The sequence below is a fragment of the Protomyctophum bolini genome (genome assembly GCF_963924005.1).
Source record: "Protomyctophum bolini genome assembly, chromosome: 6".
NCBI lineage: Eukaryota > Metazoa > Chordata > Actinopteri > Myctophiformes > Myctophidae > Protomyctophum > Protomyctophum bolini.
Window position 1 is genome coordinate 11,254,439 of NC_137867.1, and position 144,179 is coordinate 11,398,617.

Genomic DNA, 144,179 nt, shown 5'->3' on the forward strand with positions numbered 1-144,179 from the left:
AAACAATAATATTGTTTTCACAATATTGATATTGATGGAATATTGTGAGCATAATTTCAAATGCCTTTTTGTTTGTTTTTTCTTGTGATTCTCAGGATGCCATGGATGAATACACCAGACTGAAGAATGTAAAAAAGGTGCGTGCATCTTCAGAACCATATGCAGGTCACTCAGTCTTTCACACTGCATGACCACACATATCATCACCAACTCTCACACAGACTTATACAAACACTGCTTTTCACCCGATCTGACCGAAATACTTAATATTGGGGTGCAAAAGTTAATTGAATAATGATATTGAATCAATTACAAAAATATTGATAATTAAGTGAAAAGTGGCACCTGTACAAACATGACGTGTTGTGTGATTTTACATGCTGTCACTATTGCACTATTTCGACTAAGTATTAAACTAATGCTTAAGTGGTAAATCGATTTGTCGATGCATAAAACATTTATATTAAAATAACCTGCTTTTCGATAACGGAAAAGCAATTGATAGAAGTATCACTCAGAAAATCTATTGTTGGAGCACTAGATTGATGTTTTTCTCCACCATATAAGATATCATAACTGTCATATTTCCTCTCTTCAGTCCTCAGACTACCAGCTAAAGAAGAAAAGATCCAAGTACTTGAAGTCCAAACTGTCTCACATCAAGAGGAAAGTCAGCGAGTACGACCGTCGTCCATGAGAGAGACGCATGTCTGTCTGTCTGTCTCTCTTCCTTCTCCCTCACCTGCCTTCATTTTGGTCACTGATCTGGACGGTATCTGGATTGTCTCTGGTATCTGGATTGTCTTAAAGGGCTATTTCACTGTAAAACAATACGGGGGTCCTTTTAACGTCTGCTTAGGCCTTGGTAACCCCACACAGGTTTAAAGTTCATTGATTCAATATTAAGACACGTCCCCAGCCTATTGTAAGCCAATTCAACAAAATAAAACCTCTGGTATTTTAGTCTCACTGAAAACACACGTCCCTGGATCTGGTGACTGACGGTCCTTTCTAATGCATGTGGAGGCCTTTTTTTCCATTTTTCCATTCGTTTTTTATTTAACTTTTTTCCCCTGTATTTTAAAATGGATTTTAATTTAAAAGGACAGTCACCAGAAGCATGGACGTATTTTTTCAATGAATCTAACATGGTTAAAATGAGTTAATAATGGAGTGGGGTAAACCCAAAAGCCAGAGCAGACCTTATTAAAATCTCTCCAGAAGTTCTCGGCCGGTGCATACTTTTGAGAAAGGATTAAGGAATTGGGTATATTTGACCGTCGCCACAATCCCGTCCTTACTGTGTGATTCTTCATCCTCTGTGACACTCAGGGTGGAACATTTTATAGATTTGTAGTGCTTTTATTTCACTGCGTTTTGCAAGTCTAAATGTGACAGTGAGTGATGTGTAACGTATTGTGCCTTTTTTAATTGGCAATATTTATGTTTCATACAATTATCTGGTCAGTGAAGAAGCAGGCACAATTTTAACCACTTGTTGTGAGCTTGTAGATCGGCTGCTATTTTTGGGCTAATGTCCCCCCCCCCCCCCCCCCCTCCATCTAGAATAAGGATGCTGGGGTCCAAGTCGTGGTTAATGTTTTTGATATACGTAAGCCATAGCATTCCTTCTAAATACCTTCTTTTTTTTTGTGCCGTAAACTATTTCATTTTCTGTTTCAAGTTGGTTTTGTCGTGCCAATTTGTAGACTTGTACGTTTAAAAGAGGAAGGTCCCGCACCGTCATCACTTGCAGTATTTACACTTTATTTACTGCAAATTCATTAGCTGTTGGTTGGTGGTCGAATGCTCCAAACATTGAATTTTAAAGGTTGCTATTCACAATATAGCTGGATCTGTTTAACACCTATTATTAACAACAACAAAACAGAACCCCACCTTTTATAATATATATAGCTGACAATGAAAGGTGATGACGGTGCACCTTTTTCCTTGATTCAGCTTGATGCAGCATACAGGTGTGCAAAGAGACTTGTTAAAAGCCTGAATTATACTGTCTTGCTAGCTCAGATGTACCGAAGAGCTTGTATATCGGCTAGTTTCGTACTACCGGTATGTATAATTAAGGCTATAGTCTTATTATTCAAAGTAAGTATTTTATCTGATTCTCAAAGATTTGTCATGGCTTGTTGAAATTCATTATTCATTACTTATTGCCTTTTTTTTAAGCAAATGAACAATTATGCATTGTTTCCCCTGTTTTTATGTAATGTGTCTCTTTTACAGTTTTTAACTCATTCATGAAGTATTTTTATAAACAAAATGTACAGTATATTCTGAACAAGGTTACAGACATTGGTTATTATATTGGTATTAGCGTTACAGAAAACGGTCTTGTAAGCTCAGCAGTAGGCTATATGATTTAAATGCTTTGTTTTTTTCCATTGTAAAAACAAAATTAAACAAAAACAAAACCTGCAGTTAATTCTATTTTTCATTATGTGATCACAACTAACACTTAAACCTTTAAACTATAGGCCTACTGAAATGCCACTGGAGGACAATGTAGGCTACTCTACTCCATGGGACAGGGCATAGGCTACTTGTTTTTTTAGGGGTATTAAGGGGTGCTGTATGCCCATCTAGAAAATGGCATTACATTCTCTATATATTCAAAGTCAAACCAGTGCATTAGGCTATTTCTTTTATTGTCCAGACATTTTCAAAAACTATATAATGGTGAAAACGGATAGGGTAAGCTCACATGTGTGACCCGTGAGCTTGTAGACTTGCTATTAGCCTTTTTTTTTTTTTTTTTTTTTTAAACCTTCCTAGCTAGTAATGAAGTGGTTTCAAACGGATGTATTAAATGTCATATCCAAATACATACAAGTAAAGTACATATACTCATAGTCTTTTTACTTATTTAAAATGTATTTAAATACGTAGAAGTACAGTACTCAAGTATTGAGTATTATTGACCACTCTGTACACACATGCTCACTGCACTTTTGGGGCGGAACCATAGTTTCTGGGCATCCGTTTCTTAGGGCCACCTAAATTCGCCGTACCGTTCCATAAATCCCATTCCTAGAGTTATGATCCCATCCTCTAGACTTACACACACTCACTTATGATTGGCTAATTGGTTGCGAGGCAACCTCTCTCAGCCAATCAGAAGAGCTAATGGCTGTATCCCGTGGCAACACGGTTAGAATCAGCCAATCACAGCTGAACGGTGCATACATTGTTGTGCTTCGGGTGAAGTCGATGTCTGTAGGCTGTAGCCCGGTGTTGTCATCATCACCGACGCATGTTTGACACAACCAGAGAACGTTAAACTAGATTACAAAGTAATTGTACTTTTATCAATCAATTTAAATTGAAGCTTCGAACTGTAATAAACAACAGTGATGGACGATGAGCCGGAGAGAGCCAAGCGGTGGGAGGGAGGATATGAGAGGACCTGGTGAGATGTTAAAATCACTGTTCAACTTTACAGCAGCAAGAGAGAAACGCACCTTTTCTTGTCAAGGACCCACCACATCGATCTAATTGGCCGCGGACCCCCCTCTGGATACCCTGTGTGCCAGGGACTGAGGGACCCCCAGAAGATTCAAAATATTCTGAATGTTTTCGATATTTTTCAAAAATAACAAGTTACAAGCTGTGATCTTATAGATCTAGAATGATTGTGATGCTATACTGTTAATTTATTTTGATCAGTGTGTGTGTGTGTGTGTGTGTGTGTGTGTGTGTGTGTGTGTGTGCGTGCGTGCGTGCGTGCACACACACACACACACACACACACACACACACACACACACACATTTGAGAACCAATGCAATAATGTGCAATATAGTTGGTGTAGAGATTTAAAAAAAATGAGCACCAAGCTCCATGCTTAGTCTGGCCAAAGGTCAAGGTTGCTACTGTAAGTATTGAGCTTTTGAGTCGTTAAATGTCTGAAAATACAAATGAACATGAATCCAACATATTAATAGAACAACACTGATGATGACTGTTCTGTCAAATAAGTCTATGAAGCTGTCTATGTCTGCGACACAATTTTGGGGGGGTCCCTGCTTCTTCTCTTCTCTCTGTCACTGCTAAGGCGTCCTTGGCCTGAAAAACTTTGAAGACCCCTATTTTCTAATGTATTTCCGTGTGTGTGTGCGTGCGCGTGTGCGCGTGCGTGTGTTGGTCTGTAGGGAAGTCCTCAAGGAGGATGAGTCTGGGTCACTCCGAGCCACTGTGGAGGAAATCCTTTTCCAGTCCAAACGGAAAAGGTGTGTGTGTACATTCTGCACAATATGACTAAACCAATGACACCGCACGTTTAAAAGGCATTAATGCTCATAGCTCTGCGTCACATTTTTAAGAAAAAAAATCTATGTTTTTTTTATATAGAGTATTATGTATTTTGTTTTAAATGCACTTGAGCTGGATTGCAAATCAATTTAGTTGACAATAAAGATATTCTGATTCTGATCAAACAAACCATTGCATCGTCTACGCATGCTACTTCATCCTGCTATGTTCTGAACTAATTCAGCACTTGCAGGATAATGCTCCTTATATCATAATAATACCTGATGATCATGTTTTAGGGTGGAAGAAAATCACTATCTTTAAAGGAAATGACATTGACAAATGACAACCCACATTCAAGGATTATACAGAGAGAAGACAGAAAACAGATTATGGTTAAAATGAAAGGTTTTTTTTTTTATTACAAACCGCTTATTCCCGCTTTCTTATTCAGAGTACTGGAGAGCCATGGACAGGTTCGGCTTGGGATGGTGAGTGTTACTGACTGTCTGAGTTGTGGATTATATATTTGAATTTGCCATGTTAACAAATTGGCAAATAAGAAAGAAGGAAAAAAAGATAGATGGATAGATAGATAGATACGATTTGCACAAATTATCAGGACTTTAGGTTAAAATGGTTGTGACGCTATATCAACTAATTTAGCTGATATATGTATATGTATTTGCAGTAATAATTTAATCATTTAATCATCACTGTGTGTGAGTTGCTTTCCATGATAAAACGTGTGATTGTCATTGCTATGTTGACGTTGGTAATAATAAACACTGTTTGTGTCGTAGATGCGTCACCTTTATGTGGTGATCGACTGCTCGAGAAGTATGGAAGACCACGATTTAAGACCAAACCGCCTCAAAGCCACTCTCAAGGTAATGTGTAGTAGGGATGGGATGATGCATCACATGTCATGGTTATTATCCCAAACATAATTGTGATTAATGCTATTATCTTGCTAATCAAAATATGCTTTAAACTCAAAATGACTATTTTGTTAATTACAACTTGAATCCCCAGCATCCCCATTCTGGGGGAGCGTACGCCAAAGAATAGCCGATCTACAAGCTCACAATGCTCTGTGAGTGCTGGGACCACTGTTGGTTCCTGGACCACTGGTTGAAAACCACTGGTATAGAGCATTCATGACAATAGCATTCATGATGAAAAGCGTTTACCATTTGGGAAATGGTCAAATGAATTAAATGATGTGAATCAATATGAACGTCCACACTTTTATTTGCTTGCTCGTGTGATCGCATAATGCTGCTGTTGGCTTCCGTTAGGTTCAGTGAAAGCTGCTCTGGTGGTAACGACAGCCTGTGTTATGTTGGACCTCTCTTCTGAACAAGCACCAGCTGTGAAAACCTTTTTGTTCTGATGTTTCTTCTCCAGCTGATGCAGTTCTTCGTGGAGGAGTACTTTGACCAGAACCCCATCAGTCAGGTATGCTCACCAGTTGCCACAGCATTGCTTCTCGCCGTCTACTTTTATTTGATTTGCTCGATTCAACTTTTGGTGTCCCTGTTTTGGGCATCAGTCGACCTACAAGCTCACAGTGATGGTGTAATGTTTGTTATGTTTTCCAGGTGGGAATTATCACCACAAAGAACAAACGGGCAGAAAAGATGACAGAGCTAGCAGGTGAGCATCACGCCATATATCACAATCATAAATCGCATGTTTATCAATATCAACTTACATCATTAATAATTACATGAATTATAAAGTAAAAACTTCCACCATGGAAATGATAGTGCTGAGGATGTGTACTTTGTGGCCTCATTGAACACATTTAACACAGCTAAGCTAACGTATCATAAATAATACATTAACCTCTAGAACATGGGTCTACAACAGGGGGTCCAGGACCCCTAGGGATCCTCAGAGTTAACTATGGGGCTGCCAAAAGATGTTTTTTACATGAAATGGTTAGTTAAAGGTTTAAGTTTTTGTGTCCAGTATCAGCAGGACGGCAAAAACATAGTTCCATCATGTGACAGAGGGGTCAAAGTTGAACAAACGTTGTGCTATAGACCGATTCACAGAGGGGTGCCCTGGGCGCGGCCATTACTGAGGTGTAATCCATGGAGCAGGTGCTTGTAGGCCAGGTGTAGCTAATCAGTGCTGTTGCGCTTAATGGTACACCTCAGTAATGGCCACACCCAGGAAACCCTCTGTGAATCGGTCTATAAGCCTAGAATTAGGTCAACAATACAAATGACGCTAGTTTTGTGGATGCATTTATTTTTAATGAGTGGCCCCCAGACCCCCTCCAAATGACCGGAACTACTTACCGGTAATATTCACCGAAACCAGAGCAGAACTCCCAGACGGGACTCAGGCAATCAATGAATACCTTTGCAACCAACCTTTTAACCATTATATTAAAGGACCTATAACATAAAATTCTACTTTTTCAATTTCTTTTGTGTTTTTGGGGCTCCCATGTGTGTTTTCTATCCCCACAAATAACCAATTTTGAACAATCAGGCCTTCATGTCATATGGGTGTTTTAATGGAAATTGCTCTCAGAAACAGCTCGACTGATTTTGGCCTCATCGTGATGTCATCAATGTCACCCTACTTTGTATAATTCCTCCTTTTCTTCAGTTTTCAGTTGCAAATTTGCATTTCCACTTTGTTTACAATGTCCACCATTGTTGATTTTCCAAGCTAGCATGGAATGGAAACAAGCCTGGTTTTATCTAGCATGAGTATTATAATGACTCAAATATTAAATAATCTGCATATCAGCACCCTCTCCACCTCAGGACATTGTGGTACTGCAGCTAAAACTGCTTTCAAAGTCCAGAAATAATTGACAAGGCTGGTTATATCAGAGTGGTGATTGAGGCTCAAACCATTAGAAATAACTTTGAGGGACATAGACAATATGATTATTAAATATTAAAAGCAGTTTTAAAATGCATGTTATTTGCGCTTTAATGGCAAGCATTTCCTACAGCTTGGTAAATCCAAAAATCTGAACTAACTGTTTAACCACTTGAACCCTAGCATTGCTATTATTTCTGAGGGGAACATTAGCGGGAAAATAACAGATCTACAAGCTCACAATGCGTCGGCCTTGTGGAGACAAACATACGTGTATTGATTAGAAATCAAACAAAAACATTAATTTACAGAACACTGAAGATAGTGCTGTCATGAAGTCTATGAAAAATGTTATTATTTTATGCAATATGTAGTTGGGGTTCCTGCTTCATACAGTATGTCTCTCAGCTATTAGGGCCTGAAGAGCTGTTGAAGACCCCTGCTCTATAAATCCCACTGCTTTACATTGCATCATTATATTATGGTCTTAGATCGCCATCTAGCGGACAAATTTATTAATGTGCATAGCGCCTCATCCATTTGCTCTAGAGTGACTGTAGACAGTTACAGAATAGAAACACAACGTGAAGTGTTAACATTAATGGAAAGTCAGAGCCTGGCCGATACATTAGTTTTGGACAATACATCTCAACCATTATTTGATGTATTGCGTAATTAATTATGCAGCTAATGTGTCCTGATTGCAAAACACAAACGGCTCAGAATGAAGCCTTAATTTCCACTGGTCCTCCACACCATCTATGTGTATGAGCTACAGCTAATCAGAATGAAGCCTTCATTTCCACTGTTCCTCTACACCATCTATGTGTATGAGCTACAGCCAATCAGAATGAAGCCTTCATTTCCACTGTTCCTCTACACCATCTTCTATGTGTATGAGCTACATCCAATCACGTACACGTTAACTAAAGTACCGAAATATAGGCTTACCATTACAATATTGCATATTCTCTAATTACACAGTAGTTATTATCAAGCAAACTGTACTGTAACTAACTAATAACATGAGCTCTAATACTATAACAATGATTGTGTCTCATCCATTTAGTTGTCGTTGTGTCTGTCAAGAACATTTGTACAGACCGTACTTTGAATTCGTCCTGTGCATTTATCCATCCTAACTATAGAGCGCCGAAGATATACCCGTTTCAGTGGCTTCCATTAAAGGGACAATTCACCCTTTTTGCAAAAACATATATGTTAATACCATTTAGAATATTTAGAACACTTTCCTGGGGGTCTTTGTGTGTAATATGTGGTTTTAGATATTTTAGCAGTGAGCCCAGTGTCTCTGATGTCATGGACAATGGGCTCACTTACTTCCTGGACTACCCCAAGGACTGTCTAAAGAGGACAAGAAGCGAAGACCGCAAGGGCGCCGCCATGTTGATCACATGGTGCTCCATGGAAGGAAAGGAACATGCGCAGTTGCAGACCAAGGCTGCATAAAGCCCATTGCGCATGTTTCTTTCCTTCCATGGAGCACCATGTGATCAACATGGCGGCGCCCTTACGGTCTTCGCTTCTTGTCCTCTTTAGACAGTCCTTGGACTACCCCTATCCACAAGGATAGGGGGAGTGCACTAAAGTGCACTAAAGCATTATGGGAATTGTAGTCCAGGAAGGAAGTGAGCCCAGTGTCCATGACATCAGAGACACTGGGCTGACTGCTAAAATCTAAAATATCTAAAACCACATATTACACAAATAAAGACCCCCAGGAAAGTGTTCTAAATCTTCTAAATGTCATTAACATTTATTTTTTTTGCAAAAAGGGTGAAGTGCCTTGAGAGCAGTTAGGGAGTGTTCCATAACAGAGTGTCAGACTGGGTTTATAACCATACGAACCATAGGGTCTCTGTTCTGGCAGTGGACAGAATAGGCCAAATTCGTCAAATAGCTGATCTACACAAACGATCTTTCATCTTGTAATATAAAAAATATATATTCTATGTATTTTGCTCCTCGTTTGTAAAATTAATATACCGTAGATATTAATTCAAATCTAAAATAAATACATATTCTTTTAAATGATGGTGCCCAGTGTTATCAGTTGCCCACAGGAAATGATAGGGTTTACAATGTGTGTTTGCGTGGGTTTAAAATGGTTAAATGTGCTGTGTGTTTGTGTCGCAGGGAACCCAAAGAAGCACGTTGCTGCCTTAAAGAAAGCGGTGGACTCTCTCTGCATCGGGGAACCTTCTCTGTACAACTCTCTCAACCTGGCCATGCAGACTCTCAAGTATGTTCTGAGCAGCGGTTGTCGTGTAGCTGTGCTTAGCCCAATAAGACCTGAGCCCCATTCACTACCACAACATTTTTGTGCCAAGGACCCCCAAAATGAAAATTGGCCACAGACAAAAAAAGGTTTTGTGCCATGGACTCTCCTGAGGAGAGGAGAATAATCAAAATGATTCAACAAGATTTTTCACAAAATGTTCAGAAATAGCAGATGACATGCATACCAACTCATAGTGCTTCTCTTTACAGACGTAGTTTGTTATTACAATACATACATTGCAGGCACCAAAGTGCTTGTAGCTGGGGAATAAACTGAATAGGGAATCCTGAAAAAACAAGAAAAGAAAGTGGCCGCACGCGTTGATAGCCAAATTGCCATTTTTTATGTAGGACGCAGATTAAGACATGAGACCAACGTTTCGGCTGTTAAGCCTTCTTCAGGGAAAGGGAATTCCCTCTTCATTTTACAAGAAACGGATGTATTTAAATGTTGCGGTTAACATATTTAGTTTCTAGAGTGTCCGTGAACATAATTATATATGTTTTTTTCTTTTTGCTCAGGCACATGCCGGGACACACCAGCCGCGAGGTCCTCATCATCTTCAGTAGCCTGACCACGTGTGACCCTTCCAACATCTACGACCTCATCAAAGTAATCTGAGCTATTATTAAGCAACCTAGCCTGAAGAGCAGGGTCCCTTATTGTTATTCTACTTACAGTATACTGTATCTTCTTCCGCCACTTTTTCTGCATCTGGATGCACATGGCGGATAGGTCACGCATAGCCACATGTCAGCCCGAAAGAGACATTTGCCAAAATAGATAATAAGCTAATCATTTTCACTTATCACACAATGTGCGAGCCTATTTTCACAGAAGAGGCATACAGGTTTACAAAGGTTAGACTGATTTCGATGCGACGTATAATGAACTCATTTAGCAGTCAAAAGCTTTAGCCCAAGATCCAAAAGAGAAATGTTGTCAAACTAGTTAAAATAGCCGATCTACAAGCTCACAACGCACGATCAAAGGAATTCCTTTGATTTTATTAATTTCTTATTTCTATTCCTTATTTTAATCTATTGAGAAAAAAAAATAATTGTAGGATATTTACTCGCGAGTCGCGACCCATACTCCTGACCCCATCGGGTTAAGACAGTGAGGTTACAGTTGTGTGGTTCCCATGTCGTCGTCTTCCCCCACCTCAGACCCTGAAGACACTGAAGGTGCGCGTGTCCGTGATCGGGCTGTCGGCAGAGGTGCGGGTGTGCACTGTGTTGACCAGGGAGACAGGGGGCACCTACCACGTCATCCTGGACGAGAGCCACTTCAGAGAGCTGCTCATGTTCCACGTCAAGCCCCCTCCCGCCAGCACGTCTTCAGAGTGCTCCCTAATACGCATGGGTAACAGCCTAGTTAAACCTACACAATGCTCCCTCACTGATACACATGGGTAACAGCCTAGTTAAACCTACACAATGCTCCCTCACTGATACGCATGGGTAACAGCCTAGTTAAACCTACACAATGCTCCCTCACTGATACGCATGGGTAACAGCCTAGTTAAACCTACACAATGCTCCCTCACTGATACGCATGGGTAACAGCCTAGTTAAACCTACACAATGCTCCCTCACTGATACGCATGGGTAACGGCTGAGTTAAACCTACACAATGCTCCCTCGCTGATACACATGGGTAACAGCCTAGTTAAACCTACACAATGCTCCCTCACTGATACGCATGGGTAACAGCCTAGTTAAACCTACACAATGCTCCCTCACTGATACGCATGGGTAACAGCCTAGTTAAACCTACACAATGCTCCCTCGCTGATACACATGGGTAACAGCCTAGTTAAACCTACACAATGCTCCCTCACTGATACGCATGGGTAACGGCTGAGTTAAACCTACACAATGCTCCCTCACTGATACGCATGGGTAACAGCCTAGTTAAACCTACACAATGCTCCCTCGCTGATACGCATGGGTAACAGCCTAGTTAAACCTACACAATGCTCCCTCGCTGATATTTTGATTTAGTTTTAGTCATAGTCCTTTGAATACAATTTGGTCATCTGAAAAGCTTTAGTTTGAATCTACATTAAGATCTACAAGCTCAAAGTGTGTCGAGCTTGTGGAATGACTCTGTTTACTGTTGTTGCTTTTGTGTGACGCTCTAGAATGATCACATCGGCATTAATTTACGAAACGACACAAAAAGTAATAAGATATGGAGATGGAGGTTTCGATATGAAATGACTAGGTGATCATATTGGTTTGTCTCGGCAGGTTTCCCCCAACACATCATTGGCTCTGCGTCTGACCAGGACGCCAAGCCTTCATTCAGCATGACGTACGTACTGCAACTCAGTGCTTCTCAAATTATTTGGCTCAGACCCTGTAAATAACTTTTATCATCCAGGCCAGGGCACCCCTCTAAATACCTTTGTCATCCAGGGCACCCCTGAATGACATTGTTCATTTTTAGACCGTTGTGCCATATTACGCTACTTTTAGGTTGCATGAATAATAAAGTGCACAGGGTGTTTATTGACGAAATGAGTAAACTGTCGTTCAATACATTTTTTGATCATCCATTTTGTGTATATTATTACAAATGTATACCGTGCTTTTCCTGCTGTGTGTGTGTATGTGTATATATATATGTATATATATATATGTATTTTTACCTGCCATAATGTTTTATCGTGTGTGTGTGTGTGTGTGTGTGTGTGTGTGTGTGTGCGTGCGTGCGTGCGCGTGTGTGTGTGCGTTCCAGTCAGTTAGACAGCGGCAGCGATTCGGGGCCGGGGTTGAGTCTTGGAGGCTACTTCTGTCCACAGTGTCACGGAAAGTACACTGAACTACCTGTGGAATGCAAGATCTGTGGTATGTCTACTGCAGTGGTTCTCAAATGTTTTCCACTCGGGCACCCCTGTAAATAACCTTTTCATCCAATGCACCCCTAAATTACACTGTTGGAGCCCAAACCACACCAATGATTCACCATGCAGCTACTTGCTTTAACTGCACATAATCGACCACACACCGAGCACAGTGCCGAGTTGCGCCCAATATCTGTTTCCACAGCAATGGTTTTTGCGACATAACGTAAACCGCTTGGTTTCCGCGGCAACAAGTTGTTTTTGCGACTTGAAGTAAAGCGACGTGCACACCAGACACGCACACACACAACAGAGCAACACACGCACGCACACACATGGATGGAAACTAGTGATTTATCATGCCAATAAAGCTCTTTTTAATTGAATCTCTTGCAATGCAATCAATCAATGCAATGTGCCAACGTGCAATGGGACATCAGACCACTGTGACGAACGCTAAAATGGTTTCGTTGATACAGTATGTCATGGAGGAAAAGTTGAGAGAATATCACTTTCCATTATAGGACAGACTTCATACGTTTAAGCACTTGAACCCCAGCATCCCTACTCTGGGAGAAACATTCATCAACAGTATTATAAAATAAAGTGTATTTTTTGTGAAGAGAGTTGGTGTAGATGCAAAAAGAACTCGAGTACAGTGCAAATCGGTTCCGTTTTATTAAGTCTAAATTATTAAACTCAAGTGATGTTGATCGTTTCCAAATATTATGTAAGGCACCCACTTTAAAAGATACAGATCTACAACCTCACTCAATGCTTGTTCATGTTGTATTGTGAGAAATTCCAGACTGAGGCAGTAATTCCCAATTCAGCCACTTGGTGTCACACTTGACTCAAGAATAATAAGAGGTTTTGAATGATAGTAGGAACCACAATAAGAACAACACAGTGATAGTCAGCGCTGAACTGTGAACAGCTCTCTCACACACATGCACGCACACATGTTTGAACTTTGTATCACTACACATCAACTTTTAGGACAGCTTTGATAATAGGACGATCTACTGTACATGCTCACGTCATGGGAACTAGGGGCTGAAATCGCTAGGTACCTGACAATTTGATTAATCCCGAATTGGGCTACAATTGGATTAAGCGATGCATTGCGATGCCAATAAATTATCTATTTCCCCCTCCCACTGTGTGACTAAGAAACAAAGTGCCGTCTAATTATCCATAATGAAAACAGATGATCTTAATTCCATTATCTTTTATTGATAAAAACAAATGGAAGAGATGTGTCATGTCACTGTCAACTGGAAGGTTTCATTTGACATCAACAATTGCAGCAAACTCACGGAAATAAACAAGTTTTTTCTTCTTTTTTTTAAATAATACTGAGTAATAATATAGCCTACAGGCTTCTCCATATATTTTAGAATGCTCCTGTATGTGCAAACAACGTGCAACGTAGTCTAAAACAATTCAAACGGTAATCTGTACAGATATTGGTCAGTCAGACAGAATGGTGACAGTCAACCAATAAAGGGAAGAAACTAATTTATAAGGTGAAGGTGAGCTCCTCTTCTCAGACCCTTGTCTTCAACAAAACGCCAGATTTGTGCCATGTTGCACACTTTGTAGCCACGCTACGTCGTCTCATCTCGGCCACATTTCAGAGTCGTAGTCGTCCAAATAAAGAACATTTATTCCCACTATATCTCTTTTTTACTTTACACAACTTGCAAACAGTGTGACTTTTATCCTGTTCCATTTTCCCCTCAACCTTGTAGAACCCAAAATGCTGTCATACACTGGCTTTGAATCACAAAAGAGCAGGTCGAATCTGTTTTCTGTCATTTCTTCTCTCTCATGAGTTTGTTTTGGTTGTGAGCGTGTGCGGTCATTTTATGTAAGAAGATTCATATATAATCGATTTTTGATTTGTGAATCGATGAATAATCGTCCATGACGGCATCGCGATTAATCAAATCTATTTATTTCCACCGCTAATGGGAATGTATGTGTATAAATATGTATATTTGGGTATGTCTACAGTACGATTTTGAAAACCAGTTCAATTGAAAAAGGTGCACTGCACGCGGTTTCACCGACAGACAGCTGAAGGTGACTTGAGCCACGAGAGGCAACACCGAGCGAGCTTAGGCGAGCGAGTCACCGTGCCGAGCGTTGTGAGGTCACCTTCAGCCAACTCAGCACCGTCTGAGTTATGTCAGATGGGGACAGAATCGTTAATCATCTTTGTGTTATCCTTTTAGCCTTAATGTCTGTACCAGTCACTGTGCAAGTATAAAAGTATTATGTCAATAATTTCTTTATACATTTACGTTATATGAAATATCTGCCCAAACTACAAACTAATTTGTATTTTGGGCAGTGCTCTCCGGAATCTTACGGTGTTTTCCATTCATGGTGTTTTCCTTTTAGACCTAGTGCTTGACTGTACTCTGTTGCTGTTTACATTTGTGACTAATTAAGTATTCCAACAATCAATCAAATAAGCACCCGGCCACAGTGAGGATAAGTATCGGTAATGTGTGTGCGTTTGTCTCCCCCTGCAGGCCTAACCCTAGTATCGGCACCACACCTGGCCCGCTCCTTCCATCACCTCTTCCCTCTGGACGACTTCACGGAGAGTCCACTTGACCAGCACCACGGTGACAGGTGGCTCAACACACACACACACACACACACACACACACACACACACACACACACACACACACACACACACACACACACACACACACATGGGCATCTCTAGCCATGTATTTGTTGTCTCTGAAGTTCTGAACCAATGTCATTGTGTTTCCAGGTTTTGTCAGGCTTGTCAAGGACAGCTAAAAGACAAAAGTGTAAGTGTTATTTTTTTTAATCATCTGATCTTAATGCTTTATTTGTACTTGGTTGCACCCTAGTGCCGCGCATAGATATAAAACCCTAGATGCCTCATTCACCGCTGCAGTTCATTGGAGCGACCGCTATCGCAGGTGCGCCGGAAGTGCGGAAGGCACGCTGCCACTCAAATGACTACTGGCCAATCACCCAGTGCGTCTTTTCCGGGACTTATAAATTCAATTCAAAGGAGCTTTATTGGCATGAGAAAATAAACATTTAACATTGCCTCTGATTGGCCTACCGGACGTTCGCTCTGTGACGCACGTGGAAGCTTCTGTGAAGCACGGAGTTAAAGCAGGCGTCTAGCCCCTAGACTAGAGTATATGAATAGAGACGGCACCCGGAGGAAACCCTGAGGCGACATGGACATAGTGGCCGAATTTGGTATTGCAGCGCTGGGCCAAACTCATGAACGTGCTGGTCCGTTGACTATCATTGCGCACGTTCATGATGACACGCGAACGCTGTTTCAGTGCAATGATAGTCAACGGCCAGTGCGTTCATGAGTTTGGCCCGATCAATCCCTGCAGAATGCACTCTGTTCCTACCCGGAAGGAGGAGTGAAATCACCTCATGCGCTTTTGAGCAACTTAATGCAAGTGGATGGGAGGAGAACTACAGTGCCGTCTCTATTAATATATACTCTAAGGTCTAGCCGACCTTTCTATGTCTATGGTCACACCCCTTTGATTAATCACAGGAGTAAAGGCAGAATAATGGATGAGAGAATGATGCATACAGATGTGCCGTTTGAGAACTTCACATGTCCTGCCATTGGCAGTAGATTGTCAGTGCATTGTCAGAAACAGAACATTTTCAGTGAGAAAGTGGGGCATTTGCCAAGGTGTCATATGTTAATTCTCTTCAGATTCCCTGAATAGATAAAGTTCCTGCGCTACACTTCTTTTCAGTAGCAAAGCAGTAGAATTAGTAGGCTAATCAGTGAATAGAACCTGCAGGCAAATCATGCATTTTCAAAAAACCCTTCAGGAAAGCGTGAAGAGTTGACATTGGCACATCTGTAGTTGCAGCCCCAGTTTCAGAGACTTTGCAAGTTGAGTGGACAAACCTAGCGGTAGACAACATGGCTGCCAGTGTGAGCTGCTGGGCAGACAGTTAGGACAGACAGTGAAGCTGTCCTCTGCTGTGTCTTTGTGATGCGTCCAGGTGTTCAGCTGTCCTTCCTGCAGTGCTGTGTTCTGCACCGAGTGCGACCTCTTCATCCATGACACGCTGCACTGCTGCCCTGGTTGCATCCACCACCACGCCACCTCCTGAAACCCTTTATGTTTGTAGACCTGTTACTTTTTGTACCACGGAGTCAAGTGTGAATGAAACTTGATATTTATATTATACTGGAGGGAGGGCTTGTCTTGAGTGTTCTTTGATAGGGAAGACATGGCAACATACATCCTATAAAATCAACTTGATATTTATATTATACTGGAGGGAGGGCTTGTCTTGAGTGTTCTTTGATAGGGAAGACGTGGCACCATACATCCTATAAAATCAAGGAACCTTTGTCTGTCATTCTGTCCGATGCACATTTTTCAACCCTCAATCAGTTCCCCACGCGAGCATGGTTTTGTCCTCGGGTTGAGTACAGAGTGACGTAGAGGGTGCGCTGTGACTGGCCAGTCGCTGTGATTGACAGCTTACACCTAAACCTAACCCTAACCTTAACCTCAGTAAAACTATACCTAACCCTAACCCTAACCTTAACCTCTGTAAAACTATACCTAAACCTAACCTTAACCTCAGTAAAACTATACCTAAACCTAACCTCAGTAAACTATACCTAAACCTAACCTCAGTAAACCTAACCTCAGTAAAACTAACGCAGTGGCTGGGGGGCGTTTCCAAGAACCCGAATCAGAGGACAAAACCATGCTAGCGTTCCCCACGGGCATTGACCAATTTGCATACGGTATGAAGATGGTGACGAAGCCATTTTTACTTTTTACATTCCCCAGTACATTTAAGCTGTTTATTTTCTTTTTTGTGTGAACAGTCCTCACAGGCAATGGGATCAGTCGTGCATAGCCCAGATGCACGGATGGTGGAAATGCACCCAGTGATTTATATTCAGTGAGTGTCGCTGCTTTTATTTTTGACTTACCTTATTGACAAATTTATCAGACCCCGCACCCCCCTCAATCTAGGTTTGAGGGGGGGGGGGGGGGGGGTATTGTGAACCCTCTTAACGCCCTGTCTAGGGCGTTAAGAGGGTTAACAAGGTCAAATGCTTTGTGTTCAAGAGTCAGTAGAATTACAAAAAACCCAAAAACTCACACAGAATGGCATGAAGACTTTCCCCCGACTATTTCCCATTGTTTGTCTTATATGCAACGCCAGTGCCGCTATTACAAAGCCCCCTCATGTACATTTTTGGGGTTGTGGGTAGATCATGTTGAGCTTGCCATTTTTAAAGTAGTTCTCAAGTCAAAAAAGTGTGGGCACCCCTGCCCTAGACGGAGGTCTCCGCCCTATCAAATAATGATGCCCAACGCCCAGGTGAATCAAAAGACGGAACATTGCTCGTTTCATAACAGAGCGCACCGCTCCACTGGACAGCCCATCACGGTCCCGTCGCTTGTCGCGTTAGAAGTAATCATATAACTCCGGTTGTTGTTGATCCTCCCGCGGGTCTTTTGGCTACATGCTATTATATCTAGCACAAACCAGAGTAATATAGTGGCGACACTAGCGTTGACTCCCATTGTAACAATGGAATGCGGAAGTGCTCATTCTATCTCAATGGGATAGTTCCAGCCATAGGAGCAATGTTTGGAACTATAGCCCATGTAGGCACCCGCTTTGCGGCGAGATCAAAGCGTGTCGCTATACTCTCCTACTCTACACTCCTACACTGTCTACTCACTTAGAGCAGGGGAAAGTTTATGCATGTACTATATGTGTACTATGTAAACTTTCCAATTTCCAGCCATTCAGTTGCAATTTCTTTTAATTTTTTTATCTGGGTAGCCCCCCCCCCCCCCCCCCCCTGTCTACCAGTGGCATCGTGTATGCGTGCGCACGTGCACGTGCGAGCGAGTTAGTGAGAGTGAGTGAGTCTTTCCATGAAGGAACGGGCTGCAGTTCTATTGACTTGTAACTCCCATCAATGATGACATTGGCAGACGGGTTCCTGAACTGTCCACAACCCTGAACCCTCTGAGACTGAGTGGGTAGACGGATGTTGTGCCATCTTATAATGAGCACGGTTGGAGAAGTGTGAAGTGCTCCTTTATTAGTGCTGTGTTTGCTGTCTTTTTTTTTTTTAAATCAATTTTCATACTGCCTAGTAAGGTCAACATTTATTTTATTTTATTGTTCATCTTTTTGTACAAACAGCATGGTAGATATGCAAGCTTGTTTTGTATCAAATGACATTTGCGGATCTCTGGATCTCCATAATGAGCCGAAATAAGTTGTGCCTGTTCTTGGGCAATATATAACACAATCAAAATCCATATGTCTGTCTTACTGTCTTTAATTAAATTGTCACTTCATGTGCATTAGGAAGAAGACCCTATAGGTGTATCAAAACCCTGTTTGACCAAACGTTTGTAGCATTTTGCATGTTTTGTGTTAATGAGTGGAAGTGAAATTATTTGTGGCCCTTCTTTGTTTGATGGGGAAACTGGCACATGTTAGAACCCAATCATATTTATCTGGAAAATACGTCTGACCACACCGCATGCATGACTCTAGAGATGGTGAGTACCGAATTGCATGAGTTTTACTTTTGGAGCAAATCAGTAGGAAGTTTTTTTGGGGGGTATGCATTTGTAGCCTACACTCGCAGTTACAGTCCATTTGGTTATTGTCTCCACCAGGCCAAAGGCATGGGGAGAGAGTATGTTTTGCATCCGTGTGTCCGTCCGTTACAGTTAATCTCCGGCACCGTTAACCTGGTCGATGCCAAACTTTGCACAAACACTCCCTAGATGCCAACGATGAACCTCTGCCACGAATTTTCCAGAACGGCCTGTTATAGCGCCACCAGGAGGCCGACTTTTGTAAAACTTTTTTTTAAAAAATATTAATCCTCCATATTTTGTCCAAAAATCCCGCAAATCTTTACACAGTAAAGTAAGTATAGTCATGTGCTCAAGACGGATCTGTCTGATATTTCATCCTAAATTGGCTAACATTAGCTTTCAAAGTTTGCAGTTCAAAGATGTTCCTAGAAGCTTTGTCATTGGTCGGGAAAAAAACCTGGTCGCAATGACTAACCAATCAGGAAGTAGACAGGCAAATTGACCAATGACAAAGCTTCTAGGGAAATATTTGAATGCAGATTGCGGCCCCTAGATGTGTCACAGACACTACATTCTTTGGGCGTGTTCTACCCATTGGCTGTCTGAATACTAGGGGTGGGACGATATGGGTACTTCACGATATGATATACAATTTCGATATTTCACATATATAAAAATGTTGACATTATTGCTCATAGCAACTTTAATGTATGTTTTGTATACTAATCTTAAAATGCACTAGCATGTGTATATATAGGCCTAATTTATGTAGCTGCCAAAAGTTTAAAGTAGCCTATACTGTATTAAAAAGGTCTACTCAACTAAAGTGAGAGTATAGGCCTCGGCCCACAAAGAAATGCCTACACATTACTTGAATAATAGGCCTACATAGGCACCTGGTTCCTTTTTTCGCCACCAGTGACTCGCGTCTCACACACGCGCGCACATGCACAATTGCACACAGAATGACAGAAAGAGCACACAGCTCTCTGGTTTCCGTTTCACTTTAAGGCCACAGTCAGTCAGCCAGGCTGCCATCCATACAGGACGCGTCTGTGTGTATATATCTATCTCTCCATCAGCGCCATTGCTATATTAATATTATTCTGATAACCGCCGTCTCTCCATGAAACATACATCGAGGTGTCCTGCCGTAGGAATCGCGTGACAGTGACAGACACATGACGACAGCGACGAGCCGACGACGATGATGATGATGTTCGCTTCTTGAAAACAGCACCTGAGACACAGACACACACACACACACACACACACACACACTGCAAAATAACAGAAGCCAGCCACACACACACACACACACACCCCACTTCGTTACAGCTCTGATCGCTGTGGATTATTGCGGAATAAACACTTTTATTCATAATAATTCTACATGGTTTCCCGTGAGGATAACATAATCATAGACAGAATATTGTTGTTTATATCACCGCCGCTGTGTCGCTGCCGCTGGGAGAGAGACGGAGGAGGCAGCAGAGAACGCGGCCGGGCTTGTGTGCTACTTCATGGGGATGTGTTCTCGGCAAGAGAGGATACAGAAAGACGTGGACACCGTTGTTCAGAGGTGCAAGGCGGAGAAGGACTACTGCCTTTTCTCCGGTGAGGTGGTTCAGCCTACATTGTAGCAGCATGTATATATTATAGCCTATGCCGCTTATAGCCTCGGATCAAAGACCACCATGGATGGGTTTGATCGAGTCTATCCATTACTAGTATTTCATCCGAGGCTATAGTGTACCGTTGGTGCTTTCCATGTCAAAGCCAAAGGACCCATCATGCATTTGGCCAAGATGACACCCATCTGGTATAGCCTACCAGCTGGAGCCCTCCCATACACGATTTTGTGTTAACATGTTTAAAAAATATATATAGGGTTTAAGTGTTTATGACTGATTTTGATGCAATAGTAGCCTATTAACATGTTTGGGCGGGGGGCTCCCTGCAACCCACTGAACACTGAAGGACCACCCTGGGGGTCCCCGGGCCCTACTTTGAGAGACACTGATGTTTATCCATCCTCCCACCTACCCACCCACCGCCCTATAGCAGCTGGAATCTGGATGGATATGTGCCTCCCTTAAAATGTATACATCATAGACGTTTTGGTGTTATTATATATATACCCCAATATACAATACATTAACCTCACGATCAAATACAAATAGCATCATCACTTTGAAGTCAAGGGTTACTGGCTTAGAGACATGTTGAATTTCTCGTGGTGTGTGTGTGTGTGTGTGTGTGTGTGTGTGTGTGCTGGCGAAAGAAAGAAGACATACATTGATAATAGGCCCTATATAATATGGAGCCTATATTATACAGTGGTTCAGTACTGTTATAACTAGGCCTACCACTCGAAAATTACACACACACACACACACACACAGTCACACACACACACCACCACCAATATTGGGCTGCTATACGGTTCAAGTGGCTACTGACCCCCTCAAATACAATAAAATACAATTTATCTTTAGGCTAGCCTAGCATAATAAAAAATAATGCTAGCCCACATCAGTGATTCTCAACATAGGGTGTGGTGTAGGTGCATGGTACCAGGTGATCCCCCAGGACCCTATAGCGAAATCAGTTTGACCCCCTTTCAACCTATACATCAGCTAATAGCCAGTCTTCAAGCTCACAATGGGTTAATAATGTTTTACTAATATATCCATTATGTGGTGCGTCCGGGTGTCCCTGACAAAACAATTTCAGATGGGGTCCTTTGACATGAAAATGCTTGAGAACCATTAGTCTACTCTATACTCTACATCAGTGGTTCAAACTTTTGAGCCTGTGTCCCGAAACAGAGATTGTATGTCTCCCCGGGACCCAAACTAGTGAAAATAGCAGATCTACAAGTGCACAATGCTAGCGAGCGACCTATAATAAGTGTTCCGTGACCCACAGATGGGTCCCGACCCATTTGTGTTTGGGAACCAGTGGTCTATACTTGACATTTATATTATGTTCAGCACTTTGTCTCCTTTACATAAGCCCGTTTGATGTTGTCATGGAAACTAGACTTGTTGAAGACTTCCTGTGTCCCTGGCCCCGCATGTGCCAGATGCAAATTGCAAACTTTATTTCACCTCTTCTACGCTTCCATTTACAATTCATATCGACGGTAAAGATCGGGTCATCTTAATCACATGATGATGCACTCTGCACTCATAAGGCTCCATAACACTTGTTATACATGTTTATAACTATGCATTACAACTTATAGCACAGTTAATGAAGTATTATAAGTCCTGGTATGCATTATAAGTTCAACGGAACAGCACTAAAACTACCATAACTCATAGTCGGATATAAAGTGTCTTTAACCTACTTATTGCGACTGCAGTTCGCATTTACTATGAAAATGTGCATTTCCCGTCCGTCAGTCCGTCACCCACTCCACGCCTCCATATATGGTCATGCCTTGTGACATCACGTGACATCATCAGGGATGGAGATCCCTGATTTCATTCATATTAAGCCCATATATGAGAATGCCCATATGTATATGGAGTTCCCTGATGTCATCAATATTGGCCAGTAACTCCAAATCTGACCTCAAACCCTTAGATCTCCATATATGGAGCTGACCTGTTCTGACATCCCATATGTTGATCCTTTCCCATCCATCCTTCCTCTTTGATGTCTCCCTTTTGACTGATACCTGTCCATTCAAACTCTAGACGGGCCCGCCCCAAAGTTATTAGCGCAGCCACACACGGCAGCTGGCGAAAACTAGAGTTCTTAACAGGCCTGAAAATTAAGGCCCGGCGGCGGCCCTACCTGAGCCCTCATCAAACCCTGTACACTCAAGACACTGCCCCCGCTGCCACCCTTAGATCTCCATATATGAAGCTGACCTGTTCTCACATTCCATATGTTGATCTGACACGCTCCATAATTGTACTGTTGATCTGACCCCACATGCCAAAGCGCCACTTAATACTAATACGTATGATAATACTCTGATAAAGACCGCAAGGTCGAAACGTTAGTCGTTTTTGTATACTTAATAACCTAATAAAAGACTCTAAATGCTCCAGTCTCTTCTCCTTATACGTATTATACTCCATTGTACAAAGGTGTATGGCTTCTGAGCTCACTAATGTGGTATTGCCCAGCCCTAACTGTTCTACTCTTTTATTTTGAAGTGATATACATGGCCCAGCCTTAACTGTTCTACTGTTGTGTTCTAGATTTCAGATACGCTGACTCCACCTTCACATTTACATACTGCAAGGGTCCCAAAAGGTAAAACATTATTTTTTATCATAAACCTATTATGTGTGATGATGATGGTGATTATTACTTGCGCAAGCAGAGCGCGCAAGTAATCGTTTCGCTTGGTCTCTTCGAAGTGAAGACAAGTTTTCTTCAACGGTAAATCTGTGCCTGGTTTGCTGGGACTAGTTACAACATTACGTCATCCTTGAGAGAGTACATGGTGTGTATATGACGTAATGTTGTAACTTGTAACTTGTAACTTGTAACAACTTTTTGGAACCAAGTAACCACAGTATACTGCTAATCAAATTACAACTACATACTCTGTATGTAGTTGTAACTAGAACAACTACATACAGTCTGTGCCTGGTTTGCTGGGACTAGTTACAAGTTACAAGTTACAACATTACGTCATATACACACCATGTACTCTCTCAAGGATGACGTAATGTTGTAACTAGTCCCAGCAAACCAGGCACAGATTTACCGTTGAAGAAAACTTGTCTTCACTTTTTGGAACCAAGTAACCACAGTATACTGCTAATCAAATTACAACTACATACTCTGTATGTAGTTGTAACTAAAACAACTACATACAGTCTGTGCCTGGTTTGCTGGGACTAGTTACAAGTTACAACATTACGTCATATACACACCATGTACTCTCTCAAGGATGACGTAATGTTGTAACTAGTCCCAGCAAACCAGGCACAGATTTACCGTTGAAGAAAACTTGTCTTCACTTTTTGGAACCAAGTAACCACAGTATACTGCTAATCAAATTACAACTACATACTCTGTATGTAGTTACTTGCGCAAGCAGAGTGCGCAAGTAATCATTTCGCTTGGTCTCTTCGAAGTGAAGCCAAGTTTTCTTCAACCGTAAGTCTGTGCCTGGTTTGCTGGGACCAGTTACAACATTACGTCATCCTTGAGAGAGTACATGGTGTGTATATGACGTAATGTTACAAGTTACAAGTTACAAGTTACAAGTTACAACATTACGTCATATACACACCATGTACTCTCTCAAGGATGACGTAATGTTGTAACTGGTCCCAGCAAACCAGGCACAGACTTACGGTTGAAAAAAACTTGGCTTCACTTTTTGGAACCAAGTAACCACAGTATACTGCTAATCAAATTACAACTACATACTCTGTATGTAGTTGTAATGTGATTTGTAATTTGTAAATCTGTGCCTGGTCTGCTGGGAACAGACTACACAGATGACCATATCTCTTACGTCATCACTGAGAGCTAGTCATACATATACACACACCATGTACTCTGGTCCCAGTTCTCAACGATGACGTAATGTTGTAACTGGTCCCAGCAAACCAGGCACAGACTTACGGTTGAAAAAAACTTGGCTTCACTTTTTGGAACCAAGTAACCACGGTATACTGCTAATCAAATTACAACTACATACTCTGTATGTAGTTGTAATGTGATTTGTAATTTGTAAATCTGTGCCTGGTCTGCTGGGATGTATATTTCAACAAATTTGAAAGTATTATTACAGAAATTGAAGTTAGAGACACATATTACTCTGATCATGATTTAGTATTAATATCACTATAGTACAAAATGAATTTGAATGAATTTGAATGAATTTACAATAAGTAATAAAATAATTATACTGTATAATATATTTTAATTCAGTTTATATACCTTTTTTTTCATCACATATCAATGATTCATTTTTCTGTAAAAAAGTAGTTAGGTAGCAAATAGTTACACGTAATGATTATACATTTCAAACGTTCCTTCACAGAGATACTGAGATGTGATACTTTCCAGCGGTCGAAAGTACTTGCGCGCTCTGCTTGCGCACTAGTAGGCCATTTATGGCCTACTAGTGTGCAACAAGCAAGTATGCACTCGGCAGAGTGCAGTTCTAGTTTTATATTAGTATTATTAGATTAAAATAAGTGTTAAATAGCTCTATATTGCATTAGTAATTTACTAATTACAATGCAGGCATTTAGCAGATGCTCTTAATCCAGAGCGATTTACAATAAGCAAGGTAAACACATACATGAAATGCAGAGAGACAGTGTAGCCTCAGTAATCTAAGATATAAAAAAATAATATTCTGTAAATTGAAACTATATACACTATAGGTTGCCAGGTCAACAAATGGTCCTGTCATCTGTCTAAATAGCATGCTAACCTTTTCATAAGATTGCATGCTCGACAAGGCTAGGGCAAGTGCTGTGCACTAAGGTGCATGAAGAGGTGAGTCTTCAGATTACGGCTGAAGATTGGGAGTGAGTCTGCAGTTACAACTGCAATGGGGAGTTTGTTCCACAGTTTGGGCCAGAAGGGAGACGAGTCTGGTACGTGTGGAGCGTAGTCATTGCTGTGGAGTGTTTGTTCAGTAACAGGGGTCTCTCCAGCTCTTTCATAAGCCGAAAATACATGTTCAGGTTGGGATACCAATTCCAATATCTTTTTTATTGATTACCGGTAATTTAACCTAGGGACAATACACATCAATCAACATTTCAGTTTCAGTAGTCAATGTAAGTGTGCCACAGTTACATAAGAGTCTCCTTTCATTCGGGAGAGACCGAGAACTCCTACAGGATAAACAAGTTAAAAATCACACATGCTGCGGGTTAAAAATCAACTGTGGCTCCCGACATGCGTGGTGGGTTAAAAATCACCTGTAATGGTCAAGAGGTGCATGGGTGCAGGATCCAAAAAATAACTGTGAAAGAAGAGAGGAGATCCGCACACCTTTTAAAAGCTCCCAAAATAATTTATTGACAACAGAGCGGATAAAAAAAAACGTTTCGGCCTCAGGGGCCTTCGTCAGGTATACTCGATTAAAAATCACCCCGTGCCTTCTCTCTTCTGATTGAATGAAATTGGTGGCCCACCTGAACATGTTACTGAACAATATCGAGCGTTTAACTTAACTTATTTTAACCAATCACTCACAGCACCTTTAAGTCACGTGACTCATTTTGCTATGACGTTGATTGATGATTGAACAGAAACAGAATGAAAGTTCACTCAACTGGCATGACATCGTCCTGTTTCATCGCAATATAAAATTTCCACTGCAATATACATTTACTGTTGGTTTCTGGTTTCTTCTTCAAAGAAGAACTAATTAACAAATTAAACTCGTAATCGTTTGATAGGTTACCACTATGACGCTGTTTCAAGCATGCCACGTTCGAAAGCCTCTCTAACCTAAAGGGTTATTTGCTTATTTCACATTAAAACAATTCTGGGGTGATATAATTATCTCTGGCTTTTGTGTTTCACCCCAGACAGTTTTTAAGTTGCTTGATTCAATATTTTGATATTTGATATTAATTTTATCAGACACATGTACCGACCTCCCTCCTATATTATGAACCCATTGTAACTTTTAACATTTCAACCATGCTAGTTGATTAATTGAGAACATGTCCCTGCTTAATGGTGACTGACATTGTCCTTCTAATGCGTGAGGGGGCTGTTTTGTTCAAATGTTTTGAACCCCCCAAAAGGACGTGTGCTTTTAATGAGTCTAACATGGTTAACATGGATTTGAAGTTACAATGGGTTTATAACTTTATATACTAGGAGAGGGGCTAAATGAGCGAATGAGTGAGTGTCCATTTCTGTCTAACACGCCCCAAAACAACAGGGACAGCAGGTGTACAGAGTGCATAATATCCATAGTGATGAGAAGAAGAAGAATAGCTAGCGTGTGTAAGTAGAACAAAAAGCTCCTAGCTTGTCACCAGAACCCCTGAGACGCTGTGTATTAATAGCACTGCATGAGAGCCAGGACAGCCTGACCAAAAACACCTGACATGACTGTGACTTTTGTATTATCTTCTGACTTTTGATATTCCGCTTTTTGCTACCCAATTATTGATCATTTCGATAATTAACTTTTTTACACACGATTATACAGTAGGCCTATCTTCTTATTTTGATCATAAGACCAAATTACCGAATGCCTTCAGAATTTGTATGACACTGATGACACTAGTTACTATAGTCCTATAGTGGTTCTCAAATGTTTTATTTGCAAGGACCCCCTTAATGGAGAATTCCATACTAGAAGGCTTTCTTACCTTTATTTGTAGTTGTCTCCACCAAAGAGGTCCAGGTGTTATTTTGTGCAAAAGCGCAGTTTTGGCTATTTCCCCTAATATAAGCCCTCAATGAATTGCATTGAATTGAATTGAATGGGGCTATAGGGTGTTTATGTGTTCTGGTAATATTATTGTCCACTAATTTTGTATGTCCGTGGCAAAAATGGAATTTTGAAGAAAGAAAAGTCCACAGTATGACGTTGAACACTAGTTCCACGTTGTCAACACACTTTCACTCCCCAAAATGCATAATTATCGTGACTTCCCGGGACTAATGTGACCAAACGTCAAGCGTTTGTGACTTAATTGTCGGTATAAGAACCGGTGCAGCGGTGTGTCTATGTCCAGCAGGCAGCTGCAGATCGATAGAGTAGCGCATTTTAACGGCAGAGTACAAGGTTGTCACAGGTGCAAAAATAACAGACTTACTGCGATGGTACTTGTGGACCTGTTCTTTTTAAGCACGTGCCATCGCACAAAAGTTATGGTGTACAAGTACATGCAGGTCTGGGGTCTGACGCAGGTCTGTGCTCCTCCGTGAGTGGCTCAAAAAGCCATGCATACTTTCAACACTTGGAATTGGAAGTATTGTCATCATTTTACGTTAGTTTGTGTCAGTCAAACATTGTTGTTGTTGTTCATTGTAAACTTTGCGGGGAAGGCAGCATGATCTCTAGGCTAATCACTTTCAGTTTCAACCGCTGTCTATGAAGTATTAAACTGGCATATAAAGCCACATTTATACGCGAAACACTTAATTATAAATAATACTAATCTTTATTGTCCTGAAGGCTATTCATCTTCAAAGTCTGTAAAAAAAAAACACAACAACACATCACCAAAACATGATGCCCCCACTGTATACAGAACCATCCTATCAGCGGGGCATCTTCTTTGACCAGATGGCAAAAAGCGATACAGGGGATGATCAGTGTCATTTGATATCAAAAGTGCTAACTGTGATGGCCTTATTGTTCATATCAGAATGTGTGCGTGTGGGAAGTCGATGAAAATTTAAAAGTTTGTTTCTGTTAGGCATGGACAGTATGTTAAAGAAACATGCAGAACTGGGAACAGTACAACAGAACAGGCTGAATAATGCTTTTTCACAATAATAACAGAAGATTCTTTGCTGAAAACGTGAATTAGATGTAATATGTTGATCAAACCTAAGTCTATTGTCCAGAGTGAGTCCAGTATGTGAAACTGTCAACCTGTTCTACTGTTTTGCCATTAATGAAGAGTGGGTTAATTCCAGCGTGGATTGTTTCAAAGGCCAGTTATTTTGTTTTGTCCACTTTCAACTCTAGATAGGTGTCAGTGCACCACTAGTGTAAAATGAGAAATGGTGTTCTGATAGTCCGTAATAGAATTATTGTCATGGAGCGGTCCGACAATGGCGGTATCGTCAGAGTATTTAAAGTATGTGATGTAATTTGTGTGTAGTGTGTAGAGGAAGGGACTGAGGACACAACCGTTGGAGATAACGGTTGATGAGAATGATGTACACCTTAACTGTTTGTGGTCTAGGAGTGGAGAATGTTGAGGTGACGCAGTTTCGTGATCATGTTGTAACATCTGTGCCCAGAGTCACAATGGTTCCATGCATTTTTTGTTTGCTATGCACCATTTTTAATGTATTTTATTATTTTCTACCAATCCGTTGCGCTATGAAATGTTTCTAGTTATCTGCTGGACTATGCCATAAGAAACCAGTTGGATACATGTGTTGCTATGGCAACAGGCAGTGATTGGGAAGCCCCGCCCACAGCTCACCTGGCTGATGGAGTGAGGGGCAATCACATTGTTTGGGCCACCTGGAGAGATTGACTCTGGCAGTCCAGAGTGGAGGTGCAGAGAGACAGACAGGCTACTGCCGTGGGCAAGAGGAATATTTCCCATGTCTTGCCATTCTTTCCTTTTGGATTATTCCCTTAATATTGGATTATACCTCTGGATTTAGAGAACTTCTTCCCATTCCTGGAGTTTGGATATTGGATATTTGACCAGACTTTTCCAAGGAGTTTAAGAGTGGCCAGAGGAGACTGGCCACACTCTACAGACTGGTTTGGATTTGCGTTATTTTTTGGACACCTGAGTTTAGTTTTGGACACATTGAGTTTAGTTTGGACAGTGCTAGGACACTAGGACTTCACACCCCTACCTTTTGAGAGTTTTATTTAATTTTGATCTGATTAAGTGAACATTTTTGTGATCGAGAACTTGATTTTTCTTTTGATTTAATAAATCACAGTTAAGCTTATTTGCCGATTTGTTTAGTGATTCTTATTCTGAATTGACCCACCACCTCCCTCATTTTGCTATAATTGGTTTATTTAATTGTTATTATTGTAATCGTTATAATGTGATGGTGTTGAAAGCAGTAATATGTCCCGATCCAGGGACCACATCACACCAGTCCTCCCTGACCCCCATCACTGCAGTGATGGCAGGTCACAGAATCTGATGGGTAACAGCATGTGGTGTGATGGTGTGAGAGGCACGGCGCTTGTTATGATAAATGACTCATACCGTTTTCATATCATTTCCGTTTTCAGGAATCTGCTTCTGAACCCATTTGATTTGACGTTAGCAACCCGTTAGCATGCCCTTGCTGACGTCGACCCCAGGCAGGGTTTGAACCCACAACCTTCCGCATGAAAGGCACATATAGACCCGACCTTAATACCCCAAAAACATGCACAACAACAGTGGGTAGGATTGTCTTTGTGAAGCGGCCTGTCCCATGCAGTCGTCATGTAGTGTTGCATGGTGAAGTGCAGTTACTGTTTCACAACCACACACATGACTGTGTGTTTTCAGCTGAACAGGGAAGTTGCACATTTCCTGAAAAGCTGTGAGGTTGACACACATTGTGAGCCATGTGGCAACATCTGGACTTTAAATACAAAGACAGTCTGTCTCTCTGTCCGGGTGATGATAGTCAGCTCCACATACAGATTGGAGATCCATGTGTTGTACCAACCAACTTGGTTCATTTGCAAGTGTGACTCGCGTCGCGAGATTTTCAGGCCTTAAACAACAGAACTTCTTAATACGGAAAAGTTGAGAAGCAGGAGTTTAATCTGGTGTCAGTGAGGTCAGATGTAGATTTGCTACTCTATGCTCCATGTATGGCTATCCAGGGTTTGATGAGGTCAGTGTCGTGATCTTCATATAGAGATCCAGGTGATGATGGTCAGCTCCACATACGGATATCCATGTGTTGTACCAACTTGGTTCATTTGCAAGTCTGAGTCGCGTTGCGGCAACCACAGTGGTTATCATGAGGCGTGACTCACGAGTCACGACATTTCCATATATGGGCTTAATATTGATGACATCAGGGAACTCCATATATGGGGGGTGTAGACGTGACGTCACGAGGTTTAGTGAGGCGTAACGTCACGAGGCTTAATGGACTAGCAAACATATACTGTATGGAGGCGTGACCGACCGAACGACAGGTAATCAGTGACCGAAGGTCACTATTATTATTATATAACAATACAGAGATACTGATGATATGAGAGATCAGCATGTACAGTATATGGCATATGGTCAGACGTACAGTATAGGTGTGAGGGCTAGCATAGCTCCTCAAGTTTGTCATAATCTGCCCTTTGCAGAAGGCCAACAGAAATGCAATTTGTATCCGTATGTTCAATGTTCAAGGCCAAAAACACAATTTAATCATTCTTAGAAATGATTTGTGCGACAAGTAATCATGAATTAAAATGTTGCGATGGTGTCTGGTCTACCATGTGTGCTTCCATTCTTCTTGACATTTACAACCATGAATCAGGATGAGTGGTGAGAAATATGTGAGCTTAATTGAACACAATGTAATCTCAAGTAGTTTTTCATCATTTTGTATGACCTGGCCGAAAGCTCTTAATCATCATCAGACCTACAGACCTGTATGAGGTCATCAGATTAGAGCTCAACAGCTTCATTCTACTCACAGCACGTTGTATTAATCTGTCTTTTATGTCCTCATTCTTTAACACCTTTATTATAATTCACACATATTTCACACTGTCTTTGCGTCCAGGACTATATCTGACTCTAAACACGGTTCGGAAACGTAACTTCTTCGGTCCATGCATTCTCCCCTTCAGTATTACCAATTGTTATCGTATTTCATATCATTTTTTATTCATTATCCCTGATTTGTAACCATTACAACGAGGTGTAACTTAAAATGATCGTGGTATTTGACTGTGGTTATCAGCTCCCTGCAGTGCAACCGCGTTGGCCCCTTTCCCGCCAGGCTTACAGAGTAACCGGAGCGTGGCGAGGGTGGGGGTGACCTGGGACTGAGTTCCAAGTGAAGTCCTGGGGATGTCCAGGAGGTTGGCGTCACCCGCCAATGAGGGACTGAGAGGGGGCATGGCGTTGGATGAGTTCAGAGAGGTATAGCGGGGGGCCTGGTTGTTGAGGGCTTTGTATGTAATAGTTAGTCATTTGAACTCTATTCTGTGCTCGACTGGGAGCCAGTGGAGGTCACGGAGTAAAGCAATAGCAATATTGAAGACAAGGTGAGGATGCAAATTGTGATTGGCCAGAATGAGATGATGTATGATGACGTATGAGCTGACCAGTACAACCACAGTCAGTTACAGTTGAGCATGGAGCAGCTTCACTGAAGCGGTCCATATTTGCAATATAAGAGTGCCCCTCACTTCACACGGGTGTGATTTTATTGCAAATATGGACTGCTCCAGTGAAGCTGCTCCGTGCTCAACTGTAACTGACTGTGTTTGTACTGGTCAGCTCCCAGTATGACGTATTAGACTGTGGTTGTACTGGTCAGCTCCCAGTACATAATATCAGACTGTGGTTGTACTGGTCACCTCCCAGTATGACATTATTAGACTGTGGTTGTACTGGTCAGCTCCCAGTACACAATATCAGACTGTGGTTGTACTGGTCAACTCCCAGTATGACATTATTAGACTGTGGTTGTACTGGTCAGCTCCCAGTACACAATATCAGACTGTGGTTGTACTGGTCAGCTCCCAGTATGACATTATTAGACTGTGGTTGTACTGGTCAGCTCCCAGTATGACATTATTAGACTGTGGTTGTACTGGTCAACTCCCAGTATGACAGTATTTGACTGTGGTTGTACTGGTCAGCTCCCAGTATGACAGTATTTGACTGTGGTTGTACTGGTCAGCTCCCAGTATGACATTATTAGACTGTGGTTGTACTGGTCAGCTCCCAGTACACAATATCAGACTGTGGTTGTACTGGTCAGATCCCAGTATGACAGTATTAGACTGTGGTTGTACTGGTCAGTTCCCAGTATGACAGTATTAGACTGTGGTTGTACTGGTCAGCTCCCAGTACACAATATCAGACTGTGGTTGTACTGGTCAGCTCCCAGTATGACAGTATTAGACTGTGGTTGTACTGGTCAGCTCCCAGTATGACAGTATTAGACTGTGGTTGTACTGGTCAGCTCCCAGTATGACAGTATTAGACTGTGGTTGTACTGGTCAGCTCCCAGTACACAATATCAGACTGTGGTTGTACTGGTCAGCTCCCAGTATGACAGTATTAGACTGTGGTTGTACTGGTCAGCTCCCAGTACACAATATCAGACTGTGGTTGTACTGGTCAGCTCCCAGTACACAATATCAGACTGTGGTTGTACTGGTCAGCTCCCAGTATGACAGTTAGACTGAGAACGCCGTTGTTGCTCAGCAGCATTTCTGGTTAACGGCGGTGAGTGATGACAGGTGAAACATGGGTGATAATTGGTCACAACGGCAACCAGATGCTTCTCAAGCAGAAGTGTCGGCGCTGCCCACAGTGCCCAGGGCCAAATGACCTCCAGTTCATCTATGCCATCATCCACACCATACCGTAAGAGGCAAAACAAAAAGGAAAGCAAGCAAAAAGGAAAGCAAACCAAGACAGCCACAGTATTGCACATGCCTCGAGCCCATTTACATGTAGACATACCATTTTAGATGCTACGTTATTAGCGTTAATGCTAGCGAGCTAAAATGAGACGATTGGATTTTACATGGTCGGAATACTCCGTCATAAGCAGTTCATTTGTTAATTACTGACATTGTTATCATTGATCTAATAGAGCATGCCTGCTTGCTCAGGGGATAAATGTAATCTTGTAATGTAAATCGGATCCTGTGACAGGTGAGACATGACATGATTTAACAACCGTTTAATTAAATTAAATTGTATTAATTAAAAAGGTTACATAGTGAGGCTTTAATTAAAGAGCAATTATAAATGTACTCTATATTCCCATTTGTTTAATTGAATCTAGTTATTTAATCTAGTTATTACCCACTGTTGTTTTGGAGTTTGTTACAGCTTTTAGAATACACCGAGGATACGTGGGCTATTTAGAATGCAGGATGTGGGTTATGTGGTATCGACATGGTTTCATGGTCACACCGGTGACTGAGAACGTTTATTTTGTCACTTGTTTCCTGCTTCTGTTTCAATTCGTGGACCGCCATGGTGCTCCCATGCGTGCACTCGTTTGAGGTCCTTGTCACGTGCAATATTTAAACCGAGTCAATTGAGGGTGCGGTTGTAAATGTATGTGGCATCCCGTGAAACAGAGCTGTTATTTACATAAACACTTTTAATTAACCTTAATTGCGTTGACTCTGAAGACCCCTTCAACACTTAACTCTACATTCTCTACTCCGCTTCAGACTGTAGTGCCTGTAGCACTTGCCTTGACGCTAATGCAAAGGTTAAAATGTCATTTAGATATCATGTTAGACAGATGCCAGGTTCATTTGTAGACCTGGCATCCTATAGTTTGTATAGTTTGTATTACCTTTTTTTAATATATATATATATATATATATATATATATTGTTTAGACTGATGATAGGTCCTTGGTTTTCAGGAAGTGACATGCAAGCAAAGGTTTTGGAATCGAACCCAAGCCTCGCTTTCAGTCTGCATGTGCCTTAAACACTAGTAGGCCATCAGCGCCCGTCCTTCTACTGCAAATCAATTTGTCCGAAAATATCCGATCTACAAGCTCACAAAGCGGTGCAACCTGAGCTTGTAGATGAGCTTGTAGATCGGAATTGTAGGCGGAATGTTAAGCCATTTTCACAGACAATTATGAATGAATAGGGATACCATTGTTTGACAGTATCTCAGAGACAGCTTTTTTATTTTTGTACCCGTCCACAATGCTTGAGACGATTTCAAGGTGGCCCCATTTTATTCTCCATCGAGAAATTACTTCTGTGAACCAGGGGATGAGTGAGTGACGTCAGGACTTCGGCGCTCTTTTATAAGTGATTTTGAGCTTGTTTTAATGTAAATTAGTTTGTAAATATTGGTGGTTGGTTGAGATGCAGGTTTTGAGCTTGTTTCCTGATGTCGTTTAAACCAGTGGTTCTGAAACATTTTCATGTCGACAAGGACCCTCAAATGTATTTGTCTGCGGACCCCCTTTTGACAACATTTGATGCCAGGGACACCCATGCAAGATTTGTGTTGTTAAAATGTTTAAAGGATGACATTTTCCAACGATCTTATATAATTGGGCCTCACTAATGCTCATTATAAGATGGTACCATTTCTGTCTACTCACTCGGTGTCTCAGAGGTGGGCTGTAGACAGTTCAGAAACCAGTGACATCATCGATGGGGAATCCAAGCTAATGGAAACAGCAGAATTTATATTCCTGGAAAGTTAGCAAGCTATAATAAAATCTATTGTTCTTGCGTTAATACAAAATGTGAAATATTTTTAAAAATTAAAATAAAAGCCTCATGATGATGTCACTTGTAGATGGGTTTCTGAAGTGTCCACAGCTCTCCTATGAGACGATTTAGTTAACAAATGGTACTATTTTATCATGAGCATTAGTGAGGACCAATTATATGAAGATAAGTTGAAAATGTAAGTAGCCTATAAATAATATTCAAACTTTTTCACATTTTCTTCAGGATTGTTTTGAAAGTAGCAGATTGTGACGCACTGTAAGCTTGTAGATGGTCTATTTTCAAATAGGTAATGTTTGTTTAATTGCTCATAGCCTAGTCGCTTCTTTGGGGCACTGGTATGTACACTGGAATGGGGACTGGCGCTGCATGTTCGCTGCTCTTTCAAAGGACTTCCACAGAGGTCTTCCCTGGTCCAGTTTGACGGACCTGTACCCAAATAAACCCGTAAAACATTTACCCAGGCCAGAACCGAATGGAGTTCTGACCCCAAGTAGTACCAAGCCACTCGAGCCACTTAAATGATAACACCAAAAGGTCCCATGGCTTCATTCCTGGCCCGGTAATGTGTCGAGGTGTCCCTGAGCAAGACGCTCAACCCATAACTATACCTCCTCCCAAAAAATTAAATAAAAATAGAACTAAAACCTCAGTCTAATTAAAACTGCACTCATTTTCACCTTGCAAAATGAGTTGACATTTCCTAAAATGAAAACCATGCTGTTCGCTATTGGAAGGCTTTGTTGGTTGTTAATGAATACAATCTGTACTGAGTTTGTCTTGCCAAAAGCACCGTTGTTGCAGGGGCACTTATACAACTATAGTGGAACTGGGAATTTGAGGTCTATTCATTTTAAGTTTAATGCTTTATGCTGAGGAATCTGAATATGAAATCTAGAGGGAGGTTCCTCTTCAAAACCTGCTGCGTTCAGTTGAAAGAGGAAGAGAGCGACTTCTGAAGTTATGCTACAGTGTGTTGGTGTAACTTCTATTAGCCCATACAGTCCTATGTATGTGCTTTAGAGGTCTTCGGGTAAACCCGAGACCCGCTCCCCCCCTTTTTTCTCTTCCGGCAAGTAGCTGCCTGCATGCCTTGTGTCCCGTGACTTTAGTAAAGAAGGAGTAGCGCTACTGTGTAGACAACAACAAGAAAGAAAGCACGATACAACTCTTAATAATAACGTTGGCATGGGTCATTTGGGGCCTCGGGTTTTGTACGGGTACAGTCCAACATCTCTTGGTAATGCTCGGGGTCGGAACTTATATTTCTAATCGGAACTCGGAATTCTAACAATAGCCGGGTCCATTCGGCTATGTTAGAATTTTTCATTTACATTTTTCACGGGCCTATTTGGGTACGGGTCGGTCAAATTGGACCTGTGAAGACCTCTAATGTGCTTCCAGAAATAACATTAGTTATATGGTGTAGGAGCATCCTGAGCATGTGGTCACACTGGACAACACAGCTGTTTTCAGGGGTCTTCAGGTCAAGGAGGACCGCTTAGTTGAGAGAGAGATGAAGCAACCACTACATATTGTATTAAATTGTGTTGCAGACAAACCTTTTCATAGATGGCTTCATAGACTTGTTTGGCAGCATCGTTGGCGAAGATCCATGTATCATTCATAAACCACTGAAAAGACCACATAACGGAATAGTCCCTGCAGTGGATTTGGAATATGTCGTGCTTGTCAGTCAATGTGATAGAACAAATGAATGTTCTGTCCACGGCACGAAAAAGTATGAGAAGCACAGATTTCAAAGGCATTTGTAGAATCGGCCTCAGGTCTTAATGGGTTAAAGAGAGCTACAGTATAGGACTATAGGTGCATACTGTATGGACGACGCACAGGTAGAATTGCTGATGATCAGAAACGGAAGGTGCTTTGAGGTGTTTCCCGGGTCATGCAGCTGCATCAGCACAGCTACACAGTGCACACATGTGCACACAAACGTGCACACACCATGCACAGAACGTGCACACCTGTTTGTCAGCACTCTTTGATATGAGCCTCCTCTCCAATGACTCATTATTCATGCATTCAATTGGAAACGGCTGACCAGCAGCACACAAGCACATGAGGTTACTTACTATATGGTTTATTACATAGGCATGGGATCATGGCATGGGATGATGGGACATGGCGATTTCATGTCACACGGTTAATATTGTGGGCATAACAAATGTGATTAACAATATTATTGCAATAATCATCAACAGTCTTTCATCATCGTAAGTAATTTACAGGCAGAGTAAATAAATTGTTCAGCCCCTGCCAGCGATTTTTCGTTTTTTCCTAAGTAGTCACAGAATATTTATATCCAGCAGTGTTGGGCAGTAACTGTAGTTACTGGTGGTATTTCTGTAATATTATTACTTTTCCCAATAACGAGTAAAGTAAGGTATTACTCTGCCAAAACGGTAATATTATACCTATTTATTTTGTAAAATTGACACATTTTTGCTTTGTTGGCTGTTGGCTTTTTTTGTAATACTTTATATTTTTATTCTATGTGAACACCACGGTGTAGTCATACAGATACAAAAACCAACACATAGGACAACATAAAGACAAATAAAACCAGGAACAATGACATAGCGAGAAAGATAAATGTGATAGACAAAAGTCATAGCCGAAATATGTCACGGGTCACCTATGACCTATCAATATACACAGACAACAAAAACACTGTAGGCATTATGCATGGGCCGAAAGCCGAAATTAATTGTCTTTATCTAACCTTACAGTAATACATTTGTGGTTAGGTTTTTGCAGGCCAAATGCCTTGCCTAATGGAAAACATAAAACAAAGACAAAAAGGAAAACAAAAAATAAAAAGGTGCTGTTGGCAGTTCGCTTGAAAACATTTTATTTAAAAGGTCGAGAGAGATTGCTGCTTCATTGTATAGCCTTTTAGGCTGATTGGTGACTCTTCTTCTTAATATTATTATTCAAAACAATTGGATTCAGTTCTAAAAGAAGCTGACTAAACAGATTGTGTTGTTGGTACATCCATCCGCAAAAGTAATATGTAATTTTCTCTGGTTTTCTCTGCGCTTCCGCAAAAATCATTCTCTAGTTAACATTCATTGAAAATAGCATGCTGGCCAAAAAAGGAGAGGAAGGACGCAAGAGCCGACGAGATGCAGGCATTTATAAAATACAGTAACATGGAAGTGGACGGTGGCTGTTTTTTTTTTTTTTTGCGACCACGTGGTTTCCTGCTAGACTGTATCGTAAAATGATGCTGTTTGTTGTGCGGCGCTGTTTGTGTGCCCAAAAGGCCAGATGTGCTCCGCCTCATTTTGGCACGCATCATACACATACAGCAAGGTATTAATGAGGCCTTATAAATGCTCCACAGAGAGCACTCATTCCATTCGACCATGACAGTCCGTGATAATGTCACTGTGTGCAGTGCTGACTCCTCCAAGCTGGTATGATAAGGATTTCAATGAAGCATGCGCATACCTTAACCAAATTACTCACACTCTTTTGGCTCACGTCACCCCTTTAAGTAACCTTTTCATCCACGGCACCCCGGAATTACATTACTACTATATAGCACCTTACATTTATGTCAACGCTACATAAATATGTCAATCTTCCCCCCCTAAGTGATACAGTATATGTCACGAGGAAAACATGCAAAGGATATCCGTTTCCATTTGGACAGATTGAACATAACTTGGTGTTTTAGCATCTCTAATCTGGGGGTAACATTAGCCAAAAATAGTCAATCACCAAGTACAGTGCAAAGTATTCTTTGGACTTGCATCAGGGGTATGGCACTCTCACTTTGAGAAACCCTGCTGTAGAGAGAGGAATAAAAGTTAACTAACTAATTGGATAATTCTGTAGACTGTCAAAAATGTGCATACAGAAACAAAGCGATACACATTAATTATGCAGTAAAACTACGGTATGCCAAATGTATTCACCGACTAGAAAGGTGTGCTCCACGGAGCAGGTCTCCACACACTTTGGAAGGCTGTCAACCATAGCATGTAGGAGTAGTAGCTGTGTCCTACCTGCCAGTCCTGGCTGCAATTGCTCCAGCCAGTCTCCGACGGGATGCGGCTACGCTAGCCCTGGCAAGAAAAGCCCAGAATGCATATCTTGCACAAAGCCACAACAACACCGGCACCACTGCCTGGCTGGCAGCATCCTGGAAACAGTCGTGGGAGACGGCCGGGCCCTCCCGGATTCAACAATACATCCGGGACCCAGCAGGTGGCGTTAAAGGAGAAGACCTGCCACGCCATCTATGGACCTCGCTGAACCGTCTGCGCTGTGGCGTGGGACGCTTCAAGTCATCCATGAAGAAGTGGGGCCTATCGGATAGTGCGAGTGTGAGTGCGAGTGTGGCGAGCCTGAACAGACTGCCGAGCACATTATCACAGACTGCCCCCTATACAGCCCACCCTCAGAAGCTGGCCTTTTTTACTGACCAGAGACGGACCAGAGACGAGGGCATGGCTGCATGACACTGAGTTGGCCGTCTGATGATACACGAAAGAAGCTGTGGGTTTTGAAGAAAACACACAATGCCGGGAAAATGTAATGAAACTGCTACAAATGGCATGTGGAGAGAGAAGACCATTGTACGACCTTTACGGTTCAAGAGTTCTAGGCAGTTCTAGTGGGCTGTTGTAGCACCGCGGTGAGGTAAAAAGTGGTGTGATTGTGGCCTGGGCTGCTGGCGTGGTGTGGTCCGGGCAGCCTATAGGCTGCAATGCCAGCCTGACAGCGTGTCGCGGATTCGTATCCCGATCCCGACGACCTTTGCTGCGCGTCACCCCCCATTGCTTATATTTCCTGAACTTGTGCCCCCCCCCCTATGTGCCTACCCGCAAACTCAGATGGGCAGACCAGCTGCTACTCAAGGGGACCACCATGGCAAGACTCATAACAGAAGGTGATAGAGCCTTTGTTGTAAGGGCCCCTCACCTATGGTGGAATCAACTTCCATTGGAAGTTAGACAGGCTACCTCACTGGGCACTTTTAAAACTCTCCTAAAGACTCATTTTTATAGGATGGCTTTTTGTTAGAGCCTTTGGCTAATGTTTGTGCTCATTTGATTGCTTTTGTTTTAAATTGTAATTGGTTTTGCTCTGTTCTTTTGTTTTTTATACTTGGTTGTAATTTGTGTTGTGAAGCACTTTGTAAAGTTGCTTTTGAAAGGTGCTATATAAATAATGTTTATTATTATTATTATTATTATTATTTACTGTCAGTTTACACTAGTTTACAGGAAAAAAAATAGCCTATATAAAGAGGGTGTGATGTTGCGTGCAAAGTTTCCACGGCAATCAGACGCATTTGTAGCATTTTGTGCAAAACACATCTGGACTTGTATCGTGATACAAGTCCAGATGTATGTACTGTATACAAGTCCATATTTACACGCACACACGCACACACTCACGCGTGCGCAGTTTGAGAACCAATGAATTCATGTGTATTAATGGTTTATTTTGCTGTGTGTTCTTTTGCCTCTTGTAGGATTTCTTATTCGGTGCACGTCTCTGATGATTACCCAGGTAAGACCCTCCTTTGTCCAGTCCTTCTGTGTCAACAATGTGTCACACCACTGCTTATACAGCCTTTGGTGGGAAATTGAGCAGACATTGTGGATTTGTAGATCTGCTATTTCCACTATTTGTGTCATATTAGCTGGTTAAAGGAGCACGTCACCCATTTTCAACCTATCTTCCGGTTAAATCACACCTTTTCCACTTGATCTATTTTTGAATCACACATTCAAGCAATAATGTTAAACAAAAGCAGCGACAGCTTCAAAATTGGTGGTTAGTTAATATATTAACAGCGGAATATATTTTCTTAGAACAACAAAACACTCTTGACGCTTGTGTAGAGCAGGTGTTCCCAAACTTTTTTGGACCAGGTACCCCTTTTGGGGTAGATATTTTTCCAGGTACCCCCTCATCCTCGCAACACGGATAACAATATATTTACAACCACAAGCAGTGTTTCCTGAAGGAAAAAGGTTTGGCATGGTGCTGGGCACAGGCCGCAATTTTGATTAATTAATTAATTAGATTCATTCATTAATAAGATTAATACATTAAGATTAATTTGTATTATTGCTCTTGTATTGCTATTGGAGACACTGGGGGGACACTGGGGGACACTGAGGAGGCACTGGGGAGACACTGGGGAGGCACTCAGGGGCACACTGGGGAGGCACTGGGAAGGCACTCGGGGGCACACTGGGGAGGCATTGGGGAGGCACTCGGGGGGACACTGGGGAGGCACTCGGGGGGACACTGTCTAAATGTATACGTCTAAATGTATACGTCTAAATGTAGACGTCTAAATGTATACAGACGTCTAAATGTACGTCTAAATGTAGACGTCTAAATGTGTACGTCTTCTCTTATGGGGGTCCCTGGCATATCTTTTCAAATGGGGGTCCACAGGCTAAGTAGTGTCAATTTGGGGGTACTTGACATGAAAATGTTTGGGAACCACTGCTTTAAACACTTTAGCACTTTATGAACATGAACAAAATAGATGGGTCCCCCCTGGAACTCCCTCAGGTACCCCTGGGGGTCCCCGGACCCCACTTTGGGAACCACTGGTGTAGAGGACAAAGCGTATTTTCTGCATAAAAATAAGATCCTATGGGGGTTTAGACAAAAACACTTCCACCTTCACTTTAAATAATGTTCTATGTTTTCCATCACTTGAAACTGTTTAGGAAATATCGTACAAGTTTTCCACCCGACAGTGACGACAATGCTCCTTTAAAGCACAGTGACACTTTGGTTCAAGGTTTGGGTTGTGTAGTTACCATGGTAACTCCCAACTTTTAGTCGGATATCTTCAGTAGATTGATTATAAATAGACATGCCAAAGATAGCCTCTTCATTGACTTACACTGCACTGCTCTCAAAGTCACTTAGTTACAGCACACCCAATGAACTCCAACAAAGTAGGATTCTGATGGCCAGTGGCCAAGTTATTATTATTACTTAAAACATTGAGAATAAAACATTACACTGTCCAATCTGTATGGCAGAGTATGCCAAGCAAGAGATAATATACGCCGTGCCGGTAGGTGTTGAGAAATAACACTGGACAGAATGATTAAACATATTGAGCCAAAACATGTATATTTGAGAGACCACTACAGTAGCTCTCAATCTTTTTAGGCCGCGACCCCCCCCAAAATAATAATATTTGAACGGGACCTCCCAAAAATAATCATAATTTGAACTGGGGAGCCTTTTGGGGGCATCGGGGAGGAAAAAGGTCTTAAAAGTCATTAAATTGTCACTTCACTGTGATCTGGGAACCGGCTCAAAGTTATTGGGGGCAACCTGTTCCCGACCCACAGGTTGAGAACCACTGCTATAATAGTGTACAGCAACTGCCACTGTAAGAGCCTGCGAGGCTCCGTTTTTTTTTTTTTTTGCTGGGGAAATGGATTGTTGAGTGCTGAAAGGTCAAAGCCACGGGGTCACGTCCCGCTCTCTGTCGTCACGCTCTCCGTTCTGTTCTGGCCTCAGTGCTATGACCTAACACACATTTATGTGTTCATTAACTTGATGAGCTATTAGGTCTGTGTGGTGACAAGAGAGCCACTTTGGGGTCATCATGTCACGCAAGGAAGTTAACGGCCATGGATGATTAGTGCAGTCATTCATTTTGGACCAACCGCTCTGCTGTGGGCTACAGGAATTCACTAGGACAGTGTGGTTCTCCAGCCTTTTCGTACCAAGGACACCCAGATTAATATAGTTTTTGACAGAGAAGCCCCGTCTGAAATAAGCCCCATATAAGATCGGTGTATTTAAAATGTTTCAAAAACATAGTTTTTCACAAGTTTCTCAAGATTTTCGGAAAATCGCATGATGCAGATCTACAGCGCAAGCTCACGATGAATCGCACCGCGACGCGTGAGCTTGTAGCTCTTCTATTTCCTAACATGCGATGCATAGTAGAGGGCGGTTAAACTGATTTTTATTATCTAATTTAGCTGGGGACCCCCAGCAACCCTCTCAAGGACCGCACTTTGAGAAGTTGTTGATTATCTGCATTGTGGTTATTCTATTGAATACCTTTTTTTGATTAATCAAAGCATGACACATTGTGATCTTGTAGATTGACTATTTCCTTTATTTTGGAAAACTTTTGAAAATCATCAATGTCTGTGAAATTCCCGGCGAACTGGAGGCCGGCAACCTCCACCCCAGTCCCCGATAACACGTTTACATACGCCCGGCATTCGGCAATGGCCTCCGTTGCCGGAAAAACTTGTACTGTAACATAATGCAGTACATCAATGGCAGACAGTAGTTGAGTTAATAAACGCTTCATTCTTATCTATGACTGAGACTGTCTGTATTGTACCCCTGGTTATAGCTGCAGACATCCATTTTAATGCTTTCATTGCAGACAACACCTATGTGTCCAACTCTGAAAATGATGACGAGGTTTTAATCACCACGGACCCAATTCCTGTTATTTTCCATCGCATTGCAGCAGGTAAGTGCCAGATTGCTGGCAATTTCTGTTATACTGTATACCCATGCATTTTGCTGGACCATATTAAATGTTCCTAATGGTTTGACGGTAATTATTACAGTGCCATCATTAGGATGGACCTTCAGATTTCCTTTTTCCTTTCTTTCTTTTCCCCCAGGCACACATTTTAAGTGGATTTGATATGTCAAACACTTAAGTCAAATGTATGCTCCGTTGCAGGGCGGTGTTGAAAATGGGTGTTGAAAATAGCTGACAAGCTCACAATGCGCCGTGGATTGGGGTTGTAGGTTGGCTATTTTCAACATGCGTCAACGCCAAACCTTTTTTTAGTGGTGTAAAATGGAGACGTATGGTGCACACTGCTTTGTGCCCGTTCTGGGGATACATCTTTGTTCTATTAGAGTGAATCAGAACAGTTTGAAGCTCATTGTTGCTTTGTGACTTGGTGAAAAATGGAGGGGGGAAAAGGAATCAAATAATCCTACATACATATTTGAACTGGGGAGCCACCCCCCCCCCCCCACCCCCCCAGATCGTAGATCTGCTATTTTTGAATAGCCAACGCAACAATCTAAAATTACACAGATGCGCTTTCCCAGTTTTGATGGGTTAATAATCCTAACTACTACTACTAGTAACTAAAGTTTATAAATAATTGTAGCAGGAGACATTTTTCGGTTTGTAATAGTGCTGTATGCCAGCCTGTCAGTTGAGAACAGGTAATGAGAAGAGTTGTTTTGTATAGATGGGCTATTCTCTCGCTGTGTGAATAGTATCACAATTTAATCTTTTGTCTCGAGTTTCCCTAATTGGCATGTGTGAGTGAAATGTAAAGTGAGAGTACAGAACTCTGATTTTGTTTCCTCGTTATTTCTCGTCGACAGAGATCAAGCTGAGTAATGATGCAACCAGCGGCCTGTCCATCAAGACCAAACTTCACATAGAGAAGAACCAGGTAGGATGACACCCGTACTGCCCAGGCTGCCCGACAGTTATCTACCCAAATATGTTGTTGCTGTCGGACAGAAACCACTTATCGTATGTCACGCAAAAGTCAAGTGTGTCTGTCGGTTTTTGGTTTTATAAATACTTACAATTTACAATTTAGTCCAGTGGTTTCAACCTTTTTCATGTGAGGCCACGGTCGAACCACCATTTGAAGAGATTTAGCCCCTCGAACCCAAACTTTGAATATTTTGTAATATTCCATAATTCCTTGCTGTATAGAGCGTCGGAGTCCCGCCCCCTTTCAGAATGACGACTGTCCCAGGAAATGATATTCCATTCATTTTCTCCATAGGCTTTTCAAAAAGTATTTATTTAAAGATGGTTACGCCGCGGACAAAGCCAACTCGGATCGTGACAAATCATGACAATAACTACAATGTTTTGGGCCGATCAAATAATTAGTAAGAAGAAAAACAAAATAAATAGTGTTGTATCCTGCCTTTTATCAACTTTGACCCAAAAAATGCACAATGAAAAACAGGTATGGCCAGGGTTCATGGGGATATATATAGGGTTATATGGAGCGTGTCACGAGGCGTGATGAACTGACAACTATATATACTGTATGGAGATCTACAGTAAGGGTCTCCATGATGTCACAAGGCGTGACCATAGATGGATGCGTGGTGTCATGACGTGTGACGTGACACACGGACATGCAGGTTTTCATAGTAAATGTGATCTATCTGTGGCAGATTAACATGAAGCGAGTCAGACGGTCGATCACCTGGCTCTCCGGATGGCCTTTCTCTCCATGGTACCTTTCTCTCCGTAGGGCCTGATTGCCCAGAGGGCCTTGCTCTCCAGGGGGCTTTGCTCTCCAGAGGGCCTTGCTGCAGAGGGCCTTGCTCTTCAGAGGGCCTTGCTCTCCATGGGGCCTTGCTCTCCAGGGGGCCTTGCTCTCCAGAGGGCCTTGCTGCAGGGGGCCTTGCTCTCCAGGGGCCCTTACTCTCCAGGATTCCCTTGCTCTCCAGAGGGCCTTGCTCTCCAGGGGCCCTTACTCTCCAGGATTCCCTTGCTCTCCAGAGGGCCTGGTGAATGTGACATTTCAATTGTACAATTGTTTGCTCAACAATATCCTTCTAGCGCGTACAACATCAGATTTATAGTAACTTTGTAATGAGTGGTTGATTCCAGGTAAATATACCAGGAATCACCCACCCAAGCCCAAAGGTGCAGTAAGGTTACATTCACAACGTCACGATATATGTTTTCATGATACAATAGGCATGTCTCTCAATATGGGTTTAAGTAAATACGCGTTTCCACTATATATTGCGGCTGCCAATTATAGCAGAGACGGCACAATACTTTGCACAGCCCTTTTGCCTCTTTTTTTAGGCATAAACCAAACATAAAAACAAATAGTTGCCAAACATAAAAACAAATAGTCTGCTCCTATCACCTAGCTCTGAGAAGGTATGTTGGAGTGATTGGTATAACGGTCTAATGGCCGTGGTCATGATTTCCACTATTCTATCATGGCGTGCTACTGTATGTACATCCCTTTGTATGCATAGCAGCCATTCAAGATGTGCGGCAGTGTGTCAGTGGTCTGTTCTGGGGTGTGGTGCAAGCAATGAGGAACCTGCATGCTGGGGAACCAGATAGAAAGATTGAGTCTGGTATAGGGAGGACTTGTCTGCTAGGCTGGCTTTAACTGTGAGTGCAGTGTTCTGAAGGAATGAGTGTGAAACAGAGTGACCAGCATAGGGGAGAGGAGACATGCGAGTTTCGCTTGGAGTTTTAGTCCAGTCCAGTGTTGTTCTTGTTGTTGTTGAATATGTGCAGATCCATGAGGACTCATCTGGTATTCTGTATAGTAGCTTTTAGCACGTGACTGTGTGACCAGCATAGATGACTGAGTTATGTTATGAGACCCTTACAGTATCCTTTGCTCAATTGTTTTTCTCCCTGCTCTCCCTCTCCCAGATTTTTTCTTCTTCTCGAAAATAGCACATCTTCATGCTCGCTACTTAGGCTATACGCAATCTGAGAACGCATCGTCAAAAAATAAAACTTGAGAGACTAGGCTACACGACACTAAAATCTAAAATAGGGCATTGATTTAAGCAAAAAATGAAACCAATATGAAATATAGTTGTACAAGATGTGCGTACGTGTTTGTGTGTTTGTGTGTGCCGGCATGCCAGCGAGGCTATGCAGATGACAGTGTGCTGTGCTGTGTCTTCCAGGTCCATTATGCACCAGAGGAGGACTCAGAGGGAGACAATGACTCTGAGGAGTTCTACTATGGAGGCCAGGTAACACAGCAACCTTTAATGTCCACTCAGCACTATATTGCTTTATCACATTTCACTAATGACAACGACACGACACATTCTAATGTTGACTCAGCGGTTCACGAATATCAACGACACTACACTCTAATGTTGACTCAGCAGTTCATTGCTTTATCACATTTCACAAATAACAAGTGCACCACACTGACCTTTGACCTTCGAGCACCTGTAGAGTCCAAGTGGACTGAAATGCCCTCAAGGCGTTCACAAGGCCGTGGCAGATGGACGGACGGACGGACAGGCGACCAGACAACCTGTCAGAGGAATACAAATAACCGAGGGATACAAAATGATGTATTCTAACTCATAGTGTGACTATAGCTAGGCGTGGCCTAGACCAGATCACAGTGGTCAGTTTGGAATGAAAAGCAGGCTTTCCTCTGTGTGGAGGAAAATATTATATGCCAATTACTTTGTGTAGTTGTTGCTATGTACAGTGTTCTTTGAGACACACATATGGGTATTTCGGGGCGTGGCTGAATGCACCATTCCTTAAAGGAGAATTCCAGGAGAAGGCTTTCTTACCTTTATTTGTAGTTGTTACGTCCCCACCAAAGAGGTCCAGGTGTTATTTTGTGCAAAACCTCCTTATTGGCTATTTCCCTTACCATAAGCCCTGAATGAATTTAATTGAATTGGATGGGAATTGAATGGGGCTATGGGGTGTTGTGCTAATTTGTTTATTTCCATCGCTCAATTTTTTTTTGTATATATCCTCTCTTCATAATGTAAATAATATCCCAAGCAGCACACTTTACTACTTATTTCGATGGAAATAAGCAAATTAACACAACACCCCATATCCCCTTCCCCTATTCGTGCATATTAGGAGATGATGTAGGCTGAAGCTCATGTGTAGGCAGAAGACTATAGCAACATACATTTTTGTTTTATAAATATTTTGTTATCAATTTAAATACGCTATTTACAGTATAGAAACATACTTTTTTGTTTGTTTGTTTGTGAATAAACATTTTCACAAAGTTTTTCAGAAATCTTAGGTCGGGATTTAGATGGCGCCTCAGGTCTAAATGGGATAAGAGAATATCTGTCTTTAAAAATCTAGTACAAAAATCAAGTACAATTATACGCAATAAATGCTAAAAGGATAACACAAACATGCATGCACAGGCACATGTACACACACACACACACACACACACACACACACACACACACACACACACACAAAATGGGAACATTTCCATTTGTGTGTATTTACTATTTTTATATCAAAAGTCCACGAAAAGCCAAGTTTAATTACTTCCTTTGAACGGAAACGTGATCAATCAATCAATCAATGCGTGATGATGTGTCGAGTGCTGCATGAATACAAAATTATCTTGAGTTCATTCACCTGCTTTATTCCCATCGCTGCATATTCCTCCAAACACAGCTGCTTGAGTACATAACTTCTCTTATTATTCAAGATGACATGCAGACAGTGTATTACTCATTTAAAACGTAATCAGCACGCTAAAATATGTATATCTGAAAACATAGGTTAGAAATAAGACACGCAAACATCCGAGCTGGCTGTCTGTGTCTCATTGTAAACAAACAAAACTCCACCTGGATGTAGCGTAGACACTAACGTCCCATAGCCTGAAGGGGTGATGTGCTGAAATTGGTTCAGAAACACATAGGCTTCCGTTTCAGACTTAATAAACTAAGCCATTGCACCCCTACTTTAATTAATAGTTTCCATCGTGGCCATGTGTGCTATTGTCTTGCAACTTTCACCAAACGCTTTTAGCAGCGAGCAGACGTAAAGACTGACACACACACACACACACACACACACACACACACACACACACACACACACACACACACATTCACATGCACACATGTTTCGTAAGTGTATGGATAGATTATGAAAATTACATTCCAGAGCTCTGCGTTACATTTGTCCAATGAATCTTCTGAGGTGATAATGAATGGCAATAAAATGGCTCAGCCCTGCTACAGTCTGTTCTCCTATAGACGAATACACAGATGGGTGTCCTGGGTGTAGCCATTGCTGAGGTGTATCATTAAGCGCAGCTTTACACCTCAGCACTGATTAGCTACAGCTGGCCTATACAGGGCACTGAACCAATGGAGCGGTGCCCTGTAGGCCAGGTGTAGCTAATCAGTGATGAGGTGTAAACCTCAGTAATGGCTGCGCCCAGGGCACCACTCTGTGGATTCATCTACTGTATACGGCAGTGAATGCTGGATCCTGAAACCAACCCTGCAGAAGTCTCTAGACTGGTGCTACACCAGAATGTTGCGTGCAGTACATCAGCAAGAGTACAAATGTACTGTATATGTATATGTATGGAATGCCACGGCTGAGCAAGAAAATAGCAGACAGGAGATTGAGACTAAGCCGAACACTGCCAAAGACACTAAGCAGGACACTGCCAAAGACAGCAGGACACTGCCAAAGACACTAAGCAGTACCGTCGCTACGTACAGTATACGCGCAATATGCACTGCGAGGAGGGCAACATGCCGAGAGTGGCAACAAAATGTGCCAAAACGTGCTGAGCTGACCCTCATAATAACAATTCTCTCCGCGGCTCCGCCGCGTAATAATGAGTGCCTGTGTGTGCGTCCTCGCAAACAACAAATGTAGCTGATCTACGTAAGGAAACACAGCGCTCTTGTCGGGAGGGGGCAGCACAAATACATATACAGAGTAGGGCAACAGAATGGTCAGCGACGTATCTGACACTAAGAGCTGGCAGCCAGCAAATTGGTGCTGTGGGAACAAACACACATGCACTGGTCACAAGGACGTCCGACATTAACACACTTGGATGTACTGCAGAACCAGCTCAGTGGCCTTGTGGTTAGAGTGTCCGCCCTGAGACTGGGAGGTCGGGGTTCGATTCCCGGCCGGGTCACACCAAAGACTCTAAAAATGGGACCCAGTGCCTCCCTGCTTGACACTCAGCATAAAGGGTTGGATTGGGGGTAAGTCCCTGCGACATACTAGCGTCATGTCCAGGGGGTGTACTTGTACATCAAGCTGCCTCACGCTATACAGAAACAGGAGATAGGCTCCTGCCCTATGGGCCTCATGGCTCGGCAAGGCTACTTACTTACTTATGTACTGCAGAAAGACACAGGAGCGCAAAGCACCAACAAGCTGGCCAGATGTATGGAGAAGTGACGGTGGAGGGTTCGTCTGAGGAAGACCTAAGAGAGAGAGACTGAGAGACTGAGAGACAGACAGACAGACAGACAGACAGACAGACAGACAGACCTGCTGAAATGTGTGTGGGCAGGTATTCATGTCATATCAGTATGTCTTCCCTGTAATGACAGCATTTTATTCTTGTTCCTGACAGCACTTGCTTGGTATTTGATCTAAGCATAATAAACCGCTATTTAAGCTGCCAGTGCAGGACATCACTTCTGACGGTTTCATTTGATTCCTCCACACAATGCTACTATAATTATTCTGTGAGCTGTTAAGAGAGACACCGTCACCGTGCCTGCCCCGGATGTTTCCAGGTGCTGCCTGCAGGTTTGCTGTGTCAAAGCTTTCTGTCTGAAACGCTGAATGAATACTTTATTTTTTATTTTTAAAATCTATAGCCTATCCTTTTTAGATTTTGACACTTTTTACCAAGAATGAAGAATTGTGAAGAACATAAGATGGAAATACTATGCAACGCTCCGTTTTGTTATTGTCACAAAAAAAAACCTGACCTGTGTGTGTGTGTGTGTGTGTGTGTGTGTGTGTTTGTGTACGTATAGGTGAACTACGATGGGGAGCTCCATAAACATCCTCAGCTGGAGGCCGACCTGCAGGCAGTGAGGGATTTGTACGGCCCCCATGCAGTATCTCTCAGGTACTCGTTCTTCTGCACCGTTTGTAAGAGCCATTATGAGTATGACCTAATGATTTGCTGATTGACAGTGTCACTGCAGCTTGGTCAGTGTCTGGGCCAGCCCAGGTACAGGTGTTGCCAGTGGCAGACGGCAGAGGCTAACAGTTTTCTACTGTGTTCAGGAGGGCCGGTCGCCTGTGTTTGTTAGTGTTTCTTTCTGATTATTGTATCCGTATGTTATATAGGAAAATGACTGCGGAAAATAAAGCAAAGTTAAACTCAACGGACATGTTTTGGAGATCAGTTTAAGTACTGGCACACGTAAGAGCTTCCAGCTGGCCGTCGGCAACCAGTAGTGACGTTAAGTATAGGACTTTAGGCACTACACCGTTCTTTTTGTCTGAGGTCCTGATTAGCATTTTCTTTTATAGAGTATGCACATCCTAGACTGAGTGGCAAGACATTGAGCAGCATGGAGCATTATTGGGAGTTTGGAAGTGCTCGTTGGAAACAGTCCTGCGTATGGCGCATAGAAAGTATAGCACATAACATGTGTACGGTGGGGTTTTATGAAACAGAGACTGTGCAGATAGAAGTTAACGAGGATAATTCAAGCTTTCAGTACAGCTACAATGACGTGAGTCTAACGTTGTTTAATACAGTGGGTTTTCAACCCGTGGTCTGGAACCCCTCAAGGACCACTGGTGATCCCCAGCTAAATAATGGAAAGTTGGTAACCAAATGGACCCTTATAGATATTTAAATTAAACCAAATGGACCCTTACGGGTCCGTTTGGTTTCATTTTACACTCTCAAGAGTTCAACTATTGTTAAATACCTGCTTGATTAGTGATTACTTAATTTACAAGTCTCCCATTAGAGAATGTAGAAGAATTTTTATTTTGACCGTTTGCTTGTTATCTTTCCTACTGTATGGTACCACATCGATACAGCATGGAATTGTGGACAAAATCTTATCCGACAATACAAAAATAATGAGGCAAAGTTTTGACTAAATCTCATCAGTGGTCGGTGGCTCTAAAAGTAATGGGCCTTGATATGAATATGTTTGAAAACCACTGGTTTAATACAATCGGATATTTCTGTTTGAATGTATGGGCTGTCAAAGCCAGAAAGCTTTTTTTCCCTTCTTTTTTTCCACTCAGTAGGCGTTCCCGGCTATGATGATGTCACACGCATAGCCTCTATTATTGACCTGCTCAAGGGCACATCAAGGTTGTTGTATAGTTAATGGGTGACTCGTACTGCTTTGGTGTTATCGAGCCTCGATCGGCCCAGTGCTGTCACTATTATTATTCTAATGCAGTGGTTCTCAACCTGTGAGTCGGGACCAGAAAAAAAAGAAAAGAAAAACATGCAATGAAAAGAAAGAGACCATTACTGCATGAAAAATAACCAACAAACTATACTATAAAAACTGGTCAAACATTGGCCCAATTGTCAAATAATATAAGAAAGAGGCAAACATTGTGAAAATAGCTGATCGACATCTTGTAGATCTGTAGCGTTTCACAATATTGTGCGCGTCAAACTAAATGCCTCAACTGCTGCAATTCCAAGTGCTTGTCAGGGTGTGTGTGTGTGTGTGTGTGTGTGTGTGTGTGTGTGTGTGGTTCAAATATGATTATGGCAGGTTCATGGCCTGAAATGGTTGAGGACCACTGTTCTATTCTATAATGCACTGTTAACTGCTGTTCGTGTTGCCTTTGAACTGCTGCAGTTCAGCTGAGGACAACACGTACGCCTCATCGCATTCTGGTTATGCAGCATTAAAAAAGTATAATGCACGTACACATTTAGCTTGACAAATATTGAATACATAGTGTAGGTTATGTTGCAGACCTTTTGTCCTGGTTTCAGTCCCGGGAGGTACTGTACTGTACTGTACTGTACTGTACTGTACTGTACTGTACTGTACTGTACTGTACTGTACTGTACGCATGCTGGTATATGAGATAGATGAGCTGCCTCTTACGCAGCCTGTCCCCTGTGGCACTGCACAAATTCCACAACCAACACTGCTGCTTTGTTATCTACCACCAGGCCGGGGAGACAGAGATTATGTTTTCGCCCCTGTGCGTGTATGCGTGTACAGTATGTGCATCCGTGCGTAGTGGTGGACAGAAGTATTATACTCGAGTCAATCTGGAAGCCCATCGGCAAAAATGAGGAAAATGTATTCACTAATAAATTAATAAATTAGTTGACTAATAAATTAATATCAATTCAAGTAACGTATCTCTTAGCAAAATGCAAATGCGCGATTCCCGATGAAGCTGGTCCATTTGATATACTATATATTTTTATTCCAACACATTTCAAAGGTATTTCATGAATAAAATGTCATAAATCAAATAATTCAGACCTGTCTGAACTGAGTGGTGCAACTACACCTTGTGTGTGTGTGTGTGTGTGTGTGTGTGTTGGAGCGGTCAGGCACTGCCTAGTGAATATAGCTATACGAGCTCGGAGCTTGTAGATCTGCTATTTTCACTAGATCGGGTCCCGGGCCATGAGCTAAAACGTTTGGGAACCACATATTAGAGGTGCTCCGATCATGTTTTTGGGGGGCTGATCCCAATCACTGATTTTTGTTTTCATGATTGGCTGATACCGATTTCTTTGGGTTTTCTTTTTTTAATTTTTTGCAACCCACGGTCATGTTCATATACCCAGTTGTTTGGGAAACGCTTAACTGGCAACCTTGTTTAGTTTTCAAGCAACGCGCAGCACAGCGCTGCTGCTGGAGTTGTTGTTAAACCAAAACAATGTGGATGTACCGTATGTGTTTTTAGCGAGTTGAAACTGAAGCAACAAAAGCCAATGGAAAGATGCAAGTTGGAATGTCATCTGTGTGCTCTGTGGAGCATATTATGGACATTTTCTGCAAGTATATGAAGTCGGCAAAATGTACTCTTTCTGTGTGCAACAGAGAGGAGAGAACGCATGCTATTTTATGCAGCTCATATTACTCTGGGGCGGGGGAGGAGCCGCCGATGCTGTGACAGCTGTGACACATTATTCTGGATGTAAACGGCGCAGCTTTTTGCTTTTTTTTTTAATCGGATCGGTAAGTTTGGTGACGGCCGATCGAGTCAATTGGATCGGTGATCGGCCGATTTTGACCGGCCACCGATCGATGGGAGCAACACGCACACACGCGAGCACACACACGCGAGCACACACACGCGAGCACACACACACACACACACACACACACACACACACACACACACACACACACACACACTGTATACATAATGAGAAGCAAAGTGCCAGATAGTACGATAGTTGTCCAGAGTGCTACAACAGCGTATACACCATGCTCGTGCAGAGACAGACAGAATGCTGATCCAGCAGCAGGGGAGTGTTTCTGCCTCCAGCTGTACAGTAAATGTTTTACAGTAGTAAATCTTAATGCCATGAAGCACTGGAGGAGAGGAGACACAAACACAACCTCACAGAGCGTCGACAGCAGCCTGGGTGCAACGCTATAGCCACAGTGATTTTTTTTGGTTTTCTACATTTGTTTTTAATTATCTCAAAACATTTTCAAAAAAACGTTCCCAAAAAAGCATTTTTTCGCAAATTCATTGTTTTTTTCCCCAGTAGTTTCACGAAGAAATCAAAGAACAATCTAAGAAATTACATAAATTAGAAAAGTACTAGTGAAAATAGCTAATGTACAAGCTCACAATGTGGCTCAATGTGTTGAGCTTGTAGATCTGCTATATTGTCACTATTTTGGGTCCCGGGGAATCATCACATTTCTCTTTTGGGTCACAGGCTAAAACGCCTGGGAGCCACTGTTCTAGAGGCCTGTGTGCGTGTGTGCTTGCCTCAGTGTCACGCCCTGTTGAACTCTCTCTTCAAAGTTCATAATTTGGCTAGTTTACCACTAGCTTTGGGCTGCATTTGCAAGCAGCCCGACTGTGTGTGTCTAGTGTGTGTGCGTGTGTGTGTGTGTGTGTGTGTGTGTGTGTTCACTCATGTGGCAAAGTGCCGTATAGCTCTCTGCTGTTGTCATTCCCAATGATAAATACTAGCCGGTGGGATCCGGGGCTTCCCTGTGGTGCACTCGTGGCACAACATCAGCGTTTCGGTGTGACAGTAGGAATGCACCAATGAACAGACAGACTGTTCCGTAGAGGTTGCTCCTCACACAGTCAGGTTTTCCTCGCCACCCGTTCCGGGTGCCTGACGCAGTAGCAGTGGTGGAGAAAAAAAAGTACTCAAAAGTAAAAGTATCCATACTGCAGTACTCTGCTTCAAGTAAAAGTCGCAAAAAATAGTATTGGTACCAAAAGTAGAAATCACTCATTATATTATGCAGAATGTCCCATTTCAAATGTATAAATTCAAATTGTGTACAAATCTGTTGAAATGCTCATCTTGTAGATCTGCTATTTTCAAATGGCCAAAATGCAGATAGGGTTGAAGTGGTTAATGCATGTTTTGTCATAATAATCTAAATCTACAAAGTAACAATTAACTAAAGTTTTCAAATAAATATAGCAAAGTAATTGTATAATATTTGGATCTGAGATGTAGTGGAGTGGAAGTAAAAGGAAAATTGGAAATACCTAAGAAAGTGCAAATGCCTTGGAATTTCACTTAAGTACAGTACTTAAGTGAATGTATAGTTACTTTCCACCACTGCGCAGTAGCCCGGCCAGCCTCATCCTTCGCTCTCTCTTTCTTGAACTTGTCTGTGACCACCCCTTCCTTTCTGATGATGTGCTCCACCCGTGTGACAGCTCTCGGGGTCCACGACGGTGATGCACCCGCTGAGTCGATCAGTGGCCGATGCTTATGTTGGGCACGCACGCACGCACGCACGCACGCACGCACGCACGCACGCACGCACGCGTCTGTGTATTTATACAGTAGATACTTCTTTGTTGTTGTTGTATTTATATTTTTGGCTCAAATCAGGGATACCCGGTTGAACCATCAACATTTACAACATTATAATGCATTATGGGAATTGTAGGAACACAGAATACAGTATATTTGTGTATAAGAGAAAGTAAGAAAGATACATTTGTTTGTGTCAGAGTCTGTGTTGTTGCCATACGCCTCGAAAACAGCCGACCTACAAAACCTCACAACACGTTGCGGACGCAACGTGTTGTGAGGTTGTAGGTCGGCTAATTTTGGCACGCGTCGCCGCCATGCGCCAAAGCATGAATTAGGCTTTAAGCTCCTCACACAGTGCGAGCGTGATGATTACATTATTTGATTGTGTGTGTGTGTGTGTGTGTGTGTGTGTGTGTGTGTGTGTGTGTGTGTGTGTGTGTGTGTGTGATTATTTCACATTAAGCTATTAATTTACTGATTAAATGGCACACACTGAACGCTTGCGGTGTGGAAGGACCTTTACCGTTGTTACCTCTTTCAAGCCTTCACCTCAATTTCCTCCTCCTGCACTTTTGCATTTGGGACACGTCATCTTTTTAAAGGTGAACTACGGCCATATTGTCTCTGTCGGGTGGAAACCTCACAGCAAAAACAGAAAAAATCGGACCAGGAAGCTCAAAACACGCAACAATATAATAATATGTTCATGATAATGTAGGATAATACACTAGTAGAGTATATGTGTGTCTGAGTCCACATTTTGTTGGGGGTTACTGAACCCCCACATTATCAACAGGCTGCACTTCATGAAACATTTTAATCATTTGCTGATGAAAAGGAGTTTACCAATTCACTGAATGTATACTGTGCTGAAAATAGCTGATCTACAAGCTCACATTGTTTCCAGAATAGGGACACTATGCGGCTAATGGCTCTCTCCTCTCTCGTTCAACAGGGAATATGGTGCAATTGATGATGTGGATATTGATCTACACATTGATGTCAGCTTCCTAGATGTGAGTATATCTTATTCATGCATTTTCTTTTGCGTCAAGAGTGAATGCGTGAATTTGAGTGGGAAACCTATTGATTGTGATCAATCAAATTGTGATTGATCACAATCAATAGGTTTCCCACTCTTAGGGCATTATAGGCAACATTTTTGTGTACATTATTAGCAGTTAATTAAAGCCATCTGCTCTTTGTTTCTTTTGAAAACAAAAAGCAGCATATTATGCGTTCTGAATGGCCCTGTTGACAGATTCAGTAGCGCAGCTCAGAAGCTGTTCTCTAGAGATTACTCTACCCCTAACCCTAACCCCACCCCTAACCACACCCCTAACCCTAACCCCACCCCTAACCACACCCCTAACCCCACCCCTAACCCCACCCCTAACCCTAACCCCACCCCTAACCACACCCCTAACCCCACCCCTAACCACACGTGAAGCCACGTAGTTGGAATAATGGGATGTCGGAATTATGGGCAGACTCCCCACAGGTGTGTAAGGGAGGACCAAACTAGGGCTTAAAACATAGTAGAAAAAAACTCAAGCTCACTGTCTACTACCAATAAAGAATCTTCAATGATTTGCATAATTATGTACTGTAGATGCTGGTAGACTTTGCTAATAAACCTGCTACAGAAGGCTATATACATACAGTGATTCAATATCACTATGGCTATTAAGACATTTCTAAACCCCACCTTGTCGATTAGGAGGAAATAGCGCTGGCATGGGATGTGATCCGCCGAGAGCCTGTCATAGTGCGCCTCCACTGCTCTCTGACACAGTATCTAAATGGAACAGGTGAGTCAAAAATATCAACTACGGTAAATTATGTGACGTGGTTAAAAACTGTGTGTGTGTGTGTGTGTGTGTGTGTGTGTGTGTGTGTGTGTGTGTGTGTGTGTGTGTGTGTGTGTGTGTGTGTGTGTGTGTGTGTGTGTGTGTGTGTGTGTGTGTGTGTGTGTGTGTGTGTGTGTGTGTGTGTGTGAGGGAGAGAGTCTGCACGAATGCAATATGGGCATGGGAGGATGGTGTGACTGAAGGAAAAACAACTTTAGGTGGGTAGAGTTACAATGTCACCTCTAAAATGTAATTATGCACTGAATTGAGAAACGAAACCCTTGTCTGTCCTTGATTATTTATTTGTTCACTCAAAATGTGAACAAATATTATATATATTTTTTTAATAATAATAATAATAAATATCCTCGCCAAAATATCCGACCTACAAGCTCACAGTGTGGAACTAGTTCGACCTGATGTCATGTGGGAGTCCTCGCCCAGCAGTCTGCCGTCATGGCGTCACCCAGGCGGATGCGTGCCCTCAGGGCGTCTTACTGGTGTTATTTTTATTATTATAACTTTTGTGCGTGTGCGTGTGTGTGTGTGTGTGTGCTTGTGTGTGTGTGTGCGTGCGTGTGCGTGTGTGTGCACACACTTGTGTGTCTCAGTCCCAACAGTGGATGTGTTCCAGGTATCAACTAAAGACAGGTTCGGTCTGGGACATCAGCTGAAAAAGTGAGTGAAACAGCCTGTTCAAAACATATATTCATATATAGTCCTATGTATACAGTATATTCATATTGTACACTACAATATATCATTATGTACACCTACTCACCTTTCAGTTTGTATTCAACACTCAAGTGGTCAGCTTGTTTCATATCAACGCCGTCAGGCGTCAGGTGGACACCATTCCTTTATCATTATGTTAAATAAAATAGTGTTTCATCGCAACGTATTGTGAGCTTTTAGATCTGCTATTTATGTGTGAAAACCTTGTATGATGAACACAAACACACACATAACCAATTTCCCAGTTCTAAAATCGAAAAAAACAAAACGGGAATCTACAAGCTGCAACACATTGTGAGCTAATAGATTGCTTACTGACACTGTATTATTATGATTTAGTAGGGCATTCATTTATGCAAAAACAAATATGGAGATTTGTGACTACAAACTTTGCGTATCATTCATGAAACAAGAGCAGCAGAACACATTTGTGAATAAATTAAGAACAAGGTTTTATTTTTGGCATTTAATCAAAGAAAGTACATTTGCATAGCACATTTCATGCACAAGGAAATTCAAGTGGCTTTATATAAGGCATAAAAAGACGGAATAAAATAGAAAGTGCAATAGTTTTATTTTTTAAGTTAAGTCCTGTGCGATCAGCAATATATTTATTCAACAAAAAAATGACCCATCACCAGTGTAATCTATATTGATTATGATCATGCATATCTTTTCTGTCCAGTGGAAATGGGAAAAAGTGAAATAATAAAATAAAATAGCTAAAATAGCCAATCTACAAGCTCGGATTGCTGACACTAGTATGGTGAAGTAGATGGTTCTTAACCAGTGGTCCTTGAGGGTGTTCCAGGTAGTGGAGGATATTAGTGAAGCGATCGTTCACTTGATGGTACAAGCACCAAATTTGGTACACAAGTGCTTCAGAACCTGGTCCCCAGCGAAATGAGTCTTGGTTACCAAATGGACCCTTATTGATCTTTAACTCTTGAGAGTGTAAAACAAAACCAAATGGACCTTTACGGGTCCATGGACATGGAGGTCCGTGGCTCAAATGCCGAATAAATAATGGTCCTTGATATGAAAAGGGTTGGAAACCAATCAAGTAGAGCATTAAATTACACAAATCCACAAAGAGTTGAAATATGGAGAGACAAGGTTTCTGCTGAGAAATGTAGTTGAGAAAAGCCCTGGCTTAAAGCATGTGTTATGAGTGGAGCATGTTACGTACAGTATAATTAACGAAACAAATATTTGTTTGAATGATGGACTTCTAGACGGAGCAGTTCCTTCTAAACAATGCAGTCAGTTATTCCCTCATTAATATCTGCCAACACAGACTGAGGCAGTAGGGATGAGAATGGCAATTATCCTTCTTTTCACTGAAATGTTTCGACGTCTACGACGTAGTCTATCATTCAGTCAGACCGGACATGGTGTGTGATCCAAACGCTGGGTCGGGAGCCATTTTGTCCGACACTGTGTTCTCACCTCGTTGTACAAAAATAGCTGAAATACAAGCGCACGGTGTGAGCTTAGATCTGCTATTCTCACATTTTTTTTTAAATAATCTTTCATTAACTAATCAAGGTTGAATGATAATTGTGATAATTGACATCAAATGGCCCAGCCTAGGCAAGCATTCAGTGACAATTCGCTGAGCTACAAGCTCAAAACGCAACGCGTTGAGCTTGTGTAGATCAGCTATTTTTGGCGAAGATATTTGGTTTGTAGGTAGGGGAAATAAGGAGGGGGCCATGCACAGACCCCTTGGGGACCCCGGTCAACAAAGTACGTAGAGTTTAAGTGGTTAATTAAGAAAGTGTCTGTCCCTGAATATTTTATGAATATAATGATAATCCCCCGCGGAAATGAAAGCACTCATTATCTGATCATACTTACACCGTTGATAAAGTGAAGCTTAATTAATACTCCGTAACCTTTTTTTTTCACCAGTACAAAGCCTAAAGTCTCTTTTCGCCTCTGTCGGGTGCAAAACTTGTATGTTCAACACTGTTACGTTTCAGAATACAATTTCAAAAATAGCATAAATGAGCCTTGTTTTGAGCTTTTAAATTTTAAATTTTCATAAAATATGGAGATAAGAGGGTCATGGATTTTTTAGTGCCGTTTGGGGTACCGTTGGGGTAATACAGTATGTTATTAAATGGGGGGGTAATTAGGGGGTCTCACACATATCAAACTGGGGATCCTTGAGGGCATCCCAGGTGGTCCCCAGCTAAATGACGGAGAGTTGGTAACCAAATGGACCCTTATTACTTGGATCTTTAACTCTTGAGAGCGTAAAATCCCAAGAGTTGCATTATTGTTGAACATTAAGCATTACTTAATTTACAAGAAGTCTACATTAGAGAACGTAAAATAATTGTTCGTTTGATCGTGCCAGCTGTTATCTCTCATATGTGCAGTACGTTGTTCAGACTAGTCATTGGTCCGACAAATGACCCACCTCATCTCCTAACCTAACCATAACCGCAAGCACGGGAGCAGACGCTAGTCCAACATGCGGACGCGTGTCGGACTAAATGCCCTGTCTGAATTACATGCGGTCCCCAACAACATCAATACAGCATTGTGGGCAGCAAAATATTCTTTAGTTTCGGTCTTGAGAGGCAAAATCTCATCATGGTCCGTGGCTGAAATTCGGAACAAACAATGGACTTTGATATGAAAAAGGGCTGAAACCCACGGTCATATAGTGAAAGCTGTCGTTGTGTTGTGGTGTCAGGATCATGCAGACGTTTGTCACGCAGCAGTGGAAGCATCAGAGCAAGGAGAAGCTCAACTGTTCCCACAACAAGAAGAACAATGACAAGAAGGTCAAGTCCCCCCTGCACATCTTCTCCACGCTGCGCAGGTCAGAGAGGCCACACACACCACCTGGCATTACGCACGCTGTTGTCTGGGTTTTCACCAGTGGTGGGGAAAAAGGACTCAAATGTTTTACTTGAGTAAAAGTATCAATGTCGCAATAGTGTTGTCATTATAATCAAAATCTACAAATTAACTAGTAAGTGAAGTTTTCAAATAAATGTAGTGCAGTAAAAGTACAATGATTTGCATCCGAGATGCAGTGGAGTAGAAGTAAGTAAGTATTGGAAACTGGAAATACTCAAATAAAGTACAAATTTAAGTACAGTACTTAAGTAAATGTACTTAGTTACTTTCCACCACTGGTTTTCACACTTCAAATTGTACATCGCATCAGATGGAGTTTGGGGGAAATCATGGGACTTTTCAGGGTGGTCAAATAATGGTTGACAGGCCAAACCAATATACCGGTTGGACTGGATTTGCGGCTGTCTCGATTATGAGATTTCACTTTAATTTGATTAATTGTCGTTCTAATAATAAGTGATTAGCGATTTAAGCCATGCTGGACGGGAACCCGTTTTGGTGTTTTAACTAAGCATTATGTTATACTTCAGCTGTTGAAAAATAGCAGATCTACACGTTCATAGCGCGCCACCGAGTGGCGCGCTACGAGCTTGTAGATCTGCAGATTTAATCGTAGAAATGCTGCACAAATCTTTGAATATATATTCTTTCAGAGCGAACATTTTATTTCGACGTCAGGCTTAAATGGCTTAATAAACAGACAAAATAGGGGAACATTTTGATGATGCTGTCACGTTATACATACGTTGTGTGTGGCAGGTCCCCCAGCTACCCTCCTCCTGGCTGCGTGAAGAGCAAAAAGAAGCTGAAACCAGAGCAGGATGGAGTGTCCAAGTCGCACCGCCTGCTCCGCCGCACCTGCTCCAGCGCTGTCAAACAACCGGAGGTGGACGGCTGCAGCAAGGCCGCACACAGGTTGGCATTAACCGTTTTGATTTATTAGGCTTTGCTAGTTTATTTATTTATCTATTTATTCATTTTAGGGATGCACCGATATGGAAATTCTTGCCCCCCGATACCGATGTTTACAATAACAATTTATCCAATAGCCGATACTGATACCGATACGGATATTCTTTTGCTGTTTTTATTATCTTCAAGGCTGCAGATAACCAACACACCAACATTTATAGCCATCGCAAAATGTATGCTTATCAACAACAGATACATATCGGCTACTGCTATCGGTTAATGTCAGTTTTATTGACCGATAACGGCAAATATCGGCCGATACCAATATGTGGCTGATACATCGGTGCATCCCTTTACGCGTTTCATCCCTCCTCTGAGAGACAGACAGTAAATAGTACCATATTATCATGAGCATTATTAGTGAGGACCAGTTATATGAAGATATGTTGAAAATGGGTGAAGTCGCCCTAACTAAAATGATTGAAGTGCTCCTTTAAACAAACTTAGCTTAGCACAGTGGATCTCAAACTTTTAATTTCGAGGACCCCCGTAGATCTATTTCTATCTACTCTAATTTGGGTTCATTTGTACACTCTTGAGTGTACACAAGGGGCCATTTGGAATTTGGAAACGTGCACAATATCAGCACCCTGACTCTGTTTGACCAGAACAGAGCCTTCATTAGTATCATTGGTAAAGGATCGTAAGGAAGAGGCCCGTGTTCGGAACTCTAACAATAGTCTGTTCCAGCCTGGGCCATGGCTCAGCGGTCCAGGCGCCTTGGCTGGTAATCCAGTCTGGCAGTGTGCCGCAGGTTCGACTCCCGATCCCGACGGCCTGTCAGCTACTGTCTGTCCCTCCATAAAATAATATAAAATAAAGGTGAAAGCCACAAAAGAAAATAAATCGTCTGTTCCATTCGGTTCTGGGTAAAATAAATTACAGGTCTATTTGGGTACGAGTCCATGAAGACCAATTTACTTGGAGAACTTTTTTTTTTACAGTTTATTGCTTCATATCCATTATGAGTAAAATCCCAGCGCTGTGATTTCTTTCTTTCTGGAACACAGTTCTTTTTTTTTATATATCAAATGTTTTTTATTAAAGACAAAAAATCACAATAAGACACGTTAACATCATGAATGACTAAAGAAAACAAAACGCATATAAAAACAACACATAACAGCAAAAGCAAGGAACACAAAAACAAACAATCCCACCCACCCCTCCCCCGCCCGAGACCAAAGATGCCACAAAATGTCAGTACTCTACTACTGTGCAATGGGAACAAAAAATAAATAATGATAATAATAATTACTAAATCATGCCCTTAACCAAATCTGCAATACCAGACCAAATTTCAATGTTTTCCTCTTTTGCACCATGCAATCTTGCTGTAGACATTTCTAAATAAATTATATCTAGAAAGGTCAAAGCCCATTGGCCAAATGACAATGTATGAGGTGGTTTCCAGTGCGAAGCAACCATCTTCTTTGCGGCCGTTACGCCAGCAAAGAAGACACGAATACTACGGGTATTATTTAATGGTAACTGGGATACATCATTTAATAAGAATAGAGATGGGGAGGGTGTGATGTTAATTTGTAGAATAGTCGAAAGATTAGCAGCAACCAGATTCTGGAACACAGTTCTTATGAAAATTCCCCCAATGGGAAATCCAAAACAAAACATTACACTTGTGACCCAGGGGAATAGCGCCCTCTAGCGGCAGTGATGTTAGACTTCGGTTCTACTTTTGGTTACTCAGTTAGTTTTGGTTCCAGTGTTGATTTTGACAGCAAATTTTGATTTAGTTTTAGTCATAGTTTTTTGAATAAAATTCCCTTTCAGTTTTTTCGTCAGTGAAAAAAAGGTAGTCATATGTATACGTATATATATATTTATTAATAATATTGAGCCTTTGTAAAGTCCCACCTGTGGTTGTGCCCCTCTTTGCACCCTTGCCGTTTCTTGGTTGGACAAAAATCCTTTCTCTCCATCCACTATATTAATAGTTCTTATTTTATTATTTAAATTTTAAACTTGGACCCAGTAAAAAGGAATTCCTCAGGTGCAGTAAGTGACTGGGCATAAATTAAGCTTGTAAATGTCCAACAACCATGAATAAGGTGGAAACAGGGCAGAACAAGGCAGAAAGAGCCTGCTGGTTAGTCAGTCAGTCAGTTAGTCAGTCAGTCAGGGAGCTATCTGACAATGGGTCAACTCTAATGAAGCCCTGGGGGTCCTCCGACAGGCTCCTGGGTCAGTCTCTGTCCAGTGACGCGGCAGCGCGCATGGAGCACGCCACCTCCTCCTCCTCCTCGTCGTCGTCATCGCCCATGTCCCTGAAGCCCCCCAACCGCCTGCTGGGGCGCCCCTGCTCCTCCGCGGTCAAACCCAAAGACTGCCCGCCGCCGCCGCCACTGCCCCTCCGGCCCCCGCACAGCAAGCTCCTCCCCCGCTCGTGCTCGGGCGACCCGCGGTGCGCTGACCACCCCGGAGGCGTGAGCGTGGGCGGGATCAGCGGGGGCGTCAGCACCTCGTCTGGCTTGGGCGGAGGAGGAGTGCTGAAGACCCCCCAGCGACCACTCAGCAGGCAGGGGCCACGCTTTTTATTGATTGATTGATTGATTGATTGATTGATTGAATACTTCAGTGCAGTGGTTCCTAATCTTTTTAGCTCAAGACGTATTACTTCTTAAATGTTCGTTTTCTAATTTAGGTAATTTCTGTGATTTTTTTTCTTTGATTTCCTCATGTTAAGTTAATTCAAGAAAAATCATTGAATTAAAATTGAATGAATGAAAAATGATGCATTTTTTGGGGAATCTTTCTCCTTCAAACACTCTATAGCAGGGGTGTCAAACTAATTTGGGGCGAGGGCCGCATTGGTCAAAAGGTCACTTGATGGGGGCCACAACCAGTTGCGGACGCACGCTCGATGTCTCAAGCCCAACACACACCGGCTCCGTCCGACGCGGCGCGTCAGCGCACGTCGGACGCCGCCGGTGTGCGATAGGTTCATTGAAAATGATGGAGGCGGCTGTTTTGACGCGCGGCGTTCGCAGACGGTGTGGGAGGCCCTTCAGTCAGTCACTGCTATAATATCTATCTATCTATCTATCTATGCTCAGACCCAGCCAGCCAGCCAGCAAGCCACACACATAGTGCTCAGACCCAGCCAGCCAGCAAGCCACACACATAGTGCTCAGACCCAGCCAGCCAGCCAGCCAGCCAGCCACACACAGTGCTCAGACCCAGCCAGCCAGCAAGCCACATACATAGTGCTCAGAGCCAGCCAGCCACACACATAGTGCTCAGACCCAGCCAGCCAGCAAGCCACACACATAGTGCTCAGACCCAGCCAGCCACACACACCTCCGTAAGGGAGTGGTTGCACCACTCAAAACATCTTCAAAAAACTGAAGAGGCTACTGGAGATTGGAGAACCTGATTTGGACATGATCTGATGCAGGACAATGTCACTATGACAGAAAGAGAAGATGGGTCTTCACACATTCACACACACACACACACACACACACACACACACACACACACACACACACACACGACTTTGTCCCTATAATGTGCACGGCACCGTTCTACTTCATCATATCACGCAAGAGACGCCACACACCAGTATGGAAGAGAGATAGTCACTTACTCACTTGTTGTAACTTGTAGGGATGCCACAAAGTGAACATCAGCCAAATTGAATAGTCGACAGCTCTGCCGATTAATAATCGATTAATTGAACCCACCCCCCATATTAATCAATATCAGATAAAACGTATAAGATTTTATATTATGCACATGCCATGGTCACATAACCATTATGTTGAGTGCATGCTTTGATGGTTACAGTTATATAATCAGTTTTGATGAGTAAACCTTTGTGGAGATCTTCTCAGTTCTCATTGTATGCTAGTTACTGCCATTCAGGATGTAAAATGAAATCCATTTGGATTTGGGGAGAAGTAGTTTCATAAGGGGCTGGTATGAAGTACTTGATATAAAGAGAACATGTTCAGTTCACTAGTCTACACTCTACTCTACACCTGCCTTCATTTCATCTGATTGTCTGTCTGGCAGGCACTTAACAAGCAATCGTTAACTGTGTCTGTTAGAGAGAGGGGCAGAGAAGAGTGGCTTTGCTCAACTTGATTTATACTTATATTCTCCACTCTGATGAAGGTACATGTTCGATATATCATGCAGCCTTACTTATAAGCCTATATTTTGGCTATTTTTTTTTTTTGCTTGAGGCAGGCGGGCCACATTAAATGACATGGCGGGCCACATTTGGCCCGCGGGCCTTGAGTTTGACACCCGTGCTCTATAGCAATGATTACTATCACAATATAGAGCTATTTAACACTGTTACTGAAACACTCTACAGCAATGATTACTATCACAATATAGAGCTATTTAACACTGTTACTGAAACACTCTACAGCATTGATTTACTATCACAATATAGAGATATTTAACAGCCACTTTCCGCCATGACCAGGTCGTGTTCTGGCTCCATCCGTACGGAGGAGATGGACGGGCTGAAGCATCACCACCGGCTGCTCAGCAGGTCCTACTCTAGCAGCACCAAGATGGGCAAGGTACCATACCATACCATACCATACCATACAGTGGCCCCCCATATATAACTCTAATAGGCCCCTTTTCCACCAAAATAAAAATGGTTCTAGAACGGTGCCGTTCTAGATTATTGGAACCTTTAACGGAACCGGCAGCCACTTTTTTTTGGTTCCACTTCCGAGCCAACTTAGGGTTCTGAACCAAGTCATTTTCAGTGGAAACACTCTGAACTGGTTCGATATTAGGCAGGGAAAAAAATAACTTTAACCGGTTCAACCCTGGTGGAAAAGGGGCCCATATGTGAGGGCCCATATGTGACTTTATTCAGCTGGGTGAAAGTGGCTTGAAGTTCTTGCCAGAACTATACCCCGATAAACCTTCATCTCCCCGTATTGTTTTCGTAGTTCATGCATGTATTTGCGTATGGTGTAGAAAGCATAAGCACATGATATCATGCATTGCAAATTTATTTAAATCAAATGGTAATTTGATGTCTTTCGTGGCGTAGCGATGTCTTTCATTGTTCTACTGGCCCCATGGTTTCAAATTTAGTCTTAACATTGACTGATTGAACAAAGGATAAGCAGTCTGAATTTATTTTGGACTGTTTTGTCTCCTTTTTGAAGATAACTAACTCATATTCCCAATTCAAAACATGGCTAGTGTTTGAAGTGATATTCCTTGCTAGCCTTAGAATGCTGTTTTTATGTGTTGACCAACAATCTTTGAACAAAGTGTGCCTATTCTCAGTCAGGGGAACATTAGCCAACAATAGCAGATCTTCAAGCTCAAAACCTGTCACATTGTGAAAACCACACAAGTGGTGCTACAGCACTGAAGAACACTCATAATCACAGAAGGGGGGAAACAAACAACTAAATGAGAATCTGCTGGCCCCAAAAGATCTCAGAAGGTGAAACAAGTTAATTGCTTTGTTTCCCTATATGCGCGGATTCAATGATGAAGGTGGACATCTTCAAGGACTCGACGCCTGACGGGCCGGGCCGCCGGCTCTCTCTTACCTCAGGGCTTATCGGCATCCTGGCCCCATCGCTCGCCACGCCGCCTGCGGTGAGTATCCATTCCAACCTCTAGTGAAGCCAAGGCTAAGGGTCGATTCATACTCCTATTTTACCGCTTTTTTTGGGAATGTTTTTTGAAAATGTTTTGAAATAATAGTTAAAAAAACGAATTTAGCAAACAAAAAGACAAGGAGACCCATAACAATGTGTCCGCGACCCACAAATAGGTCCCGACCCAGTGTTTGGGTACCAGTGGTCTATATTACAGTATGCGTTCACTGACTAATAGCGTTTCCATCTCCCTCACTCTATGCAGCCAAACAACGGTGCCAAATCCATTCCAATCAGAGACAGAGGCTTCCTGGTCCAGGTACATGTTTATCTTTGCTCTCACTTAATTCCGGCTGCAGTAGCTTCCCCCCCTGAACTAACAGCTACAGTCATCATTTTGACACACTACATTAAACCAATACTCCTACCTCAAAGAACTTCTCAGACCACAACCCTCTACTCGAAACCGTCGCTCATGACCAAGCTCCGCACCATGGGGATGAGCGGGCATTCTGCTCCACTGCCCCACGCCTGTGGAATGTCCTCCCCGACCATTTGAGATAGTTCTACTTGAATGTTGACACTAGTATTTGAGTAGGGCAAGCGTGAAATACAAAAAAAATAAAAAGAAACGTGAGTGTAGCGACCACTGCCACTAGTACAAAGATACCAATTAAGGATTAGTCAGTGACATCACTGGCATACGTAACTGTACATTTCGATGTTTCAACGACCATTAGTACACACTCATTTGGTTGTGTATTGTTGTTATTACAGTTATTATTACAACTCAAGACAACGTCAGGAACACAGTCAAACTTTATTATTTGCTCTAAACGCTGACTGTGACTCTTCTGTCACATGACATTCTCTATCTCCCAAAGCCCAGTAGTCCACACTGTCCGCATGAGCCACATACTCGTGTGCCATTACAGTTGAATGAAGTGTACTCGGGTACAGAAGAATCTTGGCCAATGTGAATGCTGGCCAGCGGGGAGAGGGCAAACCGTACCTTTCTGTCTCTCTACCATGGCCACTCACACATTCCATTTCACCACACTCCTTGCTACACACCTGTTTCCACTCCCTCATCAGCCCACTTCTCCAATCAACGTACTATAGCCTACCTATAAAACTGGACTTATTTCACACACTGTTAGTTTATACTTTGTTGCCTCTGTGTTGTTGTCATTGCAGACAATAGAGTACGCAGAGCAGCGGATTCCAGTTTTGAACGAGTTCTGTGTGGTCTGTGATGAGCCACACGTGTTCCAGAATGGACCCATGCTCAGGGTGAGGCAGCCCAACGTAGACCAGCACATTTTTTAATTTTGTTTAAGGTACCTCTCCACCCATCGAAGTCGGCCGATAAGTGTCGGAAAGCGTCTGTTGCCGAAGATCTGCTGTTGAATGGTACACTGCCTTGTCGCGTCGCAAGTTGTAGGATAGCAGCTGGCTTGTTGTTGAAAAAGACATCACACCATAGGCTAATTTTAGCACCATAGTAGTGGTCTGTCAGTGCCATATCATTGTTCTGAGTTCCGACAACCCATTTATTTCCGATGTCTCGTTGGTCCGACTGGCCCCATTAATAACGCCATCCCTAACCCTAACTGCACGCGGAGGGCACGTAGTCGGAGTAATGGGATGCCTCTCGACTCTTCAGCAACTTTTCTTATTCTTTTGAATAAAATGCAATTTGTTTTTTATAGATTAAATTAAGATTGTAGTCAACTAAACGGTTTAGTCAATTAAAATGCATTTTGGTGGGCTGTGATGGCGTTGTAATGCCAGATTTATACTTGCCATGCCAATTTATTTGTAATTATTTTCGCGTGACATCTCTTCTCCACTAGTCCCTCCCTAACATTTCTGTCTAGTTTTTATTTGTTGGCAAAAATTGTCATCAATAATCATAGCTATGTAGTTTTAATCTGTGAAATAGGTAGTCGACGGACAATCTTCCCCATATTGTTAGTTGACAAATTGAACACTGAAAGTGACTCAATAATGTGCAATTAAATTGCTCAAACACAACGATGATGGTAATGTAAATGTTGTGTGCAGCTAGTTCAGTGATGTCTTCGCAGGGCTTTTTCATTGTCTAACACCTACTGTTTCCCAAACGTGGTTCACAAACATTCTAAACGGAAATTATTCGATTTTCTGGTTTTAATTGTTATTTACTTTTTTACATAACACACAAAAAAGGGGATATTTATTTTCAACCCACATGGGTCACGGACCAATTTGTATGGGTTGCGACTCGCAAATAAACCGACCCACTGGTGTAACCCCCGTGTGTGTGTGTGTGTGTGTGTGCGCGCGCGTCCACAGCCCACAGTGTGTGAGAGGGAGCTGTGTGTGTTTGCCTTTCAAACCCTGGGGGTGATGAACGAAGCGGCCGATGAGATCGCAACCGGAGCTCAGGTACTGTACAGGCGCACGTGTGTGAAACATGGACATGTATACCACTAGCCTAAAGGGGGAATTCCCCCCATGGCTTTTACTTTACTATACGTGTTACTTTGGTCGGGACAGTGCACATTGATGAACACAAGACGGGTGCAATACATAATACACGAGCAGGTGTAAATATGGCAGGTTTATGCCCGGTTATTATTATATTATTATAGGTTTATAGCGAAAGCTATTTTCCAACCGTAGTCCCCTCCCCTCAAAATAAAAATAAAAATGCTTAAGTTATTACTCCTTTTTCTGCTCAAAATGAGCCAAAATCCAGTGATTGGATGGTTATTATTTCCTCTTCTCAGTACATCCGCGGACGGAAACATCTCATCACATCGCCTAGGCCCTAGAGTGAAGCCACACTGTAGTGTCTTCTACTGTGGTATTTCACGCATTTGACTGGCACTGGACTCACGATCCCCGCCTATGTGTCGGGAGGGATTGGGTTAATATTATATCTTCTTTTCTCTGTGCAGGTAGTAGATCTGTTAGTGTCCATGTGTCGCTCTGCTCTGGAGTCGCCCAGGAAAGTGGTCATTTTTGAGCCATATCCCTCTGTGGTTGATCCCAACGACTCACAGACACTGGCCTTCAACCCCAGGGTATGTACACTGCAAAGCTCATCAATCCTGGCTTTACTTTATTTCATTGTGTGTGTGTGTGTGTGTGTGTGTGTGTGTGTGTGTGTGTGTGTGTGTGTGTGTGTGTGTGTGTGTGTGTGTGTGTGTGTGTGTGTGTGTGTGTGTGTGTGTGTGTGTGTGTGTGTGTGTGTGTGTGTGTGTGTGTGTGTGTGTGTGTGTGTGTGTGTGTGTGTACGAGATTAGTGATTAGTTACAAGAGATTGGTGAGATTGCAGAAACCTTTAATATCCATATATTATAGTGTATCTTTCCGTTCGCTCCGGACTAACAGTGGAGTTCATCTTTCGCACCAGGGCTCAAAATAGACACCCGCTGCTCCATTTGCACCGCATGACTCTGTTTTTTTCCCCCCGTCTTCTTCTTTCTTTTTTTCCTTTACAGAAAAAGGACTATGATCGCGTGATGAGAGCTCTGGACAGCCTTACATCTATTCGGGAGATGACCCAGGTACTACAGCACGGAGGAGGTTGTTCACACATTCTTTCGGTACCGCACCCAAATAGTCTGAACAACTGGGAACTTTGGACACGCACTATTCTTCACACATTTCTTCATAATTACTTAAGTACTGTACTCAATACTACTCTGAAAACCTGTATGAAAAAGATTTTTAATGGACACAACTCAACAAATGAAAGACCCCCCCCCCCCTCCATACCAAATCCATACCAACCATTGACAAATATCGATCAATCCCTTAGTCAACTAAAGCCCATCGCACACAGTCTGCGACCGTCTGCGGCGCGGCGCGTTGCGGTGCCGCCTGGAAAATAGAACTGTGTTCTATCGGCGCGCCAGGCGGCGCGGCGCGACGCGGCGGACGGAGCCGGTGTGCGATAGGTTCATTGAAAATAATGGAGGCGGCTGTGTCCGCCGCGCGGCGCCGCGCGGCGGACGCAGCCGGTGTGTGGTGGGCTTTAATGTCCTACATTTTTTAGTAAACTAAATCAACAGTTGATTTTGTGGACTGAAAGTTTTGTAAAAACTATAATTGGTTCTTTAGTTATGGGCTGTTGAATATAGCTTGTTTTAACCACAAACACAATCTGGGCAATTGCGTGTGTCTCCTTAGCAACCAGCATCATTCATACTGTACGTTGGAGACGAATAGTTTTCATAATCCTCAATTCCCCGGTTTTGGATATTTCCGACAGTGGCGATATGAAAGCAGCGTGATAGGACACATAACTGCATGTCATGTCTTGTGTCTCTTTCTCCCCACAGGCCCCTTACCTAGAGATAAAGAAACAGATGGATAGACATGACCCCTTGGCTCACCCACTGCTACAATGGTGAGACAGCTTAACTGGGCGATGAGCACCATGCGCACCCATTGATTTTGACATTTAGTTCTAGTCATAGTCTTTTGAATAGTATTCTGTCATATTTGACTCATCTGTCAGGGTGGGGGGGTCCCCAGTTTAAATATTATTATTTTGGGGGGTCTACTACTAAGGAATGGGACCTAAACCCTACCATAACTTCAGTGATTTTAAACATTATTGTAATTAAATCTCTTAGTCTGGTAAATTCTGTTGTCTGAAAGTTAATGTTTCTGGCAAAAGATAAACATCGTGAGCTACTGCTAACATGAGCCGTTCCTTACAACCACGTGCCACCATGTGGCAGACAAATAATTAATAAAAAACTATTTGAAAATGTTTTATTATTTTGCCATTACCTACATTTCACTATGCATTCTCTTGTGTTATAGTGTGTGAGTGTGAGTGTGTGTGTGTGAGAGAGTGTGTGTGTGTGTGTGTGTGAGTGTGAGACGTGCGTGCACTGTAATATGGAATTAGAGTTATGCTGTATGGACAGTGGACACTGTTATGAAATATGCTGTCGAATAAAACACTTTGTCTTGTGTTTGCAGGGTCATATCCAGTAACAGGTCACACATTGTCAAACTTCCAGTCACCAGAGTAAGTGATTAATGCTAATCTATACCACTAATATATATCTACCCGTTCACACCAAGCCTCAATAAAAATAGGCCAATATTCTGCGAAAAATAGCAGCTGCTCACAACACGTCACAACATGGTGCTTTGTGAGCTTATATATATTTTCTATTGTCGGCGAAGGAATTTAGTGTAACAAGTATAAACAATGAGGGGACCAAGTATAGATCCCTGGGGGACCCCGGTCAGCAAAGTATATGGTTTAAGTGGTTAAAACACAGTCTTGATTTAGAGACTTGATGGTTATATTGTTAAAATGGATGCAGTAGGGCTGGGCAATTAACAGAAAAAAATATCGCGACTATAGGCCACTATAGTCACAATTATTTTGTTGACGAAATTGGCAATATACTGTATTTAGTTTTAATTTGAGTTATCATGTATTTTTATTTAGTTAGTATGGTTGGTCCGAGAATGTTTTTTGCTTCACAAATATACATCACGATATGTAATATAAATGGTACGGAATTCTGTTCCCAGTGGATTCCTTGCGACTAGCATCAGTGCAACCACACTCGCAACTTCTCAGAATCACTTTTCTAGTTTTTATTTAGTTTTTGTCTGTGGAAAAAAAGGTAGTTGACGAAAATATTTATCATCGTTTTTGTAGACGAAATCAACACAAATTTACAAGAACCAGATATATTCCACAAGTATATTCAGAATGACCGCTCATTCAGAATAAAAATGGCTTCAATTGGAATAGAATATTCCATTCCGGTCTGACCCGAATTAATTTTGGGAATCAGTAATATATTTACCATGGAAACACTTTATTACGAACGCTACTGAGAGTTTGGAATTCATGCATTATTTTACACATGTCTGCCTGTTAGACCAAAGCACAATGCTTTGGTTATGTAAACGAATGAGGAACGAGGTATACTTTTATTTAGGTTCCATCAGTTGTGTATGAATCTCTGTTCGGAATGAATTAATTCTGAATTAATACATATTGTCCATGTAAACGCAGCCAGTGATTCTCGTCTGCCTTTCTGCCTCTCCCTGTCTGGCCAACAGCAACTGAAGTTCATGCACACGCCACATCAGTTCCTGCTGCTCAGCAGCCCGCCTGCCAAAGAGTCCAACTTCAGAGCTGCCAAGAATCACTTTGGCAGCACGTTTGCCTTCCAGTGAGTTGCACATTCACCACACAACTCATTCCATTTACACTATGGGGTCTTCAACCGGTAGCGTGTTGTGCTGGGTGACGTGTGGAGTGTTGTCCAGGGTATTTTAGGGTAGGGAGAAGAGTAAGACGTTTGGAGTGCTGTCCAGGGTGTTTTAAGGGAGAAGAGTTTAGGACGTGTGGAGCGTTGTCCAGGATGTTTTAGGGAAGGGAGAAGAGTCCAGGATGTGTGGAGTGTTGGCCAGCCTGTTGTCCAGGGTGTTTTAGGGAAAGGAGAAGAGTCTAGGACTTTTGGAGCATTGTCCAGGGTGTTTTAGGGAAAGGAGAAGAGTCTAGGACTTTTGGAGCATTGTCCAGGGTGTTTTAGGGAAAGGAGAAGAGTCTAGGACTTTTGGAGCATTGTCCAGGGTGTTTTAGGGAAAGGAGAAGAGTCTAGGACTTTTGGAGCATTGTCCAGGGTGTTTTAGGGAAAGGAGAAGAGTCTAGGAAGTGTGGAGTGTTGTCCAGGGTGTTTTAGGGAAGGCTCCGATAGAATTCCTGCAGTACCCCCAGTACCATGCCTTTGGTGTTGCCATAAGTTGCCATAAGTCCAACATAGGTTGCAGGGTGTGAATGTGATTGAGAATGACACCAATCCAGCAAAATAAAAGTATATCTTTCTTTATATTTCAGTTATTATAATTTAAATTAATACATTTTCTTACCTTGTACAAATAATTATTTATACAGGTCTGGTTAACAACTTGAGCTCTTCCTTCCCTGTTCTTGCCATGTTGTTTAAATGGGAATGCCACACATTTTTTAACCATGTCATTAATATACCTTAGAGTTGTTGTGTGGAACTAGACCTTCTAGACCTTCGGTTTAGTCTAGAACTGGAGGTATGTAATACAAATCTAAATCTAAAAGGAAACCATCTGAACTGCCCACAGCTGTCCTATCAGACACAGAACGAGTAGAAGAAAATTGTGCCTTCTTTTCATGGACATCAGTGAGGACCATAATGACGATAGGTTGAAAAGTGGTGAAGTCGTCCTTTAACACTGTTACTGAACAAACGGTTTTGGACTTACAAGGTTTCCAAGTATAACATTAGGGACTTCTGTGTTAAAATGCTACAATGACAATCTGTTTATTGTTGTTACTGTCGTTGTTTAGTGGATCACACATTGAGAACTGGCATTCTATACTGAGGAATGGACTGGTGGTGGCCTCCAATACCAGACTGCAGGTAACGTGCCTACTATAAAACAGTGGTTCTCAACTTGTGGGGCTATCGCAAGTGGGCCCCCAAACAATTTGCAAAACACTATGGTTTTAATGATACTACATACTGATACAGTAACACACGCTAAGTATTTTAAGTGTTAAGTGGTCAGGTGGGTCTGCCACAAACTCTTTTAAGATTTTCCAACCTGGTCCAAAAAATGCATGAGAAACACATACCTACTACTAAACAGTGGCTCCCAAACACATACACGTACGTTGCCTTGGGAACTTTTGTGACAAACACACATTATCATTGCAATATATTTCTTCATGTTTTATATCAGTACTTTGAACGGACTTAGTTCTCAGCATGAATTCTATACCCCCAAACTTATAGCCTACATTTGAACCATTTTCAACCTGGCTTCCCTGCAAATGTATAGGAAATATTTTCAAAAACGGCTATTTTCACCCTATTATTATTATTATTATTATTATTATTATTATTAATGTTGTTGTTTTTGTTAAACTATGACATAGGGCTTACACTTGTTAATTGGCATTAGTAAAGAGATACTATTTTGCACAGACATAAATAATGTGCCTTGATTTGGACTTTTGTGTGACTTGGATACAAAATGCTTCAAAGCTCTTCATACAGTATTATTAGTCCAATTGAAGTGAGGTTGTAATTAGTGGACATGGTTAGTCTCTCTACAAATGCATGCACTTCTGAAAGCTAATGGAAATCTCGTTATGTTTATGTTGTACAGATGCATGGCGCCATCTATGGGAACGGGATATATCTCAGCCCCATGTCAAGCATATCCTTTGGCTACTCAGGTAGTCACCGCACGCACGCACGCACGCACGCACGCACGCACGCACGCACGCACGCACGCACGCACGCACGCACGCACGCACGCACGCACGCACGCACGCACAGACACAGATGGTGGGACATGTGACACTGGCCACCAGGAACTGTCCCCAATCTTCCCATGGCCTGGCCTGCTTGACCATTCATTTGATGATGCTGGGCCTGCATGTGTGTGAATTACTAGTTCTCAATGTCTGCTATCGGTGTACTACAAGTATACTGTAGTACCTCAAGGAAACTACAATTACCAGGCGGCAAACCATGAACCTGATATCTGTCGAAACAACACAAGTATACATACTGTAGTAGGCTACCTCAAGAAAACTACAATACCAGGCAAACCATGAACCTGATATCTGTCGAAACAACACAAGTATACATACTGTAGTAGGCTACCTCAAGAAAACTACAATACCAGGCAAAACATGAACCTGGTATCTGTCGAAACAACATGCTATCAGTGTACTACAAGTACAGTATGCTGTAGATTTAGTCGTCTAAAATCTTATGATATTTAGTCAACTGAAACTAGACTAACACTAAAACATTCCGGGTGACTTAAGTTAAATGTGACTAAAACGAAGGGAAAACTATTCAAGAGACTATGACTAAAACTAAAATAAATGTTCTGCCAAAAACAACACTGCATGCTATATAAATAACATTCTGTACATTTGAGGCAACAGTGTTTTTATGTTTGTTTTTCGTTAAACAGGGATGAACAAAAAGCAACAAAAAGTGACTTCGAAGGACGAAAATACAGCAAGCAGCAAAACCAACTTGCATCTGCAGGTAATCTGCCGTACACTTCATATGCGGTACATTACTTCAATGACCTTTGGATTCAAGTAGATAATTAGGATGTTTTAGAGTGACGCTCAACCACTTCACGACTATTGTCGCTCAAATTTCTACTTTTCATGTTGTTTCGGCAATTAATGCCCTATTTTATCATACAAATATCCAATCTACAAGCTCACAACTAGCTTGAGCTCTTAGAGTCGCTAATTCTGACAAATACAGTATGTTTGTATTCGTCGCCTACACGTGACATTTCGTTCTCGGGGCGTGGTCTGCGCCATTTTGAAATGGGGCTAACCAGTCAGTTGAAACCAGTGGGAACCGGTGCAGAAGTCGTCAAAAGTCTAGGCTTTCGGGAGACAATAGTTTTTGTCGTTAGCTTCATTATACTGTTGTTTTATCGACTTTTCCGTTTTAAAATGTCAGCTGACTACTTTGAAGGGATCGCACCAAGCGTTAGCTTGGTATGAACAAAAGTCGGCGCTTTGTGTGTGTGTCTCAAAGAATTGTGCTCTTCTTTCTGGTTCCTTTTCGTGGCAGGGGAAGCCCAGGGCATCTCTCATGGGTGTCTCAAAGAATAGTGCTCTGCCACGAATAGTGCTCCTTTTCGTGGCAGGGGGAACAAGGAAAAAGTAAATTTTTGCAGCCCCCAACACTACAATACATAAAATGTAACAACAACGTGTAGGTTCTGTAATGCAATTCCAATGGTGCAGCGGCATTGTATAGCCCTAAACAATTATGGTGGATTTGGCCACGCCGGGCCATGCTCCAAAATACCCGTATGTGTGTCTCAAAGAATTGCCTATTATGATCGGCCCAGAAAGGGTTAATTTTCCACATTCTCCATTTGCAGTCACAGAAGAAAGGGCAACAACCACAGTTCCTGCAGAGTCGTAATCTGAAGTGCATTGCCTTATGTGAAGGTAAACACAACCACAGCACTTCACCTTTGTGATTCCCCATTGTTTTTAAAATATTGTAGCGTGTGCTGTGCATGTTTAAGAGCATTTTATGTAGTTCGTGATGCTGCAAGATCTCCAAAAGATCAGGTCACCCAGGTAAATAGCCTTTTCATCCAAGGCACCCCTGAATGACTTCCTTACTTATAGAACCTTACATTATGTCATATTATGGTACGGAAATATGTGAGATACAGTATGTGTCACGAGAAAAACGTGAGAGAATATTCGTTTCCAAGAACAGACGGAAAATAACTTCATACTTGACATTTAACCACTTGAACCCCAGCACATTCACCAAAAAATAGCCGATCTACAAGCTCACAGCTTGTACAGTACATTGTCTATTTTTGGCGAGGAGGTTTGCTGGTCCGTCTTATTAAGTACATATAGAGGGTTTAAGTGGTTAAACTGAAGTGATATGGATACATTCCAAATATTATCACCCAAATTTGAGAAACCCTGGCCTAGAGGGTCGAGCAACACAAACGTAACATGCAGACTTGTGGCACCCAGGCCAGGGGCTCCGCCGCATTATTAATCCTCACCAAACCTGGCACAAAGTCATACCAGGGGGTTCGCCAGGGGCCCCCAGCGGCCACAGCCACACCATTGCTTCAATCCTCACCAAACATGGCACAAATGCTTTTCAGGGGTCAAACCCCTAAGTTGCACACATATGGGGCACTACAGTTGTTGCATCGGTTACTTACATTAAAAGTCCTGCAATGTGAGCCGGGCTTAACAACGTGTCAGCTTGCAGATGTGATCTTTTAGATGTGTCATTTGATGGATTGTAAAATGAAGCTTTATTCTCTCGCAGTGATCACTTCTCCTGACCTGCACAAGCATGGAGACATCTGGGTGGTTCCCAGCACTGATCACGTCTGCACCAGGTTCTTCTTTGTGTGAGTATTACATAATAGACACGGACCACCATTTGAGATTTAGCCCAAAACTTTTAATATCTTGTTGTCGTTGGAGAAGATTTTGTCCACAACTGATGTTGGTACCATACCAACAGGCAAACATTGATCAAAACATCAATTCTTCTACATTCTCTAATTGTGTGGACTTCTTGTAAATTAAGTAATGCACAGATGTTAAACAATAATTTAACTCTTGAGAGCAGAAAATTAACTTGGTCATTTTACGCTCTCAAGAGTTAAAGATCTACAGTATAAGGGTCTATTTGGTTACCAAATCTCCGTCATTTAGCTGGGGACCACCTGGAACCCCCTCAAGAACCACTGCCCATGACCCCTGGTTGAGATACACTCTTATAGGATAGGACGGCTGACCCATTTGGTAATGGTCATTATATTACATTAGGCACAACCCTTTTTTGTCTTTCCCAGCTACGAGGACGGCCAGGTGGGCGACACAAGCATCAACACACAGGACCCTAGCATCCACCGAGAGATCCTAAGAGTCATTGGCAACCAGACAGCCACGGGATGAAACGATCCCCCCACCCCCCCCCTGCAATACCGCCACCTCCACCCCTACGTAGGTGTAGGGGCGGCAGCTGCACCTCCGCCCCTTTGGGCCACACCCACCCTGAGAGACCTGGGGGGTGGGGGGCGGGCGGTGGTCCGATAAACATAAACAAGTTATTTAGAAAAAAGCGTTAAAAAAAATCAAAGAGTCACTATGGTGTTTTAAATGTGGTGGGCAGAACCACTTCTATTTTCAACTGAAATAATGACCACAAAAAAAAGAAGAAAAAAAAAAAAAAGAAACTCTGTTGAACGAAACATTTTTCTAGGTTTATATTGAACATGGAAGCGAGCGTTTTTTTCTGAAGACGGTGACATGCCGTGGCGCGTAGGCTATGCGACGGTTGACTTGGCGTTTTTTAAGAGAACATTTAAAATGGTAGAACTCTGAATATTTTGAGACTTATATAGTTAAAGGGCCTTTTCAAGAAAAAGAAAAAAAAAACAAATACAAGACCTTTGTGTTTTAAGAAAAGGTACAAGCGTGATCTTGTTTACGAAGAGTTGTACCTTTTTAAAGTACAATGTACTTTCTGTACACTGGTGTTGTTATACGCACTTTATTTTTCCTATTGTAATATAGGCTTATTTGTTCCAACTACTCATTATCTGAAAAGAAAAAGTTTTAGTTTTCTTTGAAAAAGTTTTCAAGTATTTTCAACGTTGGTGAATACAATTGACATTTTCACATACACTGAGAGACACTGAAAAGACAAGTGATACACAAGTGAGGTGAGAATCTTGATTTAAGTTCATAAAACGAATCGTTGCTGTCGGGCCGAAACCTCTAATCCCCATACTCTGTGTTTTTTTGTAAATGAACGCCCTATACTTGATCATACTACACCGTCACACAAAAGCACCAAAAGCAGCAGATCCACAAGCTCAAAACTTGTAGATCTGCTACTTTTGAATTTGAATCCTGAAAAGTAACAGTTTTCGACATATGGGGTTTCCACCCAACAGAGACACAATAGTATGGAAGCGAATTGCTGCCATGTCAGAAAGAAATATGTTTTTCCAAGATGCTTATGACATGATGCGTTATGACGTTACAAGGTGAAAACTGAAAAGTTCCATGTTTTAACAAGAAAACACACAGTAGCTGAATAGGATTTTTTCCCCGCCCCTGACATGGCAATTATACACTTCTATACAAAACAGGGAAGAAAATAACAGTGTATTGTATTTACATGGTGTGATACATATTGCAGAGAAGCTCTGGTCCAATCCACTTTTTAGACAGAAAATAAAACAATAATCAAAAAGTTGTATTCACTCAATTATGCCATTTGACCAGATGTGGTCAATGGCATTTGACCACAGCTGTTACGTGGCACACTTTAGTGAATACAACTTTGTTTGATCACGTGTCACATGCTCTGAGAGTTTTGTAAATTAATGCCCTACTTGATCATACTACACCGTCACACAAAAGCACCAAAAGTAGCAGATCCACAAGCTCGAAACGCATGTCGATCTGCTACGTTTGAATTTGAATCCTGACAAGTAACTGTTTTGGACATAAGCGTTTTCGAAGCCATGGGTGGCTTCTTGTTGTTGGAACAGCTAAAGGGTTTACAGAGATGCCTGCCTGATGTGTGAAATATTTCGACATCATTTCACTGATCCACACAAACAAAGTGAGCGATACTAAATCATATCAAATGGGGGGTCTCTGTGGCCTAATGCTGCTGCATATCAATCCGGGGGTCCTTGAATTTTTTTTAAACGGTTGTGTGTCACCGCATTCTACTGGGACCCTACACTATATCTATATCTACACTGTAACATCCTCAGCGCTAAATTAACTCTGAGAGCGTACAAATGGTCCATGGAAGTGTCCATTTGGTTCCATTCGTACACTCAGAGTTACAGCCATTTTACAGACCATTAAGGGTCCATTTGGTTCCATTTCTACACTCCGAGTTACCCGTAACAGTCTGGGTCCATTTGGTTCCACTTTTACACTCAGTTACGGACCAATGAGGGAGGGCCCCGTGTTTAGAAGCATTGATTTAAAGTTTCAAACAGTGACTTTGACGCTTTGTATTAGATTGGATGTTGGGTGAAGGTGAGTCCCTTGTTAACAAAGAGAGAAAGGAAAAGGAGGAGGGGGAAAAAAGCATTTTCAAACGGTTTAATTTGGTTCTGGCTAATATATATATATTTTTTTTTTTTCTATAAGCGTTGATGTTTGCTGCATATTTGTTTTCTATCTTTGCTGTGCTTTTAAAAACTGCTCAGAGAACCAAGGAGGCCCCCTTGTGCTCATTGAGTTGCATTACCTTTCTTGGGGAAATCACTGGACCTGACCTCGAAATTGAAAAAGAAACGATTTTTCAAAAATAGCAGACCAGTGGTGCACTATGAGCTTGTAGATCTGATATTTTTCAATAGCTAAATTATAACATGTTTAAAACACCAAAATGGGTTCCCGCCCAGAATGGGTTAAAGGTCAAGTGGTATGTATAAAATAAGCGATAAGCGCTTTGTTCAGTAACGGGGATCTTCCCCCGTCTCTCCAGCTCTGCCCCAATACCATTTCCATCCAATCAGGCGAGAGAGGTCATAGGATGTATACCATGAACAAGTGAGACATAATGAACAAGTGATGAAACATAATCAAACATAGCCGTACGCTATAAAATAATAAAGAGCTTTTAACAGTTTATTAATAAAAATGGGTTTAGCCAAAATATGTCACTTACAGCATCTTGACATACACCAAACAACAATTCAGTATTCAATTAAATTCTAGAATACAACAAAAAGACAAATACATGGTGTGTTTAGTTCACACCCAGCTGACTGCATGACTACGCATTACGGATACTAGGTCACATTTCCACCAAACCCTTGGCATGAATTTAGATTTTTTTAAACAATTCTTCCCATCATTATCATGCTAAAACAAAGGCATGTAAGTATACTGGAAAAGTGACAGCCCAATCACGAGGCATCTTTAAGGCTCCAAACCATTTTAAGAAAACAGACACATAGGATAATGGATTGTCTTTACATGCACACAATGATTATCATGAATGTTAAAGACCCATTCCTAAACGGTAAAAGAAAAAAAAGATCAAATGAAAACCTCATTAACTCACATTCAGGGTTCGATTTGTAAATACAATTTCTTAGGCAATTCAGCCACATATACATCCTCGTACAAACAATAACAAAATATTGAAAGTAGCTGATCTGCAAGTTCACAATGTGAGCTTGTACATCAAACGTTTTCACAATAAAACAGAACTTTTGATTATGATTATTAGAAAACATGAATGTGTTTAATTAAGTTGTGATATTATCAATCATAAATATGATACGTAAGTCAGACATTTCACAAAAGGAAGTGCAAGGATGAGTTACAGACCTGTAAGGGTCCATTTGGAACTACCTAACCCAGAGGGTTCAAATTGATTCAGCTTGTGTTCATCAAAAATGATAATGAAGGCCAAAATCGTTAAAGGGAACCCATAGGAAAAGGATCCCAATCCTGTATGTAACCAACATATTATGTTCAGCAGGACATTTTCATTTGATTTGCTTTGTGAAGTATTCATTTGACCTGGGCATCTTTACTTTACATTCTGCATAAATAGGTAGGTGATTATGGCTATTTAGCATTTGGTGCCTTACACAAATAAATGTAAATATAATGACACACGTTTTTTTTTACTTTGTTTCGTTGTTTTTGCAAAATGAATTGGGCTTTTTTTTTTTTTTTTTTACAAGTTACAGTATAAACATAATTAGCGTATGTACTTGTATGTTCATTAAATTCCAAATTGCTGAGAAATGAATGGAATCGTTAAGGGTTAATTTGGTTCTATTTGTATTTTGTACACTCAGAGTTGGAAGCCCCTCAAGGAACCATGAGGATCCCTGGACCCACTGGTGTAGCAGTGTTTCCAGTGAGCCAATGTGCTCAATATCAGCACCCTGACTCAGTTTGACCAGAATGCCGTCATTAGTATTATTGGTAACACTTTCCAAAATGGCTGCTGTGCATAGTTTGGCTATTTTCACAATATTATTATTTATCCATGAAACCAAGTCAAACTAAATAATTATAATGCCCACAATTCCAGGTGATTTTCAGGGTGGGGGCTCCCCAGTTCAAGATTCAAATAATGATTATTTTGGCCGGGTCGCGGCATGAAAAGTTTGGGAACTCTTGGTTTGAATGAGGAGTTCCTCTTCTTTGCCCGGTGGACAGTGGTTCTTCAGGTGATCTACTGGATTCCTTTGGCTTTCAGTTCATCTTTGACCCGGTTCAGATAGCCCGGATCTGGGTAACCATAGCTGCAAACCAACACATATATTCATGAATGGTATTTCATGCTAATAATGGAGACCCTTATAGGAATGCCATTAATGCAAACATTTAGACAAAATGCACAACAGACTCGGACATAAATGAGTTACATATACATTAACATACTGTACCATACGGATTTGGGAGGGAAAAAAAGACATTTTATTCATAAAGAAAAACCGGATCATCATCATTTACCAGGTGGGGCCCCCGTGCGTGGAGGTCTTGTGGTGAATGTCGTTCCAGGTGACCAGGTTGTCCCGTCCGCTGGTGGATGATCGTCCCACGGTGAAGACCAGCCTCTGGTGGAAGGCCCTCTGCAGCAGGGCCAGTACCTCGGAGCCCTCTGGCGAGTCTGGGAGGTACGCGGTGCGGGACGCACCCTCATACCTCCTGCCAGGACTGGGGTGCTCCTCCTAAACAGTGAGGGGACACGCGTTATAGATTATTAGCAGTTTGTCAAGGCAAGGACCCTCCAAATTGATATGCATTCGGCCTCGTAACCACCCATCTCAGCTTTGTCTTTTTGAGTGGTGCAGCCACTCCAAGAAACCGCAATGTCTGTCCCTAATCCCTATGTATCTCTGTATGTATGTACTAGGGATGCACCGAAAATTCGGCCACCGAAAATATTCGGCCGAAAATGCCTAAAAATGTATTTTCGGCCTATTCGGTTTCGGCTCAAATAAGCCGAAAAATATCACCGAATAGTAGTAGTGGTCTCAAAGTTGTGAATCGAACTAAACTGCGAGGAAAACACACATGTACAACTTACAAGCCCAACGCGCTGTGCATTGCGATGGGTAGATAGCTTGTAGATCTGCTACTTTCTGCGCAGGAAGGGCGCATGCTTATGACGCTCTTTAACTATGCATCATTCAGCAGCCCCCAGCCAGCGACACAACACGCGAGCAGCAGTCACGGAACGCACAGGTAGATCCGACACAACTGTGCTTTCATCCACGATTCCATAGCCTTCTAAATCTTATTTCCCATCCACGGGCACAAGCAACGTGATAATAGCAGCTTCCACCCGATCTGTGGTGGTGTTCTGTTGACAAGGGAAGCTAGTAGCTAGCATGGGAGCTAACGTTAGTTTTAACACTATGTACTTTACATCCGTTCCCCAACCCTCGTCCCCTCACACTCGCTGCTGCGTTTACACGGGCAGACACAAAGACGAATGGGAATATCATTTGGAGCTTTAACAATGAATGATAGACTGTATCGTTGTCCACAGCAAGCAGACCTGTCAAAACGATACACTTCCCAAAACTCAGAGACATGCCACCACCTATAAATTCAAACCCACCTCTGGAATATTGCTATCTCATTCCACTTTAATTTATTTTATTCCATAGTCTTAGTTTTTCTCTAATAAAGTTGTTTTTATTTGTTTTCTCATGTTCTCTTTGAAAAGTGTATTTAAGTACTCAGAGAAGCTTAATATAAATAATATTATTATCACTATTATTATTATTACTACTTGTTTTTATTGCCTATGCTTATGTAGAAAAAAAAGCTCACTGCTCAGGTCAAATAGGCCTATTGATATGCGATTAAAATGTGATTAATTGAGATTAATTAATCACAAAGCCTCCAATTATTTAGATGCTTTTTAATGGACCCATAAGTGTTTATTATTTAAGTTAGGTTTTGCCATAATCATGTCTTTTGCCATAATCAGGTAGCTTTACAACAAAGATGTATTCGGCTATTCGGTATTCGGTTTTCGGCCAACTGTTTCCTATATTCGGTATTCGGTTTCGGCCAAGAATTTCCCTTTCGGTGCATCCCTAGTATGTACCTGCCAAAGTGGCGCACAGAGAGAGAGTGTTGCACTGTTGTCTGCTAATTACAATGTGGAGCATGTGTGCATGCGAGAGAGAGAGAGAGAGGGGGGGGGGAGGGAGAGAGAGTGCTAATTCTCCCACACGGTAACTCTGTCATTTCTCAACCGTTTCGGACCTGTGGCGGTTGATGTTTAAAAAATGTTGAGCACGGGCTGTGAGCTTCAATATCTGCTACTTCTGAGAACCACTGTTCTAAATCGTAAAGAGATGATTTCCCGGTTGTAATGGCTTGATCAGCGATTTGTCTTACCGACTGGATGCCGCTTGGAATGTTGTAGTGAATGACGATGGTTCCGTGCCTCTCGTATCCGGGCAGAGAGGACCTGCTGGTGGAGACATCCATGCTCCCTCCCTCTGGCTGCGTGCCTTTCAGAGTGCCGTACACCGCGCCGCACGTGGGACACACCGGCTTGTAGTCGAAAGCCGTCCGCAGGCACTCGCGACAAAACACGTGCTTGCATCGCAGAGCCTTTCTCTGCGAGTCTTTGATGGTGTCCATGCAGATCGCACACAATTCCTCCTCCGCGCCTGGCTGAGCGCTACGTGCTGGGGAGGTGGCCGGTGATCTGCTGTCTGTTGCACAGGCCTGTCACGGTCATGAAATATATACAGTGTATTCAAAGATTTACACATATTTTCACAATTCTTAAAGAAAATAAATTAAAAAAAAATGGCTGGGGACCCCTGTGTATCCCTTAACCCATGAGGAGAACTATGACTAAATAATATGCTGACAATTTCATCAACAAATAGAAACTGGGGTGCATATTTTTGGGCACACAGCAAACTATACAAAGTATAAATCAAGCATCACAATGCCATTGAGGCCTGTCAAAATACAATTTAGTCAGCTAAAACTAGACTAAAATCTCAAATGACTAAAATATTACTAAAACTAAATGGCAATGTATCCAAAAGCCTATAACTAAATCTAACTTTTCCGTCAAAATTGACACTGGTTGTGATCAGGCTGGTTGTGATAACTGGGATCAGGCCTACCGTCGAAGTGTGGACTGGACTTCTACGTTTGTCTATGTCTCTGGAGGTCGCATTTTTGTGTCCGAGAAGAAAATCTTCCAAAGCAGCGATGTGCCCAAACGTCCCAGTGACTGTCGCCATTGTGCGCTTGCTGCCCCCCTCTGGGACGATGAGAAGCTGAGTGAATCTCCTCTGCAGGCCTTTGTGATCGAGTGGATCTATGGGGAGAGACTTCCTCTGCAGGTCTGTGGCGATCCTCTGGTAGAACGAGACAAATCGCTCTCTGACGAGGTGAGCGTGAACGAGGTTCGGCGTGTTTCGACGGTGTCGCGGTTTGAACGTCACAAGCGTTTTGCGTGTGGATTTACTGCTGTGCGCCGTAGACCCGGAGCTCGGCTGCGTCTCGATGACAACATCGCTTCTTTCTTCCATCCTCTGAAGTTCCTTGGAACGTGCTTGCACAATGTAGTCCATAATAACTCCGTCCACCTCGACCGGTTTGACAGGGTCATTTTTTGGGCTTGGATGCTTGTCGCTAATAGCGGACACATGCTTTAGCGTGGACAACTTCATGAATAGGTCTTCCATGTCCTGGTAGGATCCTTGGACATGGTAACACGATCCTTGTTCCGCAGCGTTGTACCCTTTGAGAATGTCCTTTAGGTGGCTCACGTCTTTGTAATTCTCCCGGAAAACGGTGACGGCAACGTCTGTAATAAACTAGAGAGAAAGCGAGAACATTGTTTATAAGCTAGTTCTACACGGTATAACTCCATTATTGTAATTCAATTAGGCATGTCACAATTATTACATAATTCTAAATAATGCCTTCAGTTTTCTGAAAGAAATATTTATTTAATAATGGCAAAGAAATAAAATAAAATATAAATGTGGTTATACTGTGCATGGATTTTCTTTAATCATTATTTTTAGGGGCGCTGCCGTGCTAGCCCCTCCTATATTCAGCTATAGTGTAGATTCTTGTCCTAACACAAACATGAAATGCCATTGACAATGAATGGATGATGTACGATGATAAGAGAGCCCCTCACTTCACACAAGTTTGGTTTTTATATAATTTTATGTTTTCACACAAATTATTTCAGATGTGGTATCATTGTGGGTTGGAGGTCTTCGCCCACTCCCTACTGGTTGACAAGGGGTACTGCTGCTTGAAGCTCACACCCCAATGTCTCACCTATGACCTCCTGGGTAGGACAATGTATAGCCGTGGCGCTGTGTGTGTATTCACACTCAATTCATTAGGGAGTCAGATGTATCCTCTAGTTTCATAATATCCATTTTAAAGTTCTGGCAGAAAACGTGTGTTTAGTCAAACTAGAGTGGTGCCCATTGGGCAGGGCACTGGCCTACTTAAGTTGGAAATGTCTATGCAGATGTCAGAACATCATTGTGATGTCAGAACAGGCCAGCTCCATATATGGAGATCTAGGAGTGAACAGGTGTGAACACTATGGCTAATGTGGGCCCCGTCCAGAGCCTGGCCAGGGGCTTTTGTGCTGGTTCTGGACAACGGTTTATCCCCCCGACTCAAGGCCGGGCACTGCACTCCCTGTAGTGGTGTGGAATGCTTGTGTCGGTGGGGCGAACGGTTCTTGAGTCACGTGGATTACATACACAGAGAAGTGGTGCATTTATAGATAGATCCACTTTTAGTTTTCCACAAGCTTCATACAGAGAGAAATTAAGCAACCAGGTCTATTGAAAACAAGCCCAAAAGAGCCTGAGCTTGTGAGCTTGGGAAAAAAGTGAAATTTTTTAAATATTTTCGGAAACCACTTTTAACACCCTGGCACAAAATATGTTTTAGATCATGGGATGGTCTGTGGACAAATTCATTTGGGGCTCCTTGACTTTAAAATGTTTGAGAAACACTGGTTTAAAACATTAAATCAGTTCTCGCAGTGGTGTAAAGTAACTAAATACATTTACATAAGTGAATGTTATGTTTTTTCTTCTTTTGTTTTTTGACTGTGATTACAATGTTCAATTACAATGCTTTTACTTCTACTCTCAGAGACAAATATTGTACCATTTACTCCAATAGGCCATTAGGCCTACATCAAATTTGCATATAGCTGTACAGTCAGTGTGTAGGTTTCCAACCCATGGCCAGCACAGGTGGTCATTCGAGGGGTCAGGAATCCCTGATTTTGAGTATTATTTCAAAACATACACTGTCACTAACTAACCTGTGTGTGTGACTGTGTGTGTGTGTGTGTGTGTGTGTGTGTGTGTGTGTGTGTCGGCTCTGCTATGTTCAAAGGATTTGTAATACATCTTGCATAATAACAAGTACTTTTACTTTGTTACTCTCACAATGATTTTCATTCTAATAGCCTACTTTTGTACTTTGTGTACTTTATGTGAGTACTTCTTCCATGACTGTTTGTGGATATAGCCTAGTTTTATATAGCATACAGTCTACTTTACCTGAGCTATCTCCCATGCAGTAACCGTTAATTCTTCAATATAATAATATTAGTAATATTTACCTCCCGTGGTGCAGCGGTAGCCATTGTGCGCAGGTTGCTGTGGAGACCAACTTATTTCCCCTTATCTTGTCTTTTCTTTGTCTTCCTTTTCAGATCGGCCTAAATGTACAGTTTGAATCTTTATGAACTGTGTTTTCCGAGGCATCCTGACTCCTAACAACGTGTTTGCAGTTATATTGCGAATATATGAACACTCAACACTGTTAGAGTCATCACAAAACGTAAACACAACAGTCAGATTGACTTTCGTTTTCCCCAAATCCCATGCATGTGGTGATGTCGGCGCGTTGCGCATGCGCCGACGTGACCCCACACAGTGTGCGCAGTACTACGGTTTTTCCACCAGAGGTCAGTAGAGCACCGCTTAGTGGCAGTGGTGGGGAAAAAGTAACATAGGACTACGGTACTTTTAATTTAAGTTAAAGTACCAATAACACCGTCGGTAGAAATACTCTATTACAAGTAAAAGAAAAAAGTACAAGTATTCAAGCAGAATATGTCCCATCCCATATTCCCATTTCAAATGTATAAAATATATAAAATATTTCGGAAAAAAGCAAATCTACAAGCTCACTAGTGTCGACACGTTTTAGCTTGTAGATTGTCTATTTTCAAATAGCCAGAGACTAGTGTATAGGGCTTAAGTGGTTATAACTTATAATGTTGTGATAATAAAAGTTGAGTTGTGCTTGAAATGTACTGTAAATCTGCAAACTGTTAATACATATTTCAATCAATCAATCAATCAATCAAAGTAACTAAAGGTTTCAATTAATATTAGTGGAGCAAAAAAGTAGGCTACAATATTTGCGTAAAAGTATAACAAATTGCAAATACTCCAGTTAAGTAAGAAGTACCCCAACATCTTACTTAAGTAAAGTGAAAGTGAATGTATTTAGTAACTTTACTTTCCAGCACTGTGCAGAATAGAAAGGTTTTTTTTATATCAATGCTGTGTATAGTGGTTGGGCCAACGGAGAGAAGTGACATGTTCTGTCCACACGGGGCACTACATTCCACACATTCAACAATGCATGGATTTAACACAGAGTATGATTTCACACTGTATGGTCTACGAAATATAGCCTATATAATAGTAATACTGGTGGTAATTGTGGATTTCAACTCTATTGCAAAGATATAACTTTTGATCTGTATAGTGTAAAACATAATTAACAATTACCAAATCAATGTCACACATTTATGCAAATGTTCAATGAATGCTACCTCTAATGAAGGCAATATGTATTTACCAAAACGTATGATTGCATTCTAATATTATTATATACTGTTATTTTTTTATTTTTCGCATGAATAAAATATATAATAATAATAATTATTATTATAAATCAATACAATCAATACAATCAATAAAATCAATACAATCAATAAAATCAATACAATCAATGTAGGGTTATTTTTGTCTTACCAATGTTGATCATTTGCAAACTTGCTGTGAATGAATGAATGAAATTAGGTCTAAATAAAACATTCTGCACTAAAATCTGATTGTCATCTGATATAGGCCCAGGTCTAATTCTGGATCTGTGCTATATATTACTTCTTATAGGAAATTCCGACCATCTATATCTGTCTTAACTGGCAAAAGGGAAAGTCGTGTGGGATTTAGCCGCAGCCACGCAGTATTATGTCGGATTGAGTGGGATTTAGACATCTGTCGAACAGGCCAATAGAATGCACATTAGTGATATTGAACGGAGCCATATCAAGGAAGGATTAAGTACAATTCATAATCTGATCAGCCAGGACTCAGCTGTCTTGCAAGCACCACAGTGTGGAGTTATATAGTAGCCTACACAGCAGCACAGCAAAAAGACTGACTGTGAGCTTGTAGATATGCTATTTTTTAATAGCGAACGTTTATACATTTTAATGTCAGGGGTAGAGTGATAAGTGATGCAGTTGAGAACGTATTACTTAACCCACCTTTCAGAATATAGAGGTTCTTTAGGTTAAAAAACAATGCACACTTTAGACATAAAAGCCCTAAAGAAACAAGTGTAATTGGTGGAGGTGCTCTAGGTGATCGAGTTCTAGCGTGGCTACCAATGCGACTGTGTACCAAGGTACATGGCCAAAGCAGGATCAAGGCCAGCCTGGGGGACCAAGCTATACCCAAGCACTGAAGCCAATACTCATCGATGTACTCTGTTACCCTGGGTCTACTGGGGGTTTCCCCCCCCCGGTGTTTCCACACAGTAAAATGTGGGTGTTATGGCAAAATAAACTAGAACTGCACCCTATCGAGTGCCTACTTGCTTGTTGCACACAAGTAGGCCTACTAGTACGGACATTTATACAATATTTAGCTCACTCTTACATCAAGGATGTTTTTCCAAGTTTGTATGTGTATTACAAAGAGCAGGGCCTTTAGTTTTTTTTTTTTTTTTGCATCTTTGCAAGGTTGTACCTTTGTAGGCCTACCTGTCTCTAATGTATAAGCAAAGTTGTAGCAGCGGTTAAGACACAAGCTTCGCAAACAGAAGGTTCTAGGTTCAAGCCCAGCAAGGGGCTTTGTTCAACCGTCATCTTAGTCTTACCCAATATGTCACTCCTAATGAAGAGTGTGATTTGTTGTTTCAGTTTTTATATTGACTCATTTTTGAACCTACAACATTCGGTGTATACATCCTTGTCTTTATGTTTATGCCACAAAGGCATGTGAGATGCATGGTGCAGAGTTCTGTCTCCATGCGACGATGGGTTATAGCCCATGTTTTTTGATTTGTTATCCTCGTTTCTCATCATTTTGGACCATGGGCTATAGCCCATATCGTACGGCATACTATAGCACGCCGTTTTTCATCATTTTTGAGGATTTGAAAAAAATGAAAATATAAAAAAACGATGGGTTATAGCCCATGTTTTTTGAAATGTTGAAAAAAAAAGTTAGCCTCGTTTCTCATCATTTTGGACCATGGGCTATAGCCCATATCGTACGGCATACTATAGCACGCCGCTTTTCATCATTTTTGAGGATTTGAAAAAAATGAAAAAATAAAAAAACGATGGGTTATAGCCCATGTTTTTTGAAATTTTGAAAAAAAAAGTTAGCCTCGTTTCTCATCATTTTGGACCATGGGCTATAGCCCATATCGTACGGCATACTATAGCGCGCCGTTTTTCATCATTTTTGAGGATTTGAAAAAAATGACGAAATGACAAAAACGATGGGTTATAGCCCATGTTTTTTGAAATTTTGAAAAAAAAAGTTAGCCTCGTTTCTCATCATTTTGGACCATGGGCTATAGCCCATATCGTACGGCATACTATAGCGCGCCGTTTTTCATCATTTTTGAGGATTTTTAAAAAATGACGAAATGACAAAAACGATGGGTTATAGCCCATGTTTTTTGAAATTTTGAAAAAAAAAGTTAGCCTCGTTTCTCATCATTTTGGACCATGGGCTATAGCCCATATCGTACGGCATACTATAGCGCGCCGTTTTTCATCATTTTTGAGGATTTGAAAAAAATGACAAAATGACAAAAACGATGGGTTATAGCCCATGTTTTTTGAAATTTCAAAAAAATAAGTTAGCCTCGTTTCTCATCATTTTGGACCATGGGCTATAGCCCATATCGTACGGCATACTATAGCGCGCCGTTTTTCATCATTTTTGAGGATTTTAAAAAAATGACGAAATGACAAAAACGATGGGTTATAGCCCATGTTTTTTGAAATTTAGAAAAAAATAGTTAGCCTCGTTTCTCATCATTTTGGACCATGGGCTATAGCCCATATCGTACGGCATACTATAGCGCGCCGTTTTTCATCATTTTTGAGGATTTTAAAAAAATGACGAAATGACAAAAACGATGGGTTATAGCCCATGTTTTTTGAAATTTTGAAAAAAAAAGTTAGCCTCGTTTCTCATCATTTTGGACCATGGGCTATAGCCCATATCGTACGGCATACTATAGCGCGCCGTTTTTCATCATTTTTGAGGATTTTAAAAAAATGACGAAATGACAAAAACGATGGGTTATAGCCCATGTTTTTTGAAATTTTGAAAAAAAAAGTTAGCCTCGTTTCTCATCATTTTGGACCATGGGCTATAGCCCATATCGTACGGCATACTATAGCGCGCCGTTTTTCATCATTTTTGAGGATTTGAAAAAAATGACAAAATGACAAAAACGATGGGTTATAGCCCATGTTTTTTGAAATTTCAAAAAAAAAAGTTAGCCTCGTTTCTCATCATTTTGGACCATGGGCTATAGCCCATATCGTACGGCATACTATAGCGCGCCGTTTTTCATCATTTTTGAGGATTTTAAAAAAATGACGAAATGACAAAAACGATGGGTTATAGCCCATGTTTTTTGAAATTTAGAAAAAAAAAGTTAGCCTCGTTTCTCATCATTTTGGACCATGGGCTATAGCCCATATCGTACGGCATACTATAGCGCGCCGTTTTTCATCATTTTTGAGGATTTTAAAAAAATGACGAAATGACAAAAACGATGGGTTATAGCCCATGTTTTTTGAAATTTTGAAAAAAAAAGTTAGCCTCGTTTCTCATCATTTTGGACCATGGGCTATAGCCCATATCGTACGGCATACTATAGCGCGCCGTTTTTCATCATTTTTGAGGATTTGAAAAAAATGACGAAATGACAAAAACGATGGGTTATAGCCCATGTTTTTTGAAATTTAAAAAAAAAAAGTTAGCCTCGTTTCTCATCATTTTGGACCATGGGCTATAGCCCATATCGTACGGCATACTATAGCGCGCCGTTTTTCATCATTTTTGAGGATTTTAAAAAAATGACGAAATGACAAAAACGATGGGTTATAGCCCATGTTTTTTGAAATTTAGAAAAAAAGTAGTTAGCCTCGTTTCTCATCATTTTGGACCATGGGCTATAGCCCAAATCGTACGGCATACTATAGCGCGCCGTTTTTCATCATTTTTGAGGATTTTAACAAAATGACAAAATGACAAAAACGATGGGTTATAGCCCATGTTTTTTGAAAATTTGAAAAAAAAAGTTAGCCTCGTTTCTCATCATTTTGGACCATGGGCTATAGCCCATATCGTACGGCATACTATAGCGCGCCGTTTTTCATCATTTTTGAGGATTTGAAAAAAATGACGAAATGACAAAAACGATGGGTTATAGCCCATGTTTTTTGAAATTAAAAAAAAAAAAGTTAGCCTCGTTTCTCATCATTTTGGACCATGGGCTATAGCCCATATCGTACGGCATACTATAGCGCGCCGTTTTTCATCATTTTTGAGGATTTAAAAAAAATGACGAAATGACAAAAACGATGGGTTATAGCCCATGTTTTTTGAAATTTAGAAAAAAAGTAGTTAGCCTCGTTTCTCATCATTTTGGACCATGGGCTATAGCCCATATCGTACGGCATACTATAGCGTGCCGTTTTTCATCATTTTTGAGGATTTTAACAAAATGACGAAATGACAAAAACGATGGGTTATAGCCCATGTTTTTTGAAAATTTGAAAAAAAAAGTTAGCCTCGTTTCTCATCATTTTGGACCATGGGCTATAGCCCATATCGTACGGCATACTATAGCGCGCCGTGTTACATCATTTTTGAGGATTTGAAAAAAATGACGAAATGACAAAAACGATGGGTTATAGCCCATGTTTTTTGAAAATTTGAAAAAAAAAGTTAGCCTCGTTTCTCATCATTTTGGACCATGGGCTATAGCCCATATCGTACGGCATACTATAGCGCGCCGTGTTTCATCATTTTTGAGGATTTGAAAAAAATGACGAAATGACAAAAACGATGGGTTATAGCCCATGTTTTTTGAAATTTTGAAAAAAAAAGTTAGCCTCGTTTCTCATCATTTTGGACCATGGGCTATAGCCTATATCGTACGGCATACTATAGCGCGCCGTTTTTCATCATTTTTGAGGATTTTAAAAAAATGACGAAATGACAAAAACGATGGGTTATAGCCCATGTTTTTTGAAATTTTGAAAAAAAAAGTTAGCCTCGTTTCTCATCATTTTGGACCATGGGCTATAGCCCATATCGTACGGCATACTATAGCGCGCCGTTTTTCATCATTTTTGAGGATTTGAAAAAAATGACAAAATGACAAAAACGATGGGTTATAGCCCATGTTTTTTGAAATTTCAAAAAAAAAAGTTAGCCTCGTTTCTCATCATTTTGGACCATGGGCTATAGCCCATATCGTACGGCATACTATAGCGCGCCGTTTTTCATCATTTTTGAGGATTTGAAAAAAATGACGAAATGACAAAAACGATGGGTTATAGCCCATGTTTTTTGAAATTTTGAAAAAAAAAGTTAGCCTCGTTTCTCATCATTTTGGACCATGGGCTATAGCCCATATCGTACGGCATACTATAGCGCGCCGTTTTTCATCATTTTTGAGGATTTAAAAAAATGACGAAATGACAAAAACGATGGGTTATGGCCCATGTTTTTTGAAATTTAGAAAAAAAGTAGTTAGCCTCGTTTCTCATCATTTTGGACCATGGGCTATAGCCCATATCGTACGGCATACTATAGCGCGCCGTTTTTCATCATTTTTGAGGATTTTAACAAAATGACGAAATGACAAAAACGATGGGTTATAGCCCATGTTTTTTGAAAATTTGAAAAAAAAAGTTAGCCTCGTTTCTCATCATTTTGGACCATGGGCTATAGCCCATATCGTACGGCATACTATAGCGCGCCGTTTTTCATCATTTTTGAGGATTTGAAAAAAATTACGAAATGACAAAAACGATGGGTTATAGCCCATGTTTTTTGAAAAAAAAAAAAAAAAGTTAGCCTCGTTTCTCATCATTTTGGACCATGGGCTATAGCCCATATCGTACGGCATACTATAGCGCGCCGTTTTTCATCATTTTTGAGGATTTAAAAAAAATGACGAAATGACAAAAACGATGGGTTATAGCCCATGTTTTTTGAAATTTAGAAAAAAAGTAGTTAGCCTCGTTTCTCATCATTTTGGACCATGGGCTATAGCCCATATCGTACGGCATACTATAGCGTGCCGTTTTTCATCATTTTTGAGGATTTTAACAAAATGACGAAATGACAAAAACGATGGGTTATAGCCCATGTTTTTTGAAAATTTGAAAAAAAAAGTTAGCCTCGTTTCTCATCATTTTGGACCATGGGCTATAGCCCATATCGTACGGCATACTATAGCGCGCCGTGTTACATCATTTTTGAGGATTTGAAAAAAATGACGAAATGACAAAAACGATGGGTTATAGCCCATGTTTTTTGAAAATTTGAAAAAAAAAGTTAGCCTCGTTTCTCATCATTTTGGACCATGGGCTATAGCCCATATCGTACGGCATACTATAGCGCGCCGTGTTTCATCATTTTTGAGGATTTGAAAAAAATGACGAAATGACAAAAACGATGGGTTATAGCCCATGTTTTTTGAAATTTTGAAAAAAAAAGTTAGCCTCGTTTCTCATCATTTTGGACCATGGGCTATAGCCTATATCGTACGGCATACTATAGCGCGCCGTTTTTCATCATTTTTGAGGATTTTAAAAAAATGACGAAATGACAAAAACGATGGGTTATAGCCCATGTTTTTTGAAATTTTGAAAAAAAAAGTTAGCCTCGTTTCTCATCATTTTGGACCATGGGCTATAGCCCATATCGTACGGCATACTATAGCGCGCCGTTTTTCATCATTTTTGAGGATTTGAAAAAAATGACAAAATGACAAAAACGATGGGTTATAGCCCATGTTTTTTGAAATTTCAAAAAAAAAAGTTAGCCTCGTTTCTCATCATTTTGGACCATGGGCTATAGCCCATATCGTACGGCATACTATAGCGCGCCGTTTTTCATCATTTTTGAGGATTTGAAAAAAATGACGAAATGACAAAAACGATGGGTTATAGCCCATGTTTTTTGAAATTTTGAAAAAAAAAGTTAGCCTCGTTTCTCATCATTTTGGACCATGGGCTATAGCCCATATCGTACGGCATACTATAGTGCGCCGTTTTTCATCATTTTTGAGGATTTAAAAAAATGACGAAATGACAAAAACGATGGGTTATGGCCCATGTTTTTTGAAAATTTGAAAAAAAAAGTTAGCCTCGTTTCTCATCATTTTGGACCATGGGCTATAGCCCATATCGTACGGCATACTATAGCGCGCCGTTTTTCATCATTTTTGAGGATTTTAACAAAATGACGAAATGACAAAAACGATGGGTTATAGCCCATGTTTTTTGAAAATTTGAAAAAAAAAGTTAGCCTCGTTTCTCATCATTTTGGACCATGGGCTATAGCCCATATCGTACGGCATACCATAGCGTGCCGTTTTTCATCATTTTTGAGGATTTAAAAAAAATGACGAAATGACAAAAACGATGGGTTATAGCCCATGTTTTTTGAAATTTTGAAAAAAAAAGTTAGCCTCGTTTCTCATCATTTTGGACCATGGGCTATAGCCCATATCGTACGGCATACTATAGCGCGCCGTTTTTCATCATTTTTGAGGATTTGAAAAAAATGACAAAATGACAAAAACGATGGGTTATAGCCCATGTTTTTTGAAATTTCAAAAAAAAAAGTTAGCCTCGTTTCTCATCATTTTGGACCATGGGCTATAGCCCATATCGTACGGCATACTATAGCGCGCCGTGTTACATCATTTTTGAGGATTTGAAAAAAATGACGAAATGACAAAAACGATGGGTTATAGCCCATGTTTTTTGAAAATTTGAAAAAAAAAGTTAGCCTCGTTTCTCATCATTTTGGACCATGGGCTATAGCCCATATCGTACGGCATACTATAGCGCGCCGTGTTTCATCATTTTTGAGGATTTGAAAAAAATGACGAAATGACAAAAACGATGGGTTATAGCCCATGTTTTTTGAAATTTTGAAAAAAAAAGTTAGCCTCGTTTCTCATCATTTTGGACCATGGGCTATAGCCTATATCGTACGGCATACTATAGCGCGCCGTTTTTCATCATTTTTGAGGATTTTAAAAAAATGACGAAATGACAAAAACGATGGGTTATAGCCCATGTTTTTTGAAATTTTGAAAAAAAAAGTTAGCCTCGTTTCTCATCATTTTGGACCATGGGCTATAGCCCATATCGTACGGCATACTATAGCGCGCCGTTTTTCATCATTTTTGAGGATTTGAAAAAAATGACAAAATGACAAAAACGATGGGTTATAGCCCATGTTTTTTGAAATTTCAAAAAAAAAAGTTAGCCTCGTTTCTCATCATTTTGGACCATGGGCTATAGCCCATATCGTACGGCATACTATAGCGCGCCGTTTTTCATCATTTTTGAGGATTTGAAAAAAATGACGAAATGACAAAAACGATGGGTTATAGCCCATGTTTTTTGAAATTTTGAAAAAAAAAGTTAGCCTCGTTTCTCATCATTTTGGACCATGGGCTATAGCCCATATCGTACGGCATACTATAGCGCGCCGTTTTTCATCATTTTTGAGGATTTAAAAAAATGACGAAATGACAAAAACGATGGGTTATGGCCCATGTTTTTTGAAATTTAGAAAAAAAGTAGTTAGCCTCGTTTCTCATCATTTTGGACCATGGGCTATAGCCCATATCGTACGGCATACTATAGCGCGCCGTTTTTCATCATTTTTGAGGATTTTAACAAAATGACGAAATGACAAAAACGATGGGTTATAGCCCATGTTTTTTGAAAATTTGAAAAAAAAAGTTAGCCTCGTTTCTCATCATTTTGGACCATGGGCTATAGCCCATATCGTACGGCATACCATAGCGTGCCGTTTTTCATCATTTTTGAGGATTTAAAAAAAATGACGAAATGACAAAAACGATGGGTTATAGCCCATGTTTTTTGAAATTTAGAAAAAAAGTAGTTAGCCTCGTTTCTCATCATTTTGGACCATGGGCTATAGCCCATATCGTACGGCATACTATAGCGCGCCGTTTTTCATCATTTTTGAGGATTTTAACAAAATGACGAAATGACAAAAACGATGGGTTATAGCCCATGTTTTTTGAAAATTTGAAAAAAAAAGTTAGCCTCGTTCCTCATCAGTTTGGACCATGGGCTATGGCCCATATCGTACGGCATACTATAGCGCGCCGTGTTTCATCATTTTTGAGGATTTGAAAAAAATGACGAAATGACAAAAACGATGGGTTATAGCCCATGTTTTTTGAAAATTTGAAAAAAAAAGTTAGCCTCGTTTCTCATCATTTTGGACCATGGGCTATAGCCCATATCGTACGGCATACCATAGCGTGCCGTTTTTCATCATTTTTGAGGATTTAAAAAAAATGACGAAATGACAAAAACGATGGGTTATAGCCCATGTTTTTTGAAATTTTGAAAAAAAAAGTTAGCCTCGTTTCTCATCATTTTGGACCATGGGCTATAGCCCATATCGTACGGCATACTATAGCGCGCCGTTTTTCATCATTTTTGAGGATTTGAAAAAAATGACGAAATGACAAAAACGATGGGTTATAGCCCATGTTTTTTTAAATTAAAAAAAAAAAAGTTAGCCTCGTTTCTCATCATTTTGGACCATGGGCTATAGCCCATATCGTACGGCATACTATAGCGCGCATTTTTCATCATTTTTGAGGATTTTTAAAAAATGACGAAATGACAAAAACGATGGGTTATAGCCCATGTTTTTTGAAATTTAGAAAAAAAGTAGTTAGCCTCGTTTCTCATCATTTTGGACCATGGGCTATAGCCCATATCGTACGGCATACTATAGCGCGCCGTTTTTCATCATTTTTGAGGATTTTAACAAAATGACGAAATGACAAAAACGATGGGTTATAGCCCATGTTTTTTGAAAATTTGAAAAAAAAAGTTAGCCTCGTTTCTCATCATTTTGGACCATAGGCTATAGCCCATATCGTACGGCATACTATAGCGCGCCGTGTTTCATCATTTTTGAGGATTTGAAAAAAATGACGAAATGACAAAAACGATGGGTTATAGCCCATGTTTTTTGAAAATTTGAAAAAAAAAGTTAGCCTCGTTCCTCATCAGTTTGGACCATGGGCTATGGCCCATATCGTACGGCATACTATAGCGCGCCGTGTTTCATCATTTTTGAGGATTTGAAAAAAATGACGAAATGACAAAAACGATGGGTTATAGCCCATGTTTTTTGAAATTTTGAAAAAAAAAGTTAGCCTCGTTTCTCATCATTTTGGACCATGGGCTATAGCCTATATCGTACGGCATACTATAGCGCGCCGTTTTTCATCATTTTTGAGGATTTTAAAAAAATGACGAAATGACAAAAACGATGGGTTATAGCCCATGTTTTTTGAAATTTTGAAAAAAAAAGTTAGCCTCGTTTCTCATCATTTTGGACCATGGGCTATAGCCCATATCGTACGGCATACTATAGCGCGCCGTTTTTCATCATTTTTGAGGATTTGAAAAAAATGACAAAATGACAAAAACGATGGGTTATAGCCCATGTTTTTTGAAATTTCAAAAAAAAAAGTTAGCCTCGTTTCTCATCATTTTGGACCATGGGCTATAGCCCATATCGTACGGCATACTATAGCGCGCCGTTTTTCATCATTTTTGAGGATTTAAAAAAAATGACGAAATGACAAAAACGATGGGTTATAGCCCATGTTTTTTGAAATTTTGAAAAAAAAAGTTAGCCTCGTTTCTCATCATTTTGGACCATGGGCTATAGCCCATATCGTACGGCATACTATAGCGCGCCGTTTTTCATCATTTTTGAGGATTTGAAAAAAATGACGAAATGACAAAAACGATGGGTTATAGCCCATGTTTTTTGAAATTTTGGAAAAAAAAAGTTAGCCTCGTTTCTCATCATTTTGGACCATGGGCTATAGCCCATATCGTACGGCATACTATAGCGCGCCGTTTTTCATCATTTTTGAGGATTTGAAAAAAATGACAAAATGACAAAAACGATGGGTTATAGCCCATGTTTTTTGAAATTTCAAAAAAAAAAGTTAGCCTCGTTTCTCATCATTTTGGACCATGGGCTATAGCCCATATCGTACGGCATACTATAGCGCGCCGTTTTTCATCATTTTTGAGGATTTAAAAAAAATGACGAAATGACAAAAACGATGGGTTATAGCCCATGTTTTTTGAAATTTTGAAAAAAAAAGTTAGCCTCGTTTCTCATCATTTTGGACCATGGGCTATAGCCCATATCGTACGGCATACTATAGTGCGCCGTTTTTCATCATTTTTGAGGATTTGAAAAAAATGACGAAATGACAAAAACGATGGGTTATAGCCCATGTTTTTTGAAATTTTGGAAAAAAAAAGTTAGCCTCGTTTCTCATCATTTTGGACCATGGGCTATAGCCCATATCGTACGGCATACTATAGCGCGCCGTTTTGCATCATTTTTGAGGATTTGAAAAAAATGACGAAATGACAAAAACGATGGGTTATAGCCCATGTTTTTTGAAATTTTGAAAAAAAAAGTTAGCCTCGTTTCTCATCATTTTGGACCATGGGCTATAGCCCATATCGTACGGCATACTATAGCGCGCCGTGTTTCATCATTTTTGAGGATTTGAATAAAATGACGAAATGACAAAAACGTTGGGTTATAGCCCATGTTTTTTGAAATTTTGAAAAAAAAAGTTAGCCTCGTTTCTCATCATTTTGGACCATGGGCTATAGCCCATATCGTACGGCATACTATAGCGCGCCGTGTTTCATCATTTTTGAGGATTTGAAAAAAATGACGAAATGACAAAAACGATGGGTTATAGCCCATGTTTTTTGAAATTTTGAAAAAAAAAGTTAGCCTCGTTTCTCATCATTTTGGACCATGGGCTATAGCCTATATCGTACGGCATACTATAGCGCGCCGTTTTTCATCATTTTTGAGGATTTAAAAAAAATGACGAAATGACAAAAACGATGGGTTATAGCCCATGTTTTTTGAAATTTTGAAAAAAAAAGTTAGCCTCGTTTCTCATCATTTTGGACCATGGGCTATAGCCCATATCGTACGGCATACTATAGCGCGCCGTTTTTCATCATTTTTGAGGATTTAAAAAAAATGACGAAATGACAAAAACGATGGGTTATAGCCCATGTTTTTTGAAATTTTGAAAAAAAAAGTTAGCCTCGTTTCTCATCATTTTGGACCATGGGCTATAGCCCATATCGTACGGCATACTATAGCGTGCCGTTTTTCATCATTTTTGAGGATTTTAACAAAATGACGAAATGACAAAAACGATGGGTTATAGCCCATGTTTTTTGAAAATTTGAAAAAAAAAGTTAGCCTCGTTTCTCATCATTTTGGACCATGGGCTATAGCCCATATCGTACGGCATACTATAGCGCGCCGTGTTACATCATTTTTGAGGATTTGAAAAAAATGACGAAATGACAAAAACGATGGGTTATAGCCCATGTTTTTTGAAAATTTGAAAAAAAAAGTTAGCCTCGTTTCTCATCATTTTGGACCATGGGCTATAGCCCATATCGTACGGCATACTATAGCGCGCCGTGTTTCATCATTTTTGAGGATTTGAAAAAAATGACGAAATGACAAAAACGATGGGTTATAGCCCATGTTTTTTGAAATTTTGAAAAAAAAAGTTAGCCTCGTTTCTCATCATTTTGGACCATGGGCTATAGCCTATATCGTACGGCATACTATAGCGCGCCGTTTTTCATCATTTTTGAGGATTTTAAAAAAATGACGAAATGACAAAAACGATGGGTTATAGCCCATGTTTTTTGAAATTTTGAAAAAAAAAGTTAGCCTCGTTTCTCATCATTTTGGACCATGGGCTATAGCCCATATCGTACGGCATACTATAGCGCGCCGTTTTTCATCATTTTTGAGGATTTGAAAAAAATGACAAAATGACAAAAACGATGGGTTATAGCCCATGTTTTTTGAAATTTCAAAAAAAAAAGTTAGCCTCGTTTCTCATCATTTTGGACCATGGGCTATAGCCCATATCGTACGGCATACTATAGCGCGCCGTTTTTCATCATTTTTGAGGATTTGAAAAAAATGACGAAATGACAAAAACGATGGGTTATAGCCCATGTTTTTTGAAATTTTGAAAAAAAAAGTTAGCCTCGTTTCTCATCATTTTGGACCATGGGCTATAGCCCATATCGTACGGCATACTATAGCGCGCCGTTTTTCATCATTTTTGAGGATTTAAAAAAATGACGAAATGACAAAAACGATGGGTTATGGCCCATGTTTTTTGAAATTTAGAAAAAAAGTAGTTAGCCTCGTTTCTCATCATTTTGGACCATGGGCTATAGCCCATATCGTACGGCATACTATAGCGCGCCGTTTTTCATCATTTTTGAGGATTTTAACAAAATGACGAAATGACAAAAACGATGGGTTATAGCCCATGTTTTTTGAAAATTTGAAAAAAAAAGTTAGCCTCGTTTCTCATCATTTTGGACCATGGGCTATAGCCCATATCGTACGGCATACCATAGCGTGCCGTTTTTCATCATTTTTGAGGATTTAAAAAAAATGACGAAATGACAAAAACGATGGGTTATAGCCCATGTTTTTTGAAATTTTGAAAAAAAAAGTTAGCCTCGTTTCTCATCATTTTGGACCATGGGCTATAGCCCATATCGTACGGCATACTATAGCGCGCCGTTTTTCATCATTTTTGAGGATTTGAAAAAAATGACGAAATGACAAAAACGATGGGTTATAGCCCATGTTTTTTTAAATAAAAAAAAAAAAAGTTAGCCTCGTTTCTCATCATTTTGGACCATGGGCTATAGCCCATATCGTACGGCATACTATAGCGCGCATTTTTCATCATTTTTGAGGATTTTAAAAAAATGACGAAATGACAAAAACGATGGGTTATAGCCCATGTTTTTTGAAATTTAGAAAAAAAGTAGTTAGCCTCGTTTCTCATCATTTTGGACCATGGGCTATAGCCCATATCGTACGGCATACTATAGCGCGCCGTTTTTCATCATTTTTGAGGATTTAAAAAAATGACGAAATGACAAAAACGATGGGTTATGGCCCATGTTTTTTGAAATTTAGAAAAAAAGTAGTTAGCCTCGTTTCTCATCATTTTGGACCATGGGCTATAGCCCATATCGTACGGCATACTATAGCGCGCCGTTTTTCATCATTTTTGAGGATTTTAACAAAATGACGAAATGACAAAAACGATGGGTTATAGCCCATGTTTTTTGAAAATTTGAAAAAAAAAGTTAGCCTCGTTTCTCATCATTTTGGACCATGGGCTATAGCCCATATCGTACGGCATACCATAGCGTGCCGTTTTTCATCATTTTTGAGGATTTAAAAAAAATGACGAAATGACAAAAACGATGGGTTATAGCCCATGTTTTTTGAAATTTTGAAAAAAAAAGTTAGCCTCGTTTCTCATCATTTTGGACCATGGGCTATAGCCCATATCGTACGGCATACTATAGCGCGCCGTTTTTCATCATTTTTGAGGATTTGAAAAAAATGACGAAATGACAAAAACGATGGGTTATAGCCCATGTTTTTTTAAATAAAAAAAAAAAAAGTTAGCCTCGTTTCTCATCATTTTGGACCATGGGCTATAGCCCATATCGTACGGCATACTATAGCGCGCATTTTTCATCATTTTTGAGGATTTTAAAAAAATGACGAAATGACAAAAACGATGGGTTATAGCCCATGTTTTTTGAAATTTAGAAAAAAAGTAGTTAGCCTCGTTTCTCATCATTTTGGACCATGGGCTATAGCCCATATCGTACGGCATACTATAGCGCGCTGTTTTTCATCATTTTTGAGGATTTTAACAAAATGACGAAATGACAAAAACGATGGGTTATAGCCCATGTTTTTTGAAATTTTGAAAAAAAAAGTTAGCCTCGTTTCTCATCATTTTGGACCATAGGCTATAGCCCATATCGTACGGCATACTATAGCGCGCCGTGTTTCATCATTTTTGAGGATTTGAAAAAAATGACGAAATGACAAAAACGATGGGTTATAGCCCATGTTTTTTGAAAATTTGAAAAAAAAAGTTAGCCTCGTTCCTCATCAGTTTGGACCATGGGCTATGGCCCATATCGTACGGCATACTATAGCGCGCCGTGTTTCATCATTTTTGAGGATTTGAAAAAAATGACGAAATGACAAAAACGATGGGTTATAGCCCATGTTTTTTGAAAATTTGAAAAAAAAAGTTAGCCTCGTTTCTCATCATTTTGGACCATGGGCTATAGCCCATATCGTACGGCATACCATAGCGTGCCGTTTTTCATCATTTTTGAGGATTTAAAAAAAATGACGAAATGACAAAAACGATGGGTTATAGCCCATGTTTTTTGAAATTTTGAAAAAAAAAGTTAGCCTCGTTTCTCATCATTTTGGACCATGGGCTATAGCCCATATCGTACGGCATACTATAGCGCGCCGTTTTTCATCATTTTTGAGGATTTGAAAAAAATGACGAAATGACAAAAACGATGGGTTATAGCCCATGTTTTTTTAAATTAAAAAAAAAAAAGTTAGCCTCGTTTCTCATCATTTTGGACCATGGGCTATAGCCCATATCGTACGGCATACTATAGCGCGCATTTTTCATCATTTTTGAGGATTTTTAAAAAATGACGAAATGACAAAAACGATGGGTTATAGCCCATGTTTTTTGAAATTTAGAAAAAAAGTAGTTAGCCTCGTTTCTCATCATTTTGGACCATGGGCTATAGCCCATATCGTACGGCATACTATAGCGCGCCGTTTTTCATCATTTTTGAGGATTTTAACAAAATGACGAAATGACAAAAACGATGGGTTATAGCCCATGTTTTTTGAAAATTTGAAAAAAAAAGTTAGCCTCGTTTCTCATCATTTTGGACCATAGGCTATAGCCCATATCGTACGGCATACTATAGCGCGCCGTGTTTCATCATTTTTGAGGATTTGAAAAAAATGACGAAATGACAAAAACGATGGGTTATAGCCCATGTTTTTTGAAAATTTGAAAAAAAAAGTTAGCCTCGTTCCTCATCAGTTTGGACCATGGGCTATGGCCCATATCGTACGGCATACTATAGCGCGCCGTGTTTCATCATTTTTGAGGATTTGAAAAAAATGACGAAATGACAAAAACGATGGGTTATAGCCCATGTTTTTTGAAATTTTGAAAAAAAAAGTTAGCCTCGTTTCTCATCATTTTGGACCATGGGCTATAGCCTATATCGTACGGCATACTATAGCGCGCCGTTTTTCATCATTTTTGAGGATTTTAAAAAAATGACGAAATGACAAAAACGATGGGTTATAGCCCATGTTTTTTGAAATTTTGAAAAAAAAAGTTAGCCTCGTTTCTCATCATTTTGGACCATGGGCTATAGCCCATATCGTACGGCATACTATAGCGCGCCGTTTTTCATCATTTTTGAGGATTTGAAAAAAATGACAAAATGACAAAAACGATGGGTTATAGCCCATGTTTTTTGAAATTTCAAAAAAAAAAGTTAGCCTCGTTTCTCATCATTTTGGACCATGGGCTATAGCCCATATCGTACGGCATACTATAGCGCGCCGTTTTTCATCATTTTTGAGGATTTGAAAAAAATGACGAAATGACAAAAACGATGGGTTATAGCCCATGTTTTTTGAAATTTTGAAAAAAAAAGTTAGCCTCGTTTCTCATCATTTTGGACCATGGGCTATAGCCCATATCGTACGGCATACTATAGCGCGCCGTTTTTCATCATTTTTGAGGATTTAAAAAAAATGACGAAATGACAAAAACGATGGGTTATAGCCCATGTTTTTTGAAATTTTGAAAAAAAAAGTTAGCCTCGTTTCTCATCATTTTGGACCATGGGCTATAGCCCATATCGTACGGCATACTATAGGGCGCCGTTTTTCATCATTTTTGAGGATTTGAAAAAAATGACGAAATGACAAAAACGATGGGTTATAGCCCATGTTTTTTGAAATTTTGGAAAAAAAAAGTTAGCCTCGTTTCTCATCATTTTGGACCATGGGCTATAGCCCATATCGTACGGCATACTATAGCGCGCCGTTTTTCATCATTTTTGAGGATTTAAAAAAAATGACGAAATGACAAAAACGATGGGTTATAGCCCATGTTTTTTGAAATTTTGGAAAAAAAAAGTTAGCCTCGTTTCTCATCATTTTGGACCATGGGCTATAGCCCATATCGTACGGCATACTATAGCGCGCCGTTTTTCATCATTTTTGAGGATTTGAAAAAAATGACAAAATGACAAAAACGATGGGTTATAGCCCATGTTTTTTGAAATTTCAAAAAAAAAAGTTAGCCTCGTTTCTCATCATTTTGGACCATGGGCTATAGCCCATATCGTACGGCATACTATAGCGCGCCGTTTTTCATCATTTTTGAGGATTTGAAAAAAATGACGAAATGACAAAAACGATGGGTTATAGCCCATGTTTTTTGAAATTTTGAAAAAAAAAGTTAGCCTCGTTTCTCATCATTTTGGACCATGGGCTATAGCCCATATCGTACGGCATACTATAGCGCGCCGTTTTTCATCATTTTTGAGGATTTAAAAAAAATGACGAAATGACAAAAACGATGGGTTATAGCCCATGTTTTTTGAAATTTTGAAAAAAAAAGTTAGCCTCGTTTCTCATCATTTTGGACCATGGGCTATAGCCCATATCGTACGGCATACTATAGGGCGCCGTTTTTCATCATTTTTGAGGATTTGAAAAAAATGACGAAATGACAAAAACGATGGGTTATAGCCCATGTTTTTTGAAATTTTGGAAAAAAAAAGTTAGCCTCGTTTCTCATCATTTTGGACCATGGGCTATAGCCCATATCGTACGGCATACTATAGCGCGCCGTTTTGCATCATTTTTGAGGATTTGAAAAAAATGACGAAATGACAAAAACGATGGGTTATAGCCCATGTTTTTTGAAATTTTGAAAAAAAAAGTTAGCCTCGTTTCTCATCATTTTGGACCATGGGCTATAGCCCATATCGTACGGCATACTATAGCGCGCCGTGTTTCATCATTTTTGAGGATTTGAATAAAATGACGAAATGACAAAAACGTTGGGTTATAGCCCATGTTTTTTGAAATTTTGAAAAAAAAAGTTAGCCTCGTTTCTCATCATTTTGGACCATGGGCTATAGCCCATATCGTACGGCATACTATAGCGCGCCGTGTTTCATCATTTTTGAGGATTTGAAAAAAATGACGAAATGACAAAAACGATGGGTTATAGCCCATGTTTTTTGAAATTTTGAAAAAAAAAGTTAGCCTCGTTTCTCATCATTTTGGACCATGGGCTATAGCCTATATCGTACGGCATACTATAGCGCGCCGTTTTTCATCATTTTTGAGGATTTAAAAAAAATGACGAAATGACAAAAACGATGGGTTATAGCCCATGTTTTTTGAAATTTTGAAAAAAAAAGTTAGCCTCGTTTCTCATCATTTTGGACCATGGGCTATAGCCCATATCGTACGGCATACTATAGCGCGCCGTTTTTCATCATTTTTGAGGATTTGAAAAAAATGACAAAATGACAAAAACGATGGGTTATAGCCCATGTTTTTTGAAATTTCCAAAAAAAAAGTTAGCCTCGTTTCTCATCATTTTGGACCATGGGCTATAGCCCATATCGTACGGCATACTATAGCGCGCCGTTTTTCATCATTTTTGAGGATTTGAAAAAAATGACGAAATGACAAAAACGATGGGTTATAGCCCATGTTTTTTGAAATTTTGGAAAAAAAAGTTAGCCTCGTTTCTCATCATTTTGGACCATGGGCTATAGCCCATATCGTACGGCATACTATAGCGCGCCGTTTTTCATCATTTTTGAGGATTTAAAAAAAATGACGAAATGACAAAAACGATGGGTTATAGCCCATGTTTTTTGAAATTTTGAAAAAAAAAGTTAGCCTCGTTTCTCATCATTTTGGACCATGGGCTATAGCCCATATCGTACGGCATACTATAGCGCGCCGTTTTTCATCATTTTTGAGGATTTGAAAAAAATGACGAAATGACAAAAACGATGGGTTATAGCCCATGTTTTTTGAAATTTTGGAAAAAAAAAGTTAGCCTCGTTTCTCATCATTTTGGACCATGGGCTATAGCCCATATCGTACGGCATACTATAGCGCGCCGTTTTTCATCATTTTTGAGGATTTGAAAAAAATGACGAAATGACAAAAACGATGGGTTATAGCCCATGTTTTTTGAAATTTTGAAAAAAAAAGTTAGCCTCGTTTCTCATCATTTTGGACCATGGGCTATAGCCCATATCGTACGGCATACTATAGCGCGCCGTGTTTCATCATTTTTGAGGATTTGAATAAAATGACGAAATGACAAAAACGATGGGTTATAGCCCATGTTTTTTGAAATTTTGAAAAAAAAAGTTAGCCTCGTTTCTCATCATTTTGGACCATGGGCTATAGCCCATATCGTACGGCATACTATAGCGCGCCGTTTTTCATCATTTTTGAGGATTTAAAAAAAATGACGAAATGACAAAAACGATGGGTTATAGCCCATGTTTTTTGAAATTTTGAAAAAGAAAGTTAGCCTCGTTTCTCATCATTTTGGACCATGGGCTATAGCCCATATCGTACGGCATACAATAGCGCGCTGTTTTTCATCATTTTTGAGGATTTGAAAAAAATGACGAAATGACAAAAACGATGGGTTATAGCCCATGTTTTTTGAAATTAAAAAAAAAAAAGTTAGCCTCGTTTCTCATCATTTTGGACCATGGGCTATAGCCCATATCGTACGGCATACTATAGCGCGCCGTTTTTCATCATTTTTGAGGATTTAAAAAAAATGACGAAATGACAAAAACGATGGGTTATAGCCCATGTTTTTTGAAATTTAGAAAAAAAGTAGTTAGCCTCGTTTCTCATCATTTTGGACCATGGGCTATAGCCCATATCGTACGGCATACTATAGCGCGCCGTTTTTCATCATTTTTGAGGATTTAAAAAAAATGACGAAATGACAAAAACGATGGGTTATAGCCCATGTTTTTTTAAATTAAAAAAAAAAAAAGTTAGCCTCGTTTCTCATCATTTTGGACCATGGGCTATAGCCCATATCGTACGGCATACTATAGCGCGCCGTTTTTCATCATTTTTGAGGATTTAAAAAAAATGACGAAATGACAAAAACGATGGGTTATAGCCCATGTTTTTTGAAATTTAGAAAAAAATAGTTAGCCTCGTTTCTCATCATTTTGGACCATGGGCTATAGCCCATATCGTACGGCATACTATAGCGCGCCGTTTTTCATCATTTTTGAGGATTTTAAAAAAATGCCGAAATGACAAAAACGATGGGTTATAGCCCATGTTTTTTGAAATTTTGAAAAAAAAAGTTAGCCTCGTTTCTCATCATTTTGGACCATGGGCTATAGCCCATATCGTACGGCATACTATAGCGCGCCGTTTTTCATCATTTTTGAGGATTTGAAAAAAATGACGAAATGACAAAAACGATGGGTTATAGCCCATGTTTTTTGAAATTTTGAAAAAAAAAGTTAGCCTCGTTTCTCATCATTTTGGACCATGGGCTATAGCCCATATCGTACGGCATACTATAGCGCGCCGTTTTTCATCATTTTTGAGGATTTTAAAAAAATGACGAAATGACAAAAACGATGGGTTATAGCCCATGTTTTTTGAAATTTTGAAAAAAAAAGTTAGCCTCGTTTCTCATCATTTTGGACCATGGGCTATAGCCCATATCGTACGGCATACTATAGCGCGCCGTTTTTCATCATTTTTGAGGATTAAAAAAAAATGACGAAATGACAAAAACGATGGGTTATAGCCCATGTTTTTTGAAATGTTGAAAAAAAAAGTTAGCCTCGTTTCTCATCATTTTGGACCATGGGCTATAGCCCATATCGTACGGCATACTATAGCGCGCCGTTTTTCATCATTTTTGAGGATTTGAAAAAAATGACGAAATGACAAAAACGATGGGTTATAGCCCATGTTTTTTGAAATTTCAAAAAAAAAAGTTAGCCTCGTTTCTCATCATTTTAGACCATGGGCTATAGCCCATATCGTACGGCATACTATAGCGCGCCGTTATTCATCATTTTTGAGGATTTGAAAAAAATGACGAAATGACAAAAACGATGGGTTATAGCCCATGTTTTTTGAAATTTAGAAAAAAATTGTTAGCCTCGTTTCTCATCATTTTGGACCATGGGCTATAGCCCATATCGTACGGCATACTATAGCGCGCCGTTTTTCATCATTTTTGAGGATTTGAAAAAAATGACGAAATGACAAAAACGATGGGTTATAGCCCATGTTTTTTGAAATTTTGAAAAAAAAAGTTAGCCTCGTTTCTCATCATTTTGGACCATGGATGGGCTATAGCCCATATCGTACGGCATACTATAGCGCGCCGTTTTTCATCATTTTTGAGGATTTGAAAAAAATGACAAAATGACAAAAACGATGGGTTATAGCCCATGTTTTTTGAAATTTTGAAAAAAAAAGTTAGCCTCGTTTCTCATCATTTTGGACCATGGGCTATAGCCCATATCGTACGGCATACTATAGCACGCCGTGTTTCATCATTTTTGAGGATTTGAAAAAAATGAAAAAATAAAAAAACGATGGGTTATAGCCCATGTTTTTTTAAATTAAAAAAAAAAAAGTTAGCCTCGTTTCTCATCATTTTGGACCATGGGCTATAGCCCATATCGTACGGCATACTATAGCGCGCCGTTTTTCATCATTTTTGAGGATTTAAAAAAAATGACGAAATGACAAAAACGATGGGTTATAGCCCATGTTTTTTGAAATTTTGAAAAAAAAAGTTAGCCTCGTTTCTCATCATTTTGGACCATGGGCTATAGCCCATATCGTACGGCATACTATAGCGCGCCGTTTTTCATCATTTTTGAGGATTAAAAAAAAATGACGAAATGACAAAAACGATGGGTTATAGCCCATGTTTTTTGAAATGTTGAAAAAAAAAGTTAGCCTCGTTTCTCATCATTTTGGACCATGGGCTATAGCCCATATCGTACGGCATACTATAGCGCGCCGTTTTTCATCATTTTTGAGGATTTGAAAAAAATGACGAAATGACAAAAACGATGGGTTATAGCCCATGTTTTTTGAAATTTCAAAAAAAGAAGTTAGCCTCGTTTCTCATCATTTTGGACCATGGGCTATAGCCCATATCGTACGGCATACTATAGCGCGCCGTTTTTCATCATTTTTGAGGATTTGAAAAAAATGACGAAATGACAAAAACGATGGGTTATAGCCCATGTTTTTTGAAATTTTGAAAAAAAAAGTTAGCCTCGTTTCTCATCATTTTGGACCATGGGCTATAGCCCATATCGTACGGCATACTATAGCGCGCCGTTTTTCAACATTTTTGAGGATTTAAAAAAAATGACGAAATGACAAAAACGATGGGTTATAGCCCATGTTTTTTGAAATTTTGAAAAAAAAAGTTAGCCTCGTTTCTCATCATTTTGGACCATGGGCTATAGCCCATATCATACGGCATACTATAGCGCGCCGTGTTTCATCATTTTTGAGGATTTGAAAAAAATGACAAAATGACAAAAACGATGGGTTATAGCCCATGTTTTTTGAAATTTTGAAAAAAAAGAGTTAGCCTCGTTTCTCATCATTTTGGACCATGGGCTATAGCCCATATCGTACGGCATACTATAGCGCGCCGTTTTTCATCATTTTTGAGGATTTAAAAAAAATGACGAAATGACAAAAACGATGGGTTATAGCCCATGTTTTTTGAAATTTAGAAAAAAAAAGTTAGCCTCGTTTCTCATCATTTTGGACCATGGGCTATAGCCTATATCGTACGGCATACTATAGCGCGCCGTTTTTCATCATTTTTGAGGATTTGAAAAAAATGACGAAATGACAAAAACGATGGGTTATAGCCCATGTTTTTTGAAATTTCGAAAAAAAAAGTTAGCCTCGTTTCTCATCATTTTGGACCATGGGCTATAGCCCATATCGTACGGCATACTATAGCGAGCCGTGTTTCATCATTTTTGAGGATTTGAAAAAAATGAAAAAATAAAAAAACGATGGGTTATAGCCCATGTTTTTTGAAATTTTGAAAAAAAAAGTTAGCCTCGTTTCTCATCATTTTGGACCATTGTGCTATAGCCCATATCGTACGGCATACTATAGCGCGCCGTTTTTCATCATTTTTGAGGATTTTAAAAAAATGACGAAATGACAAAAACGATGGGTTATAGCCCATGTTTTTTGAAATTTTGAAAAAAAAAGTTAGCCTCGTTTCTCATCATTTTGGACCATGGGCTATAGCCCATATCGTACGGCATACTATAGCGCGCCGTTTTTCATCATTTTTGAGGATTAAAAAAAAATGACGAAATGACAAAAACGATGGGTTATAGCCCATGTTTTTTGAAATGTTGAAAAAAAAAGTTAGCCTCGTTTCTCATCATTTTGGACCATGGGCTATAGCCCATATCGTACGGCATACTATAGCGCGCCGTTTTTCATCATTTTTGAGGATTTGAAAAAAATGACGAAATGACAAAAACGATGGGTTATAGCCCATGTTTTTTGAAATTTCAAAAAAAAAAGTTAGCCTCGTTTCTCATCATTTTAGACCATGGGCTATAGCCCATATCGTACGGCATACTATAGCGCGCCGTTATTCATCATTTTTGAGGATTTGAAAAAAATGACGAAATGACAAAAACGATGGGTTATAGCCCATGTTTTTTGAAATTTAGAAAAAAATTGTTAGCCTCGTTTCTCATCATTTTGGACCATGGGCTATAGCCCATATCGTACGGCATACTATAGCGCGCCGTTTTTCATCATTTTTGAGGATTTGAAAAAAATGACGAAATGACAAAAACGATGGGTTATAGCCCATGTTTTTTGAAATTTTGAAAAAAAAAGTTAGCCTCGTTTCTCATCATTTTGGACCATGGGCTATAGCCCATATCGTACGGCATACTATAGCGCGCCGTTTTTCATCATTTTTGAGGATTTGAAAAAAATGACAAAATGACAAAAACGATGGGTTATAGCCCATGTTTTTTGAAATTTTGAAAAAAAAAGTTAGCCTCGTTTCTCATCATTTTGGACCATGGGCTATAGCCCATATCGTACGGCATACTATAGCACGCCGTGTTTCATCATTTTTGAGGATTTGAAAAAAATGAAAAAATAAAAAAACGATGGATTATAGCCCATGTTTTTTTAAATTAAAAAAAAAAAAGTTAGCCTCGTTTCTCATCATTTTGGACCATGGGCTATAGCCCATATCGTACGGCATACTATAGCGCGCCGTTTTTCATCATTTTTGAGGATTTAAAAAAAATGACGAAATGACAAAAACGATGGGTTATAGCCCATGTTTTTTGAAATTTTGAAAAAAAAAGTTAGCCTCGTTTCTCATCATTTTGGACCATGGGCTATAGCCCATATCGTACGGCATACTATAGCGCGCCGTTTTTCATCATTTTTGAGGATTAAAAAAAAATGACGAAATGACAAAAACGATGGGTTATAGCCCATGTTTTTTGAAATTTCAAAAAAAGAAGTTAGCCTCGTTTCTCATCATTTTGGACCATGGGCTATAGCCCATATCGTACGGCATACTATAGCGCGCCGTTTTTCATCATTTTTGAGGATTTGAAAAAAATGACGAAATGACAAAAACGATGGGTTATAGCCCATGTTTTTTGAAATTTTGAAAAAAAAAGTTAGCCTCGTTTCTCATCATTTTGGACCATGGGCTATAGCCCATATCGTACGGCATACTATAGCGCGCCGTTTTTCAACATTTTTGAGGATTTAAAAAAAATGACGAAATGACAAAAACGATGGGTTATAGCCCATGTTTTTTGAAATTTTGAAAAAAAAAGTTAGCCTCGTTTCTCATCATTTTGGACCATGGGCTATAGCCCATATCGTACGGCATACTATAGCACGCCGTGTTTCATCATTTTTGAGGATTTGAAAAAAATGAAAAAATAAAAAAACGATGGGTTATAGCCCATGTTTTTTTAAATTAAAAAAAAAAAAGTTAGCCTCGTTTCTCATCATTTTGGACCATGGGCTATAGCCCATATCGTACGGCATACTATAGCGCGCCGTTTTTCATCATTTTTGAGGATTTAAAAAAAATGACGAAATGACAAAAACGATGGGTTATAGCCCATGTTTTTTGAAATTTTGAAAAAAAAAGTTAGCCTCGTTTCTCATCATTTTGGACCATGGGCTATAGCCCATATCGTACGGCATACTATAGCGCGCCGTTTTTCATCATTTTTGAGGATTAAAAAAAAATGACGAAATGACAAAAACGATGGGTTATAGCCCATGTTTTTTGAAATGTTGAAAAAAAAAGTTAGCCTCGTTTCTCATCATTTTGGACCATGGGCTATAGCCCATATCGTACGGCATACTATAGCGCGCCGTTTTTCATCATTTTTGAGGATTTGAAAAAAATGACGAAATGACAAAAACGATGGGTTATAGCCCATGTTTTTTGAAATTTCAAAAAAAAAGTTAGCCTCGTTTCTCATCATTTTAGACCATGGGCTATAGCCCATATCGTACGGCATACTATAGCGCGCCGTTATTCATCATTTTTGAGGATTTGAAAAAAATGACGAAATGACAAAAACGATGGGTTATAGCCCATGTTTTTTGAAATTTAGAAAAAAATTGTTAGCCTCGTTTCTCATCATTTTGGACCATGGGCTATAGCCCATATCGTACGGCATACTATAGCGCGCCGTTTTTCATCATTTTTGAGGATTTGAAAAAAATGACGAAATGACAAAAACGATGGGTTATAGCCCATGTTTTTTGAAATTTTGAAAAAAAAAGTTAGCCTCGTTTCTCATCATTTTGGACCATGGGCTATAGCCCATATCGTACGGCATACTATAGCGCGCCGTTTTTCATCATTTTTGAGGATTTTAAAAAAATGACGAAATGACAAAAACGATGGGTTATAGCCCATGTTTTTTGAAATTTTGAAAAAAAAAGTTAGCCTCGTTTCTCATCATTTTGGACCATGGGCTATAGCCTATATCGTACGGCATACTATAGCGCGCCGTTTTTCATCATTTTTGAGGATTTTAAAAAAATGACGAAATGACAAAAACGATGGGTTATAGCCCATGTTTTTTGAAATTTTGAAAAAAAAAGTTAGCCTCGTTTCTCATCATTTTGGACCATGGGCTATAGCCCATATCGTACGGCATACTATAGCGCGCCGTTTTTCATCATTTTTGAGGATTTGAAAAAAATGACAAAATGACAAAAACGATGGGTTATAGCCCATGTTTTTTGAAATTTCAAAAAAAAAAGTTAGCCTCGTTTCTCATCATTTTGGACCATGGGCTATAGCCCATATCGTACGGCATACTATAGCGCGCCGTTTTTCATCATTTTTGAGGATTTGAAAAAAATGACGAAATGACAAAAACGATGGGTTATAGCCCATGTTTTTTGAAATTTTGAAAAAAAAAGTTAGCCTCGTTTCTCATCATTTTGGACCATGGGCTATAGCCCATATCGTACGGCATACTATAGCGCGCCGTTTTTCATCATTTTTGAGGATTTAAAAAAATGACGAAATGACAAAAACGATGGGTTATGGCCCATGTTTTTTGAAATTTAGAAAAAAAGTAGTTAGCCTCGTTTCTCATCATTTTGGACCATGGGCTATAGCCCATATCGTACGGCATACTATAGCGCGCCGTTTTTCATCATTTTTGAGGATTTTAACAAAATGACGAAATGACAAAAACGATGGGTTATAGCCCATGTTTTTTGAAAATTTGAAAAAAAAAGTTAGCCTCGTTTCTCATCATTTTGGACCATGGGCTATAGCCCATATCGTACGGCATACCATAGCGTGCCGTTTTTCATCATTTTTGAGGATTTAAAAAAAATGACGAAATGACAAAAACGATGGGTTATAGCCCATGTTTTTTGAAATTTTGAAAAAAAAAGTTAGCCTCGTTTCTCATCATTTTGGACCATGGGCTATAGCCCATATCGTACGGCATACTATAGCGCGCCGTTTTTCATCATTTTTGAGGATTTGAAAAAAATGACGAAATGACAAAAACGATGGGTTATAGCCCATGTTTTTTTAAATAAAAAAAAAAAAGTTAGCCTCGTTTCTCATCATTTTGGACCATGGGCTATAGCCCATATCGTACGGCATACTATAGCGCGCATTTTTCATCATTTTTGAGGATTTTAAAAAAATGACGAAATGACAAAAACGATGGGTTATAGCCCATGTTTTTTGAAATTTAGAAAAAAAGTAGTTAGCCTCGTTTCTCATCATTTTGGACCATGGGCTATAGCCCATATCGTACGGCATACTATAGCGCGCCGTTTTTCATCATTTTTGAGGATTTTAACAAAATGACGAAATGACAAAAACGATGGGTTATTGCCCATGTTTTTTGAAATTTTGAAAAAAAAAGTTAGCCTCGTTTCTCATCATTTTGGACCATAGGCTATAGCCCATATCGTACGGCATACTATAGCGCGCCGTGTTTCATCATTTTTGAGGATTTGAAAAAAATGACGAAATGACAAAAACGATGGGTTATAGCCCATGTTTTTTGAAAATTTGAAAAAAAAAGTTAGCCTCGTTCCTCATCAGTTTGGACCATGGGCTATGGCCCATATCGTACGGCATACTATAGCGCGCCGTGTTTCATCATTTTTGAGGATTTGAAAAAAATGACGAAATGACAAAAACGATGGGTTATAGCCCATGTTTTTTGAAAATTTGAAAAAAAAAGTTAGCCTCGTTTCTCATCATTTTGGACCATGGGCTATAGCCCATATCGTACGGCATACCATAGCGTGCCGTTTTTCATCATTTTTGAGGATTTAAAAAAAATGACGAAATGACAAAAACGATGGGTTATAGCCCATGTTTTTTGAAATTTTGAAAAAAAAAGTTAGCCTCGTTTCTCATCATTTTGGACCATGGGCTATAGCCCATATCGTACGGCATACTATAGCGCGCCGTTTTTCATCATTTTTGAGGATTTGAAAAAAATGACGAAATGACAAAAACGATGGGTTATAGCCCATGTTTTTTTAAATTAAAAAAAAAAAAGTTAGCCTCGTTTCTCATCATTTTGGACCATGGGCTATAGCCCATATCGTACGGCATACTATAGCGCGCATTTTTCATCATTTTTGAGGATTTTTAAAAAATGACGAAATGACAAAAACGATGGGTTATAGCCCATGTTTTTTGAAATTTAGAAAAAAAGTAGTTAGCCTCGTTTCTCATCATTTTGGACCATGGGCTATAGCCCATATCGTACGGCATACTATAGCGCGCCGTTTTTCATCATTTTTGAGGATTTTAACAAAATGACGAAATGACAAAAACGATGGGTTATAGCCCATGTTTTTTGAAAATTTGAAAAAAAAAGTTAGCCTCGTTTCTCATCATTTTGGACCATAGGCTATAGCCCATATCGTACGGCATACTATAGCGCGCCGTGTTTCATCATTTTTGAGGATTTGAAAAAAATGACGAAATGACAAAAACGATGGGTTATAGCCCATGTTTTTTGAAAATTTGAAAAAAAAAGTTAGCCTCGTTCCTCATCAGTTTGGACCATGGGCTATGGCCCATATCGTACGGCATACTATAGCGCGCCGTGTTTCATCATTTTTGAGGATTTGAAAAAAATGACGAAATGACAAAAACGATGGGTTATAGCCCATGTTTTTTGAAATTTTGAAAAAAAAAGTTAGCCTCGTTTCTCATCATTTTGGACCATGGGCTATAGCCTATATCGTACGGCATACTATAGCGCGCCGTTTTTCATCATTTTTGAGGATTTTAAAAAAATGACGAAATGACAAAAACGATGGGTTATAGCCCATGTTTTTTGAAATTTTGAAAAAAAAAGTTAGCCTCGTTTCTCATCATTTTGGACCATGGGCTATAGCCCATATCGTACGGCATACTATAGCGCGCCGTTTTTCATCATTTTTGAGGATTTGAAAAAAATGACAAAATGACAAAAACGATGGGTTATAGCCCATGTTTTTTGAAATTTCAAAAAAAAAAGTTAGCCTCGTTTCTCATCATTTTGGACCATGGGCTATAGCCCATATCGTACGGCATACTATAGCGCGCCGTTTTTCATCATTTTTGAGGATTTGAAAAAAATGACGAAATGACAAAAACGATGGGTTATAGCCCATGTTTTTTGAAATTTTGAAAAAAAAAGTTAGCCTCGTTTCTCATCATTTTGGACCATGGGCTATAGCCCATATCGTACGGCATACTATAGCGCGCCGTTTTTCATCATTTTTGAGGATTTAAAAAAAATGACGAAATGACAAAAACGATGGGTTATAGCCCATGTTTTTTGAAATTTTGAAAAAAAAAGTTAGCCTCGTTTCTCATCATTTTGGACCATGGGCTATAGCCCATATCGTACGGCATACTATAGCGCGCCGTTTTTCATCATTTTTGAGGATTTGAAAAAAATGACGAAATGACAAAAACGATGGGTTATAGCCCATGTTTTTTGAAATTTTGGAAAAAAAAAGTTAGCCTCGTTTCTCATCATTTTGGACCATGGGCTATAGCCCATATCGTACGGCATACTATAGCGCGCCGTTTTGCATCATTTTTGAGGATTTGAAAAAAATGACGAAATGACAAAAACGATGGGTTATAGCCCATGTTTTTTGAAATTTTGAAAAAAAAAGTTAGCCTCGTTTCTCATCATTTTGGACCATGGGCTATAGCCCATATCGTACGGCATACTATAGCGCGCCGTGTTTCATCATTTTTGAGGATTTGAATAAAATGACGAAATGACAAAAACGTTGGGTTATAGCCCATGTTTTTTGAAATTTTGAAAAAAAAAGTTAGCCTCGTTTCTCATCATTTTGGACCATGGGCTATAGCCCATATCGTACGGCATACTATAGCGCGCCGTGTTTCATCATTTTTGAGGATTTGAAAAAAATGACGAAATGACAAAAACGATGGGTTATAGCCCATGTTTTTTGAAATTTTGAAAAAAAAAGTTAGCCTCGTTTCTCATCATTTTGGACCATGGGCTATAGCCTATATCGTACGGCATACTATAGCGCGCCGTTTTTCATCATTTTTGAGGATTTAAAAAAAATGACGAAATGACAAAAACGATGGGTTATAGCCCATGTTTTTTGAAATTTTGAAAAAAAAAGTTAGCCTCGTTTCTCATCATTTTGGACCATGGGCTATAGCCCATATCGTACGGCATACTATAGCGCGCCGTTTTTCATCATTTTTGAGGATTTGAAAAAAATGACAAAATGACAAAAACGATGGGTTATAGCCCATGTTTTTTGAAATTTCCAAAAAAAAAGTTAGCCTCGTTTCTCATCATTTTGGACCATGGGCTATAGCCCATATCGTACGGCATACTATAGCGCGCCGTTTTTCATCATTTTTGAGGATTTGAAAAAAATGACGAAATGACAAAAACGATGGGTTATAGCCCATGTTTTTTGAAATTTTGGAAAAAAAAGTTAGCCTCGTTTCTCATCATTTTGGACCATGGGCTATAGCCCATATCGTACGGCATACTATAGCGCGCCGTTTTTCATCATTTTTGAGGATTTAAAAAAAATGACGAAATGACAAAAACGATGGGTTATAGCCCATGTTTTTTGAAATTTTGAAAAAAAAAGTTAGCCTCGTTTCTCATCATTTTGGACCATGGGCTATAGCCCATATCGTACGGCATACTATAGCGCGCCGTTTTTCATCATTTTTGAGGATTTGAAAAAAATGACGAAATGACAAAAACGATGGGTTATAGCCCATGTTTTTTGAAATTTTGGAAAAAAAAAGTTAGCCTCGTTTCTCATCATTTTGGACCATGGGCTATAGCCCATATCGTACGGCATACTATAGCGCGCCGTTTTTCATCATTTTTGAGGATTTGAAAAAAATGACGAAATGACAAAAACGATGGGTTATAGCCCATGTTTTTTGAAATTTTGAAAAAAAAAGTTAGCCTCGTTTCTCATCATTTTGGACCATGGGCTATAGCCCATATCGTACGGCATACTATAGCGCGCCGTGTTTCATCATTTTTGAGGATTTGAATAAAATGACGAAATGACAAAAACGATGGGTTATAGCCCATGTTTTTTGAAATTTTGAAAAAAAAAGTTAGCCTCGTTTCTCATCATTTTGGACCATGGGCTATAGCCCATATCGTACGGCATACTATAGCGCGCCGTTTTTCATCATTTTTGAGGATTTAAAAAAAATGACGAAATGACAAAAACGATGGGTTATAGCCCATGTTTTTTGAAATTTTGAAAAAGAAAGTTAGCCTCGTTTCTCATCATTTTGGACCATGGGCTATAGCCCATATCGTACGGCATACAATAGCGCGCTGTTTTTCATCATTTTTGAGGATTTGAAAAAAATGACGAAATGACAAAAACGATGGGTTATAGCCCATGTTTTTTGAAATTAAAAAAAAAAAAGTTAGCCTCGTTTCTCATCATTTTGGACCATGGGCTATAGCCCATATCGTACGGCATACTATAGCGCGCCGTTTTTCATCATTTTTGAGGATTTAAAAAAAATGACGAAATGACAAAAACGATGGGTTATAGCCCATGTTTTTTGAAATTTAGAAAAAAAGTAGTTAGCCTCGTTTCTCATCATTTTGGACCATGGGCTATAGCCCATATCGTACGGCATACTATAGCGCGCCGTTTTTCATCATTTTTGAGGATTTTAAAAAAATGACGAAATGACAAAAACGATGGGTTATAGCCCATGTTTTTTTAAATTAAAAAAAAAAAAAGTTAGCCTCGTTTCTCATCATTTTGGACCATGGGCTATAGCCCATATCGTACGGCATACTATAGCGCGCCGTTTTTCATCATTTTTGAGGATTTAAAAAAAATGACGAAATGACAAAAACGATGGGTTATAGCCCATGTTTTTTGAAATTTAGAAAAAAATAGTTAGCCTCGTTTCTCATCATTTTGGACCATGGGCTATAGCCCATATCGTACGGCATACTATAGCGCGCCGTTTTTCATCATTTTTGAGGATTTTAAAAAAATGCCGAAATGACAAAAACGATGGGTTATAGCCCATGTTTTTTGAAATTTTGAAAAAAAAAGTTAGCCTCGTTTCTCATCATTTTGGACCATGGGCTATAGCCCATATCGTACGGCATACTATAGCGCGCCGTTTTTCATCATTTTTGAGGATTTGAAAAAAATGACGAAATGACAAAAACGATGGGTTATAGCCCATGTTTTTTGAAATTTTGAAAAAAAAAGTTAGCCTCGTTTCTCATCATTTTGGACCATGGGCTATAGCCCATATCGTACGGCATACTATAGCGCGCCGTTTTTCATCATTTTTGAGGATTTTAAAAAAATGACGAAATGACAAAAACGATGGGTTATAAAAACGATGTTTTTTGAAATTTTGAAAAAAAAAGTTAGCCTCGTTTCTCATCATTTTGGACCATGGGCTATAGCCCATATCGTACGGCATACTATAGCGCGCCGTTTTTCATCATTTTTGAGGATTAAAAAAAAATGACGAAATGACAAAAACGATGGGTTATAGCCCATGTTTTTTGAAATGTTGAAAAAAAAAGTTAGCCTCGTTTCTCATCATTTTGGACCATGGGCTATAGCCCATATCGTACGGCATACTATAGCGCGCCGTTTTTCATCATTTTTGAGGATTTGAAAAAAATGACGAAATGACAAAAACGATGGGTTATAGCCCATGTTTTTTGAAATTTCAAAAAAAAAAGTTAGCCTCGTTTCTCATCATTTTAGACCATGGGCTATAGCCCATATCGTACGGCATACTATAGCGCGCCGTTATTCATCATTTTTGAGGATTTGAAAAAAATGACGAAATGACAAAAACGATGGGTTATAGCCCATGTTTTTTGAAATTTAGAAAAAAATTGTTAGCCTCGTTTCTCATCATTTTGGACCATGGGCTATAGCCCATATCGTACGGCATACTATAGCGCGCCGTTTTTCATCATTTTTGAGGATTTGAAAAAAATGACGAAATGACAAAAACGATGGGTTATAGCCCATGTTTTTTGAAATTTTGAAAAAAAAAGTTAGCCTCGTTTCTCATCATTTTGGACCATGGGCTATAGCCCATATCGTACGGCATACTATAGCGCGCCGTTTTTCATCATTTTTGAGGATTTGAAAAAAATGACAAAATGACAAAAACGATGGGTTATAGCCCATGTTTTTTGAAATTTTGAAAAAAAAAGTTAGCCTCGTTTCTCATCATTTTGGACCATGGGCTATAGCCCATATCGTACGGCATACTATAGCACGCCGTGTTTCATCATTTTTGAGGATTTGAAAAAAATGAAAAAATAAAAAAACGATGGGTTATAGCCCATGTTTTTTTAAATTAAAAAAAAAAAAGTTAGCCTCGTTTCTCATCATTTTGGACCATGGGCTATAGCCCATATCGTACGGCATACTATAGCGCGCCGTTTTTCATCATTTTTGAGGATTTAAAAAAAATGACGAAATGACAAAAACGATGGGTTATAGCCCATGTTTTTTGAAATTTTGAAAAAAAAAGTTAGCCTCGTTTCTCATCATTTTGGACCATGGGCTATAGCCCATATCGTACGGCATACTATAGCGCGCCGTTTTTCATCATTTTTGAGGATTAAAAAAAAATGACGAAATGACAAAAACGATGGGTTATAGCCCATGTTTTTTGAAATGTTGAAAAAAAAAGTTAGCCTCGTTTCTCATCATTTTGGACCATGGGCTATAGCCCATATCGTACGGCATACTATAGCGCGCCGTTTTTCATCATTTTTGAGGATTTGAAAAAAATGACGAAATGACAAAAACGATGGGTTATAGCCCATGTTTTTTGAAATTTCAAAAAAAGAAGTTAGCCTCGTTTCTCATCATTTTGGACCATGGGCTATAGCCCATATCGTACGGCATACTATAGCGCGCCGTTTTTCATCATTTTTGAGGATTTGAAAAAAATGACGAAATGACAAAAACGATGGGTTATAGCCCATGTTTTTTGAAATTTTGAAAAAAAAAGTTAGCCTCGTTTCTCATCATTTTGGACCATGGGCTATAGCCCATATCGTACGGCATACTATAGCGCGCCGTTTTTCAACATTTTTGAGGATTTAAAAAAAATGACGAAATGACAAAAACGATGGGTTATAGCCCATGTTTTTTGAAATTTTGAAAAAAAAAGTTAGCCTCGTTTCTCATCATTTTGGACCATGGGCTATAGCCCATATCATACGGCATACTATAGCGCGCCGTGTTTCATCATTTTTGAGGATTTGAAAAAAATGACAAAATGACAAAAACGATGGGTTATAGCCCATGTTTTTTGAAATTTTGAAAAAAAAGAGTTAGCCTCGTTTCTCATCATTTTGGACCATGGGCTATAGCCCATATCGTACGGCATACTATAGCGCGCCGTTTTTCATCATTTTTGAGGATTTAAAAAAAATGACGAAATGACAAAAACGATGGGTTATAGCCCATGTTTTTTGAAATTTAGAAAAAAAAAGTTAGCCTCGTTTCTCATCATTTTGGACCATGGGCTATAGCCTATATCGTACGGCATACTATAGCGCGCCGTTTTTCATCATTTTTGAGGATTTGAAAAAAATGACGAAATGACAAAAACGATGGGTTATAGCCCATGTTTTTTGAAATTTCGAAAAAAAAAGTTAGCCTCGTTTCTCATCATTTTGGACCATGGGCTATAGCCCATATCGTACGGCATACTATAGCGAGCCGTGTTTCATCATTTTTGAGGATTTGAAAAAAATGAAAAAATAAAAAAACGATGGGTTATAGCCCATGTTTTTTGAAATTTTGAAAAAAAAAGTTAGCCTCGTTTCTCATCATTTTGGACCATGGGCTATAGCCCATATCGTACGGCATACTATAGCGCGCCGTTTTTCATCATTTTTGAGGATTTTAAAAAAATGACGAAATGACAAAAACGATGGGTTATAGCCCATGTTTTTTGAAATTTTGAAAAAAAAAGTTAGCCTCGTTTCTCATCATTTTGGACCATGGGCTATAGCCCATATCGTACGGCATACTATAGCGCGCCGTTTTTCATCATTTTTGAGGATTAAAAAAAAATGACGAAATGACAAAAACGATGGGTTATAGCCCATGTTTTTTGAAATGTTGAAAAAAAAAGTTAGCCTCGTTTCTCATCATTTTGGACCATGGGCTATAGCCCATATCGTACGGCATACTATAGCGCGCCGTTTTTCATCATTTTTGAGGATTTGAAAAAAATGACGAAATGACAAAAACGATGGGTTATAGCCCATGTTTTTTGAAATTTCAAAAAAAAAAGTTAGCCTCGTTTCTCATCATTTTAGACCATGGGCTATAGCCCATATCGTACGGCATACTATAGCGCGCCGTTATTCATCATTTTTGAGGATTTGAAAAAAATGACGAAATGACAAAAACGATGGGTTATAGCCCATGTTTTTTGAAATTTAGAAAAAAATTGTTAGCCTCGTTTCTCATCATTTTGGACCATGGGCTATAGCCCATATCGTACGGCATACTATAGCGCGCCGTTTTTCATCATTTTTGAGGATTTGAAAAAAATGACGAAATGACAAAAACGATGGGTTATAGCCCATGTTTTTTGAAATTTTGAAAAAAAAAGTTAGCCTCGTTTCTCATCATTTTGGACCATGGGCTATAGCCCATATCGTACGGCATACTATAGCGCGCCGTTTTTCATCATTTTTGAGGATTTGAAAAAAATGACAAAATGACAAAAACGATGGGTTATAGCCCATGTTTTTTGAAATTTTGAAAAAAAAAGTTAGCCTCGTTTCTCATCATTTTGGACCATGGGCTATAGCCCATATCGTACGGCATACTATAGCACGCCGTGTTTCATCATTTTTGAGGATTTGAAAAAAATGAAAAAATAAAAAAACGATGGATTATAGCCCATGTTTTTTTAAATTAAAAAAAAAAAAGTTAGCCTCGTTTCTCATCATTTTGGACCATGGGCTATAGCCCATATCGTACGGCATACTATAGCGCGCCGTTTTTCATCATTTTTGAGGATTTTAAAAAAATGACGAAATGACAAAAACGATGGGTTATAGCCCATGTTTTTTGAAATTTTGAAAAAAAAAGTTAGCCTCGTTTCTCATCATTTTGGACCATGGGCTATAGCCCATATCGTACGGCATACTATAGCGCGCCGTTTTTCATCATTTTTGAGGATTAAAAAAAAATGACGAAATGACAAAAACGATGGGTTATAGCCCATGTTTTTTGAAATTTCAAAAAAAGAAGTTAGCCTCGTTTCTCATCATTTTGGACCATGGGCTATAGCCCATATCGTACGGCATACTATAGCGCGCCGTTTTTCATCATTTTTGAGGATTTGAAAAAAATGACGAAATGACAAAAACGATGGGTTATAGCCCATGTTTTTTGAAATTTTGAAAAAAAAAGTTAGCCTCGTTTCTCATCATTTTGGACCATGGGCTATAGCCCATATCGTACGGCATACTATAGCGCGCCGTTTTTCAACATTTTTGAGGATTTAAAAAAAATGACGAAATGACAAAAACGATGGGTTATAGCCCATGTTTTTTGAAATTTTGAAAAAAAAAGTTAGCCTCGTTTCTCATCATTTTGGACCATGGGCTATAGCCCATATCGTACGGCATACTATAGCACGCCGTGTTTCATCATTTTTGAGGATTTGAAAAAAATGAAAAAATAAAAAAACGATGGGTTATAGCCCATGTTTTTTTAAATTAAAAAAAAAAAAGTTAGCCTCGTTTCTCATCATTTTGGACCATGGGCTATAGCCCATATCGTACGGCATACTATAGCGCGCCGTTTTTCATCATTTTTGAGGATTTAAAAAAAATGACGAAATGACAAAAACGATGGGTTATAGCCCATGTTTTTTGAAATTTTGAAAAAAAAAGTTAGCCTCGTTTCTCATCATTTTGGACCATGGGCTATAGCCCATATCGTACGGCATACTATAGCGCGCCGTTTTTCATCATTTTTGAGGATTAAAAAAAAATGACGAAATGACAAAAACGATGGGTTATAGCCCATGTTTTTTGAAATGTTGAAAAAAAAAGTTAGCCTCGTTTCTCATCATTTTGGACCATGGGCTATAGCCCATATCGTACGGCATACTATAGCGCGCCGTTTTTCATCATTTTTGAGGATTTGAAAAAAATGACGAAATGACAAAAACGATGGGTTATAGCCCATGTTTTTTGAAATTTCAAAAAAAAAAGTTAGCCTCGTTTCTCATCATTTTAGACCATGGGCTATAGCCCATATCGTACGGCATACTATAGCGCGCCGTTATTCATCATTTTTGAGGATTTGAAAAAAATGACGAAATGACAAAAACGATGGGTTATAGCCCATGTTTTTTGAAATTTAGAAAAAAATTGTTAGCCTCGTTTCTCATCATTTTGGACCATGGGCTATAGCCCATATCGTACGGCATACTATAGCGCGCCGTTTTTCATCATTTTTGAGGATTTGAAAAAAATGACGAAATGACAAAAACGATGGGTTATAGCCCATGTTTTTTGAAATTTTGAAAAAAAAAGTTAGCCTCGTTTCTCATCATTTTGGACCATGGGCTATAGCCCATATCGTACGGCATACTATAGCGCGCCGTTTTTCATCATTTTTGAGGATTTGAAAAAAATGACAAAATGACAAAAACGATGGGTTATAGCCCATGTTTTTTGAAATTTTGAAAAAAAAAGTTAGCCTCGTTTCTCATCATTTTGGACCATGGGCTATAGCCCATATCGTACGGCATACTATAGCACGCCGTGTTTCATCATTTTTGAGGATTTGAAAAAAATGAAAAAATAAAAAAACGATGGGTTATAGCCCATGTTTTTTTAAATTAAAAAAAAAAAAGTTAGCCTCGTTTCTCATCATTTTGGACCATGGGCTATAGCCCATATCGTACGGCATACTATAGCGCGCCGTTTTTCATCATTTTTGAGGATTTAAAAAAAATGACGAAATGACAAAAACGATGGGTTATAGCCCATGTTTTTTGAAATTTTGAAAAAAAAAGTTAGCCTCGTTTCTCATCATTTTGGACCATGGGCTATAGCCCATATCGTACGGCATACTATAGCGCGCCGTTTTTCATCATTTTTGAGGATTAAAAAAAAATGACGAAATGACAAAAACGATGGGTTATAGCCCATGTTTTTTGAAATGTTGAAAAAAAAAGTTAGCCTCGTTTCTCATCATTTTGGACCATGGGCTATAGCCCATATCGTACGGCATACTATAGCGCGCCGTTTTTCATCATTTTTGAGGATTTGAAAAAAATGACGAAATGACAAAAACGATGGGTTATAGCCCATGTTTTTTGAAATTTCAAAAAAAGAAGTTAGCCTCGTTTCTCATCATTTTGGACCATGGGCTATAGCCCATATCGTACGGCATACTATAGCGCGCCGTTTTTCATCATTTTTGAGGATTTGAAAAAAATGACGAAATGACAAAAACGATGGGTTATAGCCCATGTTTTTTGAAATTTTGAAAAAAAAAGTTAGCCTCGTTTCTCATCATTTTGGACCATGGGCTATAGCCCATATCGTACGGCATACTATAGCGCGCCGTTTTTCAACATTTTTGAGGATTTAAAAAAAATGACGAAATGACAAAAACGATGGGTTATAGCCCATGTTTTTTGAAATTTTGAAAAAAAAAGTTAGCCTCGTTTCTCATCATTTTGGACCATGGGCTATAGCCCATATCGTACGGCATACTATAGCGCGCCGTGTTTCATCATTTTTGAGGATTTGAAAAAAATGACAAAATGACAAAAACGATGGGTTATAGCCCATGTTTTTTGAAATTTTGAAAAAAAAGAGTTAGCCTCGTTTCTCATCATTTTGGACCATGGGCTATAGCCCATATCGTACGGCATACTATAGCGCGCCGTTTTTCATCATTTTTGAGGATTTAAAAAAAATGACGAAATGACAAAAACGATGGGTTATAGCCCATGTTTTTTGAAATGTTGAAAAAAAAAGTTAGCCTCGTTTCTCATCATTTTGGACCATGGGCTATAGCCCATATCGTACGGCATACTATAGCGCGCCGTTTTTCATCATTTTTGAGGATTTGAAAAAAATGACGAAATGACAAAAACGATGGGTTATAGCCCATGTTTTTTGAAATTTCAAAAAAAGAAGTTAGCCTCGTTTCTCATCATTTTGGACCATGGGCTATAGCCCATATCGTACGGCATACTATAGCGCGCCGTTTTTCATCATTTTTGAGGATTTGAAAAAAATGACGAAATGACAAAAACGATGGGTTATAGCCCATGTTTTTTGAAATTTTGAAAAAAAAAGTTAGCCTCGTTTCTCATCATTTTGGACCATGGGCTATAGCCCATATCGTACGGCATACTATAGCGCGCCGTTTTTCATCATTTTTGAGGATTTAAAAAAAATGACGAAATGACAAAAACGATGGGTTATAGCCCATGTTTTTTGAAATTTTGAAAAAGAAAGTTAGCCTCGTTTCTCATCATTTTGGACCATGGGCTATAGCCCATATCGTACGGCATACAATAGCGCGCTGTTTTTCATCATTTTTGAGGATTTGAAAAAAATGACGAAATGACAAAAACGATGGGTTATAGCCCATGTTTTTTGAAATTAAAAAAAAAAAAGTTAGCCTCGTTTCTCATCATTTTGGACCATGGGCTATAGCCCATATCGTACGGCATACTATAGCGCGCCGTTTTTCATCATTTTTGAGGATTTAAAAAAAATGACGAAATGACAAAAACGATGGGTTATAGCCCATGTTTTTTGAAATTTAGAAAAAAAGTAGTTAGCCTCGTTTCTCATCATTTTGGACCATGGGCTATAGCCCATATCGTACGGCATACTATAGCGCGCCGTTTTTCATCATTTTTGAGGATTTTAAAAAAATGACGAAATGACAAAAACGATGGGTTATAGCCCATGTTTTTTGAAAATTTGAAAAAAAAAGTTAGCCTCGTTTCTCATCATTTTGGACCATGGGCTATAGCCCATATTGTACGGCATACTATAGCACGCCGTGTTTCATCATTTTTGAGGATTTGAAAAAAATGAAAAAATAAAAAAACGATGGGTTATAGCCCATGTTTTTTTAAATTAAAAAAAAAAAAGTTAGCCTCGTTTCTCATCATTTTGGACCATGGGCTATAGCCCATATCGTACGGCATACTATAGCGCGCCGTTTTTCATCATTTTTGAGGATTTCAAAAAAATGACGAAATGACAAAAACGATGGGTTATAGCCCATGTTTTTTGAAATTTAGAAAAAAATAGTTAGCCTCGTTTCTCATCATTTTGGACCATGGGCTATAGCCCATATCGTACGGCATACTATAGCGCGCCGTTTTTCATCATTTTTGAGGATTTTAAAAAAATGCCGAAATGACAAAAACGATGGGTTATAGCCCATGTTTTTTGAAATTTTGAAAAAAAAAGTTAGCCTCGTTTCTCATCATTTTGGACCATGGGCTATAGCCCATATCGTACGGCATACTATAGCGCGCCGTTTTTCATCATTTTTGAGGATTTGAAAAAAATGACGAAATGACAAAAACGATGGGTTATAGCCCATGTTTTTTGAAATTTTGAAAAAAAAAGTTAGCCTCGTTTCTCATCATTTTGGACCATGGGCTATAGCCCATATCGTACGGCATACTATAGCGCGCCGTTTTTCATCATTTTTGAGGATTTTAAAAAAATGACGAAATGACAAAAACGATGGGTTATAGCCCATGTTTTTTGAAATTTTGAAAAAAAAAGTTAGCCTCGTTTCTCATCATTTTGGACCATGGGCTATAGCCCATATCGTACGGCATACTATAGCGCGCCGTTTTTCATCATTTTTGAGGATTAAAAAAAAATGACGAAATGACAAAAACGATGGGTTATAGCCCATGTTTTTTGAAATGTTGAAAAAAAAAGTTAGCCTCGTTTCTCATCATTTTGGACCATGGGCTATAGCCCATATCGTACGGCATACTATAGCGCGCCGTTTTTCATCATTTTTGAGGATTTGAAAAAAATGACGAAATGACAAAAACGATGGGTTATAGCCCATGTTTTTTGAAATTTCAAAAAAAAAAGTTAGCCTCGTTTCTCATCATTTTAGACCATGGGCTATAGCCCATATCGTACGGCATACTATAGCGCGCCGTTATTCATCATTTTTGAGGATTTGAAAAAAATGACGAAATGACAAAAACGATGGGTTATAGCCCATGTTTTTTGAAATTTAGAAAAAAATTGTTAGCCTCGTTTCTCATCATTTTGGACCATGGGCTATAGCCCATATCGTACGGCATACTATAGCGCGCCGTTTTTCATCATTTTTGAGGATTTGAAAAAAATGACGAAATGACAAAAACGATGGGTTATAGCCCATGTTTTTTGAAATTTTGAAAAAAAAAGTTAGCCTCGTTTCTCATCATTTTGGACCATGGGCTATAGCCCATATCGTACGGCATACTATAGCACGCCGTGTTTCATCATTTTTGAGGATTTGAAAAAAATGAAAAAATAAAAAAACGATGGGTTATAGCCCATGTTTTTTTAAATTAAAAAAAAAAAAGTTAGCCTCGTTTCTCATCATTTTGGACCATGGGCTATAGCCCATATCGTACGGCATACTATAGCGCGCCGTTTTTCATCATTTTTGAGGATTTAAAAAAAATGACGAAATGACAAAAACGATGGGTTATAGCCCATGTTTTTTGAAATTTTGAAAAAAAAAGTTAGCCTCGTTTCTCATCATTTTGGACCATGGGCTATAGCCCATATCGTACGGCATACTATAGCGCGCCGTTTTTCATCATTTTTGAGGATTAAAAAAAAATGACGAAATGACAAAAACGATGGGTTATAGCCCATGTTTTTTGAAATGTTGAAAAAAAAAGTTAGCCTCGTTTCTCATCATTTTGGACCATGGGCTATAGCCCATATCGTACGGCATACTATAGCGCGCCGTTTTTCATCATTTTTGAGGATTTGAAAAAAATGACGAAATGACAAAAACGATGGGTTATAGCCCATGTTTTTTGAAATTTCAAAAAAAGAAGTTAGCCTCGTTTCTCATCATTTTGGACCATGGGCTATAGCCCATATCGTACGGCATACTATAGCGCGCCGTTTTTCATCATTTTTGAGGATTTTAAAAAAATGACGAAATGACAAAAACGATGGGTTATAGCCCATGTTTTTTGAAATTTTGAAAAAAAAAGTTAGCCTCGTTTCTCATCATTTTGGACCATGGGCTATAGCCCATATCGTACGGCATACTATAGCGCGCCGTTTTTCAACATTTTTGAGGATTTAAAAAAAATGACGAAATGACAAAAACGATGGGTTATAGCCCATGTTTTTTGAAATTTTGAAAAAAAAAGTTAGCCTCGTTTCTCATCATTTTGGACCATGGGCTATAGCCCATATCATACGGCATACTATAGCGCGCCGTGTTTCATCATTTTTGAGGATTTGAAAAAAATGACAAAATGACAAAAACGATGGGTTATAGCCCATGTTTTTTGAAATTTTGAAAAAAAAGAGTTAGCCTCGTTTCTCATCATTTTGGACCATGGGCTATAGCCCATATCGTACGGCATACTATAGCGCGCCGTTTTTCATCATTTTTGAGGATTTAAAAAAAATGACGAAATGACAAAAACGATGGGTTATAGCCCATGTTTTTTGAAATTTAGAAAAAAAAAGTTAGCCTCGTTTCTCATCATTTTGGACCATGGGCTATAGCCTATATCGTACGGCATACTATAGCGCGCCGTTTTTCATCATTTTTGAGGATTTGAAAAAAATGACGAAATGACAAAAACGATGGGTTATAGCCCATGTTTTTTGAAATTTCGAAAAAAAAAGTTAGCCTCGTTTCTCATCATTTTGGACCATGGGCTATAGCCCATATCGTACGGCATACTATAGCGAGCCGTGTTTCATCATTTTTGAGGATTTGAAAAAAATGAAAAAATAAAAAAACGATGGGTTATAGCCCATGTTTTTTGAAATTTTGAAAAAAAAAGTTAGCCTCGTTTCTCATCATTTTGGACCATGGGCTATAGCCCATATCGTACGGCATACTATAGCGCGCCGTTTTTCATCATTTTTGAGGATTTTAAAAAAATGACGAAATGACAAAAACGATGGGTTATAGCCCATGTTTTTTGAAATTTTGAAAAAAAAAGTTAGCCTCGTTTCTCATCATTTTGGACCATGGGCTATAGCCCATATCGTACGGCATACTATAGCGCGCCGTTTTTCATCATTTTTGAGGATTAAAAAAAAATGACGAAATGACAAAAACGATGGGTTATAGCCCATGTTTTTTGAAATGTTGAAAAAAAAAGTTAGCCTCGTTTCTCATCATTTTGGACCATGGGCTATAGCCCATATCGTACGGCATACTATAGCGCGCCGTTTTTCATCATTTTTGAGGATTTGAAAAAAATGACGAAATGACAAAAACGATGGGTTATAGCCCATGTTTTTTGAAATTTCAAAAAAAAAAGTTAGCCTCGTTTCTCATCATTTTAGACCATGGGCTATAGCCCATATCGTACGGCATACTATAGCGCGCCGTTATTCATCATTTTTGAGGATTTGAAAAAAATGACGAAATGACAAAAACGATGGGTTATAGCCCATGTTTTTTGAAATTTAGAAAAAAATTGTTAGCCTCGTTTCTCATCATTTTGGACCATGGGCTATAGCCCATATCGTACGGCATACTATAGCGCGCCGTTTTTCATCATTTTTGAGGATTTGAAAAAAATGACGAAATGACAAAAACGATGGGTTATAGCCCATGTTTTTTGAAATTTTGAAAAAAAAAGTTAGCCTCGTTTCTCATCATTTTGGACCATGGGCTATAGCCCATATCGTACGGCATACTATAGCGCGCCGTTTTTCATCATTTTTGAGGATTTGAAAAAAATGACAAAATGACAAAAACGATGGGTTATAGCCCATGTTTTTTGAAATTTTGAAAAAAAAAGTTAGCCTCGTTTCTCATCATTTTGGACCATGGGCTATAGCCCATATCGTACGGCATACTATAGCACGCCGTGTTTCATCATTTTTGAGGATTTGAAAAAAATGAAAAAATAAAAAAACGATGGATTATAGCCCATGTTTTTTTAAATTAAAAAAAAAAAAGTTAGCCTCGTTTCTCATCATTTTGGACCATGGGCTATAGCCCATATCGTACGGCATACTATAGCGCGCCGTTTTTCATCATTTTTGAGGATTTAAAAAAAATGACGAAATGACAAAAACGATGGGTTATAGCCCATGTTTTTTGAAATTTTGAAAAAAAAAGTTAGCCTCGTTTCTCATCATTTTGGACCATGGGCTATAGCCCATATCGTACGGCATACTATAGCGCGCCGTTTTTCATCATTTTTGAGGATTAAAAAAAAATGACGAAATGACAAAAACGATGGGTTATAGCCCATGTTTTTTGAAATTTCAAAAAAAGAAGTTAGCCTCGTTTCTCATCATTTTGGACCATGGGCTATAGCCCATATCGTACGGCATACTATAGCGCGCCGTTTTTCATCATTTTTGAGGATTTGAAAAAAATGACGAAATGACAAAAACGATGGGTTATAGCCCATGTTTTTTGAAATTTTGAAAAAAAAAGTTAGCCTCGTTTCTCATCATTTTGGACCATGGGCTATAGCCCATATCGTACGGCATACTATAGCGCGCCGTTTTTCAACATTTTTGAGGATTTAAAAAAAATGACGAAATGACAAAAACGATGGGTTATAGCCCATGTTTTTTGAAATTTTGAAAAAAAAAGTTAGCCTCGTTTCTCATCATTTTGGACCATGGGCTATAGCCCATATCGTACGGCATACTATAGCACGCCGTGTTTCATCATTTTTGAGGATTTGAAAAAAATGAAAAAATAAAAAAACGATGGGTTATAGCCCATGTTTTTTTAAATTAAAAAAAAAAAAGTTAGCCTCGTTTCTCATCATTTTGGACCATGGGCTATAGCCCATATCGTACGGCATACTATAGCGCGCCGTTTTTCATCATTTTTGAGGATTTAAAAAAAATGACGAAATGACAAAAACGATGGGTTATAGCCCATGTTTTTTGAAATTTTGAAAAAAAAAGTTAGCCTCGTTTCTCATCATTTTGGACCATGGGCTATAGCCCATATCGTACGGCATACTATAGCGCGCCGTTTTTCATCATTTTTGAGGATTAAAAAAAAATGACGAAATGACAAAAACGATGGGTTATAGCCCATGTTTTTTGAAATGTTGAAAAAAAAAGTTAGCCTCGTTTCTCATCATTTTGGACCATGGGCTATAGCCCATATCGTACGGCATACTATAGCGCGCCGTTTTTCATCATTTTTGAGGATTTGAAAAAAATGACGAAATGACAAAAACGATGGGTTATAGCCCATGTTTTTTGAAATTTCAAAAAAAAAAGTTAGCCTCGTTTCTCATCATTTTAGACCATGGGCTATAGCCCATATCGTACGGCATACTATAGCGCGCCGTTATTCATCATTTTTGAGGATTTGAAAAAAATGACGAAATGACAAAAACGATGGGTTATAGCCCATGTTTTTTGAAATTTAGAAAAAAATTGTTAGCCTCGTTTCTCATCATTTTGGACCATGGGCTATAGCCCATATCGTACGGCATACTATAGCGCGCCGTTTTTCATCATTTTTGAGGATTTGAAAAAAATGACGAAATGACAAAAACGATGGGTTATAGCCCATGTTTTTTGAAATTTTGAAAAAAAAAGTTAGCCTCGTTTCTCATCATTTTGGACCATGGGCTATAGCCCATATCGTACGGCATACTATAGCGCGCCGTTTTTCATCATTTTTGAGGATTTGAAAAAAATGACAAAATGACAAAAACGATGGGTTATAGCCCATGTTTTTTGAAATTTTGAAAAAAAAAGTTAGCCTCGTTTCTCATCATTTTGGACCATGGGCTATAGCCCATATCGTACGGCATACTATAGCACGCCGTGTTTCATCATTTTTGAGGATTTGAAAAAAATGAAAAAATAAAAAAACGATGGGTTATAGCCCATGTTTTTTTAAATTAAAAAAAAAAAAGTTAGCCTCGTTTCTCATCATTTTGGACCATGGGCTATAGCCCATATCGTACGGCATACTATAGCGCGCCGTTTTTCATCATTTTTGAGGATTTAAAAAAAATGACGAAATGACAAAAACGATGGGTTATAGCCCATGTTTTTTGAAATTTTGAAAAAAAAAGTTAGCCTCGTTTCTCATCATTTTGGACCATGGGCTATAGCCCATATCGTACGGCATACTATAGCGCGCCGTTTTTCATCATTTTTGAGGATTAAAAAAAAATGACGAAATGACAAAAACGATGGGTTATAGCCCATGTTTTTTGAAATGTTGAAAAAAAAAGTTAGCCTCGTTTCTCATCATTTTGGACCATGGGCTATAGCCCATATCGTACGGCATACTATAGCGCGCCGTTTTTCATCATTTTTGAGGATTTGAAAAAAATGACGAAATGACAAAAACGATGGGTTATAGCCCATGTTTTTTGAAATTTCAAAAAAAGAAGTTAGCCTCGTTTCTCATCATTTTGGACCATGGGCTATAGCCCATATCGTACGGCATACTATAGCGCGCCGTTTTTCATCATTTTTGAGGATTTGAAAAAAATGACGAAATGACAAAAACGATGGGTTATAGCCCATGTTTTTTGAAATTTTGAAAAAAAAAGTTAGCCTCGTTTCTCATCATTTTGGACCATGGGCTATAGCCCATATCGTACGGCATACTATAGCGCGCCGTTTTTCAACATTTTTGAGGATTTAAAAAAAATGACGAAATGACAAAAACGATGGGTTATAGCCCATGTTTTTTGAAATTTTGAAAAAAAAAGTTAGCCTCGTTTCTCATCATTTTGGACCATGGGCTATAGCCCATATCGTACGGCATACTATAGCGCGCCGTGTTTCATCATTTTTGAGGATTTGAAAAAAATGACAAAATGACAAAAACGATGGGTTATAGCCCATGTTTTTTGAAATTTTGAAAAAAAAGAGTTAGCCTCGTTTCTCATCATTTTGGACCATGGGCTATAGCCCATATCGTACGGCATACTATAGCGCGCCGTTTTTCATCATTTTTGAGGATTTAAAAAAAATGACGAAATGACAAAAACGATGGGTTATAGCCCATGTTTTTTGAAATGTTGAAAAAAAAAGTTAGCCTCGTTTCTCATCATTTTGGACCATGGGCTATAGCCCATATCGTACGGCATACTATAGCGCGCCGTTTTTCATCATTTTTGAGGATTTGAAAAAAATGACGAAATGACAAAAACGATGGGTTATAGCCCATGTTTTTTGAAATTTCAAAAAAAGAAGTTAGCCTCGTTTCTCATCATTTTGGACCATGGGCTATAGCCCATATCGTACGGCATACTATAGCGCGCCGTTTTTCATCATTTTTGAGGATTTGAAAAAAATGACGAAATGACAAAAACGATGGGTTATAGCCCATGTTTTTTGAAATTTTGAAAAAAAAAGTTAGCCTCGTTTCTCATCATTTTGGACCATGGGCTATAGCCCATATCGTACGGCATACTATAGCGCGCCGTTTTTCAACATTTTTGAGGATTTAAAAAAAATGACGAAATGACAAAAACGATGGGTTATAGCCCATGTTTTTTGAAATTTTGAAAAAAAAAGTTAGCCTCGTTTCTCATCATTTTGGACCATGGGCTATAGCCCATATCGTACGGCATACTATAGCGCGCCGTGTTTCATCATTTTTGAGGATTTGAAAAAAATGACAAAATGACAAAAACGATGGGTTATAGCCCATGTTTTTTGAAATTTTGAAAAAAAAGAGTTAGCCTCGTTTCTCATCATTTTGGACCATGGGCTATAGCCCATATCGTACGGCATACTATAGCGCGCCGTTTTTCATCATTTTTGAGGATTTAAAAAAAATGACGAAATGACAAAAACGATGGGTTATAGCCCATGTTTTTTGAAATTTAGAAAAAAAAAGTTAGCCTCGTTTCTCATCATTTTGGACCATGGGCTATAGCCTATATCGTACGGCATACTATAGCGCGCCGTTTTTCATCATTTTTGAGGATTTGAAAAAAATGACGAAATGACAAAAACGATGGGTTATAGCCCATGTTTTTTGAAATTTCGAAAAAAAAAGTTAGCCTCGTTTCTCATCATTTTGGACCATGGGCTATAGCCCATATCGTACGGCATACTATAGCGAGCCGTGTTTCATCATTTTTGAGGATTTGAAAAAAATGAAAAAATAAAAAAACGATGGGTTATAGCCCATGTTTTTTGAAATTTTGAAAAAAAAAGTTAGCCTCGTTTCTCATCATTTTGGACCATGGGCTATAGCCCATATCGTACGGCATACTATAGCGCGCCGTTTTTCATCATTTTTGAGGATTTGAAAAAAATTACGAAATGACAAAAACGATGGGTTATAGCCCATGTTTTTTGAAATTTTGAAAAAAAAAGTTAGCCTCGTTTCTCATCATTTTGGACCATGGGCTATAGCCCATATCGTACGGCATACTATAGCGCGCCGTGTTTCATCATTTTTGAGGATTTGAAAAAAATGAAAAAAAAAAAAAACGATGGGTTATAGCCCATGTTTTTTGAAATTTTGAAAAAAAAAGTTAGCCTCGTTTCTCATCATTTTGGACCATGGGCTATAGCCCATATCGTACGGCATACTATAGCGCGCCGTTTTTCATCATTTTTGAGGATTTAAAAAAAATGACGAAATGACAAAAACGATGGGTTATAGCCCATGTTTTTTGAAATTTTGAAAAAAAAAGTTAGCCTCGTTTCTCATCATTTTGGACCATGGGCTATAGCCCATATCGTACGGCATACTATAGCGCGCCGTTTTTCATCATTTTTGAGGATTTTAAAAAAATGACGAAATGACAAAAACGATGGGTTATAGCCCATGTTTTTTGAAATTTAGAAAAAAATAGTTAGCCTCGTTTCTCATCATTTTGGACCATGGGCTATAGCCCATATCGTACGGCATACTATAGCGCGCCGTTTTTCATCATTTTTGAGGATTTGAAAAAAATGACGAAATGACAAAAACGATGGGTTATATCCCATGTTTTTTGAAATTTTGAAAAAAAAAGTTAGCCTCGTTTCTCATCATTTTGGACCATGGGCTATAGCCCATATCGTACGGCATACTATAGCGCGCCGTGTTTCATCATTTTTGAGGATTTGAAAAAAATGAAAAAATAAAAAAACGATGGGTTATAGCCCATGTTTTTTGAAATTTCAAAAAAAGAAGTTAGCCTCGTTTCTCATCATTTTGGACCATGGGCTATAGCCCATATCGTACGGCATACTATAGCGCGCCGTTTTTCATCATTTTTGAGGATTTGAAAAAAATGACGAAATGACAAAAACGATGGGTTATAGCCCATGTTTTTTGAAATTTTGAAAAAAAAAGTTAGCCTCGTTTCTCATCATTTTGGACCATGGGCTATAGCCCATATCGTACGGCATACTATAGCGCGCCGTTTTTCAACATTTTTGAGGATTTAAAAAAAATGACGAAATGACAAAAACGATGGGTTATAGCCCATGTTTTTTGAAATTTTGAAAAAAAAAGTTAGCCTCGTTTCTCATCATTTTGGACCATGGGCTATAGCCCATATCGTACGGCATACTATAGCGCGCCGTTTTTCATCATTTTTGAGGATTTGAAAAAAATGACGAAATGACAAAAACGATGGGTTATAGCCCATGTTTTTTGAAATTTTGAAAAAAAAGAGTTAGCCTCGTTTCTCATCATTTTGGACCATGGGCTATAGCCCATATCGTACGGCATACTATAGCGCGCCGTTTTTCATCATTTTTGAGGATTTAAAAAAAATGACGAAATGACAAAAACGATGGGTTATAGCCCATGTTTTTTGAAATTTAGAAAAAAAAAGTTAGCCTCGTTTCTCATCTTTTTGGACCATGGGCTATAGCCTATATCGTACGGCATACTATAGCGCGCCGTGTTTCATCATTTTTGAGGATTTGAAAAAAATGACAAAATGACAAAAACGATGGGTTATAGCCCATGTTTTTTGAAATTTTGAAAAAAAAGAGTTAGCCTCGTTTCTCATCATTTTGGACCATGGGCTATAGCCCATATCGTACGGCATACTATAGCGCGCCGTTTTTCATCATTTTTGAGGATTTAAAAAAAATGACGAAATGACAAAAACGATGGGTTATAGCCCATGTTTTTTGAAATTTAGAAAAAAAAAGTTAGCCTCGTTTCTCATCATTTTGGACCATGGGCTATAGCCTATATCGTACGGCATACTATAGCGCGCCGTTTTTCATCATTTTTGAGGATTTGAAAAAAATGACGAAATGACAAAAACGATGGGTTATAGCCCATGTTTTTTGAAATTTCGGAAAAAAAAGTTAGCCTCGTTTCTCATCATTTTGGACCATGGGCTATAGCCCATATCGTACGGCATACTATAGCGAGCCGTGTTTCATCATTTTTGAGGATTTGAAAAAAATGAAAAAATAAAAAAACGATGGGTTATAGCCCATGTTTTTTGAAATTTTGAAAAAAAAAGTTAGCCTCGTTTCTCATCATTTTGGACCATGGGCTATAGCCCATATCGTACGGCATACTATAGCGCGCCGTTTTTCATCATTTTTGAGGATTTGAAAAAAATTACGAAATGACAAAAACGATGGGTTATAGCCCATGTTTTTTGAAATTTTGAAAAAAAAAGTTAGCCTCGTTTCTCATCATTTTGGACCATGGGCTATAGCCCATATCGTACGGCATACTATAGCGCGCCGTGTTTCATCATTTTTGAGGATTTGAAAAAAATGAAAAAAAAAAAAAACGATGGGTTATAGCCCATGTTTTTTGAAATTTTGAAAAAAAAAGTTAGCCTCGTTTCTCATCATTTTGGACCATGGGCTATAGCCCATATCGTACGGCATACTATAGCGCGCCGTTTTTCATCATTTTTGAGGATTTAAAAAAAATGACGAAATGACAAAAACGATGGGTTATAGCCCATGTTTTTTGAAATTTTGAAAAAAAAAGTTAGCCTCGTTTCTCATCATTTTGGACCATGGGCTATAGCCCATATCGTACGGCATACTATAGCGCGCCGTTTTTCATCATTTTTGAGGATTTTAAAAAAATGACGAAATGACAAAAACGATGGGTTATAGCCCATGTTTTTTGAAATTTAGAAAAAAATAGTTAGCCTCGTTTCTCATCATTTTGGACCATGGGCTATAGCCCATATCGTACGGCATACTATAGCGCGCCGTTTTTCATCATTTTTGAGGATTTGAAAAAAATGACGAAATGACAAAAACGATGGGTTATATCCCATGTTTTTTGAAATTTTGAAAAAAAAAGTTAGCCTCGTTTCTCATCATTTTGGACCATGGGCTATAGCCCATATCGTACGGCATACTATAGCGCGCCGTGTTTCATCATTTTTGAGGATTTGAAAAAAATGAAAAAATAAAAAAACGATGGGTTATAGCCCATGTTTTTTGAAATTTCAAAAAAAGAAGTTAGCCTCGTTTCTCATCATTTTGGACCATGGGCTATAGCCCATATCGTACGGCATACTATAGCGCGCCGTTTTTCATCATTTTTGAGGATTTGAAAAAAATGACGAAATGACAAAAACGATGGGTTATAGCCCATGTTTTTTGAAATTTTGAAAAAAAAAGTTAGCCTCGTTTCTCATCATTTTGGACCATGGGCTATAGCCCATATCGTACGGCATACTATAGCGCGCCGTTTTTCAACATTTTTGAGGATTTAAAAAAAATGACGAAATGACAAAAACGATGGGTTATAGCCCATGTTTTTTGAAATTTTGAAAAAAAAAGTTAGCCTCGTTTCTCATCATTTTGGACCATGGGCTATAGCCCATATCGTACGGCATACTATAGCGCGCCGTGTTTCATCATTTTTGAGGATTTGAAAAAAATGACAAAATGACAAAAACGATGGGTTATAGCCCATGTTTTTTGAAATTTTGAAAAAAAAGAGTTAGCCTCGTTTCTCATCATTTTGGACCATGGGCTATAGCCCATATCGTACGGCATACTATAGCGCGCCGTTTTTCATCATTTTTGAGGATTTAAAAAAAATGACGAAATGACAAAAACGATGGGTTATAGCCCATGTTTTTTGAAATTTAGAAAAAAAAAGTTAGCCTCGTTTCTCATCTTTTTGGACCATGGGCTATAGCCTATATCGTACGGCATACTATAGCGCGCCGTTTTTCATCATTTTTGAGGATTTGAAAAAAATGACGAAATGACAAAAACGATGGGTTATAGCCCATGTTTTTTGAAATTTCGAAAAAAAAAGTTAGCCTCGTTTCTCATCATTTTGGACCATGGGCTATAGCCCATATCGTACGGCATACTATAGCGAGCCGTGTTTCATCATTTTTGAGGATTTGAAAAAAATGAAAAAATAAAAAAACGATGGGTTATAGCCCATGTTTTTTGAAATTTTGAAAAAAAAAGTTAGCCTCGTTTCTCATCATTTTGGACCATGGGCTATAGCCCATATCGTACGGCATACTATAGCGCGCCGTTTTTCATCATTTTTGAGGATTTGAAAAAAATTACGAAATGACAAAAACGATGGGTTATAGCCCATGTTTTTTGAAATTTTGAAAAAAAAAGTTAGCCTCGTTTCTCATCATTTTGGACCATGGGCTATAGCCCATATCGTACGGCATACTATAGCGCGCCGTGTTTCATCATTTTTGAGGATTTGAAAAAAATGAAAAAAAAAAAAAACGATGGGTTATAGCCCATGTTTTTTGAAATTTTGAAAAAAAAAGTTAGCCTCGTTTCTCATCATTTTGGACCATGGGCTATAGCCCATATCGTACGGCATACTATAGCGCGCCGTTTTTCATCATTTTTGAGGATTTAAAAAAAATGACGAAATGACAAAAACGATGGGTTATAGCCCATGTTTTTTGAAATTTTGAAAAAAAAAGTTAGCCTCGTTTCTCATCATTTTGGACCATGGGCTATAGCCCATATCGTACGGCATACTATAGCGCGCCGTTTTTCATCATTTTTGAGGATTTTAAAAAAATGACGAAATGACAAAAACGATGGGTTATAGCCCATGTTTTTTGAAATTTAGAAAAAAATAGTTAGCCTCGTTTCTCATCATTTTGGACCATGGGCTATAGCCCATATCGTACGGCATACTATAGCGCGCCGTTTTTCATCATTTTTGAGGATTTGAAAAAAATGACGAAATGACAAAAACGATGGGTTATATCCCATGTTTTTTGAAATTTTGAAAAAAAAAGTTAGCCTCGTTTCTCATCATTTTGGACCATGGGCTATAGCCCATATCGTACGGCATACTATAGCGCGCCGTGTTTCATCATTTTTGAGGATTTGAAAAAAATGAAAAAATAAAAAAACGATGGGTTATAGCCCATGTTTTTTGAAATTTTGAAAAAAAAAGTTAGCCTCGTTTCTCATCATTTTGGACCATGGGCTATAGCCCATATCGTACGGCATACTATAGCGCGCCGTTTTTCATCATTTTTGAGGATTTGAAAAAAATGACGAAATGACAAAAACGATGGGTTATAGCCCATGTTTTTTGAAATTTTGGAAAAAAAAGTTAGCCTCGTTTCTCATCATTTTGGACCATGGGCTATAGCCCATATCGTACGGCATACTATAGCGCGCCGTTTTTCATCATTTTTGAGGATTTAAAAAAAATGACGAAATGACAAAAACGATGGGTTATAGCCCATGTTTTTTGAAATTTTGAAAAAAAAAGTTAGCCTCGTTTCTCATCATTTTGGACCATGGGCTATAGCCCATATCGTACGGCATACTATAGCGCGCCGTTTTTCATCATTTTTGAGGATTTGAAAAAAATGACGAAATGACAAAAACGATGGGTTATAGCCCATGTTTTTTGAAATTTTGGAAAAAAAAAGTTAGCCTCGTTTCTCATCATTTTGGACCATGGGCTATAGCCCATATCGTACGGCATACTATAGCGCGCCGTTTTTCATCATTTTTGAGGATTTGAAAAAAATGACGAAATGACAAAAACGATGGGTTA

The 144,179-nt window shown here is 39.8% G+C and overlaps 4 protein-coding genes across 6 annotated transcripts in view; 3 read left to right on the forward strand and 1 right to left on the reverse strand.

Moving 5' to 3' along the window:
• The window catches only part of oclnb (occludin b), a 19,782-nt gene extending 17,348 nt beyond the window's left edge, over positions 1-2,434 (forward strand). The window contains exons 8-10 of one of the 2 annotated variants that reach the window (XR_013964182.1): positions 96-137; positions 599-2,064; positions 2,115-2,434. Coding sequence is in view for 1 of the 2 variants with exons in the window: in XM_080765266.1 (XP_080621392.1) it covers positions 96-137; positions 599-697 (141 nt within the window). In the remaining variant the exon portion in view is untranslated. Of the gene's footprint in view, positions 1-95; positions 138-598 lie in introns of both variants that reach the window. The other variant, XM_080765266.1, reaches the window with a different exon arrangement.
• Positions 2,435-3,269: 835 nt separating this feature from the next.
• On the forward strand, positions 3,270-17,331 carry gtf2h2 (general transcription factor IIH, polypeptide 2). The gene is made up of 14 exons (XM_080766688.1): positions 3,270-3,430; positions 4,173-4,250; positions 4,727-4,763; positions 5,076-5,162; positions 5,683-5,733; positions 5,877-5,931; positions 9,280-9,385; positions 9,946-10,036; positions 10,594-10,789; positions 11,680-11,743; positions 12,170-12,279; positions 14,819-14,921; positions 15,073-15,112; positions 16,323-17,331. The coding sequence occupies exons 1-14, from the start codon at positions 3,375-3,377 to the stop codon at positions 16,431-16,433; spliced, it is 1,185 nt and encodes a 394-aa protein (XP_080622814.1). The 5' UTR covers positions 3,270-3,374; the 3' UTR covers positions 16,434-17,331.
• A 2,561-nt stretch (positions 17,332-19,892) lies between these two features.
• On the forward strand, positions 19,893-79,382 carry parp8 (poly (ADP-ribose) polymerase family, member 8). Of its 2 annotated transcripts, XM_080765448.1 has the most exons (29): positions 19,893-20,536; positions 23,140-23,194; positions 40,516-40,553; positions 43,435-43,524; positions 44,409-44,479; positions 46,728-46,796; positions 50,589-50,683; positions 56,499-56,559; positions 57,264-57,354; positions 58,005-58,071; positions 60,836-60,964; positions 61,765-61,920; positions 64,172-64,513; positions 66,434-66,533; positions 67,480-67,584; positions 67,852-67,905; positions 68,784-68,879; positions 69,924-70,016; positions 70,532-70,657; positions 71,078-71,143; positions 71,921-71,988; positions 72,573-72,621; positions 73,680-73,792; positions 74,947-75,019; positions 75,771-75,840; positions 76,593-76,669; positions 77,535-77,604; positions 78,464-78,548; positions 78,999-79,382. In XM_080765448.1, exons 1-29 carry the CDS (start codon positions 20,443-20,445, stop codon positions 79,099-79,101), a joined length of 2,706 nt encoding a protein of 901 aa, XP_080621574.1. In that variant the 5' UTR covers positions 19,893-20,442; the 3' UTR covers positions 79,102-79,382. The 2 variants fall into 2 exon arrangements, with proteins under 2 accessions (XP_080621574.1, XP_080621575.1); XM_080765449.1 differs by lacking the exon at positions 64,172-64,513.
• A 136-nt stretch (positions 79,383-79,518) lies between these two features.
• On the reverse strand, positions 79,519-89,053 carry LOC308316722 (E3 ubiquitin-protein ligase DTX3L). The gene is made up of 5 exons (XM_080765451.1): positions 88,811-89,053; positions 86,316-87,014; positions 85,567-85,902; positions 83,662-83,879; positions 79,519-83,450 (listed from the first exon to the last, which is right to left on the reverse strand). The coding sequence occupies exons 1-5, from the start codon at positions 88,832-88,834 to the stop codon at positions 83,381-83,383; spliced, it is 1,347 nt and encodes a 448-aa protein (XP_080621577.1). The 5' UTR covers positions 88,835-89,053; the 3' UTR covers positions 79,519-83,380.
• Between the last annotated feature and the right edge of the window lie 55,126 nt (positions 89,054-144,179).

Excerpts from the sequence above, each read along its gene's own strand:
- gtf2h2 (XM_080766688.1), top strand. The coding sequence starts at position 3,375 with ATGGACGATGAGCCGGAGAGAGCCAAGCGGTGGGAGGGAGGATATGAG. Across the intron at positions 4,764-5,075 it reads GACAGGTTCGGCTTGGGATG|ATGCGTCACCTTTATGTGGT; the intron begins GTGAGTGTTACT and ends TTTGTGTCGTAG. Across the intron at positions 9,386-9,945 it reads CTGGCCATGCAGACTCTCAA|GCACATGCCGGGACACACCA; the intron begins GTATGTTCTGAG and ends CTTTTTGCTCAG.
- parp8 (XM_080765448.1), top strand. The coding sequence starts at position 20,443 with ATGGGGATGTGTTCTCGGCAAGAGAGGATACAGAAAGACGTGGACACC. Across the intron at positions 61,921-64,171 it reads TGCAGCAAGGCCGCACACAG|GCTCCTGGGTCAGTCTCTGT; the intron begins GTTGGCATTAAC and ends GTCCTCCGACAG. Across the intron at positions 70,017-70,531 it reads AGATCGCAACCGGAGCTCAG|GTAGTAGATCTGTTAGTGTC; the intron begins GTACTGTACAGG and ends TTCTCTGTGCAG.
- LOC308316722 (XM_080765451.1), bottom strand. The coding sequence starts at position 88,834 with ATGGCTACCGCTGCACCACGGGAG. Across the intron at positions 85,903-86,315 it reads GTCCAGTCCACACTTCGACG|GCCTGTGCAACAGACAGCAG; the intron begins GTAGGCCTGATC and ends TGACCGTGACAG. Across the intron at positions 83,451-83,661 it reads ACGCACGGGGGCCCCACCTG|CTATGGTTACCCAGATCCGG; the intron begins GTAAATGATGAT and ends GTTGGTTTGCAG.